Source organism: Piliocolobus tephrosceles, chromosome 6, assembly GCF_002776525.5.
Source record: "Piliocolobus tephrosceles isolate RC106 chromosome 6, ASM277652v3, whole genome shotgun sequence".
In the NCBI taxonomy this organism is placed as follows: Eukaryota; Metazoa; Chordata; class Mammalia; order Primates; family Cercopithecidae; genus Piliocolobus; species Piliocolobus tephrosceles.
This window is the reverse complement of record NC_045439.1, coordinates 9,805,208-9,935,095: the sequence shown is the minus strand read 5'-3', so window position 1 is coordinate 9,935,095 and position 129,888 is coordinate 9,805,208. Positions and strand designations below refer to the sequence as shown.

Genomic DNA, 129,888 nt, shown 5'->3' with positions numbered 1-129,888 from the left:
CTGGGTGACAGAGCGAGACTCCGTCTCAAAAAAAAAAAAAAAAACTTTATTGCTTCATGCCTGTAATCCCAGCATTTTGGGAGACTGAGGCGGGCGGATCACGAGGTCAGGAGATCAAGACCATCCTGGCTAACATGGTGAAACCCCGTCTCTACTAAAAATACAAAAAAATTAGCCGGGTGTTGTAGCTGGCGCCTGTAGTCCCAGCTACTCGGGAGGCTGAGGCAGGAGAATGGCATGAACCTGGGAGGTGGAGCTTGCAGTGAGCCGAGATCGTGCCACTACACTCCAGCCTGGGTGACAGAGCGAGACTCCGTCTCAAAAAAAAAAAAAAAAATACTTTATTGCTAAAAAATGTTAACAATAACCGGAGCCTTCAGTGAGTTGTAATTTTTTTGTTGTTAGAGGGTCTTGCCTGAATTCTGATGGCTGATGACTGATCAGGGTGGTGGCTGCTGAAGGTTGGGGTAGCTGTGGCAATTTCTTAAAATAAGATGGCAATGGGTGGGTGCAGTAGGCTCATGCCTGTAATCCCAGCACTTTGGGAGGTTGAGGCAGGCGGATCACCCCAGGTCAGGAGTTCGAGACTAGCCTGGCCAACATGGTGAAACTCCATCTCTACTAAAAATACAAACATTAGTCGGGCGTGGTGGCGTGTGCCTGTAATCCCAGCTACTTGGGAGGATGAGGCAGGAAAATCACTTGAACCCAGGAGGTGGAGATTGCAGTGAGCTGAGATTGTGCCACTGCATGTCAGCCTGGGTGACAGAGTGAGACTCCATCTCAAAAAAAAAAAAAAAAAAGACAGCAATGAAGTTTGCCACATCAATGGAACTCTTCCTTTCAAGAAAAATTTCTCTGTAGCATGTCATGTTGTTTGATGGTATTTTACCCACATTAGTATTTTTTCAAAATTTGAGTCAATCCTCTCAAATTCTGATACTGCTTTATCAATTAAGTTTATTAAATGTTCTAAATCCTCTGTTGTACATTTCAACAGCGTTCACGGCGTCTTCACTAGTAGATTCCATCTTAAGAAACCACTGTCTTTGCTCATCTAGAAGAAACAACTTCTCATCTGTTTAATGTTTTATCATGAGATTGCAGCAATTCAGTCACATCTTTTGTCTCCACTTCTAATTCTACTTCTCTTGCTATTTTCATCACATCTGCAGTTACTTCATCCATTGAAGTTTTAATCACCTCAAAGTCATCCAAGAGGGCTGGAATCAACCTCTTTCAAACTCCTGTTAATGTTGTCATTTTGACTTCCTCCCATGAATCCGAAATGTTCTTAATGGCATATAGAATGGTAAATCTTTTCTAGAAAGTTTTCAATTTACTTTGCCTAGATCCATCAGAGGAATCACTATCCATGCCACCTTTAGCTTTATGAAATGTATTTCTTAAATAATAAGGCTTGAAAGTCAAAATTACTCCTTGATTCATGGGCTGCAGAATGTTTTGTTAATAACACGAAAACATTAATTTCTTTGTACATCTCCATCAGAGCTCTTGGGTGACTACATGCATTGTCATTGAGCAGCAATATTTTGAAAGGACTCAAGTTTTTTTTTTTTTTTTCTGAGCAGTAGTTCTTAACAGTGGACTTAAACTATTCATTAAACCAAGCCATTGCACAGCAGTTCATGCCTGTAGTCCCAGCAAGTCAGGTGGCTGAAGCAGGGGATTGCTTGAGCCCAGGAATTTGAGGCTGTGATATACAATGATCACACCTGTGAATCGCTACTGCACTCCAGCCTGGGCAACATACTGAGACTCTGTCTTTTAAAAAAATTTTCAGTAAACCATGCTGTAAATAGATGTGCTGTCATCCAGACTTCATTGTTCCCTTAAGAGAGCACAGGCAGAGTATATTTAGCTATACTCTTCAGGGCCCCAAGATTTTGGGAATGGTAAATAGACATAGGCTTCAACTTAAAGGCACATTAGTTTCTAACAAGAAAGTCAGTCTGTCTTTTGAAGCTTTGAAGCTGAGCATTGACTGCTCTTTAGGTAGGAGAGTCCTAGATGGCATCTTTTCCCAATATAAGGCTGTTTTCGCTATGTTGAAAATGTTTAGTGCGGCCACCTTCTTAAATGATTTTAGCTAGATCTTCTGAGTAACTTGCTGCGGCTTGTACATCAGTGTCACCTTGCACTTTAGGTTATGGAGATGGTTTCTTAAACCTCATGAACCAACCTCTGCCAGCTTCAACTTTTCTTCTACAGCTTCTGCACTGCTCTCAGCCTTCATAGAATTAAATAGAGTTAGGCCCTTGCTCTGGATTAGGCTTTGGCTTAAAGGAATGTTGTAGCTGGTATGATCTTCTGTCCAGACCATTCAGACTTTCTCCATATTAACAAGAAAGCTGTTTCACTTTCTTATCATTTGTGCGTTCACTGGAGCAGCACTTTTAATTTCCTTCAAGAACTTTTCCTTTGCATTCACAACTTGGCTAACTGGCACAAGAGGTCTAGCTTTTGGTCTATCTCAGCTTTCAGTATGCCTTCCTCACTACTCTTAATTATTTCTACCTTTTAATTTAAAGTGAGAGACTTGTGACTCTTCATTTGAATAGTTAAAGGCCATTGTAGGGTTATGAATTGGTCTAATTTTAATATTGTTGTGTCTCAGGGAAAAGGTAGGTCCAAGAAGAGGGACAGAGATGGTAAAATGGCTGGTTGATAGCACAATCAGAACACACATTTATCAATTAAACCTGCTGTCTTATATGGGAATGGTTTGTGGCGCCCCAGAACAATTACAATAGTGACATAAAAAATCACTAATGAATAATAATAATAAACTTAGAAATAGTGCAAGAATTATCAAAATATGACACAAAGATATGAAATGACCACATGCTGTTGGAAAAATCGTGCTGATAGACTTGCTTGATGCAGGGTTGCAAAAACCTTCAATTTGTAGAAAATGGTATCTGCAAAGTGCAGTAAAGTAAAGGGCAATAAAATGAGGTGTGCCTGTATATTCAAGCCCTTTGCTCACTTTTTATTTAGGTTGTCTTTTTGTTGTTGAATCGTAAGAGTTCTTTACATGTTATGGATACAAGACCCTTGTCAAATGTATGATTTGCAAAGATTTCCCCCATTCCATGGGTCTTTTCATTCTGTTGAGACTGCCTTTTAAGACACAAAAGGTTTTAATTTTGAGAAAGTTTAATTTACCTATTTTTGGTTTTGTTTCACTGCACTATTTTTGGAAACTTTTTTTTTTTTATAATTTCAACTTTTATTTTAGATTCAGCGGGTAACATGTGCAGGTTTGTTACATGGGTATATTGTGTGATAATCAAGTTTGGGACACAAACGACCCCATCACTCAAGTGGTGAGCATAGTACCCAATAGTTAGTTTTTCAACCCTTGTGCCGGCCTTTCTTCCCATCTCAAGTAGTCTACAGGGTCTATTGTTGCCATCTCTATGTCCACAAGTACCCAATGTTAATTAGCATAGGATAATGGCCCCGAGCTGCATCCATGCTGCTGCAGAAGGCATGATTTATTTTTTATGGCTGCACTCTATACTATTTTTGACCCTTGTATTTTAATAAAAAAAATCAATAAAAAGAATACATTTTCCACAGTTTGAAATCATTAGTCTTTATAATAGTTACATTTTCATGCCTTCATTTCATGACCTTGCTTCCTGGTTTACTGAAAACTAAAAAAACAAAACAAATCAAAAAACAAGCCATCAAAAGAGAGCTTCTTTGTCTTCATGGGGCATGGAACCAGTAAAAGAAAAAAAAGAATAAAAGAGAACTTCTACATTTTCCCACTACAAACCTATCTCTGCCTTCCCATCTGCTACAGAGAACTGTGTGTGCTCCCGTCTGAGGTCAGCCCTCAACTTCTGCCCTCGCTCCTGTCCCTCCTCTCATAATCAGATTCAACTCTTAAAATTGTCTGCTCTCTCTTGTAGCTTAATTTTTCCCTCACTTCTGGATCATCATGCCAAGCTTTAAACATGAGGTACTAGCTTCTGTACTTCAAAACAAGACAAAACCAAATTAAAATGCAAAAACCTTCCCACACCTCCACATCCTCCTCCAGCTATGGTCCCAATATAGCAAGGTTACTAGCCAGCTCCATATTTCCAAATTCAATTGGTAATTCTCAGGCCTCATCTTACTGGGTGTCTCTGAACATCTGACACATTTTATCAGTTCCTCCTTGAAACACTTTCTTCCCTCCATCTGAATGTCTCATAGGCATGCTAAACTTTAACATGACCAACGCTGATTCCTGATCCCCGTCCTCCCTCCCCTCTACCTGCTGCTCCCCCATCTTCCCACCTCAGTTATTGGCAACTCCATCCTTCCAGTTGCTCAGGCCCAAAACTTTGTGGAGTCATTCTTGATTCTTTTCCTTTTCTTTCTCTCTCTCTCTTTTTTTTTTTTTTTTAGATAGAGTGGCTCAATCTTGGCTCACTGCAACCTCTGTCTCTTGGGTTCAAGTGATTCTCCTGCCTCAGCCTCCTGAGTAGCCGGGATTACAGGTGCCTGCCACCACGCCTGGCTAATTTTTGTATTTTTAGTAGAGACGGGGTTTCGCCACGTTGGCCAGGCTGGTCTCGAACTCCTGACCTCAGGTGATCCACCTGCCTTGGCCTTCCAAAGTCCTGGAATTACAGGCATGAGCCACTGTGGCCAGCTCTTTTCTCTTACCCCCCATCCAATACATCAATGTATTATATTGGCTCAACTTTCAAAACGTATCTGGAGTCTCTGTGCTTCTCATCCTTCCAACACTACCATCCATTAATCCATTAACCCATGATTCCATTAATCTACGAATGGGTAAATGCATGCATGAGGACAGGGCCCACATCACCCAAACATCTCTTAAGGGTCCCACCTCTCCATACTGCCACATTGGGGATTAAATTTAAACATGAGTTTTGGAGGGGACAACTATTCAAATCATAGCAAGCTGGTATCATTTACAATAACACAGGTAGGGGTAGCCTAAGGAAGATGTGTAAGACCTCTACGGAAAATTACAAAACATTACTGATAGTAATTAAACATGAAATAAATGGAGAAATGAAGGGACAGACCATATTAATACTTTATAAAACCCAATATTGTTAATACTTCAATTCTTCCCCAAAAATGATTTATAGAATCAATGTAACTCCAATGAGAATCCCAGTATCTCTCTCCTTCCTTCCTTCCTTCCTTGCTTCCTTCCTTCCCTCCCTCCCTCCCTCCTTCCCTCCTTCCTTCCCTCCCTCCCTCCCTCCCTCCCTCTTTCCTTCCATCTTTGCTTGCTTCCTTCTAACTTTGTTTTTTGCGGGATGAAAATCAGTAATCTGGGCCGGGCGCGGTGGCTCACGCCTGTAATCCCAGCACTTTGGGAGGCCAAGATGGGTAGATCACCTGAGGTAGGGAGTTCTAGACCTGCCTGACCAACATGGAGAAACCCCGTCTCTGCTAAAAATACAAAATTAGCTGGGTGTGGTGGTGCATGCCTGTAATCCCAGCTACTCCGGAGGCTGAGGCAGGAGAATTGCTTGAACCCAGGAGGTGGAGATTGCAGTGAGCCGAGATCATGCCATTGCACTCCAGCCTGGAGCAACAAGAGGGAAATTCCATCTCAAAAAAAAAAAAAAAAGAAAAAGAAAAAGAAGAAAAGAAAAGAAAATCAGTAATCTGGTTCTAAAATGTATATGGCAATGCAAAGGACCTAGAATAATCAAAACAATTTTGAAGAACAAACCTAGAGGACTTAAACTCTCCAGATATCAAGACTTATTACAAAGCTACAGTGATTAGAACAGACACGTAGATCAACGGAGCAGAATCAGGAACCTAGAAATGGACCCACACATTTATAGTCACCTGACTTGCAGCAAAGGTGCCATGGCAATTCGATAGGAAAGTATAATCTTTTAAATAAATGGTGCATGGCCATCAACTAGAGATCCACATATTAAAAACAAAGCCAAGCCTTGTTCTCTATCTCATACTGCACACAAAATTATTTTGAAGTGGAGCATAGAATTAAATTGTGAAAGTCAAAATAATAAAGTGGCTGGATGTGGTGGCTCATTCCTGTGATTCCAGCACTTTGGGAGGGCGAGGCAGGAGAACTGCTGGAGGGCGAGGCAGGAGAATTGCCTGAGGCCAGGGATTCCTGATCAGCCCGGGTGACGTAGCTGAGACCTCATCTGCAGTAAAAATAAAATAAAATAAAAATTAGCTGGGCATGGTGGCATGCACCTGTAGTCCCAGCGACCTGGGAGGCTGGTGCAGGAGGATCAGTTGAGCCTGGGAGAGGCAGGCTACAGTGAGCTATAATCACAGCACTGCACTCTAACCTGGGTGACAGAATGTAAGACTTTATCTCAAAAAATAGATATATAAAATAAAAGGGGATATGAATTTAATGAAAGGACCGCTCAAGAGTATAGTACTCATGGGATAAAAATGCTTATATTATTATTTTTATTTTAGTAATTAATAAGTCTGGTCTTTAATTTTTTGAAAAGTACTGGCCCAGTGGATCATCAGAGTTCATTACTGGGATAAAAATCTCTGTGTCACACAGTATCTCCTATGACTACTCCTAAATGACAGTAAAACACAATTCATGTAGTTCCCTCTATATGAAGAGTTTCTGCTCTCAAAAACGTTTTCATGTATTTTTTGTTCATTTGTTTGAATGCACTGTGGGCCTCTGGGAACCAGTTTTGAAATTCTTTCCACTATGTATGACATTGTTCTGTGGAAAATGCAATCTGAATGATACAGTGGTTCCCCCTTAACTGGGGTTTCTCTTTCCTGTTTTGGTTACCTGTGGTCAACTGTGGTCTGAAAATAGTAAATGAAAAATGTTAGAAATAAACAACTCAGAAGTTTAAAATTCCGTACCACTCTAAGTAGTGTCATAAAATCTTGGGCCTTCTTGCTCAGGTGGACATGAATCATCCCTTTGTCTGGTGTTTCTACACTGCATACACTGCCCGCCAGTCAGTCACTTAGAGCAGCCCTCTCCATGACCGGGTCAACTGTCCAATATTACAGTGCTTGCGTTCAAGTCACTCTTATTTTACTTAATAATGGCCCCAAAGTGCAAGAGTAGTCATGCTGGTATATTGTTCTAATTGTTGTATTTTATTATTGTTGCTGTTTACCTCTCACTGTGCCTAATTTATAAATTAAACTTTATCGTAGGTATATATGTGTAGGAAAAAACATAGTAAATACAGGGTTCGGCACTACCCTGTTTCAGGCATGTGCTGGGACTCTTTGAAGGGATCCCCTGGGGGTAAAGAGAGACTACCATACTTAGAATTCCAGTAGAACACATCTTCCCCCTTCTCTGCAGCCAGAAGGAAACAGGCACTAGGTGATGGGGCAATAGTCATGGAGACCAGCAGCAGCCGGAGGGAGGTGTGGGCAGGACACAGGACAAGCAAGGCAAGGGTAACAGTAGACTGGTACCAATATACTATTAATTGGTCTTATCTTACTCTTCACTTTCCTTGGCTAGAGTTTTATTCTTAATTGGGTCCTAAAAAGGATCTGTGAGCATCTAGCTCATTACTCATTCATGAAATTTGAGTTGGAGTAGTCGCTGGGTGTATATAAGGTCCTTCCAGAGCCGAAACATGATTCCAAGCCATGATTCTTGTTTTTAGAGTTTATAATGTTTCCAGCTCAAATTTCTCCTCTTAGCTCCGGAAGCATATTTTCAACTACCTCATAGACATTTCTGAATGTCCCACAGGCAGTTCAAAATCAACACATAGCTACTACTCTCTCAATCTCATCCACTTACCTAGTTATACTCCTCTGTTTCCTATTTCATTTATCAGTAGCTCCAATCACTGTCACCCGCCCCCACCCAGAACCTCTGAAATCACTTTGGTCTTCTTCCTCTCCATCACCTCTCACATCCAGAATTAGCTATGCCTTCTAAATCTTTCTCAAACTGCTCCCTTCTTCTCGTCCTCATTTCAAACTTCATTTCTCATCTGAACGATTGCAAGAGCCACCTCATCCATCTTCCAGCTTCAAAACCTCTCCTAGTTCAAATTCATTCCTTGTACTTTCAGTCATCTTTCCAAAAATATCAATGTAACCTCACTCCTGTTTTAAAACTTTCAATGGCTCCTCCATTCACAAAAAGAAAAATTTTAAATCTCTCAGAATTAACTTCAGGTCTCAGCTCAAAAGTCAGTTGCTCTGAAATCCTTCTCTATCTGAAGTTGGCCTCCACCATAACTCTAATGCCTGATTTATTAATGCCTCTTATCACAATCTATAATTCCCTTGTCTATTTATGGAGTCATTATATGCTCTCCCATCTCCCCCTACTCCCTTTATTATGAGACATGGTCTCATTCTGTCACCCAGGCTGGAGCACAGTGGCATGATCTTGGCTCACTACAGCCTTGACTTCCTGGGCTCAGATGATTCTCCCACCTCAGCCTTCGGAATAGAGGACTACAGGTGTGCACCACTACGCCCCTTATCTTCTGCCTCTCACTTAACTTTCCAGCTTTATTTTCACCACTCCTCACTAAATATTTTGTGGTTTAGTCACTTCAAAAGTCTCCCTTTCTTCAAATAAATTATTTGCACTTTTAAATTATTATTATTATTTCTTCTTTTTTTTTTTTTTGAGATGGAGTCTCGCTCTGTCTCCTAGGCTGGAGTGCAGTGGGGCCATCTCAGCTCACTGCAAGCTCCGCCTCCCGGGTTCATGCCATTCTCCTGCCTCAGCCTCCCAAGTAGCTGGGACTACAGGCACCCACCACCACGCCCGGCTACTTTTTTTGAAGTTTTTAATAGAGACAGGGTTTCACCGTGTTAGCCAGGATAGTCCCGATCTCCTGACCTCGTGATCCACCTGCCTCGGCCTCCCAAAGTGCTGGGATTACAGGCGTGAGCCACTGTGCCCGGCCCATTATTATTATTATTTTTTGAGGTGGAGTTTTGGTCTTGTTGCCAGGCTGGAGTGCAATGGTACAATCTCGGTCCACTGCAACCTCCACCTCCCGGGTTCAAGCGATTCTCCTGCCTCAGCTTTCAAGTAGCTGGGACTACAGGCACCTGCTACTATGCCCAGCTAATTTTTTGTCTCTTTAGTAGAGACGGGGTTTCACCATGTTTGTCAGGCTGGTCTCCAACTCCTGACCTTGAGTGATCTTCCCGCCTCGGCCTCCCAAAGTGCTGGGATTACAGGCGTGAGCCACCGCGCCTGGCCTCATTTTATTTTTAAAAATTGTTCTCTTTACCTGACATGCCCTTCTACTCCTTCTGTCCACTTACCAAACCCTAACATATCAGGACATGTCTGAAGTGACCTCTTACATGAAGTCTACCTTGACTCCATCCTCAACCCTCGATATTGTTCCTTTTAAATGTCTTAGGCGAGTAGCGTGGTATCTAGCACATTCTAGGTACTAAATATTCATCAGCTGGCTATCTAGCGGCCTCATTCTATGGAACGCTGAAACAAAAATAGTTTGAAGCAATTATAGACCAAAAGCATGGATGTTTGGCGTCCCTCTCTTCACTGCCTTCTGAAATGCCTGGCAGAGGACAACATAAGCTGAAAAAGTCCCATTCTTTTATTCATAAAGTACCTCATTAGTGCATTTTTTTTTTTTTGGACAAGGTCTTGTTCTGTTGCCAAGCTAGAGTACAGTGGCACGATCAGGGATCACTGCAGTCTCGACTTCCTTGCCTCAGGTGATCCTCCCAACCTCAGCCTCCCAAGTAACCGGGACTACAGGTGTGTGCCACCAAGCCCAGCTAATTTTTTTGATTTTTTTTTTTAAATAGAGACAAGGTCTTGCCATGTTGCCCAGGGTGGTCTAGAACTCCGGAGTTCAAGGAATCTTCTGCCTCCCAAAGAGCTGGGATTACAGATGTGGATAAGCCACTGTGCCAGGCCCCAGGGCATATCTTTATAAGCAGCTTTTAAGTCCACAGCCTTAATACATTATTGAATTTTCTGGATGTCAGATTTTCAGTCTTTTAGGGACAACTATGCTGCTGGGTCCCCAGCCAAAGCCACCTTGATGACAAAAGGAAACGAGACTAACTGGAAGAAATGAGAATCAAACATAAGTCTGTTTCCAAATAAGCACTATTTAATGGAAATGAAGGCCACATATATAATTTAAAATTTCCTAGTCATCACATTTAAAAAAATAGGTAAAATTAATTTTAATAGTATATATATATACATTTTTTGAGACAGGGTCTCGTGTCACGCAGGCTGGAGTGCAGCAGTGAGATGACTCACGGCAGCCTCCACCTCCCACTCCAGCAATCCTCCTACCTCAGCCTTCGGAGTCACTGGGACCACAGGCACGTACTACCATGCCCAGCTAATTTTTTTTTTTACTTTTTGTAGAGACAGGGGTTTCCCTATATTGCCCAGGTTGGTCTCTAACTCCTGCTCAAGCGATCCTCCCACCTCAGCCTCCTAAAGTGCTGGATCACAGGTGTGAGGCACCGTGTCCGGTTTACATTTTCTTTACTGCAATATATCCAAAATATTTCAATGTGCAATCGATACAAAAAGTGATCAGAGAGGTATTTCACATTCCTCGAACTGACACCCGTGCGTATTTTGCACTTTCAGTGCATCCTAAACGAACTAGCCTCATTTCAAGTGCTCAGTGGCCCTAAGTGGCCAAGGGGCTACCTAATGGACAGGGCAGGTTTAAGGACAGGTCCTGCGCTTTTCCCACTTGGAGTCACTAGTCCTACTAGACATTCTGTGAAAAAAGGGAAAGCCTTTGTGAAACTTCCTGAGGACTCACAGATGCGTATTATTAGAGTTTAAAACTTTGGTTAATGCAGCGTCCTGTATTTTATTCTTTCCCTCCTCCTCTCCACTAACCCCCTATGTGACACCGTAGAACTTATAATTCGTTCTAATTCGCAGATGGAGGGCATATGAGAGAGGAGGCTCTGCCTCAAACACTTTCTCACACTTTTGCCCAGAGGTCGCGGGAAGGTAGACTTCCAGGTCCCACCTGAGATAGATTACGGGCTGGAAACAGTCAAGGGAAAATTACGACCAAGACAGCCTTTGCTAAAATGCCAGCGGTGACTGCCATTGATGTTCCTATAAAACAGGTCAGCTCTGTCAGGAAGTTACAGTGCAGCATTTGTTCAAAAGTAAAATCAGCCCGTGTTCCAGAATTCGGGAACTGTCCTCACAGTCCTAACCTACACATTTATAAGCTCAACAAATATTTCAGCGCCTGGGTCAGGCATCAGGAACACACTGGTGTTAAAACAGACGGAAAACTCCATCTGGGTCCACTGGGTGGGATGCAGTCTGGGAGGGAAAGGGAGTACTGGGGACATGTTTTCCTCGGCTCTGGGATAAGACCTCTCGCCGTATCACACGCGGCCGGCACCGCTGCCCGGTAAAGTACTTGTTACTTTGCAGTCGAGTACGAAGCGGCTGAGTAACCGGTTCCGACCCAAGGCAGCGACTCATGCGAGTCGTTCTAAGCGCCGCGCTGTGGGGTACACACGGTGCACGCGTGGGTGCCTCAGCCCCCTGGCAGCGCTTTCAGAGACGCCGCTCCAGGAAAAAGCAGCCGCCGCGACCTCAGGCGGCGGGAAAGGTGGGACCTCACAGTGCGCCGGAAGCGGCGCCTCGTGGGCTTGGGATCTCTCCGGGTTCTTCCTTGCGCCGTCCACGCCGCATTGCCCATGAAAGCGTCCCCGCCCAAGGCACAACTCACCTCCCGGAGCCTCCCTGACCGTTCCCTTCCATCATCTGACACCCACCACTAAGCGTGAGAAGACCGGCGTCGTAATTGCCCGGCCGCCGGCGGCCGTAAAAACTCCGCTTCCCGTGAGGCTTCGCGGCGGACGGCGCTGGTGCGCAGGCGCGCGCACGGCGTGCGTGGTGGCGTCAGCAGTTCTAGAACGTTGCTGTGGTAGCGCTCGGGCGCCATGTTAGGACGAAGGGGAAGGAGGAGAAGCGCTTAAAGCGGCGGGAGCGGTGCGGGAGAGGGGTTGGACCCAGGGCTGAGGCAGGCCCCCCCCTCCCTCCCGCCTCAGTGGATCATGCCCAGGGCGGCAGCGGCGGCGGTTGCGGGGGGGAAGTGACTGGGCGGTGCCGGCGCAGGAGACGATGCCGTTGTAAGTAATTTGTATTCTGTTTTCTTTCGCTCGCCGGCTGGGCCTTTGGGGGGCGTCCGGGAAGGGGAAGGGGTAGGCGGAGAGGGTGGCACGCGAGCCCGACCCTCCCCCCGGTAGGAGGCAGGCAGGACTGGGGACCTTCCTGTTTCCTCGCCCGCTCGCCGCCGCACTTCTCCCGTGTGCTGGGTTCCCGCGTCCCCCGACTCTTCCTGGCTGGGTCAGCTGCCGTCGGGCCGGGGGCCTTCCCCTTCCGGAAGAGCTGGAGGAACCTCTAACTAGCCCGGCCACTCCAGCTTCTCCGCCCCATCCACAAAGAAAACCAAAACAACCCCAAAACAAAACATTGCCTGGCGGCGGGGAACCGAGACCCTGCTCCACGCGGGATCAGCACTTGGGGTTCGGGTTCGCTCTCGGCGCCCCTCGGGCCCATTCGATGTTGCTTTTCTGTTCCTGGTCTGCCTCAGCTTGCTCACTCTCTTCCATTTCCAGATGCCTGTGTTGTGCGCCAGAGTTAGCTCCTTTCCACTGACCTTGTCTGAATGTAGGAGCACGAGTTAAAAGCCCAGCTTTGAGCGTTGAGTCCCCCTGCCTCCACCTCCGCCCCAGTCCTCCCTAGCATTCACGGTCGGTCGGGGAAGGGGGCACTTCCCAGGGTGCCCTCCTCCGGAACGACTTCTGTATTGCTTTCCCTGTTTTGTTTTGATGGGGTAACCGGGTTTCATTCTGCTTCCTTCTTTCTCTGTCTCTGGGTGATACTTTTTTTTTTTTCCTGGTTGTAAGGCTTAAAGCTAGTCTCTATGCTTTCTAATCCCACTACGCGTTTTTCTTTTCTTAGAGGGTTTTTAAAAAGTTTTTTTTCTCCCCTCCCCCTTTCTGATAATGAGATATAATTTGGCAGCTCATTGCCAGTAGATTACGGATTTTTTTTTTTTCTGCAAATATACAGCATTGTAGAGGCCTAGATAGTGAGACCGCATTTCTTCCATTTTTGAAGATTGAAGCGTAAGAGTGCCTCTTTGAGACCAGGGACCGAGTTTTCTTTATCTTAGCCTCGAAACGCAACATGTAATTGACAGTCAAAGTTTTGGTTAAATTCAGGATAAAGATTTTTGTGGTTTCTAGACGTCGAATGTAGTAACTCAGGTCTGTTTTTTTTTTTTAAGTAAGGATAATTTCTTAATTTCTTTTGCACGTAATCACCGATTGTAGTTTTACAATTACATGTGTGTGTGTCGATGTGTTTCTTTACAGGCGAGACTTTAACTTTGACACAGACCCTCATGACTTCTATCGAAATTTATGTATTTTAAAATGATTTTTCATGGCTCCCACCCACCTCCTTAACGTTATTAAGTTTATCACATTACTTCTGTGATGAAAACGTTTGTTAGACTTAATTAACTATACATGTCTAAAATCTTAGAATCTGCATGGTTTCTGTTTATCGATTTTTTCCCTTTCATGGAATGATAAGACACCCTAGGAGAACTGAGTCTAAGCAAGATTTTTGTGGTGGTTCTCAGTTCAGTAGGAAATAAATGTTTGCAGTGATGTCATGTGATGACAGCGTTATTAACAGTTAACATTTTGCTGTCTTTGAAAAGGGACTTCTTTTTCTTATAATCATACTAGCATTAAAAATGATAGATGTACACCTTAAAAGGCTTCAATGAAGAAACAACATTAAGTAATTTTGTGTCTTATTTCTAGGAATTAAAAGTCCTTTTATACCTACTTTCCCCCAGCATTCTTTGAAGAGGGAAGGTATACATTTCTGTGAAAGACCTTAGGTATTTCAGATTCTTCGTGAGTTCGTTCAAGTGTGTAAAATGGAAGACGGGGCCAGGCGCGGTGCCTCACGCCTGTAATCCCAGCACTTTGGGAGGCCCAGGCAGGTAAATCGCTTGAGGCCAGGAGTTTGAGATCAGCCTGGGCAGCATAGCGAAACTTAATCGCTACAAAAAAACACATAAATTAGCTGGGCGTGGTGGCTCATGCCTGTAATCCCAGTTACTTGGGAGGTTGAGGTGGGAGGATTGCTTGAGCCCCAGGAGACCGAGGCTGCAGTGAGCCTTGATCATGCCACTTCGTTCCAGCCTGGGCGACAAAGCGAGACTCAAAAACTAAGTATACCATAATTACTATAGTGAACAGTAGAGAGACCAAAGAATTAAAGAAAAACAGGGCTTCTTCCTCATGAATTTGCTTGGTTTTTCATGTACTGCTGTCACACTGTCATAAATTTTGTTTTTTTGATGGATTGTGATTTCCCCGCTATATTGTGTTTGACTTTCATTTTTGGTACACCTGTCCTAATGTTAAATTTGGATGGGTGAGTGGCATTGGGGCATGGACCCTTGGTGAGTTGTCAGAATGAATTTAAATCAAAATTATCGAACTTTAGGATATTACAGAACATTTTGATCAAGTGTCCATATTTTGTCTAGATTTCATATGTAGCTAAAAACATACTTTTGAAAAGATTATAGTCTGATTTAAGAGCTATGGTGGTAAAGCTTCTGAAAGTTGATAGTCTTTGGATCCATTAACAGAGTTTCTCACCTAATCATTATTGACATTTATGCCAGATTCATTCCTTGCAGGTGCCTGTCCTGTGTATTGTAGTTTGTTTAACAACATCCTTGGCTTCTACCTACTGGATTCCAGGAGCTCCACCCCTCCATTTCCCCAGTAATGACAACCAAAAATGTCTCCACATATTGCCAGATGTGCCCTGGGGTGCAAAACCTGGTTGAGAACCACGGCATTAACAAAAAGTGTGATGCCCTTATGGAAATTAGATGTATTTCTGCCCTACTCTGTGTTGGTCAGATATTTTTGGCATCAGCTCAGTTCTGAGTATCAGATGTATGATAAAAAGGTGTAAAGTAAGAGTAACCAGTATCAGTAGCATTATATGCTTCATGCATAGAATGTTGTCGAAGTTACCAAAAAGAGTTAGGTGAGACATTAGCTTTCCTCTCAAATATTTGCGGGTGCTGCACAAAAAAGAGGGGATTGGAGTAGTTTTACATCACCATAACAAGCAGAACCGGTACCTGCTGGTGGATGTTTGGTGCTTCCCAGAGCGTGATCTGTGGATGCTTGGGGAGGGGGACCACCGAGATCTTAAAGAGAGTATATAATGTTAAAACAGTTTTCATGTTACTGAGATGTTTTGTCTTTCAACATTTGTACTTATAGTGCAAAAGCAGTGGTGGGAAATGCTGTATCCATCATAGGAACAATCAAGGCAGAGATCCGGTATTGTATATAGTCATTTCCTTCTCCCTCCCTCCCTCCATTCTTGCTGTTGTTAGTTCATTCTTTCTGTCCATTCGTTCATTCTTTCGTTCTTGACAGAGTCTCGCTCTGTCGATAGGCTGGAATGCAGTGGCCTGATCTTGGCTTATTGCAACCTCCACCTCCCGGGTTCAAGCGATTCTCTTGCCTCAGCTTTCGGAGTAGCTGGGACTACAGGTGTACGCCAGCCACCACGCCCAGCTAATTTTTGTATTTTTAGTAGAGACGAGGTTTCACCATGTTGGCCAGGATGGTCTCCATCTCCTGACCTCATGATCTGCCCACCTCGGCCTCCCAAAGTGCTGGGATTACAGGCGGGAGCCACCGCACCCAGCCGACATTTTATTTCTTAAAGACTGCACACTCATAGTTTAAAAAAGCTTTTGATGAAACAGTAAAAGGAGGTTAATTTTATCAAATCTTGACACTTTATCTTTTTAATGTACTGTGACCATGGAAAGTAGTTGTGAAGCTGTATACTGGGGAGTAAAATGGTGGTTTTGAGGAGCACTTGTATGTTAATTTGTGAGCTAAAGCTGGTGTTTTCGTGGAGCTCCATTTTTATCTGAAAGAACAAGTGATGAACTGTGGATATTCATATTTGAGTATTTAGGAGACTTACATGAGAATAAAGCGAGTCTGTCACTTCAAGGTAAACAACTGACTGTATTCCTGGCTAGTGAAAAATTTGAGCTTTCAAGCAAAATACAGAATTTTAGAAAGCTTGCTTTTCCATCATGAGCTTGACAGTTTTTCCCAATACTTAAAAGATGTTTCTGCTGACATTGGTGGATTAATGCATGTAGTTTCAATGCTGTATAATGTGTGCTTAAAAAAATAACGTTTTTTAATATTTGGTAGACTTGTATAATTCAGTGAACCCATATTTTCCAAATGACCATTTGTGATGTAATAAAATCATATATGCATTCAAGGGTACAGTCAGAGTGCAAGGCAAACCAGATTTTAATGCAACAGAGTACCGAGGGTTTATTAATAGGGTTTTAACTTTCATATTGTAACTAATCTTTGCAAAACTACCACTTGGGGAGTTCTGGTGTAGTATCAAAGAAGACTACCCATAATTAATTGAAAAGACTAAATACTGCTCTTTTCCAATTACAATGTTGCTCCCAGCACTATGGGAGGCCAAGGTGGGAGGATTGTTTGAGCCTATAAGTTCAAGACCAGCCTGGGTGACATAGCCGTCTCCACAAAACAAAAAGAAACAGTTATAATGTTGGTTTGATGCCAAGTTTTCTTCATATGCTTCAACTAGAACAATTTATTGCAACAGATTGAATGCAGAAACAGCTATGAGAATCCAGCCATCTTTGGTTTAGCCAGAATTAAAGAGATTTACAGAAATGCAAAAGCATGCCATTCTTACTAAATTTTTTGTTTTGGAAAACAGTTTTTTAAAGCATGTTAACTTGTAATGAGTTTCTTGCTATTTAAATGAATAAATACTTTACAAGGTTTTCAGTTATAATTTCCAATGCAGTGGATATTGGTAAGCATAATGCATGTAAGTAAGAGCTCTTTGGAGTGCTCAGTACATTTTAAGAGTTGTAAAGGGGTCCTGAGACCAAAATGTTTGAAAACTTGAGAAATCCTGATTGAGAACAGCTGCCCCAAGATGAAGTAGACTTTTCAGTGGTGGTGTGAGCTGCCCATGCAGCACCTCTGGTGTTTTTTTGTTTTTTTTGAGATGGAGTCTTGCTCTGTTGCCCAGGCTGGAGTATAGTGGTGCTAGCTCGGCTCACTGCAACCCCCACATCCCAAGTTCAAGCAATTCTCCTGCCTCAGCCTACCAAGTAGCTGGGATAATAGGCCTGTGCCACCACGTCTGGCTAATTTTTGTATTTTTAGTAGAGACAGGATTTCGCCGTATTGGCCAGTCTGGTCTCGAACTCCTGACTTCAGGTGATCTGCCTGCATTGGCCTCCCAAAGTGCTGGGATTACAGTCCCACCACGCCCGGTCTCTGGTGGTTTTCTGAACACTGTCTGGGGATGGACATGCACCCCACTCCACCCCAACCCTCTGTGATTTAAATAAAATTTTTTTGTTGTTGTCAGTGAAAAACAATGTATTAGATAACCTTTAGGAAAGATAACAGAACTGTGAGATTTTGATTCTCAGATTTTAAAATTTGGAGTTTTTATAGTGAATTGCTGCTCAGTAAATGTTGATTATGGTTTTGAGATGTGGTGTTTTACCTGAAACATATTTTCAGTCCATATTTTTTGGTAGAGAAGTTGGAAGGCAAGGTATGGGAGTTGAGTAAATTTATGAGCCTACTCAGTTCCTATCCCTGATTGTTTTCCTCACCTTCTTAAGGCAGAAGCCAGTTGTGGCTTGATAACTTTAAAAATGTTTTGACTCATCAGAACATTCTATTCCTGGTTAACTAAGTCAACTTTAGGTTAACATTACAATTAAATTTCATCTTTAGTTTTATCTAGGCAAGTTTATAAAGCTAGCTTCTTTCAGGTAAAATGAGACCATTTGACTTCTTAGCTAGTTCTCATTTTGGGAGGGTGTGTGTATCTCTTTTATTCTGTATGTTCAGGGTTCTAATTACCTAGCAGCTTTTAAATAATCGGACAATGCCAGTTTATGATTTACAAAGCAGCAACATTATAGGAGGTAATTGGTTCCCCTAAAAGTTGGTTAAAGTTGAGGCTCAAAAGAATACCTGACCAAGGTCATAAAGGTACTAAATTGTAGATTGGGGCTTAAATCAGCTCTGGATTCCATGTTCCATTCTCATTCCAGTACACTATACCATTTCCTGTGGACACTGTAGGGAACCATGTGTGGTTAGCTCAGTTGGAGTCTTTATTTGTGAGACAGGGTGTCACTGTTACCCAGGTTGGAATGCAGTTGTGCGATCATGGCTCACTGCAGGCTTGACCTCCCAGGCTCAAGGGATCCTCCCACCTCAGCCTCCTGAGTATCTGGGACTACAGGCATGCACCACCACATGTGGCTATTTTTTGTATATTTTATTGTGTGAGAGTGTTTTGCCACATTGCCCAGGCTGGTCTCAAACTCCTGGGCTCAAACAATCCCACCTTGGCCTCCCAAAATGCTGAGATTACAGGCATGAGCCACCATGCCTGGCCAGTTGGAATCTCTATATAGTTTCAAGTAGAAATAATTTTCAAGCTCAAGTTTTTTGTGTGTATAACATTTAAATCTCAAAGTATTTACATAGTGAAAAATACATATGAAAGTATATAAATGAAAGTAACATATAGTATATACTTGTAGTATACACAGAATGTAACATGCTATAGAACCTGAGATCTTGTGTGTTGCTTAATGATTGGATGTATTCTGAAAAAATGTGTTAGGTGATTTTACTGTGGAAAACAGTGTACTTACACAAACCTAAATGGTATAGCCTACTATGCACCTTGGCTGTGTGATACGGCCTGTTGCTCCTAGGCTGTAAACCTGTACAGCATGTTACTGTACTGAATACTGTAGGTAGTTGTAATACATTAGGAAGCATTTGTGTATCTATTTTTTTTTTTTTTTTTGAGACGGAGTCTCGCTCTGTCGCCCAGGCTGGAGTGCAGTGGCCGGATCTCAGCTCACTGCAAGCTCCGCCTCCCGCGTTTACGCCATTCTCCTGCCTCAGCCTCCCGAGTAGCGGGGACTACAGGCGCCCACCACCTCGCCCAGCTAGTTTTTTTTTGTATTTTTTAGTAGAGACGGGGTTTCACCGTGTTAGCCAGGATGGTCTCGATCTCCTGACCTCATGATGCGCCCGTCTCGGCCTTCCAAAGTGCTGGGATTACAGGCTTGAGCCACTGCGCCCGTCTGCATTTGTGTATCTAAATGTATGTAAACACAAAAGGAATAGTAAAAATACGGTCTTATAGTGTTACGGGACCATTGTTCTATATGTAGTCTGTCCTTGACTGAAAAATGCTGTTATGTGGCACACGACTATACTTTTAGTGACTTTATTTGTGTGTATATTCTTATTTAAAGCCATGCACAGATTTGCCACTTACAGACCCCACTTTGTGGCCAGTACCTTTTGTGGGAGTTGCCTTTTTTTTTTTTTTTTAATCTTTGGATTGTATGTAGGCCTGCTGAACTGTATAGCAATCTCATTTGTGGAAACTTAAGGATTTGGGAAGAAAAAATAGAGGCATTCTGTTAGATTTCTTTCTTTCTCTTTTGTTACATAATTATTTTTCAAATTTGTATTCCCTCTATATTTTGTCCAGAAATTGGCTTCTTGCATTTTATGGCAGTTTTTATAATTTTGGGGTTGATCAAGTACAGTGTTTCTGTCATTTTGATCCTTAGAAACATTTAAATTGCATTTCCTGAAATTAGTGTCTGTAGTACTATGACTTACTGTGATTTTGACTATTTTCTGATACATTTTCACACTCTTTCATACTTTTTCAGGTCCTGTTTCATACTTTATTAAATTTACATTTCTTTCATTTTCAAGTTGTACTTGGTAAGTTGATGTAGGAGTGCACAATTCAACTTTTTTTTTTTTTTTTTTAAGTTTCTCCTAGCCATATGAGAGAGAGGGACATACACACACGAATACATGCACTTGTGCACAAAGGGGCAGTTGGAAGTACCCTTATGAAGTGAGGAAAAATAACTTGGCTATTGTAGGAATTGAATAGCAAGTACCCTTTCTGTGCATAAGCAACCTTGAATTTTCAGTTTGGCCTTGGGCTTTATCATACATGCTTTATTCTCCTTGAGCGTAAACAAACTATTATGTCATCTTTGAGCCTCTGCTACTGCTTTACTAACTATTGACTGGATGGCCCACCTGCAGTACATTTTTAAGAATATAGTGGGGTCTAAATATTTTTAGTACCACTTACACAGAACACCTTATGGTGGGCCATTTAACCAGCCTTTTAATTTCTTAGCATATACGTTATTTTGGCAATATTCTTGCCTCTAAACTACTATCTTTATATGCTGCATACCTTGTTAAAAAGGAGATTGTATTATTTTGGCTCAGAATTAATATTTAATGCACAGTGAGATACTTAGAGAGATCCCTGTGTCTTTTCTGTTCATGTCCTTTGAATGAGCACGTTAAGGTGGAGACCTTTCAGCAGCACCTGGTACTGTGGGGAATTGTGCCTTCTGTCAGTTACTGCAGTCTCTCCAATGGCTTCCAAAGAACAAGATTAGCAAGTTTGGTTTTCAGTTTTAACTCCATCATGCACATCATCAAGCATTTTCTGTTAAGTAGTAGCTATGAATTGGGACAGTTGACTCTGTTAATATCATGGGCCACAACTTCTTCCAAATGCCTACTATCAGTAGGTGGGGATTAATCAGTAGTGCCTGATGAGCTTTGTATACATTGAGACACAGGCGGGCTGTGGTGGCTCATGCCTGTAATCCCAGCACTTTGGGAGGTCAAAGTGGGAGGATTGCTTGAGCTCAGGCGTTTGAGACCAGCCTGGGCAACATGGTGAGACCCTGACTGTGTTAAAAAAAAAAATTAAATTGAGATGCAAAGTACTTAAACAGTAACTGTTTGAGGAAAACACCAATGGAAATATGATGTTCTGTCCTTTTGTGTGTTAGTAGTCATCTGTCTAGATTGCACTTCTTCCTTCCGATCATTTACTGTGTACACCTTAACCTTCTGGCATAGTCATGATTTTATCTTTGTTTCTTTAATTTTTTTTTTCCCAAGCTTCTACTTTGGACTTGTTTAAGGATCTGAATCCCAGACTCAATTTGAGATTGTCATTGAAAACAGAGACTACCTTAAGCATCTTTGTATTTCTGATTTTATTTAGCATTGTCTTTTATGCATATTTAGGAATTTGGTACATTTCAACCTAATAAATACTGTACTTTCTGACAAAAGGTAGATGAGAAAAAAGTGCTTTTAGGAAAATTGAGTTGATGTTTAATAACCTTGGTTGGCCTAGCAGCTTCCTGGAGCAATAAATGAAGCAATATTTGCTTTGGATTTACTATTTCTAGAGTATTGCACTAAAAAGCTATTTAAAAAAATCTTGGTTTATTTCACAAAATAGTGTTTTAATTAGCATAAACTGAGTTTTTAGCTAATAACCAAAAGCAAATTATTTTAATTTGAGGATTTGTTTGGTGCCCCTACCTGCCATTTTAGGGGGTGATTTTAGCCTCCTTACTATAACTATTCTAATTTAATGGTGAATGGTAGAATTAGTTGGGGTAGAATTAGAATGGTAGAATTAGTTCAACTTTTGCAAGATTGTTAATATCTACTTTAAATAGTTTAACAAGTTGAAACAAGTTTATAAAATATAAGGTAAAATATTATGGTCTCAATTCTGCTTGGTTGTGTTTCTATGAATGTATTATAGACGTAATATACAAATAGTTAAAAAAAAAATAACTGGGTGTCATGGTGCATGCCTGTAATCTGAGCTATGAGGGAGGATCACCTGAGCTCAAGAGTTTAGATCAGCCTGGGCAACAGAGCAAGACCCCATCTCTAAAAATAATAATAAAAAATAAAACTCTATCTGTATGACTACATATTGTAAATGATGTACAGAGGTGCCTCAGTATAGAGATGATTATTATAGGCTATGAAATCAGATACCTAGGTTCATATTCTGGTCCAGTAAACTTAATCAAGCCTTCTTTCTTAGTTTAATAGTAATTGTTAGAAAAATTTAGGAATAAAGTGCTTGACTTAATATGTGGGATATGTTGAAATTTCAGTAGATGGCAACTATGATCATAATTATATTCTGCCACTTTTTTTGGTCCTGATACACATGCTGCTACATGTACTATCTCATTTCTTTATTTTGGCATAGTTTTAAGTTGTAAGCATGTACTGTAATTAACCAGTTCTTTATTGATGGATATTTAGGTGGTTTCCAGTTTTACTCCATTGCATACTCTGCTTAGTGAACAACCTTGAATACCTTTCTGTGTTAGTTCTATGAGAAAGGTTCAAATTCCAGAACCTATGAGATCAAGAGAGTTAACTTACAAATGAATGAACTAAGTACCAAACAAACTCCCTTTTTAGGGGATAGCCCTGGCATAGACACTGCTCATTTCAAGCTTATTTCTGTTGTGCTGGAATTTGGGTCCCTATTTTGGTCTGTCTTCCAGTCTTTGCACCCATACTCTAGGAGTGGCTGGAAATTTATGTATTTTTTATTGTCTGTTTTTTGCTTTTTTGGGGGATGGAGTCTCGTCGCCCAGGCTGGATTGCAGTGGTGTGATCACAGCTCACTACAGCCTCAGCTTCCTGGGCTCAGGAGATCATCTTGCCTCAGCCATCTGAGTAACTGGGACTACAGGTGCATGCCCCTCCAGCGGGCTGATTTTTAAACTTTTTGTACAGATGGCATCTTCCTATGTTGCCCAGGCTGGTCTCAAACTCCTGGACTCAAGGGATCCTCCTGCCTCAGCCTCCCAAAGTGTTGGTATTACAGGTCTGTGCCACTGCACCAGGCCTGGGGATTTAGCTTTTTATGTAGTATTTTATAGTTTAAAAATGCGTGATTAAAGACAATATGTCTTCCAACTTCAGGGCTTTCAGTTTGAGCCTTCTGCCCTAGTATTTCTGTCCTAGTATTTCTATAATAAATAGATCGCTGGAGATAAAGTTGCTAGACAAACTTTTAAAATTGGTATGTGCATTTTTAGTTTTGATAAATACCAGATTGCTTTTTAAAATGATGTAACAAGTTTGCTTTCATTGTGATGGATAAGGGCTCATTTTTTTTTTACACCATTGCCAACAGTGGAGGTTTTTTGGTCTTTCATTCTTACCACATATATTAAATTTTGTTTTTCATTAATCTGGTTGTCTTAATTTGCTTCCCTGATATGCAGTGAAACTTTTTAAAAAATTGATTGAAGAAGTCTTTATGTATTCAGACTATTGCTGTTTTGACATAAGTTGCATGTATTTTCTCCTTTTATCATTTGCTTAAACTTTCCTTATGTGCTATATTGTTACTATATAAAAGTTGGAATATTTTGATACAAGTAAACCTGTTTTTATGGCTTTTGCGTTTTGTGTCTTGCTTGACTAAGGCTCTGAAAATGTTTTTTATCTTTTAGTGCCTTTATACTTTTTAAATATTTTTGAAATAGCATCTGGGTTTTAGATTTTACTATGGGCAATCAAGGCCATTCGAGTATTTCATAGTTGTCTTCACTGACTTAAAATGGGATCTTTATATGTGCAAAGATGATCATACTTTGCCTATTTGAATGTATGACCATTAAACTCCAGTTAACAAATCATAGGAACTTGTACTGTTTGCATTAGATTTCTAACTGGTGTACCAAGGTGGTTCTTGATAGTTGAGATTGTATGTATTAGTTAAGTTGAATGTCTAACCTTTTGAAACAAATATCCCGCCAAAATAAACAGCCAACAGTCAACAAAAATGTCACTATTCTAAGTTCCTAGATATTTATCCTAATTAGAGTCATCTTGACAGCCCTGAATGGGGAAAAGAAAGACCTCTGTCTCAGCTTTGGTCTAAAAACTTTCGTATTTGGAAACTGCTCGTTAGTGTTATATGCTGTAGTTGTAAAATTCCTAGTTTGTTATCCAAAGTAACGAAGAGATATAATAATTCTAAGGTAAATCCACAGAGATGCAACTTACCAAGGATAATATAACTAGTGGCAGAAATGAAACCAGAGTAATATGACAAGTAGCAGAAGTAGAATCAGGCTTGCTTTCTCCCTTTTTTATCAGATTATTTTTGAGTTGAGATCAGACTTTGTAGTCTGTCTTGAATGCCATTACCAGAAGTTACAGTTTTTTAGTATACAGTTGTGTTTTAGGAAGACATGTTTAGTAGTAGTATGCCTGGTGGAACCATGTGACAAAGGAGTAGAAGGAAAGGAGTTGGAACCAAGATTGCCAAGAGTCAGAACTAGAATAGTTGAAAAGGAATTGTTATATAGAATGCTAAAACAATTAAAAGGCATGTGTTCTATGTGAACTTTGCCTTGATGAAAATAATTTAAATATTATAAAGAAAACTCCGCATATTCTAAGGAGTAAAGAGTTCTGAAAATTCTTTATACAATACCTTGAACCAGTAACAAAAGGTGTGTTTATAGGGGAGGAGTGTTTGGCTGCCTTTTGTGGTTTTGAGAGGGGGCAGAATTCATATATGTACTATTATATGTAGGTATGTATTTATGTGTAACTCTGATCCAGAAAGGATGAAGACTTTTAAGAATGTTTTAGTCATAATATTAAAAACTGGCAAGATGTTTGCATTAGATGTGGGTGAAAAGGAAGAATAAGGATAGATACACAATGGAGCAAAAAATTAGGTTACTAAAAGTAGTTCTTAAGGAAATACAGTAATTTTTGTATTTTTATAGAGTAGAGAGCTTATAGATGTCTGCCAGTTGCACTGTAAAAATTCAGGCAGTACCCTAAAGGTGAATACTAATTATGTTGGTGAGATGAAAATGGACCAGTTGCTCAAGCAAAGCACAGTGTTCTTGATTTTAAAAACCAGGAAGACATTTTAAGGAATCACAGATACCGCAGCTATAGGTCTGGTTTGTGTTTTTCGTTTTTGTGTTACATAAATTATATAAATTTATTTTTCAAAGTAGAATAGTATCTGAAGAAAATTAAATACTGGTAAAATGTTTCTAGAATAGATAGATGTCTAGTGCGTTCAAAAATGGGAGGAAGAACTTTGCATTCTTGGTTGGTAGCTGTCTGGTGTATGGTTCCAGGAGAGTGTCAGTTCATATATAAGGCAGAAGAATCCTTAATCTTTGGAGGTTTACGTTCCAAATTGCCCAATATTAGAGTATATAGTTTTGTTTTGTTGGAAGGAGTACAGCAACAAAAGGATTTCTTAAACTGTTTTATCATTCTACTTAATTTCTAATGTTAAATGGAAAATCTTCACTTTCATTTAAAGTGTTATAATGTTTAATGTTTCTACTTTGGACATTTTGGACATTTGAAATATCTGAGAGTCTGGAATTCTTAGTCTAGCTCCTTAAGCTCATGCTGAGCCATTTTTATTGGATACACAAGTATCTTGTAAATTTCAGAGTATGCATTTTTTATTTTATTTGCTAGGTCTGTGTTACATAGTTTTTCCTTTACTTTCTTTCCTTCCTTCCCCTTCCATCCCCTCCTTCCCTCCATCTCTCCCTCTCTTCCTTCTTCCCTCCCTCCCTCCCTCCCTCCTGGGCTCCTATCTCAAACTCCTGGGCTCAAGCCATCCTCCTGCCTCAGCCTCCTGAGTAGCTAGGAGGACTACGGGCTTGTGCCACCAAGCCCAGCTAATTTTTATTTTTCATAGAGATGGGTGTCTCGCTATGTTGCCCAGGCTGGTCAATTCCTGACCTCAAGTGATTTTTCCCTGCTGTGCCTCCCTAAGCATTGGGATTGTAAGCATGAGCCACGGTGCCTGGCCCATATATGTTCTTTCTTGAATTAGGTGGAACACATGTGGTTTTATATTGACACAAAGTAATACTGAGGCTGGATGATGTGCCTACATTTGGAATAAAGTAAATAAAAAGTTCCAGCTTGCATATGATTTATTTCCCCATCAAAATGTTAGTGTAATCAATATTTTTTCAAATTAGGCTGAGCAAATCTTGTGCACATTTAGAAATCAGGGCCTGTATTCTAGTGTTCTAGTGAGAAAGTTAAAGTAGATAGGAGCTTTCCAAGCGTTGTTTATTGTGACAATGAAAGTCTGAAGATTTGAATAAGAAAAAAATGGGAAAGATAGAGGAATCTTACAGTGGATACTCTTTGTTTTTTTAATGATCCAAACTGAACTGGTAATGAATTTAATTCCTTGAGAATGGAAAAGAATGCAGAGAAACATATTACTTGCACAAAACAAAAATAGAGATTTATTGCTTGAGGCTACAAAAATACGATTTCAGCTTATACTTGACTTACAAGCTCTCCTTGCTTGAACCAGATCTAGCCTAGACAAAATGAAGTTTTTACACTTTTTTTTTTCTGGCTTTACTCATGTTAAAATCATTTATGAAAGCATTCATAATCCCAGGATAATTGTGAAGGACTGTAGTTTATTAAGAAAAACTCATGAAGCAATGAATAACACAAGATAATACAATTACGTTAGGATAGGTGGTAAGCATGGTTTGTATTGTGCCCTTGAAAATTTAAGAGTGATCTCAAGTTCCGTGCTCTTACGGCACAAAACCAGAGGGGCACACAGGGAAACTTTGGAGGTAATGGATGTATTTATTACCTTGATGATGCTAATGGAACTACAAGTGTACACATATGTCCAAACTTACCAAATTATATACATTAATGACGTTCAGTATTTTTGGTATGTCAGTGATACCTCAATAAAACTAGGGGGGAAAAAACCTGTGTGTAATGACCAAGACATTATGAATTCAGTTATACTTCATGTGTATATTTTAACCTTAGGAGATGCTACATACGATTAGAAAACAGAACATTTTCATTTTGTCTTCAGCAAATACTTTTTTTTTTTTTTTTTTTTTTGAGGTGGAGTTTTGCCCTGTTGCCCAGGCCAGAGTACAGTGGCATGATCTTGGCTCACTGCAACCTCCACTTCCTGGGTTAGAGTGATTCTCCTGCCTCAGCCTCCTGAGTAGCTGAGATTACAGCATGCCATCACACCTGGCTAATTTTTGTATTTTTAGTGGAAATGGGTTTTTGCCTTGTTGGCTGGGCTGGTCTTGAACTCCTGGCCACAAATGATCTGCCCTCCTCCGCCTCCCAAAGTTTGCTGTGATTACAAGTGTGAGACACCATGCTTGGGCAAGTCTTCAGCAAATGCTTAGTGCTGATGTGGATTAACATAATATCGAGTAGCTGTGCAGCTTAGATTAAAGGGGCAGGAGGAAACGATCTAACATGAATTAATTTCTGCAAGAGATATGTCTGATTCATATTTATTCAGTAAATGCTGTTATAAAATCTGAATTAAAATTAAGACAGTATGTAACTAGACCAGGCAACAGTAAACAGGTGACACGCAGTCCAGCAGCTAATTAGTAACATGCAGTTTGGGCTTCCTGACATTCTTAGATCTGTGTTGATATCACAAGACAAATTACAGAACAGTCTAGCAGTCGCAGTATAGACCAGAACCCAGTGGATTTGTGTAGTAAATGCATCATTTTTTTTTTTTTTTTTTTTTTTGAGACGGAGTCTCGCTCTGTCGCCCGGGCTGGAGTGCAGTGGCCGGATCTCAGCTCACTGCAAGCTCCGCCTCCCGGGTTCAGCCATTCTCCTGCCTCAGCCTCCGGAGTAGCTGGGACTACAGGCGCCCGCCACCTCGCCCAGCTAGTTTTTTTGTGTGTTTTTAGTAGAGACGGGGTTTCACCGGGTTAGCCAGGATGGTCTTGATCTCCTGACCTCGTGATCCGCCCGTCTCGGCCTCCCAAAGTGCTGGGATTACAGGCTTGAGCCACCGCGCCCGGCCAGTAAATGCATCATAAGCCTTATCTGTATAGCATTCTTAGATTTAGCACTTTATTGCTTATGTAGATTATCACACTTTAACGTAAAGTAGAAATTGTATTTAGAACTTGGTAAAAAATAGCTGTGGTTGGGCTTGGTGGCCCATGCCTGTAATCCCAGCACTTTGGGAGGCAAAAGGGAGCAGATCATTTGAGGTCAGGAGTTTGAGAGCAGCATGGCCAACATGGTGAAACTCTGTCTCTACTAAAAATACAAAAATTAGCCAGTGTGATGGCATGCATCTGTAATCCCAGCTACTCGGGAGGCTGAGACAGGAGAATTAGTAGAACCCGGAAGGCAGAGGTTGCAGTGAGCTGAGATCGCGCCACTGTACTTACTCCAGCCTGGGTGGCAGAGCGAGACTCCATCTCAAAAAATAAAAAGTAGCTATGTGTGTGTGTAAAATACATATATATATATATATATATTTTTTTTTATAGTAGAGGCGGGGTTTCAACGTGTTATCCAGGCTGGCCTCGACTCCTGGGCTCAAGCCTTTCTCCCACTTCAGCTTCCTGAAGTGCTGGGATTACAGTGTGATTACCACACCTGGCCTTTAAACACTTAATTTCTTAAGGAATGGAATTTGGGAGAAATAACTAATCCAGATTTGGGGTCTTTCCTTATCATATACTTGGTTTTGTATGTTATTCAACTGTTAGTTTAAAAATATTGTGTTGACTTTTTAAAGTTAATTTAATGAAAAAAATTATGAAAAAAGATTGAGTCAAATTTATTTCCAAAGCATTTAAAGCATGCTATGCCATTTTACAAATTTGGAACTTATCTTAAAATGGATAAAAATGTAGCTGTGTGTGTGTAAAAGAAACCTTTTAGACTAGCATCATTATTGAAGTGTAAATCTCTCAAAAAGATCATTAACAAGCCTAGGGTGAATATAGTTTTTTCCCTTCAAATTTTGTTTAAGTTTATGCTATTTGCTTCATTATCTATGAACTTCATTCATTGTGAGTCAGATGCCAGGTTTCATTTGGGGAATGTCTTATATTGGTAAAATAACATTTTTTGTAGCATGTTTATCAATGTTTAAGAAACAGATTTTGGCTTATTTTCAAGCAGTGAAATTTTTCAGAAGTTTACTGTATTCTGGATAGTGTTTTCTCTAGCAGTGTATTTGGTCTGGCTTCTAACTTAGGTGTTTAAGTAGTGACAGAGTTAAAATCCTTGGGGTAGAATTTTCTCTTTTTGGTCACTTGCTTTTGGTCACTTTTTGTCATAAAAATTTTGGGGGTATTGCAGGGAACCAATCATGTTTAGAAATGTGTGTTACTAAATTAGTTTTTCTGGTCATGCTGATTTGTTTCAAATTGTAGAATTCTTTTGGGAGTAACTTTATCCAATTTTATTTATAGTCCAGTTACAACACAGGGATCACAACAAACACAGCCGCCACAGAAGCACTATGGCATTACTTCTCCTATCAGCTTAGCAGCCCCCAAGGAGACTGACTGCATACTTACACAGAAACTAATTGAGACATTGAAACCCTTTGGGGTTTTTGAAGAGGAAGAGGAACTGCAGCGCAGGTAAATAGATATTCTATATTTTTTTAACTCGGAAATTTTTATTAATGTTAACATAAACTGATTTTGAGGCGTTCTGTACTCACTCAGAAGGCCAGGGTTGTTTGCCCAGATCTATATATCTTTTGGAGAAGAGCGATACTTAAGAGAGAAAACTTTTTTTTTTTTTTTTGAGGCAGTCTTCCTCTTGTTGCCCAGGCTGGAGTGCAATGGTGCGATCTTGGCTCACCACAGCCTCCGCCTCCTGGGTTCAAGCGATTCTTCTGCCTCAGCCTTTCGAGTAGCTGGGATTATAGGCACCCACCACCACGCCTGGCTAATTTTTTGTATTTTTAGTAGAGATGGGGTTTCACCATGTTGGCCAAGCTGGTCTCGAACTCCTGACCTCCGGTGATCTGCCTGCCTTGGCTTCCCAAAGTGTTGGAATTACAGACGTGAGCCACCGTACCCGGCTGAAAACTTTATTTTTTACATAGAGTTCTCTTCCCTTAATTTTGATGTTACTTATTTATTTTTTTGAAGCAATAATTCTGATATTTTAATGCTTTTGGTTATTATAGTACTGAATTGTCTGGAGAAAGAGGAATGCCTTACTCAGTGTAACAGTGCCCCTATATGTGTATATATATAGAGAGAGAGAGAGAGACAGCGCGAGCGAGCACTTGCTAACTACAATATACTGTGCCTCTGATCACTTAAAAAATCATAATTTAGGAAGAATGCCTATTTAAAACTTTAAGAAACTTAATCAGTAATGATCTGGAATACTTGATTGATAATTGTTTTATCAACAGGATTTTAATTTTGGGAAAACTAAATAACCTGGTAAAAGAGTGGATACGAGAAATCAGTGAAAGCAAGGTAAGGCAACTTTTTTGTGTATGAAATAATTGGTCATATATAGCCAACTGAACACAGCAAGTGTCTTATGTAACCTGTCCTTATTTGAGTGGATTTAGAGTCTTTGATGTGGAGTCAATTTTAGACTATTGATAACAGATTTTGCATTATTTTTCTAGTTAATTTAGAAGCAGGAAAAACTGAACTGAGTTAAGCGATTTTTAAAAATAAGTACTGTTTGTTTGGAACATTTGAAAACTGAAACTCAGTAATTGTAAACTGCTTACACTCTTCACAGAAATGATAGAGTTTCTCTAAAAAGGTGCTTTAAACATATTTGAGAATCTTGTTGCCTTTTAAGAAATTCTGCCACAGTTTTTAAAAAAGATTTTCAGGTATTTTTCAAACTGAATATTTGTTTATTTAGTGTTTTTGTTTTTAAGAGACAGGGTCTCACTCTGTCATTCAAGCTGGAGTGCAGTGACACCATCATAGTGCACTATAACCTCAAATTACTGAGTTCAAGCAATCCTCCTGGCCTTAGCCTCCCAAGTAGCTGGGACTATAGGCATGTCCCTTCACACCTAGCTAATGGTATATGTAGGGTCTTGCTGTGTTGCCTAGACTGATCTCAAACTCCTGGCCTCAAGCAGTCCTCTCACCTTGGCCTCCCAAAGTGCTAGCATTCCAGGCATGAGCCACTGCCTGGCCTATTTAGTTTTCTATAATAACATTCTTTGGGTTTTCTTTCTTTATTGAAACAGAGTCTCACTCTGTCACCCAGGCTAGAGTGCAGTGGTGCCACTGCAACCTCCACCTCCTAGGTTCAAGGGATTCTCATGCCTCAGCCTCCTGAGTAGCTGGAATTACAGGCGGGTGCTACCATGCCCAGCTATTGTTTTTATTTTTAGTAGGGAAGGAGTTTCTCCATGTTGGCCACGCTGGTCTTGAGCTCCTGACCTCAAGTGATCCGCCTTCCTTGGCCTCCCAAAGTGCTTGGGATTACAGCTGTGAGCCACTGCACCTAACCTCTTTCTTTCTTTCTTTCTTTCTTTCTTTTCTTTCTTTTTTTCTTTTTTTTTTTTTGAGACAGTCTCACTCAGTCGCCCAGGCTGAAGTGCAGTGGCACGATCTTGGCTCGCTGCAACCTCTGCCTCCCGCATTCAACTGATTCTCCTGCCTCAGCCCCTCAAGTAGCTGGGATTACAGGTGTGTGCCACCATACCCAGCTAATTTTGTATTTTAGTAAAGATGGGCTTTTGCCATGTTGACCAGCTGGTCTCAAACTTTTGGCCTCGGATGATCTGCCCACCTTGGCCTTCCAAAGTGCTGGGATTACAGGCGTGTTCCCAGCCTCTTTTTTTTTTTTGAGACAGGGTCTCCCTCTGTTGCCCAGACTGGAGTGCAGTGGCATGATCTTAGCTCACTGTATCCTTGGCCTCCCGGGCTCAGGCGATCCTCCCACCCCAGCCTCCTGAGTAGCTGGGACTATAGGCGGGCATCGTCAAGCCTGGCTAATGTTTTGTATTTTTTGTAGAGATGGCTTTTCACCATGTTGCCTAGATTAGTGTCAAACTCCTGGGCTTAAGATATCTGCCTGCCTTGGCCTCCCAAAGTGCCAGGACTACAGAGGTCAGCCACTGCCCCGGCCTCTTTGAGTTTCTAACACTTCATTATGAATACTTATACATACAACTCATAAATATGTGGCTAGGATTCTTCTGGTAGAGAAAATGTTTTTGTAGAGTTGTGTGTGGAATTTGACCCATTTAAAAAAATAACATGAATAGTGGTAATTTTTCCAGGGTAGTGCAAAATCCATGTTTAATCTATAATATAACTGAAAGGTTGAAAAGAGAACCAAGGGTAAAGGAAAAATTTCATAGAGCAGGGAGAGAGGGTGTCATCTTAGAAGAGTTGTAGTCTTTTGGTTTTAGTCAAGTTTATAGTACTGTTTACTTAAAGCAATGTATATGTATATTTCAAAATAGAAATGAAACTTCAGCAAATATAGTATTCTAAATTGTGTACTTTACATACCACGTGTTTCTTACTGATTTTAGTTTCTGATAGAAAATAAGATTTTTTTTTTTGGTTTGTTTGACATCTAATACTCTGAACTTAAAAATGAAAAAAAGATTTTGCAAGTGAAAATGTTTTTCCATGACCTGAATTAAGAAATCTTAATTTCTGGGTTACAATGATGATAATAGGTATAAACATACTAATATCTAAAAGTGTAGTTTATAATATACTAGTCACCAGCCACATGAGTATTTACATGGAAATTAAAATTAATCAAAATTAAACATTCAGATTCTTGACTACACTAGTTACATTTCAGGTGCTCAACAGTGATGAGTAGCAGTGACAGAATGTTTACATCCTTGCAGAAAGTACCATTGGAGAGTATTCTTCAAAAGATTGTTATGTCTTAATAGAGAAGTCTGGACCAGTGTTTTAAGATAGTTTCTCCTTCACCTCCTTTGTAGGCTACTTCTGCACACATCTTGCTGGCTAATTTTAAATAACCAGGTCAGCGTTGCCATTGAGGTTTTAAAATATCTAAACAAAGGAAGACAAAGGCTTTGCTTACTTTTAAGAAATACAACATTACAGCCAGGCACAGTGGCTCACGCCTGTAATCCAATATTTTGGGAGGCCGAGGCGGGCTTATCATGAGGTCAGGAGTTTGAGACCAGCCTGACCAACATGGTGAAACCCCGTCTCTACTGAAGATACAAAACTTAGCCAGGTGTGGTGGTGTGCGCCTGTAATCTCAGCTACTCAGGAGGCTGAGGCAGGATAATCACTTGAATCCAGGAGGCAGAGGTTGCAGTGAGCTGGGACTGTGCCATTGCACTCCAGCCTGGGGGACAGAGTGAGACTCTGTCTCAGACAAAAAAAAAAAGAGCATTACACACATAATTTGTCTGTTTTCTATCGTGATGATTAAATATGCTCTTAAAAAACATATTCTGATCGCTTTAAAGGAAAAGATTATATTCAACGATTTTTACCAAATATCCCAAAGCATATTAGAGTCTTTTTTTTATCATATCGAAAGTGACTTGAAAGCCAATACCAGCCACGTGCGGTGGCTCACTCCTATAATCCCAACACTTTGGGAGGCTGAGACGGGCCAACTGCTTGAGCCCAGATTGAGACCAGCTTGGGCAACATGTGAAACCCCGTCTCTACAAAAAATGTTTTAAAAATTAGCTGGACATGGTGGCGTATACATATAGTCCCAGCTAATCAGGTGGCTGAGGTGGGATCTCACTCTTTAGAACTTGTCTTTAGGGTTTTTTGGAGTATGAAATGACACTTCATTTTATGTTCTTTTTTTTTTTTTTTTGAGAGGAAGGGGGGGTGGTCTTTTATATCTTTTGGTACTGAATAGATATTTTATTATACCGAGGAGTTAGGTAAGAGGAAATATTGACTAAACACTTACTAAGATTGTACAGACCTTGTCATTCTTATGAGCAGGGCCATTGAATACTAAACTGTAAAGCCTGGGATTTTACACTAGTGCCAGGGCTAGGAAGGCAGTTTTTGAATGCTTTCTCCCTCTTCCTGATGACTGTACTCTTTCTGAGTAAGAAAAGTAAATTTAGCTGTTTCTAAATTACTTCACCAAAGCCTTTTGGAAATCTAAAAAACTAAGCAATTGTTTACCAATATTGGCTTTCTCTTCTCTGCTGTGCTGTCCCCTTCCCCTTCCCCTCTTCCCCTTCTTCTTCTCTTTTTTTGAGACAGGGTCTCACTCTGTCACCCAGGCTGGAGTGCAGTGGTGTGATCATGGCTCACTGCAGCCTCGACCTGTAGGACTCAAGCAATCCTCCCACCTCAGCCACCTGATTAGCTGGGACTATATGTATACACCACCATGCTCAGCTAATTTTTAAAACATTTTTTGTAGAGACGGGGTTTCACATGTTGCCCAAGCTGGTCTCAATCTGGGCTCAAGCAGTTGGCCCGGCTCAGCCTCCCAAAGTGTTGGGATTATAGGCGTGAGCCACCGCGCGTGGCTGGTATTGGCTTTCAAGTCACTTTTGATATGATAAAAAAAGACTAATATGCTTTGGGATATTTGGTAAAAATCGTTGAATATAATCTTTTTCTTTAAAGCGATCAGAATATGTTTTTATTATACTCTAAATTGATGATTCATTTTATGTACAGCATCTTTGTCATGAATAAAGTCCCTGATTCTAATGTGCCCCTGTGGGATTACGTGATCTTCTCAATCACAGTCTTCTTTATAGCAGTTTCTAGAAATAGGGCAAAAATCTAACAATAAAGAATAAACTTCTTTAAAAGTTGAAAATTGTTTGAATTTCAAATATGATTGATCTGAGGGGCTGGTATTTTTAAAGAGCTTTTATAGACTTTGAATACCCTTGATATAAATTTACACTGTAATCTTTCTTGGGATCCACTCCCCCACCCAAGTGTAGTATCATTTGAATAGTTTCCCTTGTGCTCCACTGGCAAAATAACCATTTTTTGTTTCAACAGAATCTTCCACAATCTGTAATTGAAAATGTTGGAGGAAAAATTTTTACATTTGGATCTTACAGATTAGGAGTGCATACAAAAGGTAAGTTTTATTTCATTTTTCCTAGAAAGGGACCCTTTAGTTCTTAACATGATGACATACCCGTCTCAGTTACTTGTGTATCGTATAGCTTAGGCTTGTGTGGAAGGGAGAGTGCTTTGAGGAGTCTAAATTTTCAGTAAGAAAGATGTAAAATAATGCTGACTTCTATATCGCCACTGTCCAAAAGTAGTATTAAGATTAAATAAAATTAGCTTAGTGTGGAGACTCATATCTGTAATCCTAGAATTTTGGGAGGCCGAGGCAGGTGGATTGCTTGAGCCCAGGGAGGTCAAAGCTGCAGTGAGCTGTGAGTGCGCCGCTACACTTCAGCCTGGGTGACAGAACAAGACCCCGCCTCAAGAAACAAAAATAAAAAATAAATTAAAAATTCAGAGTTTCAGTAGAGGTAGCCGCATTTTGTATGTTCAGTAGCCACATATGGCTAGTGGTTACTGCATTGGAAAGTACAGATATAGAGTAGTTTTTCTGTTGGAGAGCTCTTTTGGACAGTGCTGCTATCTACATGTATATCATTTTCCCTCACCAGAAGAATATCACTCCGGAAATACAACAAAATGAATTCCAGCTTTTAAGAAAACCTCGTGGATGCCCCCCGCTAATACCTTTATAGACAAATTATAAAATATAGCTAAGCAAAAACCCCAAAAATGTGTATTCATAGCCATTGATAATCAGTTAATAGTTTATACTTGTAGTTATTTCCTCTGTGCAGATAAATACACAATAAAAATGTTACCACAGCAAAGAACATTTATTGAGCTTCTTTTCTTTCACCGAGCACTGGGATCTTCATTATCTTATTTAGTTCTTCCAGTACTGTTATTCTCACATAACAAACAGAAACCTGAGACTAAAAGAGGCAGTAAAGCTTGAACAGTTCTTCTCAGCCTTCTACTGGCAGGGTAGAGACAGCTCACACATCCTGAGGCTCTACTGTCTTTGGGTCTTGCTCTGTTGCACAGGCTGGATGCAGTGGCACAGTCTTGGCTTACTGCACCCTCCACCTCCTGGGCTCAGGTGATTTTCTGACCTCAGCCACCTGAGTAGCTGGGACTACAGGCACACGCCACCATGCCTGGCTAATTTTTTTATTTTATTTTGGTAGAGACAGGGTTTTGCCATGTTGCCCAGGCTGGTCTCGAACTCCTGGGCTCAAGCCATCCACTTGCCTTGGCCTCCCAAAGTGCTGGGGTTACAGGCATGAGCCACCACGCCCAGCCGAGGCTGTATTCTTTAACTATGAACTGTATCTGCCAGGTTAGTGTTGTCTGTTTTCTAGTATCCTTCCCTTTCTCCATCTCCCATCACTCTGTCCCATTAGTACATTACTTTTGATATATCCTGTGTGCTGTACAACCTTCTTCCTGTTCTTGAATATTCTATTATAATAAATAGCTTTCAGAGTCATACCTCAACATCTTGGCTTTTAGGAAAATGACTGTTGACCTGATTCCACATTAATCTCTCCCTTTTGTGACCCCAATTAGTTGATTTTAATTCTCCTTTTTAAAATTCTGCCTATGTACTCAGTGCTGGCCTCTTATCAAGCACTGAATTCATGACAAATGTTTTACCATTGTCTACCTCTTTGGATTCTTCTGCTTGAAGTTTATTTTGTAGGTCCCATTTAGGGGCCTGGTAGAGAGCCTATAAGCACCAAACACGTAGTACATAGAGGAAAACTATTTTTTTGTTTAACCAATGAACATGGCTTTGACTAATGACATCAAGATGTTGGGTGTATGTTTGAATAATTCCCTCTCCATGAAAGTACTTGCTGAGCTGTCTTTCTTGGGGCTCCCAGTTTATCTGGGCCACCATAAATAGAGATGCTGCAGGATCAAAATACACCCCATCAGTTAAAATCATGTTTGTCCTCCATTGACTGGTAATTTTTAGTAAGTTTCTAGAAGCTCACCAATATGTTAAACAGATTCTCAACATCAAATACTACCATGATAGGATGCAAAATAATTTTCTTGTAATATTAATTAGTGGTTGATGGGCTTAATTTTTTTTAGGTGCTGATATTGATGCGTTGTGTGTTGCACCAAGACATGTTGATCGAAGTGACTTTTTCACCTCATTCTATGATAAGTTGAAATTACAGGAAGAAGTAAAAGATTTAAGAGTGCGTAAATGTTCGGGGTGTAATGGGAGGAGTTATGAACTTTCATTTAGTGAGTTGAGTGAATTTTATGATATAGCCATCGTTTATTGAGTTCTTGCAGTTTATCAAACCCTTCTAAGCACTTGGCATATGTGTTTGTGTTTTATTCTTTACAGCAAGTGTAAAATTATAAGCTCATTTACAGATTAGGAAATTGAGACAGACAAAATAAATATGAAATAATCTGGCTGCAGTCATACATCTGATGAGTGGGTGAAATCAAGTGTTTGAACCTTGATTTCTGATCTGATTTGTCCGATTCAAGAGCTCAGCCTTAAAGCTAGCTATTTTTGTGTCAGGTGTTTTGCTAACGTACTAAAACTAGTAGAGGCTTAAAATGTAGTTTCAGAGACCCTAAACTTGTTTACTTTTCTTATAGGCTGTTGAAGAGGCATTCGTACCAGTTATTAAACTCTGTTTTGATGGGATAGAGGTAAGGTATAGTTCAAATTGACAGTTCTTGCTATGTGCTGTCAGTAATTGTGATTGATATAGGTTAAAAACTTGGTTTATTTTAAAGTTTACAATTAGTAGTTGGTTGATATTAACAATTAAGGCTTTTAAATGGAAGTGACTGCCTGTTCTTTGTAGAATGTACCATTTTAAGTCTTTTTAAAAATACCAAGTGAAATTTGGAGCTAAAACAGAAGTAGTGAAACCTTAACATTGAAATGCTATTACAAAAAAGTTTTTTTGGTAGCTTTTCCATATGCCAGTTTTGTGTGCTTTTAGTCTCATTAAGGCAGTAGCATAATGTATTTTTGCAAGTAACACTTTGCTTTGACTTAATTTAAAAATTGGGAGGAAAGTGTCAGTGCCAAAATGTTTTCCAATAGGGGAGGATTTATGGACTCAAATTCTTGAGATGATGTTCATTTCTTCTTGCTGCTTTCGGTGTGTGTAATCAAAGTGATGAGAATAAAGTAGACATTGAAGCAGCTTTAGTAATTCATTACTTTTGCTGTACCGAATGGTATTGGAAAGTCACAGATAATAAAGTGAAGATTGTAACATTTTGAAAACTGTAAGAGAAGTAATTTATTGAAGCTGGGCACAGTGATGTGCACCTATCAGGAAGCTGCTACAGGAGGATCTCTTGAGCCCTTAAATCTAGCCTGGGCAACATAGCAAGACTTCATCTCTTTAAAAAGTAAAAAAGATAAATCACTGTTGTGCTATTTTGCAAAAAAAATGGCTACATCTAAGGTTGCTGCGTACGATGCTCAACTCTGTATTTTATGAAAAGTCAAGTGACTGACCTTAATAAGTAGACATAAAATGTAAAATTTGGTAAGAGATTATCAAGTTCATGTAGTTTTGATTTACTGTCAGTGTTTTAAGTAAATGTAAAAATAATCTGTAATATAAAGTATAAGGTGATGCTTCATTTCCTTAACAGAATATTACTGACAAAAAGGACATTTTTTTGGGAGGAGACCTGACCTATCTTTGTAAACGTTACAGGATCAAGATGGAAAGTTAGATGGCTACTTAAATCATTTAATGTGTTAGTTTTCTATTATACATGCTATATTAAAAAATAGTATTCTAGGAACGTAATTTTAGGAAATTTAGTAATCATTTTCAGATTTCAGTATTTTTTGAAGTAATACCATCCTTTAAAAAAATGTGTCAGTATTATTACTGAGTTGTTTTTTCAGTTATCTAGTTTTTGTTTGTTTGTTTGTTTGTTTTTTGAGACCGAGTCTCGCTGTCGCCAGGGCTGAAGTGCAGTGGCCGGATCTCAGCTCACTGCAAGCTGCGCCTCCCGGGTTCACGCTATTCTCCTGCCTCAGCCTCCTGAGTAGCTGGGACTACAGGCGCCAGCCACCTCGCCCGGCTAGCTTTTTGTATTTTTTAGTAGAGACGGGGTTTCACCATGTTAGCCAGGATGGCCTCGAACTCCTGACCTCGTAATCCACCTGTCTCGGCCTCGCAAAGTGCTGGGATTACAGGCTTGAGCCACCGCGCCCGGCCAGTTATCTAGTTTTATGAGCCTATAATATTTATTTCTGTCCAAATTGGGGGAGATACTAGACTTTGAAATCTGTTCTTTTTCATTGGGCAGTTTATCCTAGACTACAGGTACTTATTTGTGTAACAGTACAATTTTTTTTTTCTGTAGGTGTGTTTAAATGATATTTTAAAATGTGCTCCTAAAATATTGCTTTTTAAAAAATGATCTAATAGCCGGGCACAGTGGCTTATGCCTGTAATCCCAGCACTTTGGGAGGTTGAGGTGGGAGGATCACGAGGTCAGGAGATCGAGACCGTCCTGGCCAACACGGTGAAAACCCATCTCTACTAAAAATAGAGAAAAGTAGCCGGGCATGGTGGCGTGCGCCTGTAGTCCCAGCTACTCAGGAGACTGAGGCAGGAGACTCACTTGAACCCGAGAAGTGGAGGTTGTAATGCGCCAGGATCCTGCCACTGCGCTGCAGCCTGGGTGACAGAGCAAGACTCTGTCTCCAAAAAAAAAAAAAAAAGTTATCTTATAAAAGGCTTGTTTACAGCAGTATCCGCATTTTTGGAACCATGAAATCATACCCTCAGGGATAACTACCAAATCTGTGCTGTTTCTTTGCACTCTTATAGAAAAGAAACAATTTTGTCAGCTGAATTCTATGTCTTCAAAATTAGCCTTAACTCTGGTTGTTTTAGACTGTACTTTCCCCAGTGTTTTTGTTTTACTTAAAACTCAACTGGAAAAACATACTGTAGTATTATAGACATAGAAGTTCTCAGATACAATGGGATCTCTTTATTGAGAGTTACTTTAGGCTAAATATAAGGATGCTTGCTTTATATTTGAATACTTTTAAGTTCTCATGTATAATGAGATCTCCCCTTACTGAGAAGTATTTTTGGCTAACTATAAGGCTATTTGCCTAAATTTGGGTACTTTTTAGTATGTAATCAATTTATAATTCATATAGATGAAGAACTAAACAGATAACTTTAATTCAGTATATGTATTTAGTAGACTTAGTATACCTAGTAGATGGATTTAACAACCTTAATAATTGTGATTAAACTGACGACTAGGTATTTGTACATTTCCATTTCTGTTTTAAAAATACTGCCTTTTTTTTTTTTTTTTTTGCCTGAGACAGGGTCTCCCTTTAGGCAGGCTAGAGGCAGTGTTGCAATCACAGTTCACTGTAGCCTCAACCTGGGCTCAAGGGATCCTTCAACCTCAGCCCGCCAAGTAGGTGGGACTACAGACACTTGTCACCATGCCTGGCTAATTTTCAAAATTTTTTGTAGAGATGGGGCCTCGCTATGTTGTCCAGGTTGATTTCGAACTTGTAGCCTCAAGCAGTCTTCCTGCCTTGGCCTCCCAAAGTGCTGGGACTACAGGTGGTAGCCACCATCCCCAGCCTATATTGCCATGTTTCAAAATTATCTGGTTAAAATACCTATGATACGAAATAATATAGTTTGGACTTTTGGAGGGACATTGTCATGTTCATAGATAATGAAAAGATCCTGGCTTTAAGGATAATTAGGTTTTTGTTTTGCTGTTTTGAGTCAGGGTTTTACTCCTGTCACCCAGGCTGGAGTGCAGTGGCACAGTTTTGACTCACTGCAACCTCTGCCTCCCAGGCGCAAATGATTTTTCTGCCTCAGCCTCCCACATAGCTGGGACCACAGGTGCGTGCCACCACTCCTGGCTAAATTTTTTGTATTTTTTTTTTTTTATAGAGGCGGGGTTTCATCATATTGCCCAGGCTGGTCTTGCTCAAGTGTTGCACCTGCCTCAGCCTGCCAGAGTGCTGTGATTTTTTTTTTTTTTTTTCTTAATAGAAATGCCTTAAAAGTAGTTTGACAGATACGGATTGTTGTTTTGTTTGTGTTTCAGATTGATATTTTGTTTGCAAGATTAGCACTGCAGACAATTCCAGAAGATTTGGATCTACGAGATGACAGTCTGCTTAAAAATTTAGATATAAGATGTATAAGAAGTCTTAACGGTATGAGAAAGCCTACTTCCTTTTGTGTACTTCAGTTTTTGTCAGATATTAGTTATTTTTACACAAGTTTTGTATTGAAGCTTTTTATAGCTATATTGTTAACACAGTAGTGAGTTAAATAAAATGTACTTTGCCTAATAAACTACAGAAAGAGTATGTAGTAGTTTATTTCACTCTTACAGTATTTTATACTGTATTTCTTCTGTCATTAGTGGTACTCAGGACCCTTGAAAAGACCATCTGGCATTTGTACTCTGTTGCTAGTGATTTAGGTTTCATGTCCTAACCCTTATTAATTTTGATCCTGTTATTCTTCAGTAATGCTTTTAGCATTGCTGAGATCAGAAAGACTACTTTGGTACAATTTTATATTAGCATAGCTTGTTACTGTGCTCTTGAAGAGCAGTTCTTGGAAACTTGAGTGGATTAAGTCTTCCTCAGTATATGTGGAAAGTTTAAATTGTGAGTCTAAAATTCAGAATTAGGCAGGTTACAGTTTACTTTGGTTTCTTTGGTCAGTGCTTATGATAGGAGATAAATGCTTTAGATTTTTTTTCCCCCTCTTAATTGAATTAGCTTTACTGGTTCTATCAAATGAAAATTTATGTTTACTTTTAACTTCAATCTCAGAAAATTTGGAAGCATTACCATTAAACTTTTGATGATTTAATGTTCTGTTTTTTTGTTGTTTTTTTTTGTTGTTGTTGTTTTGTTTTTTTTTTTTACCCCTATTAATTAGGTTGCAGGGTAACCGATGAAATTTTACATCTAGTACCAAACATTGACAACTTCAGGTTAACTCTGAGAGCTATCAAACTATGGGCCAAACGTGAGTTCAGAATTTGTTGGCTGGCTTATTAGAAATGTTCAAGCTTTTGTTCAACACTAACTTATCTTTTTGCTTTTCCCTTATCAACAGGCCACAACATCTATTCCAATATATTAGGTTTCCTCGGTGGTGTTTCCTGGGCTATGCTAGTAGCAAGAACTTGCCAGCTTTATCCAAATGCAATAGCATCAACTCTTGTACATAAATTTTTCTTGGTATTTTCTAAATGGTATGTGTTTAGATTATATTAAAATAAAATTGATTGTAGACACTGAAGTTTAGTCTTATTTCTATGACATTTCTGCAGCTGGTTTCAGATTCAAATTTTAGTTCATGGTGTAGTCATGTAGGCAGCCTTGGAGATCACATTGTATTTAAAATGGCAAACTGAAACTCTATTTCTTTTCCCTAGTTTGGCCAGGATAGTAAGGCAGATTCTATTTGTACTTCCTTGCATAAACTTACCCTGAATAAACTCTGAATTTTAGCAGCTAAGATCCAATTTATTGATAGGTTGGGAAATCGGTTACTATACTTTTGGATAAAAGTTGTACACACCACCTCTTGCACTCTTTGAATCCTCTGTCAGTATAGGCCATTAGTTTCTTGTGATTGTTTCTTTTCTTTTTGCTTTCAGCATTTATTTTGGCCTAATATTAAAGATACGAATTTTCATAAGAAGCTTTTAAAGAATAAATTAACATTAAGTGCTTCAGGACAAAAAGGAATTTGAGATTAGTCATTAACCCAGGAGAGTTTTTTTTTTTCTTTTTTTAAAGTTTCTTCATTTCATTTCCACATTTGTCAACTATGATTTAAGAAAAAGTAGGATAAAAGATAACTGCCATTTTATATTAATTGCCTTGGCTCAATAGGTGAGGGTTCTTGGTTTTTAATCAAATTAAGATAAATCGTCCATTCCTGTCTTATGAACTCCTGCTCCTCCCTCTGCAAAAGAGATGTTCTTTTCTAGTAATTTTATAAAAATAAGAGTTATTTGAGACAATTTAGAACTGTGTTCAACTGGAGGAAAAATTAAAAAAATTTAGAACCATGCCACACTTTTCAGTACACATTCTGGATGTTTGGGGATTTAGTAGCACTTATAACCAGGTGTGATAAGATTAAAGAATGTCAGAAGTTCTCTTAATGCTACACATATATAAGCAAATAATGTTTTTAAGAAGCTAACCTTGATGTTAAGAATGGCAAGTGTTCTTCGGTTTTTACCTCTTTCATACGGGACCAAAGTAGCTAGTATATGGAACACATACGAAAATGTGTTTATGCCACCAAGTTTTACTTCTATACTTGTCTTACGACTTTTAAGTCATGAATCCTAATTAATTTTCATAATTATTCATACTCCTTTGCTATGATCAGAAGTAACTTTTAAAATTATCAGTTGACTTTGGATAGAACTAGTATAAAGGCAGGAATTTTGTCTTTCAGTGGAGATTTATTCTGTTCATGGTTGAAGTGGACACATCATTATCTTGGGATGGTACTTCTTTATTTAAATAGTCCTTTAACGTTCTTTGGGTGCCAGAGAATGTATTTTGTTTCAGTCTGAGAACGCTACCAAATGGTTTAAGTTCATTTCATAGTTAGGAGAAAAAGATTTTTGAGTAGTCTAATGTCATCAGAAAGGAATAAAACGTATGTACCAAGAAGGCAGAATGAAGAAGGATCACATTCACAAATGCTGTATGTTTAACAAAATACGTTTAGATGGTAATATCCAATAGTCTTATCAAGTGCTACAATCTTTTTAAACAGGGAATGGCCAAATCCAGTGCTATTGAAACAGCCTGAAGAATGCAATCTTAATTTGCCTGTATGGGACCCAAGGGTTAGTGTATTATTTTTTCCCCTACCAATTCACACTGTGCAATAACAAGTAAAAATCATCTGCATAAACTCCAGGGAGACTTCCAGCCTTTTACTTATGAGTGGTCATGTCCGTATTACACTTTCTTTTAGATAACCTCAACTATAATTGTCCTCAACTATAATTGATGTGAGAAGCATAATTATGTACCCTGTAAACCACATTTAATTGTACATAGTTTTTAATACAGATTTTACTAACATTTTAATTTATTCTATATAGAACTACCTTGTAAGTCAAAGTTGTGTGGGCATTTGTGCTTTTAAAAAAATAAAAGGATACTAAAAATCCCTGTATTTTTTTATTTTATCTAAGTATTTTGCTAAAGTTGGGTTGTTATAGGAAAGCTGTTACTTAATGTTTACATGTGGCATATAACTTCTAAGCAGTCTCACTTTAATTACCATGATGTAATTGTAAAGAAAAATTGGTTTAGATTATTTTAGAGATTATAAAAACATGGTTAGGCTAAAGAAGACCTTCCATTGTGTTTCTTGGGAAGTTACAACATTTACTGCTTACTCATTTTAAATGTTAACAACATGCACTTTATAAACTGATAAAAGAAATTTAGGTTTGAATAAGATTTCCTAAGTTTATGAAATCCTATTTTTCTAAATTTATCTTACTGCGATATCAAAAATTTTAAATTCTGTTGAATTACATCAAGCTATGCATTTTCAGGTTTTCCAAACCTCAAGGCATTTACTTTTAGAGGATGTGAATTTACAACTTCCTTTGTGGAAATGTGCCACTTACCTGATATACAAATTTAAAATTAACAGTATATCATTTCATTATCTCCTAACATTTCAACATGAATAATGTAGTTTCACCGTGTGTTAATAAGCTTGAACTCCTTAATAGTTTAAGGGTATAGTAAGAACTTAGGTTTCTATCTTGTTGAAAATTAGCTTTACAAAACATATTGTAGCATGACATGTCTCTAAAGGTAATTGTATGTGCATCCCCATTTCTGTTGTTGAATAAAGAAAAACTAAACATCAGTAGATTCCCAAGCAGAACTTTTTTGTTGTTGTTCAGCCAGGCACACTTTCTAGTAAGGTTGCCAAAATCCAAATTGAAACAGATCATTAGTTTAGATGAAATCTTTGATTCTATAAAAATTCCTATAAAAACAATGTCTCTCTACATGGTTTTTCTTTCTCAACTCCAGCTATGAATGAAATAAAAAATATAATCATTGGTTCAGTTTAACAAGGGGTAAAAAGCCCAAGTATCTGTTGCATATGTACTTGAAGAAACTGATTGGCTGTTGTTGTATGTAGGTAAACCCCAGTGATAGGTACCATCTTATGCCTATAATTACACCAGCATACCCACAACAGAACTCCACGTACAATGTGTCCGTTTCAACACGGATGGTCATGGTTGAGGAGTTTAAACAAGGTAAGTGTTTATCCTTATGCTCTGATTTATACACGAAGGATTTACATACCATTGTAGACCCGGTAGTCAACTGTGCAACTTATATTGAAGGATTCACTGAAGTGGATTTTGGTGTTCATTTATTGCAGTATATATTTGAGAACTGCAAAAAATTCCTTTTAGGCAATTTATGTTTTATAACAAGTTGGAAGATTAACCAACAGTTAAAACCAGTAGGCTGGTTTAGTTCCATACTATTGCCTTGTAAAATTATAAATGATAACAGTTTGTCTACACTGGTTGAAATGAGAGATGTTTAGCAGGCTGCGTACTCCTGGGAAAGAACTTTGAGCAGCAGTGGGGCCAAACCACCCAATTACATTCCATTATTTTGGAGGAACCTTTTAACTTTTGAACACTACTTGTGCTATTAATTTGAAGGTATAGCTACTACCAAATAGTCTTTGAGAGAAATAACTGAAACAAGATTAGTTTGACTGAAAACAGTGGTTTGACTGAAAACAGTAAAGGAAATAGAATCAGCTGTTTGACTACTAGCTTTGAATTTAGACATTTAAAATTCCTGAGTATTATATGCGTTAGTTACATCTTTAGTCTAAAGAGGCCCATCAAGGGAAGATGCTTCTATCCCTTTAGAAACAACAGGGAAACTTATTTTTAGAAAGATAAGAAACAAAGTATATTGGAAATTTTTCCTTCTTGGGTAACTGGAGTGTTTAAGAAAGAAGGTCATTCTATGAGCATGGCATTTTAGAATAATCGTACTTTACCAGAAACCTGGTTCTGAAAAAATCTTCCAGCTTTTTAAAAAAAGTATGTGTGTATATAAGAATATGCTCTAAAATCATAAGCTAAAACTATATATGTTATAATTCTGGTTTTAGGATTATAGTGAGTGCATGTAGTATGATTAAGATTATTTAAAATTCTAGATCATAGACTGAAGTATGCAAACATTTTAATATGTTTTTAATTTAGGTCTTGCTATCACAGATGAAATTTTGCTGAGTAAGGCAGAGTGGTCCAAACTTTTTGAAGCTCCAAACTTCTTTCAAAAGTACAAGTATGTATTTTAAGGCATGTCGGACATGTTGCTCTCTTAAGTAATGGTTTAATGGTAGCACATATGACCTTTCTTCTTGCTGGATTAATGTTTTGGATTTTCCTTTAAACATCTGTAGAATTTTCTTTCCTGTCACAAGGACATACTGTTTTTAGTGAACTCCTTAGATTTTTTTGGTTGAGGTAATGAATGTGAAGCCCCTTTGATTTTTCTGCTGGATTTAACTGAACTCCTGCTACGTTTGTAGCAACATCAGTTCCGTAGGCATACCTCAGTCATGACAGAAACAGTACATCTGTGTAGTGGCAAGTGGATGCATCCTGAAAATATGTAGTTAATAATTCTCTACTAAGAAACAGTATTTTCATCTAATTCTGGAAACTCGTTAATCACTAAGAATCTTTAAAACAAAGAGCTAATAAAATGTCCATATATAGCTAATTAAATGTTTTCAAAACAGCACATTATTGGCCTGCCATTTTCCCCCAATGTTAATAAAGCCCCTTCAAATATTTCTGCAACTAGCTTTCATGAATCTAAGTGGGTGTTAATAATTTTAATTAATGGTTTAATGCCTTAGTACAGGTTAAAAGCATCATTAATTGTGTTAGTTTTGGTGAAAAATGTAAGTTATAATCTTATTTTAAAAAAAACCAGACAAACCACAGGCTTGCACTTTTATTTGCCCTGGGCTGAAAATGTGCCAAAGTCCCACTTAACAATTTTTTTTTTTTAATGCTTGAAACTTTTCTGACCATTTGATCTTGTGTTGGATTGTGTTTTGTAATAATCTAAGCAGGATTGCTTTATGCTATTCCCCAATTAAAAGCAAGAATGATGACCTCCATGATGTCTCTGTGTTTTGTTTTTGTATGTTTGCATGAGAAAGCAGTAACGAGCCAGTAAGGAAGCACTGTGTTGTCAGTAAACGTTAAAGTAGCATAACCATTAAATACTCATTTTATTACAACTTCCCCCATAAATTGTGATTTCTGTTTGACAGATAATTTTTTTTTTTTTTATTTTAACCAATGTAGAAGAAGTATCTTGGAACATTTACACTAATAAACATGTATATAGGTACTTTTAAAACCTGATACGGCCGGGCGCGGTGGCTCAAGCCTGTAATCCCAGCACTTTGGGAGGCCGAGACGGGCAGATCACGAGGTCAGCAGATTGAGACCGTCCTGGCTAACACGGTGAAACCCCGTCTCTACTAAAAAATACCAAAAAAAACTAGCCGGGCGAGGTGGCTGGCGCCTGTAGTCCCAGCTACTCGGGAGGCTGAGGCAGGAGAATGGCGTAAACCTGGGAGGCGGAGCTTGCAGTGAGCTGAGATCGGGCCACTGCACTCCAGCCCAGGCGACAGAGCGAGACTCCGTCTCAAAAAAAAAAAACAAAAACTTGATACACAAGAGACATAGTTACATGTAAGGAGAATAATAAAGGAATTGGTTTTACAGGAAAGTATTAGTACCCCTTAATTCCTGGAATCGATGAAACTAGATTCAAACTTTGTTCTATTCACTTTCTTATAGGAGTGTGATGGGGCTTCTTTCACTTTAAGAAAGATTAATGTTTACATTGAACAAACCTTAATAATGTCATTTTATTCAAATTCACATTATTAGAACTTTGGTGCGTTTTCTAAAACTTGCTTACTGTTTCTTTTAAACGTTTTAAACTATGCTTCAGTCCTTGCTGGATAGTACCTATAAGTTCTTTGACTGGTTAAAAGATATGTTCCTAATCTTCACGGAAGTTTTTGTGAAACAATCAAATTTTTTTAGGTTATAAAAAAGGAAGCAGCAACAAATAGAGGAAATTACATCAGGAAAATTTACATTTCTGCTGAGTGTCTTGTGGAAACTTTTGAAATATGACAGTGGGCTATTTTTATCCATACCAAATTCTATTTATATTTTTAATTGTTCTCCAGAAATTTGCGTCTAAGATAAAGTGATGACTATCATTAGAATTTTGGAGGTATTCACAGATTTGAATTTTTAAAGACATCCTCATGTAAAATACCCCAAAGATTGACTGTACAACCAAATGGATATGTTTAGTCTTCCCATAAGTCAGAGTTGATTCAGTCTTACTTGAGGCATATCATGAAATACTGCCTGTTGACGTGTAGGATTTTAAATCATGTGAAATATACCTGACATTCTTGGAAGGAGCCAGAACCATGGAGAAAAATCTCATTTGTCTTAAAAGGCAAACTAATCATCTTCCAGAAAGACGTGTCAGTGTTCCTTAACAAAAAGGGTAACATTGTTTTGTGAACTTTTTGGAGTTCTAAGAAAACAGTTTTTTTAAATGCCGCCTCTGAGACAATTGGAATTAACAAGTAACTAGCAGTAAATCACTAACATTAGGAAATGTGAATACTTACTTCAGGTGTTAGATTTCACTAGGAATAAAGGAAAATATTAGGAAGACCAGTGTATTCTCTAAGGTGCAAGATGATTTTATAATTTCACGTGTATATATAGTAACCTTAAATTTGTTAAAAAAAAGTTAAAAACAGGAAACTAAATCTTGGTCTTAAATTACATAGATAGAGACTTACAAACATTTTTGACTAAGATGTGCCAACTTTTTATTGTACATATCTGAGTTATGATCTTCCCAGGTGAGATGAAATGGTCTTCAAGAGATTCGCTTAGAGAATTTGTTTTGCAAATAGCAGTTAGGTAATACAGTAACTAAATTAATTGTTTTTAGGGCACTTTGCATAAATACTAATTATTTTGGGATACATTTTTATAGTTAAATTTACTTTTAACTGTATTTTAAACTATTTTTATTGGAAACTAAATTTTTTTTTTAATTTGGGGAAAAGATAATGGCAATTGCATTAAGACTTCAAAGTCTCACATGGAGGCATTTGAGCATCATAAACATGACAGTTTAAACATGGCACTTGTAAAATAGGGGATCGTTTTTTGGTACATCAACAAAATGTAGTCTAATTTAGATGTACATGTACACTAGGTTTCTGTGGTCTGATTGGGACCTTAAGAATTGAGTACCAGTCCTGGTTTTAAAAATTAAAAATAGAGATATTTAGAGAATGCAGTTGGAATTTTGTTTTGTAAATGAATTCCTAATGACTCAAAATATTTGCAGGTTATTTTTTATTAAACTTAACTGTTGCAGTTTATATCTCTCAACTCAAATTTGTTTCAATGTGGCTGAGTAAAGGACATTTAACTTCAGCGTAAATACTTGTTAGAATTAACATTTCTACCTGTATGTGAATATGTGCATTTGTGTGTAAGATATGTACAGAGTAGGTACTCTTTCCCTTTTGGATTTCGGTAAGAAGTAATGTTGAACTCTAGGATTCAGAACTTTGAATTGCCAACAAAACTGTGTCCAAATGGATTGTATGTTTTCTCTTTATAAATAAAGAACGTTGTATATCATTTAAGGTTTTGTTGAAGACGAAGGTGGTTATTAAGAATTTCCATTTTAATAATGTGTTGTAAGAGTGATTTAGAGACTGTGGGAGTTTTGTCTCTGCCCTTAGATGGACCCAGACAGCTTTGTGTTTTTGTGTACATGCCTGATTTCTGTGCTTCATTGTCTCCTGTTACAAGTTGCTGTACTTTTGTGAGAGAACTCTTTCTGCATGTACTTTACCCCCCCCTTTTTTTTTTTAAACCAGTTAGCCATTTTTAGTATTTTAGGGACCTAGAAATCAGGTTACTGAGCTTGTTAGAATTTTGATTTAAGAGCATTTGGAACTCCGAGTATGGATTTTTCTATACATAAAATATATGAATTTTTAATGCTTTTATATGACTTTTGTTGACTTATTTGGGTCATCTGTGCTTGCTCATGTATTTGACATTTTCCAAATAATGCTGAGCAAATTAAACTGGTAAAGGAAGTATTGGTTTGTAGGGATTTGGACTGCGTATTCACATAGCCCTATATTCCTGTTTTTTTATATATCTATCTCTGTTTCCTTAAGTTTATAGACTTCAAGTTAACTCCATTGAGCTTTACATACCTCTGCCAGTAGAATGTTTACTATTATCCCATTTTACAGATGATGTACACAAGACTTAGAATTGCCTAGGATTACATAGCTGTGAAGAATTGCAACCATTTTTCAAATACAGTTTTTTAGATAGGTTTGGTAGTTTTCCTCTGGGTCTAGGTCAGATTTTTGCTCTTGGTTAGAAACTACACTTACAAAATGTATTAGAAAGTATTAGGAAGGTTTTAGACTTTTCAAAGAGTAAAATAATTTTAAAATTTTGGTTATACTGCTACTTTTGAAACTAGTATCAGTACTAGATGATGTCAGTTTGCTTTTTGCTGTAGAGATTCTGGTGTGAAATTTGGCTCCCAGCACTGGGTACTGTAGAAGAGTATATTGGATTGAACTTTTTGAGTCTTAGAAAACTGAATCATAGTAGTTATATTTGAGTTGTAAATAGTTTGTTTTAAAAAGACTTCAATATTTATTTGATCATGATGCTGTTTTCTGAAGTGAAAACTTGGCTTTTGTCTAATATGAATGGGATTGAGTTTTGGATAAAAATCGGATTTCTTTGTTGCTGTCATGTTAGTGATTTTTTTTTTCTTTTTTGATTATAGAAACGTATACTGTTAATTGGGAAAAAAAATCACAGGGCCTAACTGTAGTATTTAGTTTAATTTTCACTACTATTTAATTTGAATTTAAAAGCATGATGTGTTCGATACTGTTTTTGAAGTTACTGTTGTAGTATGTGTATTTAGTGATAAATTTTTGTGTCTAAAGCCATGGTGTTTTGATTCCATTGAAACATTTTTGTTTTAAGTAGATTATATTTTAGTGAGCAACTCTTTAATTTTATAGGCAGAGCACTCAGTCGGTGTCATTGAGCAAAACTCTTAAGTATTTATACTTCTTGAATTAAGCTGCTTTTTGGTAATTATTCATAAAGTCACTGCCTTTTGCAGAAGAATTAAACTCACTAGTAGTTAGAAACATGGAATTTAGCATATATGATTTTATGTGCATATTGAGATTGTAGTGCCCCTTGCTAAATTGATGTGGATCTATAATTGTAAGGAAGCTTATTACTTTATGGTCTAATATCCAGCACAAAGCATGTAAATAAAATAAATAGCATGTTGTCTTTATCTTCAAAGGCATTATATTGTACTTCTAGCAAGTGCACCAACAGAAAAACAACGCCTAGAATGGTGAGTATAAGAATAGACTTTACAGAAAAAGCAAACTTCAGAATGAATCACGTAGCCACTGAACACAGTAGGAGATGGGAGGAAGTCCTTAAAACTTCTAGTTTGGTTTGATTTGTTCACAGATGGAGCTGCTTTACTGTGTGTAGTGAAAGCATAGAAATCGGGATCCATATGCAACTTATTTTTTTGTTTGCTTTATAGAGATCCATGCATCATTTCTTAATTGTATATTCAAATTGCACTTAAAGCTTGTTTTTCTTAAAATTTCTGTGGGGAGAACTTTTGCAACCTTGCTGGTGTGAATGGAGTGTTTCTTGGCTCTTTTTTCCCTGTTGTTTGGCAATTTTGGGTAGAACATAAGGCTTCTGGTTTTATTTGTGGGAGTTCAGCCAGTTGAAGTGCCCTGGTATGTGCATTTTTAAATTTATTTTTAAGTTAACCAAAACTTTTTGTTAATACTAAGTGACATTTGTTCAGGGTGGGCTTGGTGGAATCAAAAATCCGAATCCTGGTTGGAAGCTTGGAGAAGAATGAATTTATTACACTGGCTCATGTGAATCCCCAGTCATTTCCAGCACCCAAAGAAAATCCCGACAAGTAAGCCCTTTTCTAATTTAATTTCTTCTTCCCATTTCCAATTTTTATTCATAGAAGCTTTTACAGGCAATTTTTATAACCAGTATCACTATTCTGTTGACTACTTATGGCTTATAGACAATTTAGAACTTGTAACTTAGTTTTTCCGATCAGAAACATTGAAGAGAAAGACTGTTTTATGAGAAAAATCAGCACACATTTTTTTTTTCTGATGTTCTTCCAGTGATGAGGTGCCTATTAGCTAGAGTTCACATTCTACAGTTTTGTGTTAATACTGTCTTTACCATTCCTTCTTAATATTTTCTCCTCCTGTTTTGTACAGTAGTTGTCAGAATAGCTGGTATACCATGCATCAGTCTTTGCTTTTTATCTTAATTTTTTGTTAAAAGGGAACAAACATTTTGATATGAACTTATAAAAATCTGATTTATGCTTGATTCTGGACTGTTGAGAAGCTTTCTGGACTGTTGAGAAGCTAATGTATATAAAAGCAGAGTCAGTTTACCTTTTTAGGGGTCCTTTATTTATATAGGTTAGTTGCTGATTTGATTGTTTGCTGTTAATATGAGACTAGACTATACTTTGTTTCATTGGAGAGTTGTAGAGTACTAGTAATAAGCTTATTTTAAAAAATAAAGCAGCATTAAAAAAAGATAAGTGGAAGGATTATTAAATTTGTGTTATACAGTATTCTTACTGATTATATAGATGTTTTTAATTTTGTAATTATATGATAAGAGGTTTTTTACATTTTGTGGTAATTCTAATCTTAATTATTATAAGACTGTTTGATGTTCCATTCAGTAGATACACTGTTAAATGTTCAAAAGTAGCTAAATCACAAATTACTCCTGTTATTATGCTTCTGTTCATGTGGCCTTTTAAAATGAATTTTTGAAGTTTAAGAAATAGCTATTAAGTTCTAGTTAAATTTCTGTATTTAGAAAATCATTTTTTTCCCAGACTTTCTAAAAAGTCTTTTTCCTTCATTAGTTTAAAGATAATTTTTCTTTGATTTCAGTGGATTTGGTTCTTTAGAATCATCATTAAGGACATTGACTATCAGTGTACAGTTAATAAGAGTGTATTTCTCCTGGATCTCTGTTTATGTTGTAGTAGGAATATAGAGGACAGGTGTGGGCGAGGCTTAGAACTTTTAGTTTGCTCATACATTTGTATTACAAGTTTTTCCATGTCTCAGATTGTCAACCACATTGATAGCTACGTTTTCATGAAATCCAGATAAACTATGGTAATGCTCTTCTTTGCAGGGAAGAATTTCGCACGATGTGGGTGATTGGGTTAGTGTTTAAAAAAACAGAAAACTCTGAAAACCTCAGTGTTGATCTCACCTATGATATTCAGTCTTTCACAGATACAGGTATGTCTTTACTTGGATAATCAAAACACTTCAGTTCTTGCATATTTGAAATTGTCTTGATGCACACCATAGTGATATTTACAATAATTGTTGAAATTACTTGCGAATATTGAACTGTCATCAGAATAATGGTTTTGTATTAGTCTACTACAGATTGAGTATTCCTTATCCGCAATGCTTGGGACCAGAAGTATTTAGAATTTTTTTCAGATTTTGGAATATTTACATTACACTTACCATTTGAGCATCCCTAGTCTGAAAATAGGAAATTTGAATACTTCAATGAGCATTTCCTTTAAGTGTCATGTTGGCACTCACAAATATTTGCATTTTGTAGCAGTTTCAGCTTCAGATTTTTGGATTAGGGATACTCAACCTGTATATACATGATTTTTCTCTATTGTGGCAACCTTAAAGTTAAGTAGAACCATTCCAAACTTGACTTCTCCATAATTTCCTAAGAAATGGGAAACAACTTGAATATATGGTTGTCTAGACTGAATCTGTGTCTGACTGCCTTCATCATGTTGAACCTCAGAAATCGATGAAGCGTAACTTGTGATGACCTGGAGAAATTTTCCTACTATGTCTGAAATACAGATTCAAATGTTAATGCGTAGGTGGGAAATAGGCTGATTAAGTGTAGATTTCAGATTGACCTGTACTCTAAGATGAAAGGTAGTTCATTTTAACTAAAGACCAAATGGTGGATGTAGTTGAGAGAATGAGTCTATATGTAGGTGCACAACTTTTCATGGGAATGGCGAATACTACACGTAGGGACAACTGCACATCCACTTTAAGGACTAATCCTTTTCTCTCTCAGACACTGTCCTCCTCTCCTCCATTAAAAAAAATGTAAGTGGCATTTTTATTCACTATGAGGAGTTTTCCCTGGAGAACATACAGACTTAAAATTAAGAATTTTTTTACCTAGTTACAGGAGAGAAAAAAATTAGTGCCAGTTTGTTAAAAAGTCAGTATCGTGCACTAACTGTGATACAAAGGAGAAATAAAAGGAAAAGAATGTGTATTTCAATATGTCACTGCTCAGATACAATGACACTAGAAGATAAGTATCAAGTGATTACACTTTATGTAGATTCACTAGCAGTGTGATATCTATAAATTCTGATCAATACAGGTGTTGTCTGTGGTGATTCAGTTATCACCAGTAGCATTAGCATTGGTGACCTTGTAAGAGTGAAAGTTGCAAATAAAAAGAGATCTAATTTTGATATGCTTGGTAGTAGTTGTATTCCTGGAAATTTCAAATTAAAATACTCCATTTTTTGTTTGTTTTTTCTTGTTTTTTATTTTAAATACTCCATTTTTAAAATGTAAAATTGAAGTGAATTCTTGTTTAAATAATTGCTAAGTAGGTTTTTTGTCTTTAGGAATGTAGGAAGGACATGGTATAATTCTGTGTTGGGTAGAACTGTCCACGTTGGAGGATACATATCTATGTTTCTAGCCATAGTACCTTTTAATCAATACAACAACAAAAATACCTCTACAGATTTTTAGAATGTCGTATGTAGGGTGATACTCCACCTGCTGAACACCACAGAAGTATTTTTTCCTGAAGTAAAATTTCTGATGTTAACTTATTTATGAACTAATAAGTCATGGATACCTACCTGGATTAGAAATTTGTTCTGTACTTTGCATTCAAATTAAGATGTTTATCAAAGATTACACTAATGAACCATCAAGATTTTCAAGGATGTTTTAGGTATTTTGGGAAGGAAAATTCAGTTGTCCTGTATATTGAAACACTTTAATCCAATACTTTATGGGATTTTAAAAGAAAACAGATTTCACATATTCAGCACACAAATGTTCACTCCCAACACCTACCAGTTTCTTTTCAAGTAATTTTGGTTGTTCAACCTAGAGACCTTGGAATCAGTCTTTGACCCTACTCAATGTTAATCCATTATAAAATCTTTTTGCTTCCTCTTTCAGAATACATTGAGGTTTCTGCCACTTAGTACTATTCCCACTGCTTTCACCCTAAGTCCTAGCCACTGTAGTGCTGTTGGATCACTGTCATTGCCAAAACTTTCTCTTTTGCCCTTGCGCCTTCAGCTGTTCTTACCTAGTGTCCAAATGATATTTTTAAGCCAGATCATGTCTTGCTTGCTTAAAAGCTTTGAGTATCTACTCAAAATAAAAGTCCAAGTCCTTGCTGTGGTTTGCAAGCTTCTGCCTGATCTGCCCTTTTCATTATGTCTGTGACCTTACCTCCTATTATAGGTTCTCAATCCTTTATTTGTAAGTTTTGGAGCCAGAAAGGTAATACAGTTAGTAAGTAATATACCCTTTGAGGCCTGGAGCAGCATTTGGTACTGAAAGACAGTATCATTTCTGCAGGGAACCATTGATACTCACATGGAGCAAAAGATAAAGACCAAATAGCCACAGCCACAAGTAGTTCAGAACAGGGTTTGTTACTAGATGAATTTTGTTTCCTGTCTTAGAAAAACTTGTATGTTTGGGAGTTTTGGGGATTTTAGAGTTGCACATAGGGATTATGGATTTCTACTTTTCATCTTCTCCTTTGGCATTTTTGTTGTTTCTCAAATGTTCCAGGCATTTTCTCCTGCTTAGGGTATTTTGTTCTTGATGTTTGCTCTCTCTGGAATGCTATTTCACCAGGTACTCTCAGCTTACATCCTCATGTTCATTTAAATCTTCAGTCAGATGTCAACTCAGTTTCCAGGCTGAGCTTCCTATCCGACTCCCTATGTGGTTTTTCTCGGTAATACTTATCATCATCTGACATGGACTATAGGTTTTATTTTTTTCTTATTTATTCTATTCTCCCTACTGTAATGTAGACCCTTTGAGGCTACATTGGTCTTTGTTCACTGCTTATCTCCAGTGTCTAGAACAGTATGAATCAAGTATAGATGTTTCTTAAATATGTTTTGTATGACCGACTTTTACCTTTGGGGGCCCTCTGGATCTAAATAATTTGAATTTATTTAATTGTAGCATTTTCTTTTTGTACCTGTGACCTCTGTCATTTAAGTTATTACTATATATAGAAAGTATGTCATTACTTAGTTTTATCTTGCAGATTCTTGTAAAGGTACCTATAGGTATAGTTTAATAAGTTTGACTTATTTTACAGCATGTGTTACATACTTGGGTAAAGTTTTAAGCAATAGTACTGGTAGCATAAAAGGGTATGAGTTTAAGAAACCCTTTTCCCCTCATTTCTGCCATTTCTTAAAGAGTTACTCTTTAGAGTTACTACTTTAAGAGCTATTTAAAGAGTTACTACACTGGAAGAATTAATACTTTTTGTGCTTTTATTCAGCGCATCTTGTGGTAAAAGGAGTTTGCTCAGGCAATGAATTATGTCGGATTAGGAATAGGTCTTGACTGATTTACAGGTATGCAGTATTGATGGAAAAAGGATCCCTACTTAGAATAGTTTCTCTGGAGTGAGTTTAACTGCCTTTATTAAAATGTTTCTATTTCTTGTAACAATTTCCTAATTGTATAGTTTATAGGCAAGCAATAAACAGCAAGATGTTTGAGGTGGATATGAAAATTGCTGCAATGCATGTAAAAAGAAAGCAACTCCATCAACTACTACCTAATCATGTGCTTCAGAAAAAGAAAAAGGTAAATTTAGAAAGTACTTACAAAAGCATTACTAACATAATGTTTTATGCATCTGGACTATCATTATTTCAGAATTCAGGCTCAGTTAATAAGTCCTATTTGAAATAGATGACAGCTTTTTAAGAATCTGTTTCATGGGTTTCATGGAGCAGTTTCATTATGTGAAATCTGACTCTAATCAGTTTTCTTGCACACAGTTGCTTTAGATTTTAGAAGGATTAGTAGTGATGCTTCATATCCTTACTTTGTATATACCCGTATTCTCTTTAAGCACTTTTTATTCTTATTCATTTAAAAATCCCACATCAGTATTTAATTTTCTTTCCTTTAAAAAGTAAACTCAGTTAAATTAGTAAGGAAATATGTGGGTCAAGTAAATTATGTGAGGCTTTTAAAAAATGAAAATCGCTTTTTTTGATGAATGTAAGAAATATAACATGTATATTACTTAAAAACCAAAAGTTGCTGAGTATAAAGGAGGTCATGAATAGAGGTCACTGAGTTAATATTTTGCATTACATTTTTCTAGTATTAGTGCTTCCTTTTGAATAACTTAGAGCTATTTTTTCCTTATTTGAACTTTAGTGAGCATATTGGAATTTTAGTGCACAGATACAAATTACATTTTTCTTTAGGTGATTTCAAAAATAGATGGTTTATTCTTATAATGGAATACTTCACAGTATGTAGCAGTGAAAACAAATGAACTACAACTGCATATACTAATATGTTGAATAAAAAAGCACACGTATGTGTGTCTCACTTGATACTTCCATATAAAGTTTACAAGTTTAAAAACTTAAAAAACAATGTATTTAGGAGAGAATGTGAAATAAAAGTATATATTACAGAATGACAACCACTGCATTCAGGAAAATGGCTGGTTGTCTGGAATTGGGGTTGGGAGGAAAGGAATGAAATTAATACACAAAAGACTTTAATTTTATAATGTTTTGTTTCTTAAAACAGAATATATTATGATACAAAAGCATTGAAGTTAATTAAAGGCAAGGACTCTGGAGTGGACTGCCTTGTTCAAATTCAGGCTCTACTCTTTCCTACCTATGAAATTTGAGCAAGTTACATGGCAAACATCTTGTTCTTGATTTGTCTCATCTCGAAAATTGTGGCAGTATTTTTACCTATTTTATTAGGTATTTCATGAGGATTAAATGAACCAATACATGTAAAGGGTGGTTTAGACTAGCTCCTGGCATATAATAAATGCTCATATTGGCTTTTGTTATCACATAACATCATCATTATTCACAACTTGGGGATAGGTAGATAAATGAGGAGGGGTGTAAAATCAGTTTTTAAGGCTTAAATGTGATGTTATTTTAAAAATGTTTTATTCTTAACCTAATGGTTTACTAAAAATTTAGTTAACTAGATAAAAATTGACAAACATGCACTCTTCTCAGTGTACTATTTATACACAGACTGTTCAGTGCATGTTAACATATATTTATTGTAAAACTTTCCATCAAGCAGTTTTATTTTAAAACTAAAGTATCTATCTCAGCTAGAGATTAGCCTCAGGAAAACAAACCTAAAATATCAAGTTAAACACTTGCTTTCTAATTGTCCTTTAGTGTTGTATTATTAAGGGTTAATTAAATCAATTATACTTAAATGTAAATTTATCACATACAAAAAATATAAACACTTTGGACTCGGGAATGGTGGCTGAAGCTTGTAATCCCAGTGACTTGTGAGGCTGAGGTAGGAGGATCCTTTGAGGCTGGGAGTTCAAGACCATCCTGGGCAACACAGCAAGACTCCGTCTCTAAAAAAAAATTTTAATTAGCTGGGTATGGTGGCATGCATCTTACAGTCCTAGCTACTCGAGAGGCTGAGGTGGAAAGATCACGTATGCCCAGTAGTTCAAGGCTGCAGTGAACTTACGATTGTGCCATTGCACTTCAGTCTGAGTGATAGAACGAGACCTTGTCTCTTACAAAATAATAATTTTTTTAAAAAAGTATATAAAGATTTTATGTTTTCAGAAGTGAAAGTAGATTGTTCTTTAGAACTTTGCTATTATTAGTATTTAATTCATAATCAAATAGCTATTAACAGCTATTTATAACAGATAATTAGATTTCTCAGAATCCTATATTCAGATTACCTTTTTAAGTTCTGTTTCCATGACAGTACTGATATTTGGAACCATCCTGTGTAAATTTTAAGTAAATTTGAATATAAGATGTTTTATTATTTCTTAAGGTATTATTTCTTTAAATATAGTCATCTAGAATATAAAGAGAATCATTAATGATTGGAAATTTGTTTTTTAGTCCGAAAATTCTATCAGATGAAGTAACTATAATTTCACAGCAAACCTACTTTTAACATTTTATTTATACACAGACTGTTCAGTGCATGTTACCACATACATATTTTTAAAAGGTTTTTGATGAAATTTGCTATTTTGTGACCTGCTTTTTTTTGTGTTAACATATCGTGACCATCTATCCAAATTATATTTTTAGTGGCTGTTTAATATCTCTTTATCTAGCTACAGTATGATTAAATCTACCCTGTATTTGAGATCATTTAGAGTATTTCTAAGTTTGCATTAGTAAAATAGCACTTTCTTGCCTCGTAAGTAACAAGTGTCTAGGAGTCAAGATCTATGAATGTTTTGTTTGGACTCTTATAAATAGCTTCCTTTTATTAACTGCTATTTGCATAACACTGTACCAGTCCTTTTTATATTTAATGTTCCAGCAACCCATGGGTATTGTCTTTTAATAGCAGAAACTGAGGGGTTAAGAACCTTGCCCTGGGTCATGTAGTATGAACTGTGAGTTGGACCTAAGTGTGACTGCAAAGTATGTGTGTGTGTTTCTTTCTGTAGTATGTTCTTTGTTTTATTTATCTTTTATTAAAAATTATGATAGAATATTTATGACTATTTGGCTTTGAGGTCTCTTGCTACCAAACTTGATCTGGATAGAGAAGCAAACAAAGCAAAGTAGCTTAATGCTGTTTTGTGTTTAGACCAACCAGTTAAACTTTCACAATTTATCCCCAACAGTGGTCTGTTAACTCACAGCTGTTTGGTCACTTAGGGAGGCAGGTAACTGTAGAACTCAGTATAATTTACTTACTGAATAAATCCTCGTATCTAGTGGAGAGTAAGATTGGTAGCATTGTTGAATAGAAGAGATACTCATTTATAATATTAGGTACTTTTATTTCACAACTGACTTCATAAGCAAATGGCGTCACTCTCTCTTCCTCTCCTTTCCACCATATCTCACCTTCCCCATTTGATCAATTTTCATTCATGTACATAAGTGGTATGTCTAGTGCTAAATCAAAGATAAGAATATTTTGTTATTTGGGGAACTAGAAAGCACAGAATGCAGGCACATATATAAGGAATGTGTTTTTGTCAACAGTATAAATTATTTTTGTTAAAATGTTTGTGTAGGTAAGTGAACCCAGGCTAAACATTCTGGAAAAAAAAATGAAGCTGAATGTAATATTACAGTAGCACCAAATAGCAAAAATTTAAACTTTGTTACTAGAAAGCAACTTTAATTCCATGAAACCATCCATAGTTTTTGGTTTTTCTGCTTTATTTGTTTTGGAGTGCTTTGATTTTTAAGGAGGACCAACATGAGGATTTGTATATTATGTTTAGTTTTCAGAAAATTATTTCTGCTTTTCTTTTCACAGGATAATTTACAGTATTAAGCATGCCATTTAAAAAATTCTAAATTGCAGTTAGAGCACTAAAGTCTCTCGCTTTTAAGAGAAGCTCTTTTTATTGACAAATAGTAAGGAGTGGCAGTAAGTTTGAAATTTAAAAAATTTTATGTTTATTGTAGGATAATTAGAAATCTGTGTGTAAACAAAATCACTTCTAGACCCACTTTACAGAGAATCATTGTAGTACCATGTTTATTGTTGAGACATTTTTTTCTTGTGTGTGTGTATATTTAGAGTTCTCTGGTTGGAGATTCTTTTGTTTTATATTACAGTGTTTTTAATTTGTGTTGTATCTTATGGTCAGTAGATATATTTAATATAACATTTCTTTCTCCTTTTTTCTCCCACATAAGAACTATACTTAATGTTGAGGCCTTCTTAGAAGAAAGTACTTGACTCCCAAATCGTTGCCTTTTAGAATCAGCATGGCACATCTAACTTTCGTAGATTTAGTGATTTGTGCTTTTCAGTAAAAATCATATGTGTTAAGTAAAAAGGTTTCCGTGTTTCAACATCTGGATGAAGTAAAGATATATTCAGTAAAATGTTTCATTGTTTGCAGCATTCAACAGAAGGTGTCAAATTGACAGCTCTCAATGACAGCAGCCTTGACTTGTCTATGGACAGTGATAACAGCATGTCTGTGCCTTCACCTACTAGTGCTACGAAGACCAGTCCATTGAACAGTTCTGGCAGCTCTCAGGGGTAAGGAAAAAGAGGAAAACAGAAGTGGAGTGGCTGTTTGCTGAATCAATCAGATACATTCTTATTTTGCTATTAAAGTCATCTATTTAGAATGTTATTTTCATTCCATCTGCTAATTTTTTTTAATAGCAATTTAATTCCTAGGTTTGGGGATAGTACTTTTTGGATTTGTGTTGTCATACTTAACATTTTATTTTTGAGACTGATAATGTCTTCAGTCAGATGTGACTGAATGTTAGCACATAAGCCCTCCAAGTTCATGTGTTTAGATGGCTACTGCTACAGTGCACTGTATGGTGTGCTAATGAGAACAGACAAAAGGAACAAAACCACCTTTCTGTCCTAGAGCTGCTTATAACTTTGTAACAAGGGAATGTATCTATGATAGTTAGGGAAACCTGTTTTAGAAGAGCTAGGTATCTCTCTTAACATTCACAGCAGTTAAAAATTTAAAAATTTATTATTATTTTAAGAGATGGGGTCTGGCTGTTTTGTTTAGGCTGGCCTTGAGCTCCTGGATTCAAGCGATCCTCCTACTTCAACCTCCTGAGTAGCTGAGACTACAGGCACATGCCACTGCCCTGGGTTTGAAGCAGTGAAAAATTTTCAGCCAGGTTCAGTGACTCACACCTGTAATCCCAACACTTTGGGAGGTTGAGGTGGTAGGATCACTTGAGGCCAGGAGTTCAACACCAGCCTGGGCAACATAGTGAGACTTCCATCTCTAGAAAAAAGTAAAAAAATTAGCCAGGTGTGGTGGTGTGCACCTGTAGTCCTGGCCACTAAGGAGGCTGAGGTGGGAGGATTGCTTGAACCTGCAAGGTTGAGACTACAGTGAGCTGTGGTCCCACCACTGCACCCCAGCCTGGGCAACCAGAGTGAGACTCTGTCTTTAAAAAATATATATATATATGTTTGTGTGTGTGTGTGTGTGTATAAATATATATTTATATATATGTGTGTGTGTTACACACACACATTTTGTTTGTTTTTGTTTTGTTTTGTTTTGTTTTTTGTTTTGAGATGGAGTCTCGCTCTGTCACCCAGGCTGGAGTGCAATGGTACGATCTCGGCTCACTGCAACCTTCGCCTCCCAGGTTCGAGCGATTCTCCTGCCTTAGCCTCCCGAATAACTGGGATTACCGTTACCTGCCATCATGCCCAGCTAATTGTATTTTTGTGGAGATGGGGTTTCACCATGTTGACCAGGCTGGTCTTGAATTCCTGACCTCAGGTGATTTACCCACCCTGGCCTCCCAAAGTGGTGGGATTACAGGCGTGGGCCACCACGACTGGCCTATATTACAATTTTTAAAAGGCGGTGTTAGAAGTCTGTTTGTCAGTTAATGTATAACTGATGGCAGAAGTGCAGGCTGGGGAGGATTCCCTGGATGAATGTGAAATAGAAAATGCTGAGGTGTCGTGGTTGTCTTTTCTTTCTTTTGGACTTCGTGTGTGTGATATGTTTTTAGGCAAATCATGCATAATCCAAAGACTTCAGGCCTGAATATGTCCTGTAAGTGTTATCATTTTAAAAGTTTTTTTTGTTTTTTTTTTAAGTGAAGAAGCTTTTAATAAGAATTTTGAGATTTGTAAAAGCCTTTGTGTCCTTTGAGTTTGTGCACGAATGTAAAATGTGTACAACTGTACTAAATTTCACGAATTTAGTTTTGAAGTTTAGTTTCTTGAAGTAATACTAAGTAACTTCTGTAAATAAAACTTCTGGGTTTTTAGAATATGATTGTATATTTGTTCAACAAGCATTGAGTGTTTATTATGTACTAGGCACCTTGCTAGCCATTTCAGGCTTTCTCCTGCATCTGTGATTGTTCTCTGGCCAACTGTCCTTTTCTTTTTATTCATTTAATATTTGTGCCCTTGAGGGCTCTCTCATTATTCTTGTCTGTTTATCCCATCTTCATATTGTCCCTGAGTGGTAACACCTTCTCGGTTGACTACATTTTACATTCATGTACCAATGATATCCATAGCCTTAATAAGCTGACTGCTCTGTGGTTCCACATGGATGTCATGTAGGTACCAAAAATAAGTCTTCCAAGTGTTGCCTACCTCCTTATGGTGTCATCATTCACCAGTTTCAGAGTGTGGGTGGTAGCTCTGAGAGAGAGAGACAGAGAGAGAAACCAGAGGACTTTTCTGCTTTTGTTTTTCTTTTAGGAGATAATAAAAACTTGAGTTTATTTAAATGCTAATGTGTAGAATTTACTTTAGACAGGAAAGTTGGATGGGAGAGTAAAGGAATGATAATTTGAGTTTCTTGAGATGACAGGAGTTAGTGAGATTTAGAACATAGATTGGGCTTTTTATATAATAAGGAATAATAAGGAAAGAATAGGGGTTAATTATAGAAATAGGTGTGTCTCTTTAATATTTATACTTGGAATTTGGGGTAATATTTGGCTAGTGGCTTTTGGTTGTTAAGTAGGAAGGTCATTTGAGATTGACATGAGAAGGAGAAAATGGGAGAGAAACTTCGGGGGAGTAAAGAGGGTTTAAAATAAGTTATTTTTAAAGTAAAATATTGAAATATCCCATTGTCACTTAAAGGTCTTTGTTTAACTGAGCCACTGGATGGGCTTTTAGAGTTTTATAAAACCCTTATACTTTGTATACAGAAATTTTTTTCTGTTTTCTGTTTCTCAGAACATTTTCTCATTCATAACTTTTTTATTTTTTTTTTAAATAATATAGGTTTTTTTTTTCTTGTAGAGACGAGGGCTCACTGTGTTGCCCAGGCTAGTTTCAAACTTGAGCTCAAGCAATCCTCCCGCCTCGTCTCCCAGAGTGCTAGGATTACAGGCATGAGCCACCATGCCTGGCCTCTTATTAATAAATAATTTTTGTTCAAAAAAATCCTTCAGTTAAGTCTCTTAGCCAAAATCAGTTAAGAATAGATCTTTTAGAACCACTCTGGCGATATAGTAGCCAGCCGCCATATGTGACAATTTAAATTTAATTAAAATTAAGTAGTCTCTCGCTAGTCATATTTTAAGTGCAGAGTAGCTATGTTTTAATAGTGGCTACCATATCCAGAAGCACAGATACAGAACATTCTGTCATCTCAGGAAGTAACATTAGACAGTGCTGCTTTAGAAGGTTTGTGTACTTTTTACTGTTGTTATACTTTGTCCAATAAAGTCAGTTGCTAAAGTGTATGTATAGGAAGTAAAATCAAAGAATCATTTACTTTACAAAATAACTTCTGTACATGTTATAGATCATTGTATTTTATTTTTATTTATTTTTCTACTTTTAAATTTTGAGACAATTTTTATTTTTATTTTTTAGCAGAAACAGTCCTGCTCCAGCTGTAACAGCAGCATCTGTGACCAACATACAGGCTACTGAAGTTTCTGTGCCACAAGTAAATTCCAGTGAAAGCTCAGGGGGTAAGGAGATTGGGTTTGTCAGGTTTGAGAATTCTTACATTATATTTGGTTTAACCTTCATTTTGAAAAGCGGGTTTGTTAAGTAGTTGAAATTCAGTTTTTTAAATGCCAGTTTATTTTTTGCGTGTAAAATTATTCATGAAATCAAATTCAGAGAAACAAAAACTTACAACTTGATAACGATATGGTTATTTTAATTTGTATATGCTCATATATTTACTGCTTAGGTACATCGAGTGAAAGCATTCCTCAAACTGCCACACAACCAGCCATTTCTCCACCACCAAAGCCTACGGTCTCCAGAGTTGTTTCTTCAACACGTCTGGTAAACCCACCACCTAGATCTTCAGGAAATGCAGCAACTTCAGGAAACGCAGCAACAAAAATACCTACTCCTATAGTAGGAGTCAAGAGGACATCCTCACCTCATAAAGAAGAGAGTCCCAAGAAAACCAAAACAGAAGAGGTATATATATAAAAAACATATTAGTTAGCCATGGCAACACCAACTGCCTATTTTTAAATCCATTGGAAGAAAACTTAATGAACCAAAATAGAGAAGGATCAAGGAACAAAGCTTTTAGAAAATTGTAGGTGTGTCTGTAGTGTTTTAGTGCCATAGTTTCTCTTCACCTTTCCCATTCTTCTCAGTAACTACCTCTGCCATAAAGCTGTGCCCTCTCATTTAAACTTCTTTAGTGTGTGTAGTTAGCAGGTATTGTCTACAACAGAATTTAACATGGAATTACTTGTATTCTTAACTTACTATTCTCTAATGACTGTCTTTTTTTTGTACTGATTTTTTGATGGTCCTCTGGACAGTTTTTTGCTTCTATGATACAAATGGAGTTTTGAAGTTTCTCTACTGTACTTGGTATTATAGGACCATCGAATACTAGAGGTTCTCAGGGAATTCTTACTGAATGAAAAACAAGTACACACAGCCACGTTAGTTTTTGAACCTTAAATGGTTAGCTCTCTAACCCTTAAACTTTCTAGCATCATTTGCATTTTTTTTTTTTTTTAAACTCCTGGGCATAGGCTTCTGCCTCCCACGTAGCTAGACCCACAGGTGCACGTCACCATGCCCTGCTTAGTTTTTTGTTTTTTGTTTTGAGACAAACAAAAAAGAGCCCAACCTGGGCTCTTTTGCCCAGGTTGGAGTGCAGCAGAGCAATCTCAGCTCACTGCAACCTCTGTCTCCCAGACTCAAACAATCCTCCCACCTCAGCCTCCCAAGTAGCTGGGACTACAGGTGCGCACCACCATACCTGCCTAATTTAAAAAAAGACTTTTTTTTTGTAAAGACAGAGTCTTGCTATGTTATCCAGGCTTATCTCCAGCTCCTGGGCTCAAGTGATCCTCTTGTCTTGATCTCCCAAAGTGTTGAGGTCACAGGAACCACTATGCTTTGTGAGCTTGTATTAACCTTTTATACTAGCTGGTTTACAATTGTTACAGTCTTAGTTTTGGGAAAACCATTAAAAGTGTACATTGATTTGGTATGAGTCTTAAAATAGAAGTAGTCTTGTTACACAATTTTATTTCTCCCTCGAGTCACTTTCATGTTGTTTTCCAATCAATGAGGCATTTGCTATTTCCCCAGAGGTGACAGTCTAAAAGCACCAATTTCATTGTGATTTTTTTTTTTTTTTTTTTAGCTAAGAATGTATTTAGTAATTTACTTATTACAACACAATTTCTTTAGAGTGGAAAATAAACCCTCTAGATTGCTTATGGATTCTATTATGTTTTGATTAAGAATGGTGAAAATTATTTTATTATTTAGCTTATTTTCTGAAGACTTTTTTTTTTTTTGAAATAGCTGCTATTAACTAGAAGTAATCTGATGAATTTTGTCACTGTTAAGATGATAAATGAGAATGAAAGATGGGTATTGTGTAGTACTTTAAATCCCCTCAGATTACTTACGATGCCTAATACAATGTAAATACTGTTTAAATTATTGTTATGATGTATTTTTTAATTTGTGTCATTTTTATTGTTGTATTATTTTTTATTTTTCCAAGTATTTTTGATCCATGGTTGGTTGAATTCGCAGATGCGGAATCCACAGATATGAAGGGCCCACTGTAAATCATCATAACTTAGAAGATGTGTTCTGAAAACTCATCTGTGTCTGTGTAATTATCTCTTAAGGCAGTGATTTTCCTTGTTGGTTGTGCAACAGAATTAGTTTTTGGGTTTTTTTTTTTTTTATTGTTTTTCAATAAAGATTTTAGGGCTTTCTCCAGACGAACTGAATCAGAGATCTTCTAGAAGTTAGGCCTGGAGATCTTACTAAGAGCCCCGCTGCCACATGATTGTGTTGTGCAGCAGCTTAAGAATATACTAAATTTTTGTGTCAGTTACACATTCAGACTACTGATACTGGTTTGAAGTTGTCAGGGCATTTCAGAATTCAGATTTCTTTTGACATTAGTAAAGTGTATTTAAGCATAATTCTATGCATTTAAGATTGGTTTGTTTTTTTTAATGTTAAAAATGGCACGCTAATAGTTCTAAATAAGTTTGTACTAGTGCAGTATTTTGCAATTTTATTTGCACTTACGTTGGTAGAATAACACTTGTGTTTCTTGTCTGGTTTAGAAAAGCAATAAGAATATAGAATTTTTAAACTTAAATATGGAACATTAAAAATACATGTAGAAGAGTCATTTTATGTACCTGTGTACCCATCACACAGCTTCTGTTATAATTAACTCTCTGCCAATCTTTGTAATCTTAATTCTTTCAGCCTTTTTCGTTTCCTCTTGTGATTGAATTACTTAACAGCAAAATCTAGACATGTTTAATTAGAATCTTAAAAATCGTATCTAAGAATGAAAGCATTAAGAGTAAAATTAGCCTACTCACAAAAATTAACAATTTATTAATATCATCAAACATCTAGTCAGTGCTCAAATGTCCCGATTGTTTTAAAAATAGGCTGTTTGTTCAAATCTGGAAGTCGAAAAAGATCCCTGTGTTGCAATTGTTTGATATCTGTAAGTGTCCTTTAAAATACAGATTCCCTCCTCCATCCCTTCCCACTTTTTCCTGTAATTTTTTTTTTGGTATACATTTTCTCAGTCTGAATTTTGCTTATGGCATTTCTGTGTAGTTGATTAACAGAAACATAGCATTTTAAGAAGATAAGGGATATTAGATTATTCCATGGGCTAATCTCATTTCCTGCCAGAAGAACTTGCTGTTTAGTGGCTTTTCCAGTTACAGATCTAGTTACAGTTAGAGGCAGGATTAGAACCCAGGCCTAAATCTCATAGTGCTTTAGTCAAAGAAATTTGCTGTAGTAGAAATAATCCTAATTTTGAAGCCCTTCTAAATTGGGTCTTTTATTCTCTGCTAATGAGTACTCGGTATTAGAAATTTTAGCAAACCAGAAATAAATACTGGCCTCACCCAGTAATGCACTAACGTGTATATAAATAGGAGAGTTTTAGATACTCTGAGATAGTTTAGTTCTGCTTAATGGTCATCATATTCTAAGGTTTTTCAAATAAATATAAATGGTAATGTAAAATAAAAATGGAAAATATTTGCTCTATTTCCTGGATTATATAGCTAAATTAACCTCTTTCTCTCTCTCTCTCTCTCTCTCTCTCTCTCTCTATATATATATATATATACACACACACATATATATATATAAAACTTTTTGTATGGAAAATTTCAAACATGTCATAAGTATAATGAACTGTCATGTTTGCATCACCTAGCTTCAACAGTTAACAACTCACAGCCAGCCTTGTTCTATCTATATACCCACATCACTTCCTTCCCCATTGTTTTGAAGCAAACCCCAGGCATAATAACCAAAAATATTTCTTTGTATATCTAAAAATAAGGACTTCTATAAAATATAAGTACAGTATATTTATCACACAAATATTGATAATCCATAGTTTTACATATCAGTTAGTATTCAGATTTGCCAATTGTGACACATTACTATTTTTAAAGTTTGCATATTTGCAGGGTACAAATAAAGTCCTTATTGGAATTGATTGATACTGTATTAAATCTTTTCTAAGCTGTAAGTTAGCCTGTGGTTTTTCTATGCCTGTTTTAAGAGTCACATGTAAAATTAAATTTTAATTCTGCTGAGAAAATAGTGTCAAAATAGTTCTTAAGACCCAAGCAAGGCGTTTCTCGAGTCTTGTGTTCTGTAGGATGTTAGTAGGTCGTACCAGGAACAAGGATTCTCTAGTTAACTAGGCTTAGGAAGATTAAAGTGGTGTTCCTTCTTGGTGGAATTGATTAGAACCTTCTGTGTGAGGCTCCCAGAATGGGGGTGATAACTATGCCAAATTCCTAAAGTTGTTTGATCAGGATCTTTTTTTTTTTTTCTTTTCCTTACAAAATATATTTCTATGAACTCTTAGTGGTTTTGGAAATGTACTTTAGGTGGTGATCTGCATTAACAGTTTTCCTGATGCTTTTTAAAATTTTATTAGCTTCTGAAGCCAAATTTAATCTGATAAAAACATTTAGAAAGAGGAACCAGTTATCTATTTTAAGGTTATAGTTGATCTTACAGGTTTAATTATTTTGTAGATTTTAAAGAGTTTATAAAGTAAAGCTTTGATTGGCAAATAATCTAAATTTTTCATTTTAGAGAATCTTTTTTTTTTAAAAACAGGATGAAACAAGTGAAGATGCTAACTGTCTTGCTTTGAGTGGACATGATAAAACAGAAGCAAAGGTATACTAATTTAGCCTTTAGAATACATACACAATTAAGAGTTCAGAAGATGTAATAGAAATGTCTCTAAAATATTGTGTTTTGTGCTATAGGTTTTAGATGTTTTTAGTGTTGTTTATGGAGAAGTATTTGTTCATTTTTACTGTTAATTATGTAATGCTGAACACTGAAGGGAATATAGTGATGAGTGAAACACATTCTGTGCCTTTAAAGGAGCGTATAATTAAGTAGAGAAGATAAGTCATGAATGTAATTAATTACATTATCAAAGAAAATCAAAGTAATTGAGGGCTGGGGGCCAAGGGGCAAGAGAAGTAAGATGTTATTTCTGACTGCAGAAATAGCAGTAAATGTCTTCATTGAAGAAAGAAGTAGCATTTGAAGTGGCCTCGAAGGATACATAGGATTTTTGACAGTCCAGGCTGAGATCATGCTCTCTGTTGGGTTGAGAATATGGTATGATTACAAAAGCAGTTTTTGGCATAAGGTTTTGGCTAGAACCTGGGGTGCATGGGGCTTGAACGAGGTGTAGATGGGGTGGAAGAAATTTTTTTTCCCCAAAATGTAAAAGACTCATTTTTTCCCGTAGAATTTGAAATATATTGAAGGCTTTTAACTTTCTTTTGTTGTGGAAAAATTAGAAATTCTCCCCCTTCTCCCAAATTATCCAGATTTCTCTGATGGATATTTTAACAAATACTCTCTTAGGTTTTGTGCGTGCCCTCATAATGCCCTTGCTTTATAATTTCGATGTACTTCGTAAACCAAGAAAAAAATGTTTGTGTCATTATGTAATCTACAAAATTATTAATGGCTTCACAGAATGCCGTCTTAAGGCTGTGATTATTTTTATCCAGCCTATTTCCTATCCATGGCAATTATTTCCATTTAAAAAAGAAAGCTGTGCTTTCCTACTGTAATACTGGTTACAGCTAAATATCATATCTGCCATTCGTTCATGTTTATTTACTTAGCATAAATTAATGGAAGAAGAATTATTGAGGAAAATAGTATGTTTAAAGTTTGGTATACATCACTGAGTTGTCCTCTAGGAAGGCTGCATGTCTTCATTCCTACTTCTTACATCTTATTTACCTTTTTTAATTTCATAGGAGAAAGCAGTGTTTCATTTTTTTTGGTATAGTTTCATTGAAATTGAAGTTTTCATATTTTTATTTTCTTTTTTAAATTGTTTTGTTTTTTTTTTTGAGATGGAGTCTTGCTTTGTTGCCCAGGTGGGAATGCAGTGGCGCGTTCTTGGCTCACTGCAAACTCTGCCTCCCAGGTTCAAGCGATTCCCCTGCCTCAGCCTCCCGAGTAGCTGGGATGACAGGCATGCACCACCACGCCTGGCTGATTTTGTATTTTTAGTAGAGGTGGGGTTTTACCATGTTGGCCAGGCTGGTCTTGAACTCCTGACCACCTGATCTGCCCACCTCGGCCTCCCAAAGTGCTGGGATTACAGGTGTGAGCCACCAGGTCTGACCTATATTTTTATTTTCATATGTTTATGTATATATTATTTTCTTTTGTGTACTGCTTTTAAAAAGTTTAGAGTAATGGTATGACATACTTTACCCTGTGTTTTCTGATGAGTAGAATCAGTGCACTGATTACTGAGGAGGGGTGAAGAGACCATAAGGAGGGAGAAATCTTTTTTAGACATATTTTCCACTTTTAATTAAAGGCGTGGGGTTGTTTTATTTAGTAGTGTTGAATAAGTTTGTTTTTTTTTCTCCCTCAAAACTAAGAACTTTCCTTGGGTTTATGCTCTGTTATTGTCTGGGCAACATTTCATGATGTGCCTATGTGTGTTTTTAATTATCGTTTGCTTAAAATGTCCCAAGTTGGAGCTGGTTGGAAAGTCATGAGCTGTTTTGACCCATGCCTTATAAGATTTAAGTAGGCAAATAGAAATTTATTAATATCTGAAATGGTGAAATAACCTACAGCATCTACACACTAGGTGTTTTTGTAATGTAGTCACATCTTTCTCTTGATCCCTCCTGTCTTCCAGTTTGTCTTCTTTATTAGCCACCAAACCCAGTTATGTTCTTTTATTCTTTTTTTAAGTCTCTTTTCCCCCTTCCCCATCCTCTTTGTCTCACAGGAACAACTTGATACAGAGACAAGTACAGCTCAATCAGAAACTATTCAGACAGCGGCTTCTCTGTTGGCCTCTCAGGTACTAAGTGCAAAAAGCAAGGAGAATTTTGTAAATGTCCTGAAGATTAGTGTGGTATATTGAATTAAAGTGAGAGTTCATAGAAGACTATTAAAATTAATCTTTGTGAAAGTAATTACTTACTAGCCTATAAACGTATTTATTGTAGTTTTAAGGCAGGGCCCTGGATTTGACGGAACCGTTCTCTGGGACTGTTTCGATGTTAACTCATCCGCTTATATTAATATATTATTTGATACTGCAAATCATTTAAATTTTCACTAGTCACTTATACAGGTTTCATATGTAGGTTTTATTTGTAGGTCAAAGAGTGAAATTCAAACTAGGAATGAGCTAAAAAACATTCTTCATGTATTTCTTTTGCAAAGGCTAATTTATTTTTATTTTAAAAATGTATTTCTGCCTTATTTTTCCACTACTGATTTCAGTTAGTTATTTAATATAGCCCATAGCTCTTCAGAATTACTTTTTCATTTGTCCTAGCAATTCTACTTGTGACAGACCCTCACATACAGACTCTCACAGTAGGCATCTGGAATCTTTTTTCATTGATTTGTTTGTGAACTTTCATTTTGTTAAATAATTTTCTTCTTGAATCCTTTCACATGAATGAACCCTAACGTCTAGCTCAAACTCTGACACAAAGTAGATACATTCTTTAATAGATGATAAAACTGGTTAATCTCTACAAAGTAACTGAGATAACAACCGCTGCTGTACTGATACTATGATGATATTTTGCTGCTTTGCAGCTCAGAGTTATTTTAACGTGATCATTTAAAAATGTGCTTTTGCTAGATGTTAACTTTTATAGTCTCTAAAGATATATAAATATTATGTTTATTTTCCAGAATACCTTTTCCATAATCTAATAAAACTTTAGGGGGAGTAACTAACATCAGGAAGCATGCTTAATATTGATACGTGGACAAACTTGTTTATCATTCGTAAACTGTCCTGTGATTGCATGTGTTTGGTTTGCCACATACCCTCTAGGGACTTATTTTCATAGTTTTGTCTTACTGAATTTATCCCTGTAGTAATTAGTACCCATGGGTATTTGCCTTTTAGATATTTTTATGAGTGTGTAGAATTTTCTTTCTAATGAAAGGATTCATAGAGCCATAGAGAAAAAAATCACCCAGTTATATAAGAAGAGTGATTATGTTGATTTAAAAAAAAAAACATTCCTATGTTTGGTAATGTTAGGTACGTACTTATTTCTGGGGAGGTGATAATATTGTGGCTATACCTAATAAAGAATTCTTACTGTTTTGAGATAAATCTGGAAATATTTATAAATGAAATGATAGGATCTCTAGGATTTGCTTCAGAATAACACAAGGTGAATTGAAAGTGGGAGGACGGTGGCTTAGATTTGACAATTGATGAAGCTGGGTAATGAATACATGGAGATCCATTATACAGTGCTCTCTACTTTTGTGTATGTTTGGAATTTTCCGTAATAAAACTTTAAAAGATCCATCTCTGTATTTTTTTTTAGTGTTAAAGAAAGCTTGTGATTTAATCTAATTAATATGAAAATAATCTACCTAAAATGTAGGATGATTAAATTATTGCTGAGCTGTGTAGATTTAATTGTATAATTTACAGTGTCAGAAAATAATAAATTTACTGCTGCTGCTTTGTATAAAATGAACTTTAAGTATTTTTCCACTTGGGGGTGCTCCAATACTAGTTAATATTACCGCTATTAGTGTGGTAATAAGTGAATACAGTTTAGCAGTAACTTAAGCATTATGCCATAGGTGATTCTTAGAGGAACAATTTTAAAAACGATTTGAAATTACTTAGGAGTTTTAAAAATATTGTTAAAATATACCTATTTGAAAATTCCTTTGTTGAACACATTATTTGTTAAGCAAATAATGTGATAGTCATATTTACATTCAATTTTGACAACATTATAGAGTTTTTAAATTTGTAATACTTTTCTCATCAGGTTTCTTAAATACATCTCATTGTTAAATTATGGTGCTTTGAACAATGTTGTGTTCTTTGCTTTCATTCTCAGAAAACATCCAGTACAGACCTTTCTGATATCCCTGCTCTCCCTGCAAATCCTATTCCTGTTATCAAGAATTCAATAAAACTGAGATTGAATCGGTAAAAACAACCTCAGGGGTCCATAAACAATATCTGCCAACTCAACCTGTTGTCTTCAAATGCTAAAAAAGGAGAATGGAGGGTACAAGACTAGACATGACTGAAATGGATTTGGGTTTTTTGGTGACCTCCCTTACTGGGCTAATCAGCACTTGATCGGAAGTCCAGGTTAGTATGTGAAGCCAGGAGTACTATTATTATTGTGTTAGCAACAGTTGCATTAACTATTTCAAAAATTACTGCCTTTAAAAAAACAACCTCAAGCTATATTTGTATTCATAATTGACATCTGGATTGGGTTTATGTTTGATGCATTGTTTGGAAAATTTGCAATACAAACTGGCATAAGAATTACTTATTCTGATGATGCACTTTTATGTCTTTTTCATTAGAAAGTAGAACTAATTTTAGAGTTTCAGCTTGATGGATTTTCAGTTTTTCCTGAAGAATTTTCTTTACCATTAGTCTTCAAATTGGATACCGTTGTGCAGTGGTGTACTGTTATACTTCAGAGAAAGGGTAAGAGTACATCTAGTTCAGTTCCTGTGAGGTAGCTGTAACCCTTAAAAATGAAACGTCAACTCTAGGGTACATTTGACTTTGAAAGATTAGTTAGGAAATAACTTGGTTTTGATAGGGTCATGATTAAGAAATGATATATTGGTTTTATTTATGGAATTGTTTTATAGTGCATACAAATCAGCGATCAGCCAGCAAATATTTTTCTTTGAGCTTATGAAAGCTCTGTATTCTTTTGCCTTCAATCTGTTGTCTTCAAAACAAACAAACAAACAAAAAGCTTCTTGCGCTTTCCCCTTCCTTTTTCTTTTTGCTTGTATGCACAAGGTAGGACTTATTTCATAAGAAACAAAATGCCAGTATTTTCTTAAGCCATGATGTGAAACCAATGACCCTGTGACCACATGGCACAGAACACTAAATTTTGGTCCCATGGCTGAAACTTGAGGGTGACTAAAAGTAATGCCTGTGAAACATGGTATCTGTCTGGGATGGCCATTTGATCTCTAAGAGGAATTTTGTACACTCCACAGAACTCCTATCTATAGTAAAATTGATTTTCAGTTTTAAATTTGGGCAAAAAGGCATTTTCTCCAAGATTTTAAAACTAATTCTTATTTTTAAATGGTTTACCAAAATTTGTCAGTACATTTTACATGTAGAAGCATTTTAAAAATCATTTCTAGCAAGCACTTGACATCTAGTCAGCTCTCTACTCCTTCTTTATTTTTTTTCAAAAGATTAAGAACTCCTTTCTTTGAATAAAATAATTTCTCGTAATTAAGCAGTAGAAGATTTATCTTTACAAAGTATGAGGGATGCCAGATGTTGATAAACTTACTCTTTCTTAATCTGGACAAAGTAAACTTAACAGATTTTTCTGATGAGCATGTTTTATGAATCCTCCATTGTGCTCCATTCTATCACATGTGCATTTTTCATGTTAAACTGCAATTAGTTAATCTCTTCCCCTATCCTTCTAAATTAATTTTCTGAAGTTGGAGTGTAGTCTTTTCCCCCTTAGGCTATGCATTAATCGAAGCTTTCTTTTCACCATGACTTTATAATGTCTAGTAAACAATATTTCTACTTCCCACATCTTTGCTTTACACAGTCACCTTGCCCTTCCTTCCACCACCGAAGAAAAAAGCTGGTCATACTAACAGGTGAAGTGTACAAGGTGTCTGTGTGTTTTGTGTAGCTTCAGAGTTAGATTGAAATTACCAGGCACAGATTTAGTCTTGTCATTTTGTTTACACATTGGGGAAAACAATTCAGTTTATTAAACGTTTCATGTAACTGCACCCAAGTTTTGCCAAGCTGGAAACTTGGACCTTTTCTGTGTAGTGACTTTTTAATTATAGTTTTCATAACCTGGAGATCAGACTGTTGCTTTCGCATGATGTATGTAGTGTCTCATGACTGGAGTTTGCTTTGTTTTATAGTATCTGTACTCCTTGTATTTTTCAAGAGCTATTTTGTAAACAGATGATGTATTTCTCCATTGAAAACACAATAAAAAAAAAACAGCACAATCTCACAGTTGCCTGATTTCTTTTGACTACTACTTTTTTTTCAGTAATTTAATTGGTTCTGTCATAAGTTTATGGTGTGATTCTAAGTGAAGATTTGCAAAAGAATTTGATTATATTAGAAAAGATTTGTTTCCGGTTAACTTAAGCCATTGGCAGCAGCCTTGTATTTATAGCTCAGATAATAATTAGGTGTTTGTTTTTCATATAATTGATCTTTAGGGAAGAAAACATTAATGTAGTTACTATTAATTCAATTTTAGCTGTTCCGTGCTCTAAAGTATTCTGTGTCTGTAGACACCATACGTTATCTGTATATTTATTCTATGCCTGTAGACAGTGTACTGTCCTTTTCAAAGCATTTAGCACTTTAATGTCAGCAGGTGGCACTGTTGTTTTTCAGTGAATTTAGAATTACAGACCACAACCAACCAGGTTTCTGTTTCTTATTTTACTAAATGCAAATCAGATATTGCTTTTCTTAATCCCCCAGATGCTCAGCATTGAATACTTAATTCATGGTGTAGAAGTGAGCTGCTCTGTGTATTTTGTGATGGTCAGCTCTTGGGTATGGTTATCTTGTGTTTTGAGTGGAGAGATGGACCTCTTTATGTCAAAGCCATTGTTCTGAAGGACATGTAGTTGTTCATATATCATTTCTAAAATTCTATTTTAAAATTCTAATATAATCTTCCCTATATATAAAAATGGGGATGTGGCTGCATTGTGGGATAACTTTTTAGTAAAAGCAAAATTTAACTTCCAAGACTATTCAGTAAAAGGGAAAATATTGTAGGAATTACCCTTGTCTCCCTTGTTAACACTAAAAGAATTGGACTGGCTATACTTCCTCTACTTTGGTAGACATCTAGATGCAGGACTGTATATCACAGTTTCTGAGTTTTATCATCCACATGGCCTCTTGGCATTTTCATGCATCTTGCTGAATTAGTAAAATTATAATGGAAAAAGTTGTGTTTTGTGGCTGTGGGTATATTCTAGAATAAAGTTTTTATTTTTCTAATTAAGAGGTTTTTTTTTCCACCACACATTAAAATGTTTTAGAGCTCTGCGTGTATTAATTCTGGCTGCCTTCAAGGTGGCAATAAATGATCAGCAGCTCCAAGTCGTAATGAACATATAAACAGAGAAATCCTTAATATATATGGACTCGTAGACTGAGTCCTGGAAATACTGTCAGTGCACTTAAAATGCACTTAAATTACAAAACCGTTTACCTGAAGCAGCACTGAGCAATCCTTTGGATATACTTTTACCTGTTTTTATTCTAATAAAAATGATGAGTACAAGGAAAATTAGTTGGTTTTTAGCCTGAATTATAGGTTTTATTTTGATTTTTGTTTCTCCACATTATTTTGCTTGTTAGCTTTTCTTTAAACCAACATCACAAATGGATGCTGTCTTCACTCAGACCTGAATTTGGTAAATGAAATATTATGTTCTGTAGTAAATATGACCTTCAGTCATATAGAAACAAGTGGTCTGTTTAATTCTAATATCTGTTTCTCATAGAATCAATTCATTCTTTTATCAATTTAAAAATTATTGTTAAATTTTACATAGCTTTTATTGGCACCAAATAAGGAAGATAGCCTCAATGTTTTTCAGCCATGTATTTCAGAAGTGATTGTACTTTATTCTAGAAGTGATTTTACATACTTGGGAAATCATTTCAGTTTCTTTTCTTCTTTGGAGACATGCTTTTGTCTCAACATTCTGGGAACATCATTACAGCTGATCAAACCACACAAGTATTCTGTTGAAAGGGATGGAATTTTAAGTACATTTTTTCTTTCTTCATCCCTTCCCAATTCATAGGCCTTTCCTTAAAAGGGTAGAATGTAAGACTGTGCTTAAGCTCACATTTCAGAAACTTTACATTTGTGTGAAAGGTTGTGATTTTAGTTATTGTGCTTTTTTTCTGCAATTATCTTTTAATATGTTTTCTATTTTAATCCAGCTAAGAGTCACACCTACAAAGGGCACAGTTTTTGTTGAGTTTATAGAGTTTACCTGCTGTTTAAAATGTTAACTTTCCAAGTATTCATGCTTTAATGTAAATAAGAGTGCAGTCATTTTTTTCCTCTGGTTTGGGTATCTTTAAATTCCACCAGTAAGGTGGGAAATGTGTCTATTCAAGTAAAGAACAGAAGAGTGAGCAAGAGTGAGTGAGTGTGTGTGTGTGTGTGTGTGTGTGTGTGTGTGTGTATCAAAGCATTATTTTTTGCTTTGGTATTTCTTTTTTTTTTTTTTTTTTTTTTTGAGATGGCGTTTAGCTCTTTTTGCCCAGGCTGGAGTGCAATAGTGCGATCTCGGCTCACCCGCAACCTCCGCCTCCCGGGTTCAAGCGATTCTCCTGCCTCAGCCTCCCAAGGAGCTGGGATTACAGACATGCGCCACCACGCCTGGCTAATTTTGTATTTTTAGTAGAGACGCCGTTTCTCCATGTTGGTCAGGCTGGTCTTGAACTCCTGACCTCAGGTGATCCACCCGCCTTGGCCTCCCAAAGTGCTGGGATTACAGGTGTGAGCCACCGTGCCTGGCTTGCTTTGATATTTCTAAGGTACAGAATAATGCTTTGTGCCACCAGCTTAGTTTGTTTGTTATATGTTGTTTTAATTTTTTAATGGTGAGAATGGACTTACGTTCAGCCCTTCACACTCCCTCTCACTGGGTTGCAGAATTGACTAGGGAAAAGCCCAAGGGGGTGCTGGTTTTGTTTTTCATTTTGGAATAAATAGAGTCTGGATGCTAGAGAACCGATTCACCCTGGGCTTGAACTTGGCACTGCTAACTTGGTCTAAGCAGCAGCGTTCCCGTTTCACGTGAGCACAGGTGTCAGAACGTTATGACATACCACAGCAAAATGCAAAATTTTGCAACAGTATAAATTCAGTTATATAGTACCAGTCTTATAGAGTCTCCCTCTGTAGTCATTGAATACTATTCTTTTTGTCAGTTTTTGAAATAAGTCAACAGATTTGTTATGGTAGGTTTTAGTCTTGGGCTGGTTTTAATGTTACTAGTAGTTAAATGATAAAGTCTCACCTCTTTTAATCACCACACATCACAATATTCGAAACGACGTAGATGGTATCCTCATTTTTCACATAACCTGGATGATTTTTATTAGTGATATGACTATGACCTGATTTTTTTTTTTAATTATCTCTGAGTCTCTTAAAGTCTCTTAAAAATATTTCACAAGCCTTTTAGAAGTGTTTCCTTTAATTAATTTGTAGGGTGTTATTTTTTGATCCAACAGATTTCATGCTGAAAATACATATTTTGAATAATTCAAACATTTCAGTTTTATGGGTTTTTTTTTTTTATAGCTCATTGGAGACATTTATCTCAGTCTTGTGTGTTTTCTAATAATGTCATGTAGTCCTAAAATAGTTAAAACTTTTTTTTTTTTGTATAATACTGTTTTTGCTCAAAGACTTCTGGAAGTGCAGAATAGCAAAGTTATTTCTGGGGACTAAGGTGATCTTTGTCTCACTACCGTGCCCCCCTCAATCCCCACACATATACATATACATGGGTATTGGGGTTCTTTTCAGATTCTAGGCATCAGAAATTAAGTGAGAGAGTGTGTGTGTGTGTGTGTGTGTATATATGTAAAATGTCCCAACTTTGTGTTCTTGTGGATGCTGTCTCTCTCTTGGCACAGCACCCTCCTTAGAAACTTGCACACTGTGTGATGCCTGGTGCTATGTGATTTCCAGAAATCTGGCATGAGAATTGGTCCTTGTTTGCGTTTTCTGACTGCAGTGGAGCTGTTAATAAAGAGATTGATGATAAAGTTGTCGAAAAGAGACAGTTGGGCAGAACTGCTCCCCATGAGTGACAGAGGGCATGATCTGCCTTCACAGCCAAGAAAGTCGCCCCCAGCAGAGAACCGACCGTGCCTGGACACTGTGCCAAGACTGTTAGGGGAGCTTTACTGCACTATTAGGCTACTACCTCTCTCTCTGTCGCTTTGGCTTACTTCACATTACCATTTTTATCCTGAAGTTCTTGAGATGCTCAGAACAAATCTCTTTGCATATGTGACACACACTTTCCAACTGTAAAATAATTATTTTTGAAAATTCTTTAAAGCACTCAGTTCATCGTAAATTGGCTTTTATAGTAAAATAGTAAAAGTTTTAAAACTATTACTACAGTTTTCATACAAAGCCTGGCTCAAGAATAAGCATTGGCTTCAATAAGCATTTGTTATGGGATATTAAACATTTTAGTCATACTTATTGTAACTGTATTCTTCATCTATCACTGTTTGTAAACTTAGGCTACTGGCATCCACTTTAGGTGTTCATGTTTTTTGTGGTCTCCTTGATAACCCGTAAGATTTTTTTTGACTCTCTTTAATGCGACTTTAAAGGTACAGATTTTTCCTGTAATTTTTAAGCTGTGTTAGGTTACATGTTTTTCACTTAGGTTTTCTTAAATATGAGACTATTTTAGTAGACTTCTCTTTTAAGGAAACCGATACCATTGTGGCCTTTGTCATGTTGAATGACCCAAACGTGAACACTTTGGTTTCTTAACAATGACAATTCCCATAAAGCTAGTTTTCCAAGCATGGTCTTTGTCATCTGCCTAAATTGTTGAATAACTTTTTTTCCCCTTAAAAATAACCAGTCTTCTTTAAAAATTTAAATATAAAATACTTAAATTTTAAAATCTCAAAGTAGAAGGCACCTAATGAGCCTTCTCATTCATTTTGTCTGTGATGGCCTCTTCTCAACCATTTCCATTGAGAGAGGAGTCTGTATTTCTTGTTACCATCTCTAGGCAGCAGTTGAAGTTTTAGCTTGGCTCAAGGTGATTTTCTTAATCCCCACAGTTTCCTTAGAAGCAAGTTATGACCCATCTCTACTTCATTTAACAGGGGACTGGCCGGGCGCGGTGGCCCAAGCCTGTAATGCCAGCACTTTGGGAGGCCGAGACGGGCGGATCACAAAGTCAGGAGATCAAGACCATCCTGGCTAACACGGTGAAACCCCATCTCTACTAAAATACACAAAAAACTAGCCGGGCGAGGTGGCGGGCTCCTGTAGTCCCAGCTACTCAGGAGGCTGAGGCAGGAGAATGGCGTGAACCCGGGAAGCGGAGCTTACAGTGAGCTGAGATCCGGCCACTGCACTCCAGCCTGGGCAACAGAGCGAGACTCCGTCTCAAAAAAAACAAACAAAAAAAAGGGGACCTTAAAACATTTCTCAGGAGTCACTAGCTGGTTTTCTTATCCCAAGTCAAATGTAGGGATGTGTTTTATAACCAGAGTATGTTACCACATCACTAATTCCCTGGAATTTGAGTGGTGGTAGTCTAACAGCACTCATTCTGTAAGAACCGCACACCTGAAGAGAGGAATAAGGTTAGCTCATGTCCTTAGATATATCGTAATCAAGATAAATCCCCCAAGTGAAGTAGTACTTGTGGGTGTAGTGGAGCAACTTGTACATTAGGGTGATACCAGGTTTTCTCAGTAGGCTTTTGCGAGGTTTATGGTGAGCATGAGCTATTGCTAAGCTAGAAATCCACTGATAGGAAGATGAAAGCAGTAATTGGCAGTAGTTGAAGAAACTGTCAAGTGACATCAAAGATCATGTAATTTCTACTTCTGACCATCTCGTAAAGTGTGTTCTTGCTATTCTGTATTTGTTCTACTGACTCACTTTTGATGTGGGAAGAGGTCAGATGGAATGTCTTACAGGACTCTGGTTTAGTAAACTGAACTGTAGCATGTTGAGAGGATGTTTTCTGAGGCCAGATTTGTTCTCAGAAACCTCCAAAGAAGGGTTTCCTCTGCCAGACTTGCCAGAGTTGGCTTTTGAAAGAAGAGTTCTATTCATGGACTCTTAAGTCGTAATCCCTATAAGATAGACTCAGGATGGGTAGAAGAAAGGTGAGCTGCAAGGACTCCTGGTATTTTCTTAGCTCCCCCTTGGCCTTGTAGCACTTTGTCTAGAGTCTTGCTGTGTCTCCCAGGCTGGAGTACAGTGGCACAATCTTGGCTCACTACAGCCTCTGCCTCCTGAGTTCAAGTGATTCTCATGCTTCAGCCTCCCAAGTAGCAGGGATTACAGGCACGCACCGCCACACCTGGCTAATTTTTGTTTTTTTAATAGAGATGGGGTTTCTCCATGTTAGCCATGGCTGGTCTTGAACTCCTGGCCTCAAGTGATCTACCTGCCTTGGCCTCCCAAAGTGTTGGGATTACAGGTGTGAGCCACTGCACCTGGCCCCTTGCAGTACTTGTATGAAGAGCTTTGAATTTGGCTGTTAAACAAACAGGCTGTAGGAAAGCACGAAAATACTCATTTTCAAAAGGGTTTGAAGTAGAATTTTCACATGTTAGGAACAGAATTTTTAAAGAAGGGTAGTGTAACTGGGATGTGGGGAAACAAGTATTGAACAGTAAGGTGAGGCCAGAAGCCTAGAGAAAATAACTTAATCTCTCGTCCCTTGTTTTTTTCAACAAATGTTTTTGAGTTGTCTCTGTGCCTGAACTCTTCTGGTTGCTGACTTCAAGGAACTTAGATTCCAATGGAAGTTAATTTTTTTGTTACATTTTTGTATTTTAATTAGTAATATGGCTAGTAAGTGGCTGCACCATATAAATTAGCAAGACTTCATTAATTCTGAATTCTTTGGAAATTCTTGTTTGTAATCTTATTTTGATCACCACTCAAGATCATATTACCCAAAGCATCGGAGCTTCCATGAAGGAAGGATTAGAAATTGAAGCACCTTAGAGGCTCTGACTTGAGTGGTGTTTTACTTGAAACCTGCCATACTGGTTTAACATGGGGGAGAATACAGGGAGTTTGAGGCATGACCGCATGTTGGGGCCAACCAGAAGATTAGGGCCTCGTGGAAAATAAGTGATCTCTGTAGGCCTTTTGTTGAGTGGGAGGGAAATGGCATTGGCATTGTGATAAAGATGCAAGAGGTCTGTGTGGGCATTTTGTTGCGTGGAAGGGGGATGGCATTAGCATTGTGGTACGGATGCCTAATTTCTGGTTGTAAGAACTAAATTCCATAGGATACATCATCTGCCAGGTTTGGCACACGCTAGAAATACTCCGCAAAGTTGCCCATCAGGCAGTTCATCTTGACTGCCATTTTATCATATCAGCTGAATTAAAACATTTAGTACACAACTTTTCTGTGTGTAGCGGAAAGAATGCCTGTTTTCAAGGCAGAGCTGCATTCAGGTCTTAACTTCAGCACTTACTAGCTATTGAGCTCATGCAGTTACAGCATTTTTTTTTTTTTTTTTTTTCTTTTTGAAACGGAGTCTTGCTCTGTCGCCCAGGCTGGAGTGCAGTGGCCGGATCTCAGCTCACTGTAAGCTCCGCTTCCCGGGTTCACGCCATTCTCCTGCCTCAGCCTCCCGAGTAGCTGGGACTACAGGTGCCCGCCACCACGCCCGGCTAGTTTTTTGTATTTTTTTAGTAGAGACGGGGTTTCACCGTGTTCGCCAGGGTGGTGTTGATCTCCTGACCTCGTGATCCGCCCGTCTCAGCCTCCCAAAGTGCTGGCATTACAGGCTTGAGCCACCGCGCCCGGCCCTTTTTTTTTTGTGAAGCTCGTATTCCTTTTCAGCAGAGATGAGCAATGTCCTTTTAAGGTGATTGTGAGTATAAAAGGTAAGTAAATGAAGAGCCTCATACTGCAGCTATTACTGCTGTGTCCTGATGCTCTCTGAGCATTCACCCTTCAGCGCTCATTGGCTTAAGTGTTCTAACTAACAGTTCTTCCTCACTTGGGATAGCCAAGTGATCTATGGCTGTTTGAATTTTGGTCCAGGTTAGAATTGAGGAAATCTAACACTGGAAAGAGGTTGAATGCTTTAGATTCCATTAACGTTTGTGTCTAGGTCATCCTGGTTGTGGATTTTGTTTGTAAATAACGCATTTCAGCCTAACACTGTCACCAGCTAGTTTCTTGAAATTTTGCATATCTAGTTGGAGTGAGCCTAAGTACCCATTGAAGATTCCCAGGTAAGAGTGGGAGGAAGGAAAAGAAAAGACAATTTATGAGCAAATAAGAAAATAAGATGTCAGACAAGATCAAGGCAGTAAAAGGAGGGAAAGATAAACCAGTTTAGGGGATGCAGCTGAATTGGAGAGAGAAATTCTATTGTTTTACATCCTGGCTGAATTATACAATCAATCTAGGACTTGGATATTGTTAAATAATTTTTTATGATGTACAAATTGAATATTGCCAAACCTTGGCCTCTCAGTTGAATTGTACTCCAAGTTGCATGAAGCCAGCACCAGTGTGGTGCAATGTTTGATTAATGTCTAAAGGGAGCCTGGTCCAGTGGTTGGAAGAAAAAGCCCTGGCCTTCAGGAAGGACAGATCTGATCCTTCTCTCCTCCAGGGTCTGGTGACCACAGGTAAGCTATTTAACACCTTCCCCTAGTTTCTGAGGAAAATGTTAAGTTTTTCTTTAGATCTTTCTTATTGGAGCTTTATGTGGATTAGCAAGCAGGTAGGACATGTTTAAGCAATCAGACTTTTTTTTCCCAGTACTAGGTTAAACCTAGTTTGAATTAGTCAGAGGGCAGTCACAAAGGCAGACTGCAAAGGAACATCTGGCAAACCACCCCTGCTAATTCTCAAATCTGTCTTCCTGCTAGGAAATTTGGGCAGGCCCAGAGTAGGGAGAAAAAAGTGGAGTCAGGCAAAGCCCTGTTTAAAAACAAAACAAAATTAATGTGGGTTTGGGGCAGACTGACCTTTTCATTAAAAAACATTCTCTCCCTTAGTGCCAAGACAAATGCAGTGCGCAGCTTCTGAGGAGGCAGTGAGCGTGCCTGCCTGCTTCTGGCAAGGGTTCAAGTGCAGTGAGTGGGTCTGGGAAAAATTCCTGACAGTAGCTGCCTTTTATTGAGTATATCTACTAGGTGTTAAACGGTAGGGCCAATTGTTATAGCAACCTATAAGATTTGACATATATTCATTGGTGTCACCATTTACAGATGAGGAAATAGGTTTATTTTGGCAGAGTATCTTGCCCAGGGTCACACAGTAAATTGGATTTGAGCCTGGTTCTTTTTGACTCTAAAACTTAATCCTGAAATATGACCCTGTGTTTTCCCACTCAACAACGTTGCCTTAGTATCTCTTTGGATATTATTGTTGAGAAGGCAAGGGTAATTAGCTCTATTTTGCATATGCCTCTAGTTTCAGCAGCTAAAATACATTTCTGCTCTTTGGATGCCCTTAAAGCTGGCCTGCTGGAGGTGAGGAGGGGGAGAGATTTGCAAAGAGCGATAGTGAACAGCTGGGCTCTCATGAGACTGATGTACTATATTTATTAGTACTGGAAGATTTGGGTCCTGACTAGTTTGGGGTGAACTGACCTGTTCACACTCAAGTCACTTAATAGCTTTAACTAAAATTTGGGTGTTTAAGTAATTTTATGTATTGGTTGGGATGGTTTCTCCTTGAGAAGTTTTGCATCTCAGAAATGTTTTTCATTTTAACCCAATTAAAACAGAAGACCTCCTAAAAGAAATGCTAAAAATCCTTAAAAGTACTCAAGACTAGAGTAAATGAAACCTCAATAGAGATGCCTTAGAGGCTGTCGAGGAGGTGCTTTACCTGTCGTATCTGAAGGCATTAATTACACTAGACAAAGTTTATTAAAAACAAAGGCAGAGGTACTTTTAGAGGAATTGGATGAAAACAATACTTAATTTTTTAAAAAAAGAAAAATTGGCATCTAAAAATGAATTTTTGTGGGGAGGGCTTCATTATGTTGTATGTAAAATGTGAATGTGGTAAATGTCTAAAATGTGAATTGTGGGTGAATATGTCACTGGGCAAATTGATTATTAGGTGAATTGGTTTTAGGCAAATTTGATGTTATCTTGAATTTGTTAATGTTGATTTTTTTCTAATTATAGTCATGATACATACTCATTGTAATACTTAAAAAAACACAGAAAAGCATAAAGAAGAAACTTCACCCATAATCCTTTAAAAAAAAAATGAGGTCATACTAGGTAAGTAATTTTATATCAAGCATTTTCCCTGGAGATTGTCATGGCTGTTGAATATGTAAAGCAAAGAACCCAAGCATATCCTGTGTGTGTCTCCACAAGCTTGGGGACCTACCCTTTGGATTGAGGCCTGAGGAGAAATGTGGGGGACCCCGGACCTAGGAGGGGTATGAGAGGAACCAGGCTGTATAGTGGAGAAAGACTCCCTGGTTTGCCAGGTGAGGGTTGAATCAGGGAGGCTCACAACAATGACCGGCTTTAGCTTTAAATGAATACCCCTATCAGAAACTTAGAAAAAAAGCAAGCTCTTGTAGTTTAAGGGCATGGTTTTGCCTCCTGTGAGGATTCGTTCATTCAACAGATGTTCGTTGATCCCCTATCATGTACCAGGTGCTGTTACAGCGAGAAGGCGGCAAGCAAGGAGAGGGAACGGGGGTTCCCTGAGTGTCCACAGTGTTCTAGGCACTTTGGCACACTCTAAGTGGTGGGCGTCACACTCGGCTGCCATGACAGCTGCGTGGGAGTAGTTACAGAGCAGTGAGGCCCGTAATAAGTTGAACTTGTCTGGTTCTACAGCCCAAGCTGTTACCATTTTGAGGCACATTTAACAGTGAAGGAGAGGCCCTAGTTACACACCGGGAAGAAAACTGGTAATGGCCCCTGTGCTTAGGAAAGCTTATAGTTCACAGGGGATACAGATGCCTGACAACACAAATGAACTGCAAGTCACTAGTGGGCTCTGAACGGAAATAAGAGTGCTTCTGGAGGGTTAGGAGCACACTTTCAAACTGGACAAGCTTTGACCTGAAGAATAAGGTGGCGCAGAGGGAGGGAGCAGCATTTTTCTGAAGCAGGAAGGAGCTTGGCAACTGCAGAGGAACAGGAAGGTGCTGGAGTTTTAGAGCTCAGTGGGGTTGAGAGAGATGTAAGTGACCAGATGTATCACAGTATATATCCAGAAGTGCTGAGGGAGCATGCAGTTTCCTGGTGGCCTTGGGGAGGGTGTGGGAGAGCAGGTGCCATTTGATGGGTAATTTGGTTGTGATCCGGAAACAGAGCAGAGGAGACAGCCTGCTAAGCGGAGCGAAGGGCTTGCACTAGGGCACGGAGTATGAGAGTATGTCAAGGTCAGAGGCCGGGCGCGGTGGCTCAAGCCTGTAATCCCAGCACTTTGGGAGGCCGAGACGGGCGGATCACGAGGTCAGGAGATCGAGACCATCCTGGCTAACACGGTGAAACCCCGTCTCTACTAAAAATACAAAAAACTAGCCGGGCGAGGTGGCGGGCGCCTGTAGTCCCAGCTACTCGGGAGGCTGAGGCAGGAGAATGGCATAAACCCAGGAGGCGGAACTGTGAGCTGAGATCCGGCCACTGCACTCCAGCCGGGGTGACAGAGCAAGACTCCGTCTCAAAAAAAAAAAAAAAAAAAAAAAAAAGTATGTCAAGGTCAGAGAACAAAGCAGCCAGCAGAGCTAGTGTGTGACTGGGTGGGGTGGGTGGGGAGCAGTAGGTTAGATGTTACTGCCCTATTGAGAAAGATCTTGGGGCCCAAAGCAGCTCAAAATGATTAAGATGTGGTCCAGGTTCTTAGTGGTGGTAGAAGCCAAGTAAAGGAGAATAAGGAGCACACACACAAAGACCCTGGGCTTCGATCACTCGTGCTTGTACCTGGTCCCATATCCCCATATTGGAGACTTGTACCGTCACACGCTTGCTCTCGTACCTCCTCCCTTCCTTCCAGATCCAGCCTCATACTGGATAAAACAAATGTTTACATCCCAAATAGGATGGAGTGGACAGTGCCAGATTTCACACTACCCAGAGGGCTGCACAATTGACAACTTAGAAATTGTTTATTTCTGGCATTTTCCATTTAGCATTTTCAGACTGGTTGGTCACAGGTAACTGAACCAAAGAAAGCGGAACCATGGATAAAGGGGATCACTGTACTACAAATTCCAAGGTCCTGATGGAGAAGTCTCTTCCTTAGGGAGCTAGACCGCTTGCATTAAAGTGCATTTGGCTTGCAGGACGGGTATGAGGGAATGATATGTCATGAGCCAGCAGAAGCTGTGGGCAGTGTACCCTTTCCGTTCTGACACGTTTGGGGGCCCACATCTCTGCAGAGTCCTCCCCTTGGAAGCCTTTTAGTCCCTGATGTCCATCATTGTGGGGCTCAGCTTGGCTGAGCTGAATATTTATGAGTCGTTATTTAATTAAGTCTTTCATACTTTCATTGATAAATGCAGTCAACCCCTTGCCCCATTAGTCACCACCACCACCTTGCAGCCCACAGCCAACTTCTGGCCCAGGTGCTGCTCCTCATTCTGTTTCTGGCATGCTGTTGACTGCCCTCCAGTCTCTACCACCCATGGAGAGAAATCAAGGCCGGGATTCCTTTCAGTGCCCCCAAAATGTGGAGGCAAAGAGAGACATTTGCACTGACCATTATTTGACCTAAGGGCCCCTATCCCAAGGTGTTTGGCAACTTGTAGCTCAAGTGCAAGACTGGAGAAAACAACCCAACAGGCCTCTGGGGAGGTGCCTGTTCTCCTGGCGCTGCCTGTCTGTCTGGTGGTTCTAACGACAGCCTTCAAGAAGTATGAAGGGGAGGGTACAGCAGTGAACAACAAACCTCTCAGCAGGGGAATTTCCAGAGGGGTGGGCCTGGTTGGGAAGAGGAGAAATGAGGACAAAGCTTTGGAAACTTTGCTAGGAAGATGTAATGGGAATGCAGCCCGAGGTGAGGCTCACACACCTGGCCCCTGCGTTGTCAAGAAACGCTGCATGGCAGGGGAGCGTGCTTCTTCCCCACCCCTGGACAACCTTGCCTAGCATTTTGGCTTCTTAACTCGAGCCACTTGAGTCCACTTGCAGCAGCACTTGGGGCCCCAGCCTGTCCCTCTCACTGAGAATCTGGGATTCTGGGCACCTGGGGGCGTGGGCATTCCTCTGGGGGTTGGAGTGCTTTCCCATGGCAGCCTGGCCTGGCATGTCCAGCGATGCACTTCTCCACAGGCTGCCCTCTTCTTCCTGGCTATGCTCTGGGTTAGGCGCCAGAGGGAGCGGGCATCTCTTCCCTGGAACCTGGAGCAGCAGGTGGGAAGGGAGGATGTGAACCGTGTACAGCAAGCTTGTTTATTCATTCAGCAACACCTCCTGAGCCCTAAGTGCCTGGCATGAGTCCTGGGTGTGTCAACGAGTTAGCCGAAGTCTGTCCCCTCTCCCACTTGCCATGACATGCTCTTCTGTGTGCGTGGAAGTTCTTGCCCCTGCACCTCACTGTTCACCCCGTTGTACTCATCATCCCACGGGATGTACCTTAGGTATCATCATCTCTGAGAAGTCTTCTGATCCCTCAGGCTGGGTTAGATCTCCACTCCCAAAGCATTCTGTAGCTAAATCTCTTAGCACTTACCATATTGCGGTATTGTCCTAGGTGGGACCAGCTCTTGCAAAGCTGAGGCCGTGTCTTGATGCATGCCTGTAGCCACAGTGCATGATGTGTAATTGCTTGTCAGTGTCTGTGGAAAGCTCAGTGAATGAGGGACTTGACTAAGTTCTTCCTGCGGAGCTCCCCGTGTACCAGCGGAATATGAGCTCGTGTGTGTGAAGACTTCACATGGTCTAAAGATTGTGCTAAATGCCTTACATGGACTCTCTCACTGAATCCTCCCAACAATCCTTTGAAACACATATTACAGTTCCCATTTTCCCATTTTCCAGATGATGAAACTGAGGCACAGAGAAATACTTGTCCAAGGACCCACGGTGCCAATCGCAATGATGGGAATGTTTAAGGGTGATGGGACAGAGAAGAGAGGCACCTGACTGTGTGCTAGGCACTGTTGGGTACTATGCACACCTCTCATCTAGTACCCAAAACAGCCCTGCAGGACTGGTTTTGTTACCTGGAACCTAAGAATTCAGAGAAAGTCAGTGACTTGTCCAAGGCCACCAGCTGGGAAGCAGTGGCAAGATTCAAACCCTCTGACTGTTCTTAGGTAGACAGACCCAAAAGAGAGGACTCTCGGGTATCGTAGCTTGAACACTAAGGGGGCCCCTCGAGGCAGGAGCTGTGTCTGCCTATGCTCTCTCCCACTTTGCAGGAAAGGGGCTCTGACATGAGAATTCTTTATTTTTGAGACAGGGTCTTGCTCTGGCACCCAGGCTGGAGTGTAGTGGCACAATGACAGCTCACTGCAGCCTTGACCTCCCGGGCTCAAGTGATCCTCCTACCTCAGCCTCCAGAGCAGCTGGCACCACAGTGCATGGCACCACAGGCCCAGCTAATTTTAAGTTTTTTCTTTTGTAGAGACAGGGTCTCTCTTTGTTACCCAAGCTGGTCTCAAACTCCTGGGACCAAGTGATCCTTCTGCCTCTGCCTCCTGGTGTTGGGGTTATAGGCGTGAACCACCACATGTGGCCTGACATGTCAATCCTTACTGTCACTTGCTGAATAAACCATCACAGGGAGCCCAGCTAATGGGGATGCATTAGTAACTGGACAGTCCTCTCAGATCTCAGGGGCCACTGTCAAAGCCCTTTTCTTGGATTAAGACTCATGGCTGGTTACCCTAAGTCTTCCAGTCCACCACCTCTCTGGCTATGGCAGGTTTTGCAGAATAAAGTGACTGAGGCTAAACAAGTTTGTGAGTGTGGCCAAAGCCAGTGTAGCATAGGACTGGACCAGTGCTGGTGAAGGAAATTAACCTGTAACTTATGGGATTTCAAGAAACCAATCTTGGTCTGTAATTCATTTTTATAAAAATGAATATGCGATAACTGCCCTAATTCTCATTTCTTTAAACGGATGCCAAGAGCATTCAAGGGAGAGCAATGCCAAATTTACATTCAGCTTTAACAGTTTGTCCTTCCGAGGAGCACAGGCTGACTTTAGAGTAATTTCTGTGATCATCACAAATGGAGTTGGCATTAAAAAGGGTGAAGGGAAGACTCAGGAAGGAGGACAGACACTGCGTGCTACACACGAAAGCTTGTTTATCTGGAAGCCTGGCTTGCAGTTCCTGCATCCCTCTGGAACCCAGCCCTGAATCTGAACTGAACAGTAAGTAGAAAAGGCTTGTAGGCTCTGGGAAGAAATGTCACACAGCCCATGCACCAAGGTCACGCCCTGTCCTCTAGGTGCACAGCAGAGGTCTTCACGGCTGTCTCCTGTGTCATTTGTGGTTAACACTCGACTTACGTGTCTGTTTTCACAGCTCACAGCAGATTATCCTAGAGGCCTGTAACTTCAGCTAGCTTCAGGTATACCAGGTATGACACTAAATGTCATCACATACCTGATCCTTTTTACTCCTCACAGAAAACAGGCCTCATAAACTGTTCACAGATAAGGAAACTAGTTCGCTTAAGAGGTGTCTAGCTTATAGGTTGTGTGTCTAGTATAGACAACTGCTGTGCTGATGATTTGCTAAGTGTTGTGAGGGGATGGGCACAGGAGAGCTTTTTGGCCTCGGTTGGCTTTTTAAGAGATGCACACTTAGAACTACTGGAGCTGTGTCCAGCTAGAGAAACTGTATCCATCTCTACAGACTGGTGAGGTTTCGCCCATTTCTCCCAGAAAACCCAAAGGGAGGGGGTTTGGAGAGGGGAGCCAGGACTGGGGCTCAGAGCGGAGCCGAAAGGAAAGCTGCCACCATGCTGAGTGGATGGGCAGGAGGTGTGGTGTGACTCTGAGCTCCTCCACCCGCCGGGGGACCTCTGAGATAACACCAACTGCACCCAGTTCCCCAGCCGACACCTGGCGGGTAGCACGTTCACTTCATGACCTCCTTGAACGCATGGTGCCCCATTCTTTGAGTTCTTATTACATGTCGAAGGCAAGGACCATGGCTTCTCTTTTTCTCCACATGGTGCTCATATGGTCTTGATAGGACTGATCTTCTAAGGATCTCCTTGATCTTTCTTTACCTATATAAACAAAAATTAAATTTAAACACAGCTGTATTCGCGTATGAACAAAAAACTACCATTAGGTGTTTGTCTCTCAGCAAATTATTTCTCCTCCCTAGGTCTCAGTTTTTTCATCAATAAAATGAGACCATTAGGCGGAGGAGGAACTTCTGGCTCCAAAACCCTTTGGGTTCTAAGTCTCCTCTTTGAGAATGTTCCCCACCCCCCAAAACTGATGTGACATAATTTGGTCTCTCCTCCCATTCCAGTGGCCTCTTTCCTGCCTGGTCTTTGCCTACCAGCCACGCCCCCTCTGGCATGCCCCATCCACCTTTCTTTGTTTGCTGCTCTGGAAGAGAAGGATCCTAGCTTCTCAGAGCCCTGATGAATACAGATACTGCCTCGTTTGCATATTAACACTGGTGCCAGTCTGAGCCCAGCTGTGTGCAACGTAAGGTGAAATATAGATTCCCCCAACCTGGTCACTGCATCTCCATGCGGCTAATGGAAAAGCCTAGAGAGTGGGCCCATGTTGCATATGCATAAGCTTTCCTTTGGCTGTGGATGGGCATTGGGTGCTCTTACTCCCATTTCAACTGTGTCTCTGTGCTGCTTTAGGTTTCCTTCAAGATTAACAGGCCATCTGGGCTAAACAGCTATTTGAAGTGACTTGGCCAGGCCCTGGGCTGGCCTCTTGGGAACTCTGGGACTTGAGTGTTGAACCCTACCCCCGCCCTCCTGCCCATCCACTCAGCATGGTGGCAGCAGCTTTTATGTATCAGCAGCGACCTAGAACTAGGCCGAGCATCCCCTTCACCTCCTGCAGGATGAAGGTCAGGCTCCTTACATGGTGTCGGAGGTCCTGGTTCCCCTGCCCTTGGGCAGCTCTGTTACACCCATCATCCCATGTCCAGACTTACCGCAGCTCCTGAGCAGGCCTGGTGTTCTGCCTGCTAAGCCTTCGCACCTGCTGTTTCTTCTGCCCTTTGGGCATTCCTGGGGGTGGGGGGTGCAGAGAGAAGGATCCAGGGCTCCCCTCTGTGTTCCTGCAGCCCAGTGTGCCTGCCTCTGGCACACACCTGCACTTGGAACTCACATCTGTCCCTGCTGGACCCTGGGTCCTCCCTGGGACGCTGGCCTAGCACCTGCACACAGTGGATGCCACCAAGCGAGGAACGCTCAGGGCCAATGTGCTTTTAACCCCTTTACCGAGAACTTGAGTTCTAAGAACTTGCTGAGTCTTACTACATACAGATGCAGCATGTTTAATGGAAATGGCTAAATAGAGGTTTTGTTGGTGAAGGTTTTTGTTGCCATTGCTGCTTCTGCCACTGAAGGCTTTCTCAGGAGGAAGCCCCTCAAACCACCCCCTCACCCTGGGAAACAGGAAGGTGGGCTGCCTGTCTGTGTGGCCAGCTCAGTCACTGGGGAGCCGTGAGCACAATGGCCGGACGCCACTGCAGCCTCCCCACCTTCTCTTCCCTGCCCTCTGTCTGCCCCTGCCAGGTCTTCCAGGCACCCACTCTCTCCTTCCACTCCTCGATCAGGGTAGCTGGAAGAGCAGAGGGGCTAGATTGAGTTTATATAGCCTTCCCTGTATATATTTAGAGATAAGAAGTTCATTTAGGGATCAGGGGCTGCTTCTTGTCTATGCATCATTAAGCACACCACATCTGCTACTGAGCTAGCAATCAGCAGAATATTGAGAAAAGTTATAAAGAAATCTTTGCATCGGTTCATTTTCATTCCCAACTCCCTGTGTCCTGGCTCTCAGATTTCTGTGAGCGAGTGCAGGGGAGGAAATGGAGCCGCGGCTGTTGGGGCCATGCCTTGGGAGCTGGGGCTGGATTCAGATAATTCATATTGGACCTACTGTCTTTTCTCAGTGTGCGCGCCTGTGTGCAAGCACATGAGTGTGTTTGGGGGAGGGTGGGTGGTGGTGTTGAGGAGACGGTCTACGGAAAGCTGTGCATGCATTGTCCCATGGTGGCTACGCCAGGAAGGGCATGTCGCCTGATCAAGTCCTGAGCATGTCGCCATGGCAGTCCTGAGCACTCTCCTGCAGGTAGGCAGAGGCAGGAGACCAGACTTAGGTGCTATGCCTCTAGATGACCTTGACTAAGCCACCTGCCCTCTGTGGTCCTCAGTCTTCCAGGCTGTAAAGCGAGGGCACTGGGTCAAGTGGTCGCACCTTGCTGAGAGGAGCAGGGGGAAGGTGAGAAAGTGCCGCACAGAGCTGGCTCTCAGTAAAACCTGTTTAGGTGCTGCTCCTGTGGCGACTGGTGTTCTCTGGTCCCTGCTGCCTCCCCACCCAGCAAGTTCCCATGGCCTTGGCTTTCTTAGGTTGGTGGCTGAGTGAGGAAAGCAACAGGCCCAGGTGCTGGGTTCTGGAGTCTCAGGGCTAGAAACTGTTGCCTTGTGGCCTCCTCCCAGAACAGCAGGTGGATCTGCCCTCTGTCTGGCTCCTACACCACGCCCAGAGAACTCAGTCTCCTCAGCCCTCTCCCTGGGGACCCCTGGCAAGGGCAGTGGTGGCCGAGTGGCCCAAGGTCCCTCAGCCCCCTCCCAGGGCAGTTGTCCCGCAGAGTGACATGTGGCAGGTTAAACTGCAGGTGTCACTGTTAGCCCTGAAATGGGGACTTAGTTGGGCCGGCCCCTGGGCAGCCGCAAAGGAATCTTCCTGGCTTAGCAGCTTGGCCGGCTGAGGGAGCCCTGGAACGGGCGCAGCACTCCCTCCTCTTACGCTATGTCTCCCTGGCTCTGTGGACATTGCCCGCCCGTAGCTAAAGACGATACTAACTGACCACAGCCTGGCCCCCAAGAAAGCACCGTTTTCACAAGGCACGCAAATGGCTCTCTGAACACCTGTAATTAGAAGGAATGCTCAAAACCCAGACGTTTGTGGGATCAGCATTTAACCTTGGCCAACCCCTCAGGAAGGAGGGGCGCAGGGAGGCTGAGTGCAGCCACGTCCATGTAGTCAGTGTGGCCGGCCTGGGGGGCCTGTGAGGACTGAGGGAGGGCGGGGACCCCTGGGTAGAAGAGGCCAAGAGCTTTGTGCTTTATTGAGGAAGCTGCAGAGGAGGAGAGACCCAAATAAACATGGGGTGTTCATGCTCTGTTCCTTGTACCTCAGATGGTGGCACCCTTGCCCTCTAGACATTAATAATGACTTAGAGGTTCAGGAGTCACAGACAAAAAAGGCCCCCTTTTTAAAGTGTTTTTTAAAAGGACCAGTGGGGTGCTGTTTTTGCAGGAAATTTAACTGCATAAACCACAGCCACTGACCAGGAAATGCCTGCCACCACCAAATTGCCCCCGGGAACTTGGGGCACAGTGTCCCAGCCCCGGGCCAGGCAGGTTCCTACAGCTGCCAAGTGGATTACACCCTGGCTTCGCTTTAGCAGGCTTGTTGAGCCTCAACATAGTCTCCCCATGTTGTTTTACTCCCTTTTTAAAAATTCTGCATTTCATTCTGGACCAAGAAAGCTCTTGGACTTGGGAGAAAACTAGTATCTGCTTGAAGCAGGTTTGGAGGGTTCTCCATCTCTCTGGGAGCTGCAGTTCCTGCCCCAGACCCAGTGGCTGCAGGAGAGGGGGCTGCTGGGCTTTCTGGGCTTCCGTATCTTAATTTCCATTTAAAGAGAACGTAGAAAGAAAGGGGTGTGTGTGTGTGTGTGTGTGTGTGTGTGTGTGTGTGTGTGTTGGTGGGGAGAGAGGGCATAGAATATTTCCAGTCCTTAAAAAGAAGAAGGAAAAAAAATAAATTTTTGAATAAGAATGGTCCATGTACTATGACCGCAGGGCAAATGCAAATGTCTGTTTTCAAACACAGACTCGTGAATTCTTATTAGGAGTTCGTGACTGCGCCTCCAAGCAGGACATTACATATTCATAAGTGTGAGCAACCCGGCTGCCCACTTCAGGTGTGGCCTTCCCAACACCCGTGTCCCTTTAATCTTGGGGGAAGAAGGAGAAGAGGAAGAAAACCATGACCAGCCACATTTGGTCTGTTTTCTTCAGTTGCTAAAGTGTTAAGGGAATAGAAGATAAAAAGATGCATGCAGAAAAAGAAGCAGCCGCAGCGATACTCCACAAAGATCTTTTTAGTGTCAACTTAAATGTACACAAATAGCGGATGATGATCTCTTTTATTGGACTAACATTTATCCAGTAATATCCACACACTTTTAAAACCATTGAGGCCTCCTCTTCAGGTGTTCATTTGAATAGAAATAGCTGAATGAGTGTTTTTATAATTGATCCCCTGAGAACTGAATGTCGAGTGCTGCATAACCAACATTTTCCCATTGCTGGGTTTTCTTTTCCCCCCAAATTGCCACTCTGCAAAATTAGGATTTTGTACAGTTTTGATAAGAGAATTAACCTCCCACGTGCCAAACTCCCCGAGTATGAGGGACTCCCAAGGAATCGGCCTGTGCGAGGTCGGCTTTGACACCAGATCTTTTACGGGGGCTTTGCTGCTGCTCGGTCTGAGTGAGAGAACCAGCGAGATCTGGCAGGAGGTAGACTTGATAGAGGCAGAGGGAGAGGAGGAGGCTGTTGCACACCCTGAAAGGTTCCTGCACCCCAGAATCTTGTGCTTCTGACTTTTCCTTCTGCACTTGCCAGGAACACCCAGACGCTCACTCTGGCCCAATGTGGCATCTGTGGGTGCTTGGAGCCCTGGATCTTGATGGAAACATGAAAGATTTTCCTGTCCTCTCCCTCGACGTGTTTCCCCCAGGGTTGCCAAATGTGTCCTCAGAGTCTTCACTCTAGTTCTCAGGTTACAATCATAATATATGCTTATTGTAAAAAACTTGAAAAATATGCAGAAGTATAAAGTTGACAATAAATATTACCCCAAATTCCACCACCCAAACACTTTGGTGTTTCCTTCCAGTCTTATTTTATGTGTGTGAATATTAAAAAATAGATATATATGATCATACTGCATACATAGAATTTTGTAACCTGTGTTTTTTTCTTTCATTTAATAGTAATATACAAAGCATCTCCAGTGTCTTTAAGCATCATCTGTCAGCATCAGTTTAGCGGCTGCGCACACAGCTATCAAATGGCTGTAGTTGAATGAACGTAATTACCCTCTATTGATGGACAGTCGGGTGGGGAGCTTTCTTTTTTGACTGTGTAGAAAGGAAATGTCAGCCTCTGGCCATTTTGTGGGAGCCTTATTTAAACCAGGGTAACAAAGTTATTTAGGAAACAGTTTTCTCTTCATAACCTAGAAGCGAAGGAAAAAGCAGTTTTTTTGCAGCAGAAACTGACCAATGTGTCTTCAGTAAGACAAGCCACAGGGCTGGCTCAGGGCCAGTGGGAAGCTGGAGCAGCCGGTCCGGTTCCCCTGTCACTCGTAGTTCACGCTGATCCCAGCTCTGAGTCCTGGTGTCAAGGAGGCTGCTTTCGGCTCCGGACAACAGAAACGCTGCTTAACCCGCTGCAAAAGTGAGTACGGGGTCTGCAATACCTGATGGGCTTTCCTGAGGTGACGCCGCCACCACGAGAGGCCCTGGCTCCTTGGCTCCCTGGCCACCCTCAGCACCTCCGCATGGCTGCAGCCTGGCTGCCCGCTCCAGTCCTGCATGCCACCCAGACTCAAAGCAGTCCAAAGGTGGAAGCTGGACGCTCTTCAAATGGGACTTTTAAAAATTTAAATTATTAATGAGTAAGGAAAATATTGTCCAGAAGCCCAGGCCTTTCCTTCCTCCAACTCCCCGCCCCTGTCGTGGGCTAGAACGGGGACACATGCCCCTGCCCATGCCTAAGGCAGGCACTCCCTGGCAAGGAGAGTGAAATCCATGCCCTTCTGACACTACGCTTTGGGCGCCTGGGATGTGCCCTCCTGCCCTTCTGGGCTTGGAACCCTGAAACCCCAGCATCCCGCCTTCTCTAGGCTCTTCTTGGCAGTGGGCATTGACCCCTCTAAGATGCAGGCTCACCCAGACCCCGAGGCAGCCCACATTAGGGACCAGCATGTTAACGGTCCCAGCCCTATCAGCTAGTGGGGGCACCTGGGGCTGGGGTCCAATGTGAGACTTGGGCCAGCCTCACTGGTGGTCTTCCAGATCCCACTGAGTGTCCTCAGAGCTTTGGTGACAGCCCTGCTTGGCTGGGTCCTGATACCACTCTCTGTCCTCTGCTCCCTTGCCATGTTATCTGCCCTCTCAGTTCTATCCCCACTACTTCTGGAAATGCCATGTTAATTTTCCCATGGAGAACCCCCAGTCTACAGGCAGCTTATTTGGATAGAGCCCCCACTTTGCCCCTAGTGCCATGGGTGGCCCAAGTATTGCATGGCCAATCACAGCACCATATGCCTACACCAACCTGATTGGTTGCTGTGGGATTGGCATGTGATCCAAAACTAGTCCAATAAGAGTTGCCCCCAGGATGTCTCCTGGGATTCATGGGATCTGAAGATGAGTTGGTGGGCGCCATCTTACCACCACAGGGGAGCGTCTGCCTGAGAACGAAGCCAACGCAGAGGAAAGCAGAATTAGAAGACGGGGAGCCCAGATCCTGAAGATGTCAGTTGAACCACTGGATCCAGCCATGCCTGAAGCAGTTTACCCCTGAAGTGATCATTTATGGAAGCGAACAATTTTCCTTTGCACATGGACCAGTTTGACTTGGGTTTTTGCTGCAACTGAAAAGAGACACCTATTCAGTAGGCTACTCTTCCAAAACCAGAATCCCTTGGTCATGCCTATAACCAACACTGTCTGCATATTCCAGCCATTGTGCCCCTTATGCCAGGTTGGATCCACCCCCAGTGCTGTCCTTCTATTTCTGATGTCAAGGCAGGCCAGGCCCCAGTGACCCTGACTTTGCCACTTTCTTTGGGTGCTGAAGGCTGAACAGCTGGTCACCCCTCCTGGAGCCAATTCTGCAGTCCACACAGCTTCTGTGCAGAGCTGTTTCCTGAATGCCCAATGAATGGATCTGGTGACCTCTTTTGAGAAGTCAGGAAGAAACAGGAATGGTATTTTCCCCTCCCTCTCTACATCGATACCTCCGTTTGCGCAGGCGTTCAGTCCAGAGGTAGTTTCCTGATAATTCAGCTGAACATTTCCCCGGCTCAATTTCTGTTTCCCTGAGTTGCCCCCCTGGACTTCTCCCTAACAACTCGGCTCCTTCCTGAGGCCATGGTTGGAGCGCATCTCTGCCCATGTCACTGTTCAGCCAAGGTCGGCACGTTTCCTGTGTTCATCCTTCATAAGTCACATCTCCAGCCTGCTCATCGCTGTGGATGCATTTCGAGGGAAACTTTGCAATTTTCATTGGCTCTGGTGTTGAGAGGCCCCCTGGCTGCTTCTAGGCAGACCAAGGGCTCTCCCTCTAAAAGGCTGTGTGTCCCACATCCAAGTGCGCACGCGGCACGAGGGGGAAGGAAGTGGATGAAGCAGGCCTGGAGGAAGATGCTGAGGGCCCGGGTCCTGCCCCGGGGAGGCAGCTACTTCTCAGGCCAGCCAGCTGTCTCCATGTGGGAACCAGGCCCAGCATTTGCAGAGGTTATAATTTCTCAAGGGAAGCTGCAAATCTGTGCTTTTATGTGTAATTTCCCACTTAAAAAAAAATGCCAGCAACCAAATAAAAATTCAAATGCCGTGGAGACCAAAATGGTCTCTCATATCACCAGATTGTGACTCTGTCCTGGTAGATTAATAAAGTGACAGAGTGTCAGGCCACTTAGAGCAGGATGGCCTAGTGAACAAACACAAGGCTGGGAACAAGAACCCAGAGGCCTGGATCTGGCCCTAGCCTGGACACCGCGTGACCCTGGGCAAGTGAATTACTGAGTCTCTAAAAATTCCTGGTTGTCCACAGTCATCTTCTTAACCCTTACAAGAATCCCATAAGTTGGAGCTCATTATTCCTTTTTTGCAGAAGTGAAAACCCAGCTCAGAAGGCAGTTGCAGGAGGGCCGTTGGGTCCCACGGGCCAGCTTGCAGCTCTGTTTCTGGGGTGTTGGGGAGACTACCGTCTGGGCAAGGCAGAGCTGGATCTGTCTTCAGCAGTTTGGGCTGGTTGCAGAGTCCAGCGTTCTTCAGGGTCACAGGTGGCTTTTCCTCCTCTGGATCTGAGATGTTCTCTCTGTTTTCCCTGCCCTCCCCTCTCTGTGGTCAGCATATTTTATTTCTGTAGCTTCATATTCTTGCCATGTCGCTGGTTCTGGGTGATGTTTCAAACACTATTGGCACAGGGTTAGAAATGTCATTATCTAACTCAGAAAAGCTCCAAGAGGAATGTTGTGTATACGCATCTTCTCCCCACGGGCTTGTCTCTGTCTTGTGACAAGAACTATGAGAACTATGAGTCTTTGTTGCTTTCCAATCTTTGATGCTCTTTCCTTCACCTAAGATGCTGCTTTCTGAAAAGAGAGATTCCAGAGCTCAGCCGTTTAGACCCATGAGTCCTGGGCACTGGTTCTTCTTCCAGTTTTGTGTTGATAATAGTGCTTAATAGTGATAACAGTGATACACTGGAGTGGCCCCTCACTTGTCCAAGGCTGCAGGCTCTGAGCACATCACCACAATTTGTAAGAAGCTTCGAGCTTTAATAATGACATTATAAAATGTAAATGTAATATTTACATTATAAAATGTAAATGCCATTATAAAACAGAAAAGGGTAAGCTGTTTGTATGCTCCCATTTTACAGATGGGAAAACAGAGGTCATGCCTGGTTAAATAACTTGCTCAGTAAACCCACCTAGCCAAGTAATAAGTAAAACTCATTTGGCCCAAATGTTTGATCTTAAGGTCTACAGTGATGGCCTCCCCCTCCCCCGCTTAACCTTGCCCCCACTTGCCTTCGTTGGGGCATATTCACTAATTTAGGTTCAGAAGAAGAACTGACATTCTCCTAGACGTTGTTATCTGGCCCTCGCTCTTTGTTCTGTCTCTCCATGGTCTCTTCTTTGGGAGAGGTCCTCCAACTACTGAAATATGGAACCAGGAGTGGGCCAGGGAAGGGGAGATGCGTGTCTTGTGCTAGGGCTGGATCTGACTCGCTGTGAGACTCTGGGAGATTTGATCTTTACTCTGAGCTTTGGTTTCCTCTTCTCCAAAGGGTGTGGGGAAGAGGAGACGGGCTAGCCCAGGCTCCAGGAGGCAAATTGGTCACATACAGGCAATCGGTTCAGAGTTACATTTGAACTGGTTGCCAACCTTTAGAAACCAGGAAATGCCAGGTCAAGAGCTAGCTCACCACCTTTCTTGGAGAAGAATATGTGGCCCCTTCACAGCATTAGGCTGGAGGGAACATTTCCACTTGCCACTGTCCCTACCTGCCATTCCTCTCAATGACGCTGCCTGCCTGGCCCTGCAGGACCTGGGTGTGGGACCTCTGGCTCAGTGGCTTCCAAGGACCCAGCATCCAGTCCAAGGGGTCTCATTCCCTAGGAGGGGGTCACCCCTGTGATCCTCATTTTGGGATGAGGAGACAGAGTCATTTGCAGTTGGAGTGACTTGCTCAAGGTCACACAGCTGGTCAGCAGCAGAGACAAGACTCCCCCTAGGCTTGTGGACTGTGGGGTTGGTTCTCAGTTGCTGGAAAACAGATCTTGGGATTGAGTTCTTCCAGCAACATGGGTGTGCTTCAGCTTTAGAAGTTTTAAGAAAACGTGATTTGTTTTCATTGTTATTATGGAAACTTTAAACATGTGCTAAGAGTAGACAGACTCACGTGATGGACCCATGTGCCCATCACCCATTTCCAACAATTTTTTTTTTTTTTTTTTTTGAGACGGAATCTTGCTCTGTCGCCCGGGCTGGAGTGCAGTGGCCGGATCTCAGCTCACTGCAAGCTCCGCCTCCTGGGTTTACGCCATTCTCCTGCCTCCGCCTCCCGAGTAGCTGGGACTACAGGCGCCCGCCACCTCGCCCAGGTAGTTTTTTGTATTTTTTTAGTAGAGACGGGGTTTCACCGTGTTAGCCAGGATGGTCTCGATCTCCTGACCTCGTGATCCGCCCGTCCAGGCCTCCCAAAGTGCTGGGATTACAGGCTTGAGCCACCGCGCCCGGCTTCCAACAATTTTTATGCCCAGTTTTGCTTAATCTGTGCGCCCCCACCCCATTATTTAAAAACAAATGGGCACCAGACATCATATCCTTTCATTTGGGAAGACTGCAGCGTGTCTCTCTAAAGGGAGAGGGCTCTTTTTCAAAGTATAACTGTAATATTACTGTATTATCACACTCCCCCCAATAACAGAAAATCCTTAATTATGCAGGGCAATTTCAGTGTGAACTTACACCACTGATATGTCTAGAAAGATGTCCATCATGCTTGCTTTCAGAACGAGCCAGCAGCACCCCAGCTTTGGAATCAGAAGACTTGGGTTTCAGTCTTGGCTTCTTATTTTATTTTATTTTTTGGAGCCCGAGTCTCACTCTGTCACCCAGGCTGGAGTGCAGTGGGGCGATCCCAGCTCACTGCAACCTCTGCGCCCTGGGTTCAAGCAATTCTTCTGCCTCAGCCTCCCGAGTAGCTGGAATTACAGGCGCCCACCAGCACGCCCCGCTAATTTTGTATATTTAGTAGGGACGGGGTTTCACCGTATTGGCCAGGCTGATCTTGAACTCCCTATCTCTTGTGATCCACCCGCCCAAAGTGCGGGGATTACAGGCGCGAGCCTCCGCGCCCGGCGGGCTTCCTTACTTTCTAGCTGTGGGACCTCGGGCTGGCCACTAAATCTCTGAGCCTCAGTTTCCTTATCTGGAAAATGGGAAGAATCCTAAAATTTATCTATCTCAACAGGCTCGTGTGACACTCAAGTGAGAAGGCGTACATGCAAAGTATCCTGTCAAATTACAAAAAGTTAGTAGTGATTTTAGTAGAGGAAAAGCAAGATAAGCACTGGGTGGCGGAGAAATCCTTTTGGGTCTCATCTTGCTGAGACTAGGTAGGAAATATAAAAAGAGTAAGAATAGCCCTTTCTAGGCGCCCACAGGAATGCTCAGCGCTGCCGCACAGAGAGCCCGCATCCGTGCCTGCCACCGGCCTAAGTTACACCCGGAGCTACCACGACCTATGAGGTGGGCGACTCTAGGACCCTCATTTTCCAGACGAGAAAACGGAGGCACCTGCAGGTTCAGTGACTTGCCCAAGGTCACGCACCTGGTCAGCGGCAGACACAAGACTCCCCCACCCGGGCCGTGGATTGCCGGGTGGGTTCTCAGTCACCGCAGAGGCGTCCCGGAGCGCGTGGCGGTCCCCTGCCCTCCGCCCGGCGCCCGCCCCTCGGCTCGGTGCCCCGCCCCTCCTGGAGCACGGCCTGCGCATGCGCGCGCCCCCGGGCCCAGCCCTGCTGCTGCTCCGGCTCGGGCTCCTGCCCGGAGGCTTCACGGAGTGAGCGAGTAAGCGAGCCGTGGAGCCCGGAGCCCTGGGTATGCGGTCGGCTCAGTGCCCCGCGGGGAGATAGGCATGGTTATCAACCCACGCCAAGGTGGCTGTGTACCTGTCATAGAAAACACTGCTGTTCAAGGTCGTTCCCATAGTTATTCGCCAGCGTCCACTGGTGAGAGGTGCCACTGCGGACACCCGGCCTTGCTCTGTCGAAGCTTTGGTCCATTTGGACCGAAGTCAGGCTCCGGCGGGCCTCCCTGCCATTCCTGGACGGCTGCGCGTCCTCCCAGAGCCTGACTTCTCTTGATCTTTGCAGCCCAAGTCGCGGAAGCGTAGACACCCAGCTCTTCCCGCCTGCTCTCTTGGGTTCCCCTGGACACGGAGGGTGGAGGAGAAAGAGCAGAGGGGCGGGTAGGAGCCATGGGGAGTTCGCCCAGCTCCAGAGGTAAAGCCAAGAATGGCTTCATCATCCCCCTTCATCCTCCAGGCCAGCCTCGGACCCAGCAGCATCCTGCCAGGGGGCACCCCCACCTCCCTGGATGCCAACCAGAGCTGCAGAATATTCACGACCGAGAGGAGGGCCCGGACGCCAGAGAAGGGGCTCCCCTTCCTAGTGCACTCTGTGTCCGTGTGTATCTGACTTCCTGTCTAGTGACAACCATTTTTATCCTCCCAATTCCTAGGACACCTTACCTGGATCCGCCTTTGTGGCCTCCTCCTGGCTCTGGGGGCTGCCCTGTGGGGTCAGAGTAGCTGAAGACAGCCCCTCCATGCGAGGAACATCCAACTGGGGAAAACCCCCTCTTGGACTCATTCCTGTCCCTGCATGTGGCCTTCACCTGACTGTCTGCATTGAGGCGTCCTCTGCCAAGAGCAATTTCAAAGTGGCAGGTCTTGGGAGATGGGGCGCTGTGTTTGGGAGTAGAGGCAGGGAAGGGTTGAAGTGTCCTGGGAAAACTGGAGGAAGACATTTTTAATGCTCTTGTGAGGCTGGGAGCAGAGGTGGAGAGGGGCAGAGCAGAGCAGGGGTGAGGAGAATGAAGCACTGGCCTGGGCACAGAATTGAAGGGGCGCGAAAAATCTCAGTCATCAAGAGAAATCGTATTTTAATGCCATATTTTAAAACTCAAAATTAACAAAAGAAATCCATGATGAACAAACTATCAACATTTCAAATAAAGACGGGATCTGTTTCATGGATGTCTCCTTTTGCCTCAGGGTCCAATTTGGATGGCATAGTTGATCCTGTCTTTATTTAAAATTTTGATTTTTTGTTCATGGTTGATTTTTTTCCCCATTATTTTTGCATTAACATTATTCATCTTGAATTCTGGCGCACTCTTAAATTCTGCACCCAAGGCAAGTGGGCTTCACTCTAGTCCCATTCTGGGAGGATGGTGGATTCGTAAGTATTTGGGAGACTACCACAGAACCCCTAAGCTGTTTCATTGCTGCAGTGGGATCCCCTGTAGCCCCAGGCTTCAGTAAAATCCCATATGCAAAGGTCTTACATGAGTGTTTTCTTGTGAAAATTAAAGGAAAGTGCTGCTTTCAACATCTGCCACATTTGCAAGAAGAGCAAAGGTGGTCCGTTTGAGACCACCCTTGGACTAAACCATCCAGTGAGCTGGTGAGGTCGGGACAGAAGTGGCCATGACCTTCCTCAAGCAGGGACTGTGGTGGAGCCCACCTTATCCAGCATAAGGTGGGCTGCTGACTTCTGGTGACGGTGATGCCAACTTCCTGGCTGTCCAAGGTTCAAATCTTGGTCTTAATCCTCCCTGGCCTTCTCTCCTCAATGGCCAGAGCCACCCTAGCTAACAAGGCGCCCAGGGACTCTGGGTGGGAGGAGTCCAGCTCCTTCTTAGCTGAGGACATTTGAGTCTAGTCACAGGCCCCAAAGGAATACTCCTTTTTGTAGCCGGAGGGCCTGGCCTCTGTCTATCTTTGCTTTTCCGGAAGCTGACAAGTACCTGCCAGAAAAATTGCCTCTCTTCCCTCCCATGCTTGGAGCAGGTATTGCTGACAGATCACAGCTGCTGGGCCCAGAGGTCCCTTCGCATGCAGGACTGCAAGAAGTTGCTGCTGACCTATGGGAGTTGGTGCAGAAAGATGAAATTTGTTATCCTTGGCTATATCAACTCTCTCTCGTCTCCTTGGTGGTGATAGTTTTGTTCTTAAAAGCTCCTTGAGAGAGAATTTGTGGATGAAGAAACTGCAAGATCACAAGTGAAAGTTAATTTATCGATGCCAACAGATTTATACACATTCACTAAAAATCAAAACTAAAACTAAAACATCAGTCTGACTAAAGAGACCACCACAGACATTTCATACGTTGTACATCAGTAACAAAGTGTACCAAGCAGTTAATATCCATGTACTAGTCACATGAGAAATGTTTTAGAGTCACTGACCAGTGTCTTCAGTACATTGGTGCCGTGGTATTTGTGGGGGATTGGTTCCAGGAACCTCTTGGACACCAACTCCGTGGATGATCAGACAATATGAAATGTGAGTCAGGTGCAGTCGCTCATACCTGTAATCCCAGCATTTTGGGAGAATCACTTGAGGTCAGGAGTTCGAGACCAGCCTGGGCAACATAGACTCCACCTCTACAAAAAAAAAAAAAAAAATTTTAGCTGGGTGCAGTGGTGTGCACCTGTAGTCCCAGCTACTCACGAGGTTAAGGTGAAAAGATCACTTGGGCCCAGGATTTTGAGGCTGCAGTGAGCTGTGACTGTGACACTACACTCCAGCCTGAGTGACAAAGCAATACCCTGTCTCTTAAAAGAATAAAATAAAATAATAGCATTTGAATGTAACCTACACACATCTCCCATATACTTTAAATCATCTGTAGATTGCTTATAATACAATGTAAGTATAGATTGCTTATAATACAATGTAAGTGCTATGTAAATAGTTGTTATTCTGTACTGTTTTTAAAAATGTGTATTTCTTATTGTTGTCTTTTTGTTTGTTGTTGTTGTTTTTGGAGACAAGGAGACAAAGTCTCTCTGTCACCCAGGCTAGAATTCATTGGCACCATCTGGGCTCACTGCAGCCTTGACATCCTGGGCCCAAGCAATCCTTCTACTTCAACCTCCCGAGTAGCTGGGACTACGGGTGCTCGCGACCATGCCTGACTAATTTTTGTATTTTTATAGAGACAGGGTTTCACCATGTTGCCCAGGCTGGTCTTGAACTCCTGGGTTCAAGTGATCCTCCTGCCTCAGCTTCCCAAAGTGCTGAAATTACAGATGTGAGCCACCACGCCCGGCCATTATTGTTGTATTTTTATTTTTTTCAAACATTTTAGTTGGTTGAATCTGTGCATGTGGGAACCATAGATACTGAGGACTGTAATTTCACCAAAATGCTTCCGATCACTGCGCCGGTCCACCAGCTCCTGCGCACATTTGAGCACATGATGTGTCCTGGGAAGAGTGTGGTCTCCAGGGCCCACCGACCTGAACTTTAATACCAACTCCACTTCTGCGGACCAGTTACTTCTTTGAGGTCCATGCTCATTTGCAAAATGGGAGAACAACTTTTCCTCAGATTGCTGGGAAGATTAAACAAGATCACGATTCAGAATGCTTAGCATGTATGTGCATGATGCACCTAAAGAATGTCGGCCACCCTTTCTGTTCCCCTTGCCACCCTCACTCCCTCGCTACCGTCTCTGTGCGGTTCCTCCTTCCAAAAGCCAATATATTTCTGATTTCAGACTTGACCTCTCTGAGTCCCACCTTGGTGACTCCTGATTTGAATGTAGATATCCCACATTTCAATGTAGATGAAAAGGTGGAGTTGAAAATTTATACCAGAGTCAGATCCCGGTTTTAGGGGTCCTGGAACCTATACAATTTGGGGCACCTTCTTACAGAACTATAATTCTAAATTCAGCTCAGGGTCTTGGAAGGTACCTGGACAAGTGAGGGGGCCTGGAGCTTAAGTTTCACTCGCTTCTCGGCAAATCCCCTTTGATCCGCCCATGTTAGAATTTCACATGCAGTAGGCCGGGCACCGTGGCTCACGCCTGTAATCCCAGCACTTTGGGAGGCTGAGGTGGGAGCTCACTTGACGTCAGGAGTTTGAGACCAGCCTGGCCAACATAGTGAAACTCTGTCTCTACTAAATTAGACTAATTACAAAAATTAGTCTGGCATGATGGCGGGTCCTGTAATCCCAGCTAGTTGGGAATCTGAGGCAGGAGAATGGCTTGAACCTGAGAGGCAGAGGTTGCACTGAGCTAAGATGGCACCACTGCACTCCAACCTGGGCGAAAGAGGAAGGCTGTGTCTTAAAAAAAAAAAAAAAGAATTCCACACAAGTGAGCTGGGGCTTAGGGACCCTTCTGTTTGTGTGCCTCAGAGCCCGGACGTAATGCCTTACTCCATGAAGGCCTCCTTGGTGGCTTTCTGGAAGCCCCAAGAACAGAGCCTGGGGAGGGGAGACCCATAGGGAAGGCAATGCCCTGACCCCCTCGCCCATGCCCAAGTGCATCAGTCCAGGACGAGAGTGGGGAAAGCCCTGCACTTTGCCAAGGCTACCCTTGAGATCCAGCTAACATCCCATCAGAAGCCTCCCCTATGTGTCCTCTGCTGTGGGACTGAGATGACACCCTCGCCCCTCCGCTGGAGCCAGAAGGCAATGGAGCAGGGGTCCATGGAGCCTGCCAGGCCCACCCGAGCATGTTCAGCTCAGAGGTGCAGCTCCCAGCTCCAGACCTGGGCCCCAACCCATCTCTGCCTCCTCTTTTTGGTCCTCTTCCCCTCTTCTCCTTCCTCCTCTCCATCTTCCCCCTCCTCTCCCCCTCCTCCCCCTTTCTCCTGCCCCTCTAGGTTCCTTCCCCCTCCTCCCATCCTTCTCTACCTCCTCCCCTTCCCTGTCTCCAGCCTCCCCAGGGTAGATGGGCTCTGGAGGCCTCTTCTCCCTCTAGAGGTATCTGCCAGAGTCAACAGGACCCCACCCCCGCCAGCCCCCTCATGCCAACACAGGCCCAGCTGGGGCATTCTGGTTATGACAGAGCTGTCCAGTTGCCTGGAAAGGGCTGACAGCAGACACAGCCCTGGTCGGGCAGAGCAAGTCCCCGGCCAGCTGGTGAGGGGATGGGCCCGAGCCAGGTAATTATTGCCTGGTGCAGAGGTCGAAAGCCGCAGAGCGGCTGATGTACTAATGAAACACAAATGGGACATCTGTGTTCAGGAGTTCAGCAAACCATGGAAAACCCAACTTTGCCAAGAGTTTATGTACTACTGAGATCAGGGACACTCCCTGCAGCTAAGGGAGCGGTACACACACCAGAAGCCATTTTCCCCTGCTGCTCCACACATCCTTTATCTAGGGGCGTGGTAACTTTTTCTTCCCTAGGAAATTGTTGGAGCTGGAGGTGTGTTCACCTGTGGAGCACCGTTTCCTGGTAGCTCGGAAAGCCCTGACGCCAGGCCCTTGGATGCGTTCCTGGAGAGGGATGGTAGTGAGGGTGGGTTTCCCTCCCCACAGGTCTAGGTCCACTTGGTCCAAGCTTACCACTTGGTCTGGGCAGATCGGGGCCTTTGCCTTCCCCAGCAGCACCAACACGGGGCATGTGGACTCCCCTGAAGCCAGAGCCAAGAGGGCCCCAGGAAGGGGCCGAGTCCACACATTTCCTAAGCGGATTGTCAGAAAGAGGAGTGAGGGGGTGTCTAGAAACTGGGGTTCTCTCAGACCTGCATGCATGGTCAGCACAACCTCTGCAAGTCACACTTGCCAGGCCCCAGGTCACACCTGTAAAATGAGGGCGTGACTGAGGGCCCTGTGTTCATTTGGACTCGAGCAACAGAAACCGACTCTGTCTTATCTGACCAAAAAAAAAAAAAAAAAAGAGTCTCCTAGCAGGAAGTGAGGGTATTTTGTGGACTACAGGAGGTACTGGCTGGGGAAGAACAGGCAGCCGTGGGGGCTGGGACAGCAGGAGGCGGTGGCCATCTTCTGGGGTCCCTGTCCTTATGAGACTCGACTTCAGTGCCCACTGGCCTGTGTCTTGGTACTACCAGCTGTCAATTCCCAAATTCTGGTGGGCAGACTCTTTGGCCCATCCACTTGGATGTCTTTCCAGTGCATGGGTGGGAGATACTCAGGACCTGGCCTGCACAGGGGGCTACTTCTGGAAGAGGGGAAATCGCAGAGAGCCAGCCAGCCACAATGTGGATACCGCAGCATCGTGACGTGCAACTACAGATGGGTGTGCCTATCTCACTGGGGTCCGAAGCCAGGATAGCCAAGGGCCTAGCCTGGCTCTGCGCTCCTGACTCTGTGCCTCACTCGTAGTGCCCCACTTACCCTGGGGCCATGCTTGAGCTGGGGACCAATGCTTTAGGAAGCACACGGCCACTACGGTCCACATTTGCCCTCGGGAGGCTGCTGCTTCTGTAAGGATGATGGCTAACGCGTGCTGGGGACCCAGCCCTAGCACCTCCCAGATTGTTTGCTGGGTGCCCATTACGGGACTGGGGTCTTAGCTGACAGTTGCTGGGGCTCATGGCAGTGGCATCAGGACCGCCCCCCTCCTCTGCTGGCTAATGGTGGCCAAGTAGGGATGGGAGTTGGCTTTCCTGAGGTTAAGGCTGAGGCTGAGTCTGGGCTGTGTGGCCCTCCCCAGGCAGCAGGGCCTGAGAGTCAAGCCATGCTGAAACTGACCCAGGAGCTGAGGCTGTACTTCCAGCTGGGCCTGTGCAAGTGCTGGTCTTAGAGGGGCCAGAGTGTGGTCTACAGTCAGGAACATGAGGCCAAGAGATGGATCTTGAGAGATCCAACTCCAACTCTTTGTTGAGAGATGGATCAGAGCAGAAGGAGATCAGGAGCGAGTGGGTGGGTTGGCAGGACAGGTGACTCACCCTCCTGGGGCCAGTGACCTCACTCCTCCACTCCTTTCCCAGTTGGTTGTAATCCCTAGGCTGGGTGGGAGGATTCAGGCAGATCATCTTAGGCATTTTTCAGGAAAGGAATTTTGCCAGGCCATGCCTTTGCCTGGAGGCCTGGGGTCACAGGCAAGGAAGCCACCAAAGGCTGCTTCTGCCTGAGGGGTTGGGAACCCGTGGCTCTTGGGTGTGAAGCCCCAAGGGCAAGACTGTGCATTTTTCCTGAGCAAGGTTTTGCCAATGCTCTTCCTGTTTTTTCAGCATCATTAGGAAATGCTAAGTAAGAATGCTTTGCAAGTAGATGAGAAAACTCACCTCCAAAGCTGTTTCGTAAGCAGGTGTGGCAGACACTCTTGTTGCTCACTCCAAATCCACTCCCCCGCTTCCCTGCTGGCGGAGTCTGATTTGCTCAGGCTCCACCCTCCTCCTGGCCAGGCTTCAGGTAAGTTGTGTTTGGTCTATGGTTCTCACTCCCCTGACATTGAAGCTGGTCTGAAGTTGGCCACCTGAGGGTCTTTTGTGTGTGAGGTCATGAAAACCCTCAGTGTTTAAACCTCTTTTTTTTTTTTTTCCCATAGGTTATTGGGATATAGGTGGTGTTTGGTTACATGAGTAAGTTCTTTAGTGGTGATTTGTGAGATTTTGGTGCACCCATCACCTGAACAGTGTACACTGCACCCTATTTGCAGTCTTGTGTCTCTCACCCCCTTCCATATCCTTCCTCCCAAGTCCCGAAAGTCCATTGTATCATTCTTATGCCTTTGCGTCCTTATAGCTTAGCTCCCACATATCAGTGAGAATATATGATGTTTGGTTTTCCATTCCTGAGTGACTTCACTTAGAATAATAGTCTCCAGTCTCACCCAGGTCACCACAAATGCTGTTACTTCATTCCTTTTTATGGCTGAGTAGTATTCTATCATATATATATACACACACATATATATACACACACACATATATATATGTCCATCGTATATATATCTCACAGTTTCTTTATCTGCTTGTCGATTGATGGGCATTTGGGTTGGTTACACGATTTTGCAATTGTGGCTTGTGCTGCTATAAACATGTGTGTGCAAGTATCTTTTTCACATAGTGACTTCTTTTCCTCTGAGTCGATACTCAGTACTGGGATTTCTGGATCAAATGGTAGTTCTACTTTTAGTTCTTGAAGGAATCTCCACACTGTTTTCCATAGTGGTTATGCAGTTTACATTCCCACTAGCAGTGTAGAAGTGTTTCCTGCTCACCACATCCATGCCAACATCTACTGTTTTTTGGATTTTATGAATATGGCCATTCTTACAGGAGTAAGGTGGCATCACATTGTGGTTTTGATTTGCATTTCCCTGATCATTAGTGATGTTAAGCATTTTTTCATGTTTCTTGGCCATTTGTGCATCTTCTTTTGAGAATTGTCTATTCACATCCTTAGCCCACTTTTTGAGGAGATGTTTAAACCTCTTTGAGTTGGTGTGTCTGTTACTTGCAGCCCAAAGCACTCCAGTTGACCCCACATATGAAGGGTAACTTTCTGATTTTGTAGGAGATTCATGCTGTCTGCATGGAACACTGCATGGGTAACAAACAGGTTCCGTGGATGCTGTCACCTTTGATCCCATGGCAGCCCTTAAGGGAGGGAAGTGTGACATTGGCTCCCTGTCTCAGATGAGGGCAACTAAGGCTAAGGACAGAGAACAACGTGGTGATAGGGCCAGAACTTCAACACAGGAGTGGGGATTGGAGGGCCGCAGGGGACAGCCCCACGTTTTCCTGTTACCTGACAGCTGAGAGTAAAAGTGAAGCCACCTGGAAGCTGGAGAAAACCACCCCAGGCTTTGTGCAGCACCAGCGTGTGCAGCACGGCCCAGCACTGATGCAGGGAGGTAGAAATGACTCTCTTTCATAATAACAACCACAACATTTATTAACTGTATGCTCTGGGCCGAACCCTATGCATGTTCTCACTTAATTCCCTCAGAGTTCCTAGAAGGCTGTCCTTATATTGTTCACATTCTTAGATGAGGAAACTGCAGTCAAGAAAAGTAAGTGGAGGCTTCTGAGCTGGGACTCAGTTCTGTCAGATGTTGCATCATGGTGCTAAATGGAAACTATGGCCTCTCCATCCGGGAGGCAAATGCATAAAGCTCATGCATGGCATGGAGCTCTTGCCCCGTCCTGGGGTGAAGCACAGCCAATGCATTTGTAGTTGAGTAAGCACCTTCTTTAGGTGGTACCCTGGGCCCTGGGCAGCGAACAGTTCATGGGTGGGACCTTGCTTCAAAGGCACCCCAAGACCTGGCATAGTGCCTGGGACTCAGGAGGTGCTCCCCCGGTATTTGTTGAATGAATGAACAAGTGTCTGTGTTTGTGGCTGAACTATCCAGAGCAGTTGTTTAGAAAGTGAACATCCACTGGCCGGGCGCGGTGGCTCAAGCCTGTAATCCCAGCACTTTGGGAGGCCGAGGCGGGCGGATCATGAGGTTGGGAGATTGAGACCATCCTGGCTAACATGGTGAAATGCCATCTCTACTAAAAAAAAAAATACAAAAAAAAAAAAAAAAACCAAAAAACTAGCTGGGCAAGGTGGCAGGCGCCTATAGTCCCAGCTACTCGGGAGGCTGAGGCAGGAGAATGGCGTAAACCCAGGTGGCAGAGCTTGCAGTGAGCCGAGATTCGGCCACTGCACTCCAGTCTGGGTGACAGAGCGAGACTCCGTCTCAAAAAAAAAAAAAAAAAAAAAAAAAGAAAGTGAACATCCACAGTGGGCCAAACATCCACCATGGGCCTTTGGGTAGGGGCCTCTCATATGGCAGATGTTGAAAGAGCTCTACATCTAAGACCTAAGGGAAGGTCTAAGATCATGCTGTATGTTGGGGAAGGGTCAGGACTAGAGTTCGGGCCTCCTGACACGCAGTCCAGGCCAGGCCAGGGGACCTCCATGTTTTATTTGTAGGAAAGACCACATGGTCAGGAGCTATGTGGGGAGGGGAAGAAGGAGGTGGATATGCGTGTCTGGGGAGGGGAGAGGGAAAGGATGCAGAAGCCTGAGTGAGGACTGCATTTGAGAGGGCCGCCGCCAGGAGCTGCTGTCCCTCTCTGGGCAAGAGATGCTTCAGCTACTGCGCTTTCCCCTGCCATTTCTCTGAGCCAACTTGACAGAGAGGCCATATTGGATGGGGAGTTGCTGTTGGCATCTGGCCTCTCTGGCCTGTGTACTGAGTATGTCAGGGAAGGGAACATTTTTTGGACTTCTAATCCCAGGCTGCTGAGCCTTAGGGGTCCAGGGGTTGCATCTGGAGCAAAGAGATGTCCCAATAGCCTTGCCGTGAGGTTGAGAGAGGGTGGGCTGGGATAGGGGCCCGTGGGGTTTGCCTGCCCCCAGGAGTCCCTCTGGCACCCATTCAAGCAGGCAGGATCAATGTGAGAGGCTCTGTGGGGCTTGACTTTGTACTGCCGGCAATGAACTTTGCTCAAAAGTGCTCTGTAGGCAGAAAGAGGAGTAGCAAAAAGGCTTTCATGTGCTATTTCAGGATTGCTGGCCCTGAACATTTATCACTTACTGATGCATATAATTTGCCTGATGACTCAGTTTCATATATTTTAGTTTCCAAAGATAAACAGTTTTGCATATTTCCTGCAAATGGGGGTTATATTTAATAATCTCTGGGTAGAAGGGTTGGATGCCGGGGACAGGGAGTTAGAGGAAGGCAGATGACTTGGGTCGGGGCAGCTTGGGCACAGCGATCTGGAGGCTTGGCCCATGCTTAGAATCTGGGCAGGAGGTGGTTTCAGTCTGCAAGACTTATGGGAAAAGGTGCAGAAGGCTGGAACAAAGATGAGGTTGCCTTTAGAGGGGGTTGAATTGAATGAATACAGGCTTTGGTGCCTGTTTTTGAGGTCCAACTAGACTGGGCATAGGGTGGAGCATGGGGGTTTTCAGCCAAAGCCAGCTGGACTCTGCTTTGACCAAACATTCCAGACCTCGCCCTGGCCAGGCTTCTTATCAGTCCTGCTCACAAATAGGTCAGCCTGAGAGCAGAGCTGTGTTGCGTCCATCCTTCCCCCGAAGACACTGGGAACCTTGCATAGCACACTAGGCGTTGATGTGGAAGACCTAGGGGATAATACTGTCCACATCACGGCCAAGGTGGGCTCCAGTTCCAGTTCTGTTACTGATTCGGGTGTGACATTGGGCAGAGAGTTTAATCTTCTTGAATCTTAACAGTAACATTGGCCTTACAGGATTTCTCAAAGATTGGGATGCCATAGTACATGTAAAAACATGTAGCACAGGCCGGGCGCAGTGGCTCAAGCCTGTAATCCCAGCACTTTGGGAGGCCAAGACGGGCGGATCACAAGGTCAGGAGATCGAAACCATCCTGGCTAACATGGTGAAACCCCGTCTCTACTAAAAAATACAAAAAACTAGCCAGGCGAGGTGGCGGGCGCCTGTAGTCCCAGCCAGCTACTTGGGAGGCTGAGGCAGGAGAATGGCGTAAACCCAGGAGGCGGAGCTTGCAGTGAGCTGAGATCCGGCCACTGCACTCCAGCCTGGGCAACAGAGCGAGACACCGTCTCAAAAACAACAACAACAACAACAAAAACATGTAGCACAATGCCGGGCTCATAGTAGATGTTCAATAAATGCTTCTCTCCCAAAATGTGTGTTAAGATACTCAGGGTCATTAAAAATGGGTGCTACAGGTTTCTATCCTGAAGGTGCGACTGTCTAGTTGAGAAGGCAGAGCACACCCTCAGGGAAGTCAGGCTGTGATAGCCAAAGAGTGGGTCTGATTCAATTGTGGTATCGAATCAGACTCTGGGTGGCAAGTGTCAGAAACCCAATGCAAATGGCTTGAGCAGATTCTTATAATCAAATAGGCCAGGGGTAGCTGGCTTCCACCACATCTGGCTACAGGACCCCAAGTGACATTGTTGGTGTCTGGCCTTGTGCTTGCTGTCTCTGGGAGGGCCCTGTCCCCTGTAGTGCCAAGACAGCTGCTGGAAGCATCAGGTTCACAGCCACCTCCTCAGAAGCAACAATGGAAATGATTCCTTCTCTTTCCCTTTAGCCCAGATGGAAGGCTTAGCAATGAATCTCATTGACTCAACTGGCCTGGCTTGGGTCACATGCCCGTCTTTGAACCAATACCTACGGCAAAGGGGTCACCAGGTGACGTGGGTGTAGATTGTATTCTTGCTCTTAACTCTTCAGTCTCCTTTTCTGTAAGAAGACTATACATCTCCTCCCATACCCCATGCCTTGCAGTGCCTCCTGTGGGAGGAGTCTACCTCCCCTCTCCAGTAACCTTGAACTTGGCATGTGCGTTGCTCTGGCTCACGGAGTGTGAGCAGATGTGATATGCACCATGTCTGAGCGGAAGCTTTAATGTTACAGATTTCCACCAGCTCTCTTCCTCTTTTCCTTCTCCCTCTAGAAGGGGCTGTCCCAAATAGATACTGCTCCTTCAGCCTGGACCCAACTGCGAAGAAGCCACATGGAACAGAGCTGCAGTTAACCTGAAGTCTGTGTGAACTGAGTGCAAGAGACAAATGTTTGCCACTGGAAGTCACTGAGATCCGGGGATCATTTGTTACTGCAGCATCTAGCAGAAACTGACTGATACACAGAGGGAATGGGTGCTGGATAGGTGGAAACAATATGTATGCCCCAGAGAGGCCGACTCCAAAAGCTCTGTGAATTCAGAGAGAAACAGCCCATGGCTTAGGGCTTGAAACAAGAGGCAGGAGGTTGGGGTATATTGGTTTTTGGTGAACTTACTGGGCTTTCTGAGGAATAGCAACACCTGTTTCTCTGGACCATTACTACACAGGTCAGATTGCGAGTCTTGTCCTAGATTCAGCATGCTTTGAGAGTTTTCCTTAAGACACAGTTTGATCATATTACTTTCTTGCTTAGAATCCCTCAGTAGGTCCCCACTGCCCCAGGAAAAAGTCTAGACCCCCAAGCATGTCCTCCATGGCATTCCTGACATGTCTGAGTCTGGGCATTCTACCTACTAGTGAGCCACAAAGTGTACAGGTCCTGGTGCCCACCCCATCTCCACTGCTGCTCCGGGGACAAATCCACACCACCCCTCACCTGGACTAGGGCTAGTGCCTCCTAACTAGAAGGATTCCACTCAGCTCCCTTCTAACCTACCCTCCACCCAGCCACTTCTCAAATGTAAACCCGGTCTTGTTGCCATCCTACTGTCACGTATATGATAAAATCCAAACTCCTGGAGTGGGTGGGGCAGCTTGTATTTTCCAAAACTGACCACATTTGTATTCTCTTCTTGCAAAGTGATGCTGACACTCTTCCCATGGAGGGGGCTCCGTGTCCCCTCCCTTCATTGTGGTTGGGCTTGTGACTGTGGTGAAAAAGACATTCCTGAGGCGAGATCATGAGAGGTGACATGACTTCTGCCTGGCTTTCTTGGGACATGCACTCCTGGAACCCAGCCACCCACCAGGAGAAATCTTGAGCAGGCTGTGTGGAAAGGAAGGCAGGTCTCTGACCACAGCCAAAGCCAGCATGAGAGTGCGCTGCCTGGGAAGTGACCTCTTCAGCCCTTGACCAGCCGCCCCAGCTGACTCTGCATGGAGCTGTTGGTGGAGGAGACTGATAGATAAGGTGCCTTCAGGAAAGAGAGAGAATGGGAGGGAGAGGGTTGGGGGAGAGGAGCGCCATTTCCCATGCTCTTACTGTATGCATGGCCACCTGAACACAGGATGCCTTTCTTACGAGAGAAACTGAGGCTTCAAGAAGCCAGCTCTTTTATTTGTGGCCACTCTGATGGCAAGTTGACACCTATGGGTGAAGCCCAGCTCCTCTAGGAGGCCCACCCCCTCTTTCTGCCCTCTTACATCCTTCTCTTCCTCTGCAGGCCCTGGACCCAGTGAACTCAGCTGCCTTGTGGGTGAGGAAGTATTTTGGCCAGCCCCTCTGCTCTAGTGACTTAGTAGACTCTTTCTTCTTGGGTGTTTATTCTAGAATAATGGCGCCATGGGAGAGGGCACTGTGGTGGGCAGAGATGTGTAGGGCTCCTGGTCAGGGTGGGGTCAGCCATCTCCCAACTCTGCCCTGCAATCTGATTCCCATGTGGATGCAGTCTCCTTGGGAATGGTTCTGGTTCCCTGGCTGGAGCCAGTAGTGTAAGGTAGAGGAAGATCTTAAGGTCCAAGTGTTTCCGTAGCAGTGAGACCAAAGAGGAGGACAGATAGCTCTGGGAATCCAGCAGGAAACAGGAATTGTCACTGCCTGTGCAGAGCTGGTCTGGTCCAGGAGACACACAGACACTATAGTGTGATTAGTGGATGCTCGGGGCTGAGATCAGGGACCCCAACCTGCTGTGGGCATCCAGGAAAGCTTCTCAGAGGAGGAGGCAACTATGTGAATCAGACTCAGTGGCCTTGGGCATGGTAGTCAAGGTTAGTTCACCTCTCTGAGCCTCAGCAACATCGGAACTGGTTTCAAAGTCTGGGTAGAAGGCAGCCACATTGAAGGAGGTGAGAAAGAGGTTCTGGGCAGAGAAACTGCAGGAGTAAAACCTGGAGGTGAAAGAGTGCAGCTGCTCTGGATATAGCAGGGGTCAGGTCCCAAGGGTGTGTGGGCAGGAGATGGGGCTGGTACTGGGTCTGGCCCACCCGGGCTTGGACAAGGTGTGAGCATCACGGGGACTTGATGACTGCATCACTTGTGTACTTCCGCATATCTGGAAGATGAGGCACAGTTGGTCTGCAGTGATTGTCTATTAATTGTGATGGTACCCACCGGTCACTCTCATTCCAGTTTATGTCAAAAAAGAATGGGGACCTGATATGGTTTGGCTGTGTCCCCACCCAAATCTCATCTTGAATTGTAACTCCCATAATCCTCACATGTCATGGGAGGGACCTGGTGGGAGGTAATTGAATCATGGGGGTGAGTTTTTCTTGTGCTGTTCTCATAATAGTGAATGAGTCTCATGAGATCTGATGGTTTTATAAAGGGCAGCTCCCCTGCACACGCTCTTACCTGCAGCCATGTAAGACATGCCTTTGCTCTTCTGTCACCTTCCACCATGATTGTGAGTCCTCCCCAGCCATGTGGAACTGTGAGTCCATTAAACCTCTTTTTCTTTATAAATTACCCAGCCTTGGGTATTTCTTCATAGTAGTATGAAAATGGACTAATACAGGACTTATCAAGGGCACATTTGGATTCTGCTAGAAAAATGTGCACTTGCCCCTGTGACTTCCCTTCCACCTGGCAGATTGCCCAAGGCGGGTAGAAAGTTTTACATTCCTTGGTGGGGCCTGGTAGAACTCGAGTTGATCACCCCAAATTGGGGCAGTGCTATGTCTTCAATTCTTGCGTTGGTTGTCCTGGAGATGCTGGGAACTGAGGGGTGGGCTCCAGGCTGACCTGCCGAGGCTGTGGTGCTCTGAGCTTGGGAATGGTGAGGTCTGGGTAGGACGCTCGGCCAACAGGCAGTGGAGAGTTGGAATGAGCGAGTGTGTGTTCCTAGACTGACCTTGTCTTAGTCTGTGCAGGCTGCAATAACAGAACACCACAGACTGGAGAGCTTATAATAAACTCAGATTTGTATTTCTCACGATTCTGGAGGCTGAGAGGCCCAAGATCAAGGAGTCAGCAAATTCTGCTTTGGGTGAGGGCCCACTTGCTGATTCATAGAAGGCACCTTCCTGCTGTGTCCTCACATGGTGAAATGAGGACTGGAGACCTTTCTGGGGCCTCTTTCATAAAGGCACTAATCCATGGATAAGGGCCCCACCCTCATGACCTAATCACTCTCCAAAGGTGGGAGTCATACCATCACCTTGGGAGTTAGCATTCAACACTGAATTTTGGTGTTGGGGGATGGACATACACTTTCAGACCATTTCAGGCCTTTCCTGCCCACCCTGCATCCATCGTCTCATGGGTAAATTGTCCTGTGCTCTATCTCAGTGTGGCTGGGGGAAGCTTGGAGCCCAGAACATGGAGTGGGGCTGGGCTGGGGCTGGAGCTGGCCTTTGCCTCCTGCAACTTGGCCTCCTGCGGGAGACGCCTCTACTTCTGAGCCTCAGTGTCCTCACTGTGGCCACAGAGGTGGGCATGTGTGCCCTGTGGAGCTGCTGGGAGAGCTGAGGAGAGGATGACAGGTCTGCAACAGTCCCAGCAAGCATGAGGGCCTCTCCTCACCATTGTCATCTTCTGCCTCATGGACTTATCATGACCATAATCACCACTGTTCTCTGCCTTTGTTCTCTTTTCAAAATCTTTCTCACCTTAAGAGAGCTGTCAGAAGAGCTGGGCCTCTCCTCTCCCTTCCTGAGTCCCTCACCACCCCTGAGGTGTAGAGTTTAGGGGGCTTAGAGCGGGTCTGGCCCAGCCCTCTGATTTGGGGCCTGGTGAGGCCTGATTCATTGCTATACGTCCAGTGCTAGTGAGAGCCTGGCACAGAGAAGGCGTTTGCTTGAGCCTTGCTGGATGACAGCCTGAACTGAAGTCTTCTTGAGAGGTGGGAGCTGTGACCACACTCCTCAGCTGTGTGAAAGACCCCCAGCAAGTCGTCCTGCTTGGTAGCTCCCAGACATTCGTGTGGCACTCCTTCTGTTTGGTCCTCTGTGGACCTGGAGCAAAATGACCTATCTCATCTAAATCCAGGATCTTCCTCACTTTTCAGCCCCTGCCCAACTGGCTGCCCCCATTTCCAGCCTCCCATAGGCTCAGTACCACTCAGGCCCTGAGCTTCTGAAAGTCTGTCCTGGGAGGACTCTGGAAACTCCCTCCCCCTGCCAAGTGGGCCCCCAAAGCCCCTGCTGCCCATGAATTTGCATCCCCATGGGAAACAGGGTCCCTGCTGGCAGCCTCCCTCCCCAGCCCACCCCAGCCCTCGCTCCCGAGCCCCCAGCATGCTGCCCATTGTGTGGTCATGGGCTTTTGACAATGACATCTTTATATACTTTTTTCTTCTGACTATAAAATTAATACGGGTCCATGGTGGAAAATTTGGAAAACACACAAAATGACAAAGAAGAAAATTTTGTGGCTGAATTTTGGCGGCTGAATTTGTGCTGTGAATGTATCTCTTTGCCTTGCCTGGTTCTGTTTTTGAGATTTCTTCAACTTTGCCTTCTTAGCCATCTATTGAGTTTAAAATTTTTCAGTCATACTTTTAACTTGGTAGTCCCTTTCTTACTCTCTGGTTTTTCCTTTTGTTGTTGTTTCACTAGCATTGATTTTTGTTTAACAAGTGCGGTACCTTCTATTATTTCTGTTGCTGTTTCCTTCCATGTTTTCTTCTTCAGTCTTCTACTTTTCTGTGAAAGGATCTTCTCTAATCTGGTGATCACATCTGGTGATCCTTGGCTGCCCTAAAGATATTTAAGAGTGAGTCACTAAAAAGCTGAGCAGAAATGCTGGGTCCGAGGGCTGGGCTTGTGGACTGATGTTTCTTGTTATGGGATGGTTTGGTGGCAATCTGGTCATTTTCTTGTGGGGAGGGTCCCCCAAATGTCCGTATCTGTAGATCGTTTTTCTTGGACTAGTTCCTCAAAAGACACTCTCCAAATCTGTAGAAGTGGGAGTGTGTGTGGAGGAGATTGTGAGATATAAACCTGGCTGCCAAGATTCTGAACCAAGTGAGGAAAGGGACCTGAGGCTTCCCCCATGTTCCCACTCCTGGCTTTCTCTTAATGCCTCTATTTTCAGTAGGATCTTCACTGGGCCTGGGCTTGTTGAATAAAAAATCTAGTTCATTTTTATCACAAAATAAGCTTTATTCTAGTCTTCTACTGGTGTGGAAGGGGCAATTTCATAAGTGCCCCAAGTTAGGGTCAGGGAGGAAACCTGGTGGTAAGATGATCAACTAATCCTGGTTTGCCTGGGGCTGTCCTAGTTTTTGTACCCAAAGTACCAGGCACCCCTCTGTCCCATCCCCTCAAAGTCCCAGGCAAACTGAGACAATTGGTCATGCTATTTGGTCATCCTGCTGCTTCTTTTGCCAACTTTCCACCAATCCTTCTGTCTTCAGCCCCACCCCACGCTCCCGCCTTCAGATGTCTTTGATTCTTCTAGCTCCTCAGCTTTTCTGGAGTGATATGGGAGGTGGGAGACAAGTTTGCTTCTCATTGCACACTCTCCTCCCCACCCCTTGAAATCAATTAAGTTTTGGCTCTCTGGTCTGCTGAGTCAATTACTACTGACCTATCAACTGTCCATCGTCCAGAATCTTGTCAACATCTCCCATCTCCTGGTTCATCTTTCCTGTGTTCTTTGTCCTTGTGGGTTGATAGCTCTTTTGTTCTGTTACCATCCCTTGGGTGGGCTTCCTAAACCCAGAGTGAAGGTGTATGTCTCATCTGTCCGGCTTAACTGCAAGTCTTTCTGTGTTTGCATTTGTGCCGCTATCAGCCAGCACAAATACAGTGCTGCTCCTTCCTCCAAGCCCCACTCCCCAGTGCTGAGTATTGTATAACACTAAGACTCTTCTAAAACCATCATTCCATGGCTGTTGAATTTTAGCTCTGTATTTAAATGGACCAAATCCCTGCCACCTGTGCTTTCACCATACTTCTTTCTCTCATGGGTCTTTATGGGAACTGGATGAATTTGATGAGAGTCATTTTTTCAAGGGTGCTATATTCCCAGGGTTTTTCATGTTTGAGAACATCTCCTGTTACCATTATATTCCAATAGCGTCTTTTTGGGTTATAATCTCCTGGTTACACTTTGTCACTCTAGAACCCTGCAAATCGCTCTGTAGCTGCTCGGCATTGAACATGACTGTAGAGGTCTTTGGTCAGTTAGCTGTTACTCTTTGTGGTTGATTTGCTTTTTCTGTCTTGACCTTCAAAGAATTCATTTTTATCCTTGATGTCCAGGCAATGTTTCAGTGTTCATGGCCCTCCATTAAGATTTTCTGGAACACTGTACGTGTATATTTTTGATCTTTTGAAAAAGTCATCCATTTAAGAGAAACAGTGTTGTATCATCTCTTTAGACATCTTCTGTTCAGTTTGTTGGGTTCTTTACTTCAGGGACGCACATTTCTTACATTGTACCATCCTTACCAGTTCCCTATATGTCATCTTTTTTTTTTTTTTTTTTTTTTTTTTTTTGGAGATGGAGTCTCACTCTGTTGCCCAGGCTGAAGTGCAGTGGCATGATCTCAGCTCACTGCAAACTCTGCCTTCCAGGTTCAAGCGATTCTCCTGCCTCAGCCTACCAAGTGGCTGGGACTACAGGTATGCCACCACACCTGGCTAAGTTCTGTATTTTTAATAGAGATGGGATTTCACCATGTTAGCCAGGCTGGTCTCAAACCTCCTGACCTCAAGCAATCTGCCCACCTCAGCCTCCAAAGTGCTGGGATTACAGGCATAAGCCACTGCACCTGGCCTCTCTGTGTCATCTTATCTCTACTTACTTTAATCTCTTTATTTCGTCTGCATTCACCAGTTTTCTCCAGCTTTTCCGCTATGTCAATAATTTTACTTTTAAGAATGTCTTCTGTTCCTGGTTTGGAAGGTCATTGTTGCTCTCTGGCACTGTTTTGGCTTCCATCTGTACCCTTAGGTCTGAGCAATGTCCTTTTCCATCTTTTCCTTTTGTTTTAGTATCTTGTCTTTGTGCGTCTGTTTTGTTGAGTTACCATTCTCATTCGGTGTTCAATAATGAGGAATTCTCTCTTTTCCTTGAGTTTTCTGTTAGGTCAGGATTGTTTCTCCGTGTCTCCCTCCCTCTCTCCCCTTTCATTCCTGAGGACTATCTGCATTCGTGGTTATTTTCAAGTTGCCCCATTGGAATGGACTTGGGTACAGGCCTGTGGGCATGTGGGTGGCCATGGGGTAGGAGAGACGGTTCAGCGAGGGAGCAGGGGGTCTTTGTCAGGTTCAGGGGCTCCTCTGCTTCATCTGAGAGAATGTTAAATGCCTTCTACCAGAGTGTGCGTCCTTGGTTCATGGTGGGCTTCAGATGGCTCCCCAGTCTGGTATAGCCCTGAGATCTCCCTTCTGCCTGCATTTGGGCCTGCTGAGTTTCGGGTGGGCTCAGAGATCTGGGCAGGAGAGAGTGACATGTGGTCTTGGCGGATGAGGGTCTAAAGACAGATCTGGCACGGATGGGAAGAGGGGGCCCCAGGACCAGGCAGTTGGATGCTGGGGCCCCAAGGTGATGTGCAGCTGACAGGAAACAGTGACCATCATCCGATCTGATGTTAAATATTTTTAATATGTGCCAGGCATGGTGGCTCATGCCTGGAATCCTAGCACTTTGGGAGGCCGAGGTGGTGGATCACCTGAGGTCAGAAGTTAGAGACCAGCCTGGCCAATACGGTGAAACCTCATCCCTACTAAAAATATAAAAATAAGCCAGGTGTGGTGGCGGGTGCCTGTAATTTCAGCTACTCGGGAGGCTGAGGCAGGAGAATGGTTGAACCCAGGAGGTGGAGGTTGCAGTGAGCCAAGATGGCACCACTGCACTCCAGCCTGGGCAACAGAGCAAAAACTTTGTCATATATATAATTTTTAAAAATATACTCTTGCTTGGGCCCCATCACTGAGAAGTCAAGGTGGCCATGGGTGGCCAGCAGCCTGGCATGTGCAGGATCTGGGAGGAAAGTTCTCACACAGGTCCAGGAGCTGTGAGGAAGCAGAGGATAGAGCACAGCCCATGGGCCCGTGATGTGCTGGGCAGGCAGGCTGAATTCCAAGACAGGCCCCCTGCCAGGTACGTGGCTCCACCCGCTCCTGGTGCTCTCGGACCTCAGGCGCCACCATCCACCCTGTGAGGACACCTCAGGCCTCTGCAAACCCGGGGAGGACCACAGGGTCATTAGTGGGCTGTGGGGAAAGGACCAGTCTGGGGACAGAGCGGATGGTCACCCCAGGGATCCACCTGCTACAGATTCCAGCTGCTCAGATTGAAGGGGCTTGGGGAAGACCTTGGACTTAGATGCTTTTCTCACTGGGAACCGATTCCAGACCCTCAAAGGGAAGGGGATGCTTCCCATCAATGCTCGCCATGGTCCCATTTTTATCTTGTAGAACTATTGCCCTGGGCTGGAACTGCCTCATCCACGAGCTTCCTGAATGCAGGTGCCATACCTCATTCACCCAGTGCCTGGCACACAGTAGGTGCTCATTAAATGACTTCATTGACGATAAGCAGATCTTCTCATCTTCACTGGCACCTCTCCACATCCCCCCCACACCAAAGCCCATATACACAGGGGCACACCTTTAGTGAGCAAGCAATTTTAAGGCTAATGGGATTCGTTCATAATTGCATAGTTAAGGAAAATTTATGTTTGGTGGAATTAGCTGGGCTCCCTGAGGGCGGCATACACCAGAGAGAGATTCTCTGTTTCAAAGTCCCGTCTCCCTGTTTAAAAGAGTTTGTCATTCTTTTGTGGCAATGGTTAAGAGCTCCTAGAGGCACGCGGATGCTTATTTACTGATCCACAGATGACGGATGGTATATCCCTGCTTTGTTTGGAAGGGAAAACTTGAACAGCTTGTCTGCACCTCTCCACTCGGACATTAAATCAACATGGCTCTATTAGTGGCCTTGGGATGCCAGCTGAGCTGTCTCTGAGCCTGTCACCGTGATGTCTTCATCTGTAACCAGAGCAGACGTGAGCTCCTGGCAGCTTCAGGAGCTGACAACAAATCCAATTAGCTCCTCTCCACGGCGCCGCAGTGCCACTGCGAAACGGCCTGATGGGGAGGGTGGCTGCAGAGCCCTGCACAGTGGGACACTCGCAGGAAGCAGAGAGACAGAGAGGGAGGAAGGGGAGGAGAGACAAAGGGACCAAGCTTAATTGTTGGAGCAACTTTCAGCACGATTGGAGAAATACTCGTGCCAGACCGGCCTGAAACAGGCCCGACCCTTGGGCTCTCGGATGGCTGGCGAGGCCGCCAGGAGCCCAGCTGATAGTCCGTCCCTACCTTGAAACCTTGCTTGACTTTGATGGTGACTCTCTTGAGGAGGCAGTTAAACATCATTTTCCCTTCCTCCTCTGCCACCTTCCAGCTTCTTTCCCTGTTTCTGAGTTCTGTGCACAGTCCAGAAACAAACTGGAACTCTGGGTGCTGGTGGGAGGGGAACGTTTGGTATTCCTCTTGGTCAAGGGCGTCGTCCAAAGACCAGAGCCGACGTGAGCAGACGGACTTTGGCATGCGAGCTAAGAGTGTCTTAGAAGTGAGGTGGGGGTGAGGGTGGGAGTGTGGTGACAGCGGCGGGGTGGGTGGCGGGGGGGGCACAGAAGGGCAGCAGACTAAAAGCTCACAGCTTCCAGCATCCAGCGGGAGTGGAAGAGGGGGAAGCCGCCTGGATGCTGAGGCGTGGCTGTTTGCTCTGTGTTTAGATCCTGGGGACACTGGGGCGCCGGGCGGAAAGAGAGAACATCTTCTGAAGAAAGCCCAAACTCAAACCAGCTCAAAGAGTCTGAGAGTTCGCGGAACTTTCCCAGTTCCCGGGAGGAACACAATATTAACGTTTTCTTGGGTCATTTATTTCCTAAGAATGACTCCCCTGCAAGCCACGGGGCGTTTCCAACCATCCGCCAGCCCCAGATACCCTTCTGGAGTCAGGCGTTCTCTGTGCTCCAAGAATAGCCAAGGAATGGATGAGAAGAGGGAGGTGGGAACTGGGACAGTCCCCTTGAGATCTCTGGGACGACGACGTGAGGGTTTGGAGGAGAGGGACAAGAAAAGGGGGAAGGAGAGGAAGTAACTGAGCCTCTAAATGCTGCCTCTGAATGCTGACATCTGGCCTGCAGGCTTCTACTCTACTGCCCCCTTGGTAAAGGGCTGGAGTGATGGGGGCAGCACTCTGGAAAGAGGGGGTGTGAGTCAGGAAGCTTTGACCCTGATCGTTGACTAGTGGGGGGCCATACTCATCCTCTCTCCAGGTCGCTTCTTTGTAGAACAGGAAGAGGCGCACAGCCCTTGCAAGGCTGCTGGGAGGGTGACGCAGTGACAGCACCTGGCAGGTCCTCACAGCCATTCCTTCCCTCCCTCTTTCCCTCCAAGGGGTTTCTGGACACCTTTTTGCCTCACATCCTCCTGGTTCTTTGGGGAGCATTAAGGAGGGGAAACAGTTCCCTGCCTGCAGAGGCCAGGCCTCACCTCAAGAATGCCCCTGGAGTTTCAGCGGATGAAACAGGCCAATGTCACATTCCAGGGAAGGGCTCGGTGCATGGACTTCTCCCAGAGAACAGGAATTTGCAAGCATTGCCTGCTGGAGCCAGCAGGACTGTAGTCAATGGCTAATGGCTGGCAGTGCAGGGGCCTCTGCTGCCAGCTTGCCGGTGGGCTGTCGCTTTCTGCCACAACCTGGTGCTGTCTACCTGTAGGGGCTGGCAGCAGCAGGGCCCTTGGGGTGAGCCACAGAGTGGGGAGAGGCAGGGAGGAGGGAGGGGAAAGAACCAGGAAGTAGCTTTGTGATCCTTCTTTCAGTAGCAGGTTGTTGCAAAAAGTACGTTATCATAATCCAACTCATTCCAGATTAATTGGGCAGGATATAGAGGCATCTGGCTGCCGCATAGAGCAAGCAAAGATTCGGCGTGCACTGGATCACTGGATGGCGTTTGGAACCAGCCCCAGTGCTGCCAGGCACAATTATTTTCAGCAATGTCTTTCTGCCATTGAAACTTAGGACTGTGGACTTTGGCATGCAAGCTAAGTGCCGATTTGCAAGCTCACAAATTGACACAATCCTTGATGCAAGATGTTGTACCAGGGCCGGAATGGCAGCGAGACGGACCCCCGCCCCGGGCCATGTGGTGGTGGGGCGTGCCGGGGGGAGTGCTGTGTGTGAGTGTGTGTGTAAGCGGGGGTGAGCAGAAGGAGGATGGGGTAGCCTGGGACCAGCTCACAAAGGGTCTTTCAGGCCAACTGGAGGTTTTATTTGGACTTTAGCCTGTGACAATGAGGGGACTTCACTCATTCCTGCCATTGGTCCCTCCAAAAAGCCTTTCATGGCCCCCTAAGACTACCAAATGGCCCCACGTGCTTCCTCTACGCCACTTGATGTCTACTGTGATTTGTAATCTGCACAGGCAACTCATTCCTTACTTGCTGTTATTGTGTGACTTGGAGTTACTTAAAGGAAGAACCATGTTTTGTCATCAATTCCCTCATACCCAGAATTGTGAAGGCACATTAGACACTCAGCCAAGTTCATGGAATTGGCCACCATCAATGGGAGAAATATGACCAGGGTTGGGGGGGGGGGGGGGGGGGGACGGGGAACCTGGATCAGCAAAACCTCCTGGGATAAAATGTCTATGGTCCAGGTAAGAGATGAGGAGGCTTGAGTTTTGAGTAGAAGACATGGAAACGAAGTGACAAAAGAAAAAGATATTAAGGAAGTTGAATTCATAGGATTTGGTCACTCTTTCAATGTGAGGCAAAAGAAGAAAGGTGTCCAGAAACATTCTGGATTTCAATTTTGGGTGATAGATGGTAGGAATACAGCCAGGGGAGGAGTGGGCATCCAGGAGTGAGAAGTTCAGGTCTGGGTAGACTGAGACCGCTGGGGTGACTGTGGGACATCCTGGCAGAGAATTTCCACTGGATCCAGGGGTCGGGACCCCCCAAAGAGGAGCCTGGGTTGAAGTTCTGTGGGTCATCAGCTGTGGGCATGGCTGAGCCCAGGGAAAGGCTGAGAGTTGAGAGCAGATGAGGGTGGAGGATGGAAGGCAGCATTTCAGGCTTGGGAGGAGGAGCCTGCAGGGACCCCTGGAAGTGAAACTGGAGAGCTGTGGGAAGGGCAGGTGTGTGCGGTAGGGGATCAGGGAGCAGGGGATGCAGTGACTGAACAGCAGTCTTTGGGTGTGACCACAAGGGGGTCCCTGGTGGCCTGGGCGTGAGCCTGTGGGTAGAGTCAGGGTGTGGTGCAGCCAGATGACAGTGGGTTGGAGACCACAGGGGACCTCTTGGTTACCAACATGCTGCCACTTAGAACCACTGATCCGAATCATGTCCGGAGGTGTGACTGCAGCAGGAGGGCTCCAGGACCTCCCTGGGAAGAGGAGAGCAGGGCTGGGAGTGACTTTTCCTGGGACCCCTGCTTCCCTCAGGGCTGGACAGAAGAGCTGGGACCCAATTCTGGCTCTTTTACCTGCTTCCTGGAGTCCTTGGTGGTGCCATGGAACCTTTCTGAGTCTCGATTTCCTTCAAGCTGGGAATTAAACAGCGATTAGTGAGGTAATGTACACAAAGCCACAGTCAGCGCTCCATGGACGGGGTCTCTTACTGATCCTCAGAACAGCCAGTGGGGTGGGTGCTAGCATTCTTTCTACTTTCCAGATGGGAAACCTGAGGCTCAGAGAGGTTAAGTAACTGGTCCACAGTCGCACAGCCAGGAAGAAGCTGAATTTGATTCTAGGCAGCCTGACTCCAGAGCTCAGCACTGAACTGTGTGAAGGAACCCGTCCAGAGGCTTGGCCCTGCAACTGTTAACAGATGAATATTAAATCAGCAAATGTGCAAGAAGGAAGATAATCAGATAATGTCACTCTAGGGAGAACTGGAGTGTTGCATGAACCACAGAGTTTAAGCAGAAACCCTTGCCCCCCTGGGCTTTGGCAGGACACTTTGGTCCTGCAATAGAATCACACGGTGGCTGTGCTCTGAGGGTACTTTCTGAGTGTTACTATAGCTTTGGGGCTCCTACCTATTTTCTGAGACATATGAGGGCTCAGCTAAAGCCACATCCTCCCCTGGGCATTTTACAAGGAGTGGCCAGTATTCCCTTACCTTTCTGTCTCCCTTCAGTTCCCTTTCCCCTCTCCCAGCACTTAATTATTGCCCTCCTCCCTCCTTCTGTGCAGTGGCATGATTTCGGCTCACTGCTGCCTCTAACTCCCCAGTTCAAGTTATCTTCCTGCCTCAGCCTCCTAAGTAGCTGGGATTTCAGGCATGTACCACCATGTCTGGCTAATTTTTATTTTTACTTTTGTATTTTTAGTAGAGACAGGGTTTCACCATGTTGGCCAGTCTGGTCTTGAACTCCTGGACTCAAGTGATCCACCCACCTTGGCCTCCCAAAGTGCTGGGATTATAGGCATGAGCCACTGTGCCCAGCCATAAGCAACACTTTTTTAAAAGCAAAGCACTGAGTACGAATTGTCTGTATGTGTTGGCTCTTCCACGGGAATGTGGCTCCTACCGCAACATGTTTTGCTAACCCTCCTTTAACTTTCTACAAATCTCCCTCAGCCAGTTATCCCTCTTTATCTCCTTCCTTCGTGGCTCCCTCTCATCAAGTTTATCTTCTTATTTTGAAATTGTTCTGTGTGTGTGGATCTCAAGAGCACAAACTAGATGAATCTATTTACTCATCTTTCTCCTCCGTTAGAGATGACATGCCCTCATTAGTCCAGTCCAGCCTCCCTCCATGCCCATTCCACTTCTCCCCATTGCACAGAATCTCATCTCATTAATGCTGAATCTTCAATTTCCTCCTAACCTTTTACATGCATATGTATCTGAAAATATACAGTATTATCTTTGTATTTGAAAATTATTTCTTAAAATTATATCATACTATACATTTCCTCCCCCT

The 129,888-nt window shown here is 41.9% G+C and overlaps 1 protein-coding gene across 4 annotated transcripts; it reads left to right on the top strand.

Moving 5' to 3' along the window:
• Positions 1 to 11,924: 11,924 nt before the first annotated feature.
• Positions 11,925 to 76,080, top strand: PAPOLA (poly(A) polymerase alpha). 4 transcript variants are annotated; one of them, XM_023205586.2, is made up of 22 exons: positions 11,925 to 12,150; positions 29,343 to 29,516; positions 30,308 to 30,374; positions 34,878 to 34,959; positions 37,002 to 37,111; positions 37,530 to 37,583; positions 41,013 to 41,124; positions 41,864 to 41,953; positions 42,044 to 42,182; positions 43,733 to 43,805; positions 45,134 to 45,254; positions 46,233 to 46,317; positions 51,475 to 51,528; positions 52,006 to 52,125; positions 53,397 to 53,506; positions 57,024 to 57,145; positions 61,431 to 61,573; positions 64,883 to 64,983; positions 65,211 to 65,449; positions 69,647 to 69,709; positions 71,820 to 71,894; positions 73,930 to 76,080. In XM_023205586.2, the coding sequence occupies exons 1-22, from the start codon at positions 12,143 to 12,145 to the stop codon at positions 74,023 to 74,025; spliced, it is 2,238 nt and encodes a 745-aa protein (XP_023061354.1). In that variant the 5' UTR covers positions 11,925 to 12,142; the 3' UTR covers positions 74,026 to 76,080. The 4 variants fall into 4 exon arrangements, with proteins under 4 accessions (XP_023061354.1, XP_023061355.1, XP_023061356.1 ...); XM_023205587.3 differs by lacking the exon at positions 69,647 to 69,709 and having other exon boundaries at positions 73,930 to 76,056; XM_023205588.3 differs by lacking the exons at positions 69,647 to 69,709; positions 71,820 to 71,894 and having other exon boundaries at positions 73,930 to 76,056.
• Positions 76,081 to 129,888: the final 53,808 nt, after the last annotated feature.

Excerpts from the sequence above, each read along its gene's own strand:
- PAPOLA (XM_023205586.2), top strand. Across the intron at positions 41,954-42,043 it reads TATCAAACTATGGGCCAAAC|GCCACAACATCTATTCCAAT; the intron begins GTGAGTTCAGAA and ends CCTTATCAACAG. Across the intron at positions 69,710-71,819 it reads ATGATAAAACAGAAGCAAAG|GAACAACTTGATACAGAGAC; the intron begins GTATACTAATTT and ends TTTGTCTCACAG.